Genomic DNA, 144,179 nt, shown 5'->3' with positions numbered 1-144,179 from the left:
CTTGTTCGTACATGGGCATCATTGAAGCGGACTTCCCCTAGCGTAGTTGGATTCCTTATTGGCATCAACAACCAAACACGATTTGGATATGCAGTGTCTTCTGTAAAGGAATGGGACATTGGGGCAACAATGAGTCCCTCTTATCAGAATTGTGGCACCAGACATTGCATAAACACAAAAAGGACAGATGTGACTTATCATCCAGCCATGCCCTCTCTGGGTTCAGTTGTGACATCAGCTGAGGGATTGTGTTTTTCTGCATAATGCATCTGATGACCTTATTTCTCCTGTATTTGCAGCATCAGCACCGGCAAGCAAAGGATATGGGGCACAGCCGAGTAGGGAAGCATCTGGCCACAGGACCTTGGGTCATGACACCACAGACATAGAGGGACCCAGTGGCCTGGAGGGAGGGGAGTGCCACTAGGGAGACTGCGACATCAACATCTTCAGAAGATTCTTCCTCCAGTGGACACTCCCTAGTGGTGGAGGATGCATTGGGGCATTCCCCTGTACCATCATTGTCCACCAACCACAGTTCTATCATCACCCTCCCTGTTGCTCCCTACCCAGTTGGCCATGCATGCTCACCCAAGAGGGTTGGCATCTCCTTTGCCACAGGCACCTCTGCCCCACCGTCTGTTACCCCTGCTGCCCTCAGTGAGGAGGCTATTGTCCTCCTGAGAAGTATTTCTGTGGGTCAGACAGCCATTGTAAATGCCATCCAGGGATTGGCAAGTAGGCTACAACAGACCAATGCAGTCCTGAAAGGCATTCATAGTGCAATGTCTGGCCTACAGAGATCTTTTCAGGCTCTGGCCTCCACACTGACAGCAGCCTGTCACATTGCACCTTGAGTCCCCCCTCCACCTCCCTCTTCCCACTTCCACTCCAAATCCCACATTCCCCTACCTAGCCAAAGCACACAGACAAATCCATACGCATCCACATCAACACACAAACACATGCACCACAAAACACTCTGGCACGCAAGCAAAAAACAGCCACCCACAGACACTACAAGAGCCACAACTTCCCTAGACACTCCCACCACCCCAAGCATCACACACACACCATCCAGCATACCCAAAGACACCACACCAACAGCCAGTGACACACCCACCACACCCATTATCCCCAAAACACCACCTCAGCAGAGCCCCAGACATCCGCCACAAACACCAACTTGCAGACACCACACCTACAGACACACAGACATCCACCACATCCAGCATACCCACAGTCACCACCCCAGACACACATCCAACACTCCATCCCCTAGCACCTCCACCCCAGACTCTCAAAACACACAAATGCACTCACTCTCCCACCCAACAGACACCCACCAAACACAAGCATACCTCCCAGAAGCATTCACCCACCTGCTACACGAACACAGCAGACAATCACTCCCTAAACCTCCAAATCCAGATCCCCTTCTGATGACCATCTCCATGTCCTGAAGAACATTTTTATGTTTTACCTTAACCTTTCCCCTGTTCCGTCGACCCCGTCCCAAGCCCAATAGGCCACCACCCACCTCCCAGCCCCTCCCTTCCACCTCCAAGGCCTCCCCTGCCCCCCCTGCAAGCACCCATACATCCCCCAGAAGAAGATCACCCCTCCCAAAATAGAAGACCCCACTGTCAAACCCAAGTCCGAACCTTTCCTCTCAAATCCAATTCCCCAATGATTCCTGAGGTGCCTGCCTGTTCCCTTGATGCCCCTTCCTGTAGATGTTCCATGGCAGTTAGTAGACACGTTTTAGTGCAACACTGTGCTTTTATGGACCATAAATAGACTGTCCAGTGGCCTTTTTTAATTCTATTGGGGTATATGTTGAGTGTATGGATATGTGGGTATTCATGCAATGGTGAGTCATGGCATTGCGTACTGTTTGTTGTGGTAAGTATTCCATCTTGTGTTGTCCAGTGTGAGCAGGTATGGGGTTAAACTTATCACCCTGATACAGCTTATTGTGTCATCTTGTGTTTTGTTTGTGCAGACATGGAGTGTGTTTAGCTGTGCTAGCTTTGTTTGCATTTGCCTGTGCATGGGTCAATTTAGCTGTGTGCACCTTGCAATTAGTTCCTATAGATGCATGTCCCATGCAGTTGGAGTTGTATGTGCTTTGTTGACTTGCACTTCCACATTGTGCAGATGGGCATGCCATTTGTGTCTAGTACTGTTTGTCCCTGGCACATGTTGGGCCATTTCCTATGCAGATGTTGTTTAAGGGGTGTGTGCAAAGTGATATTTGTCCCAGTACAGCCTCCTTCCCTGAGAGATCCTGATGCCCCCAACACTATTGTACAGGTATTGTTAGCATAGTGTTCTTTGTCTGTTTGTCTCACTGTCTATTGTGCATGCTGTTGTCCTTCCATTGTGCTGTTGTGTGGGTGATGTGTGTGTCCATTGCAGGGCTGTTTAATGGTAGTGGTGTTTGTGTTCCATGCCACATCTATACATATGTGTGTTGTATGTGATGACAGTCCATGGCCTGTGAGGAATGTGAGTGTGTGAGTTGTATCAGTATATGTGATGTTGGTGTGTTGTTGGTAATGTATGAGACAATGTTGTGTAGCCTTCAATATCCCTGTACCTGATATGTGTGGCCCTGTGTTTTTGTATAGTGTTGCAGTGCAGCATGAGTTATGTGCCCTAAGGGTACATATTGTGGCAGAGAATGTGTCCATCTTTTTCTATGATTCTGACCTGGGACACGCTGTGACGTGTACTTGGTGCCCGTAATGTGACTGAACGATGGCACAATAAGCTGGTATTACAATTAATGACACAGGTAGGTGTGTGTACTTAAGGTCAGTTGCAGCCACAGCGGCATGGATTTTGTGCTCCGTTGATGATCAACATCAGTAGGATGTGCGTGATGGATTCCATGATGCCAGCAGACATGTAAGGCTGCCTGCAGGTCTGTGTCTCCCTTCATAGAACCTGTTCCTACCTTGTGAGATCTGTCCAAAGGGTACATATTGTGGCAGAGAATGAATCCATCTTTTTCTATGATTCTGACCTGGGACACGCTGTGACGTGTACTTGGTGCCTGTAGTGTGACTGAACAATGGCACAATGTGCTGGTATTACAATTAATGACACAGGTAGGTGTGTGTACTTCAGGTCAGTTGCAGCCACAGCGGCTTGGATTTTGTGCTCCGTTGATGATCAACATCAGCAGGATGTGCGTGATGGATTCCATGATGCCAGCAGACATGTAAGGCTGCCTGCAGGTCTGTGTCTCCCTTCATAGAACCTGTTCCCACCTTGTGAGACGTAGTGGTTGGACTGCCACAGTCACATTGGAGGTGTGCAACCTTGTAATGTGTCAGGCGGCTCCACCGGCCTGTTTGTGTAGCCTCATGACCGTGGCAGTCTATGCTGCTTGGTGGTGCCTGCTGGACTGCAGCTGTTTTTGCTCCATATTCCCGCATTACTCGTAATATGGCGGTCCGACTGCCATCTCGACGACGGTTGAAACCCACCACTGCCATAAATGTCGATGGACTGCCAAACTCTTAATGAGGCCCTAAGAATATTAAATATACTATTTTCACTCTAGGTTATTCAACAGTTGGGAAAGTATTGGATTTTGGAGGGATAAAATGTACTATTCCTGCTCCAAACAGTGCAACCATAGAGCAAATGTTTAACTTAGGAGGGGTAAAATTTACTATTCCTATTCCAATCTGTGCAACAGTAGGGAACTCTGTCGACTTTGGAGAGGAGAAATTTACTATTACCACTGCAGTTAGCATAACAGTTGTGAAAGTGACAGACTTTGGAGGGGTAAAATTTACTATTCCGAACTCTAGTCTGTGCAACAGTAGGGAAAGTGTTGAAATATTGGAGGGGGGAGATTTAGTATTCTCGTTGCAAACAGCACAACAGTGGGGGGACAGAAGATGGGATCAGTACGATTTGGTCCCTTTACATCAATTGTGGCATTGGACTTAAGCTTTTTGTTTTACATATGTGTTTTATCTTTTCAGGTAAACAAGCTGTCATGACGTGGCAAGAGTGATACACAGAAAAATTAAAGAAGGAAATTTTGAGGGCAGCAATTTTGATGACAACTGACTGGCACAGTAATTCTTGTGCACCCTCCCTAGCAAGCCAATTCAGAAATTTGGGAAGATTTGGTTGGTGAGAGTTATTAAAAAATATAGGATCATTCACAACATTTAGATGTGTTGAGCACTTCACTTGGTGGTTGTTAGGCAGATTCCTATATGCAAGGGTGAAGCTTAGAATAGGCTGTAGCAAATCGAAAGTCAAAATGAAAAGTGTTATTTATGGGCCGCCTAAATTAAAATACAGAAAAATGCCTTTCTATGGCTTGCAGGCACTTATCGGAACTGGCAAACAGTAACTGATTTCAGGTTATCGAGAGCATGAAAGAAAGAAATGACAAATAGTTGAAGGAGGTGTGACACCAGTTTCTTGACCTAGAGTATGACTGAAATACTGAGGGTGGAGGTGCGGGGGAGGGTCTGTTGGATTTAAGGGCCAATGTCTCACAAACGCTGTACAACGAACACATGCCTCTGAAAATTTTTGGTAAGCCTGGAGCCAATCATAGATAAGGTTTTACAACTCGGTAGTGCTCATGAAAGGCTGCCAATTTACAAAGCAATACCTCCTTTAGCACATAACATCAGATGCTGGTCACGGTTCATTGATGATAAATGTTTTATCAGGCAGGGGGAGGTGGCATACATGGATTAAATTACACTCTGGATTAATTCCTGTGATTAACATTTTAAGTTTACAGCTAAGAAAAGCAGAGCGAGAGCTGAATTGCTTGATGTATAGCTCTTTGCCAACAATGGGTCTATCCAGGTAGATCTATACACAAAGTCCTCTCCAAGAAATTCTCTTCTCCATTTTTCAAGTTTTCATCCTTAGATTCAGAAAGAAAGTGTGCCATTTGGCCAATGGCTTAGACTAAGAAGAAACTGTACACTAATGAGTGATTATATTAAGAATGTGGATGTTCTAAAACAAAAACTTATAAGGAGGGGCTACCTGAAGTATATAGTAAGGCATTTAGTAAGGCATGCTTATAAGAGAGCCAAGTATTATGAAAGAGAAGTTATGTCTGAGACAAAGCATGAGCAGCACAAAGAAAATTGTAATGTGTAACTTAAATGACAAAGCAGGGAAAAACTGGCACATCAAAAGTACCCGTGAATGTGATCCATTGCTTAGTAAGTCCATGTTTGCATTTTATAGAAACAAAAAAGTTAAAGGATTAGCTATTCCATGCATAAATAAATGCTAAGGATCCATGGCTCCAAAGATCTATGGAGAAAAGCCTATTTGGGATAGTCATTGATGTGGAACATGCCACACCCACGAACCAATCAATAGCACTGATTATGTGAGACACAATGGACAAAACATTGTGCTCAAAGACATGACTAAATGGTGGAGCATTACATTTATACATTTGATCTTATGCAAGTGAAACAGGCAGTGAATTTACACATACTGTTCTTGTAACACAAATCAGTAACACGAACAAAGAAGCAACATGCCCCAATACTACAACATTTTATTGAGCCAGAACCTGAGGAGACACAACTTAAATGGTTAATTTTGGAAAAACAATCAAGTCTGGACAGAGTAGCATAGTTAATTCGGACAAAAGTAAGATGAGAGAAGTGTACTGCATTTTTACCCTTAAAACACATAACTATGTTCTGAATAAAAAGATCAGCTGAGAGAATATAGGTCAGTAGTCTGCAGTAACTGATGTCCGGTTTGATCTTTCCCTGGAGTTTGGAAATAGTTGCTCGCTGGTGAGGGCCGTTGGATACGTTTTGGTATGACACCAATTATCACTGAGACAAGAATATATGACCCTAATTGTTTTACAATGAAGATTTATAGAAAGGTAGGCATTGTCAGGGAAAATATTTTGTGGGTGAAAAGTTTAGGGGAGACCTCTGCCTGCATAAGTCATCATTAGAGATGGTCTGTTTGCATTCCTTATACTTTCTGGCTAAGTCATGCAGAAAATGATGACTATGTTATATTGCTATCACGTTACTCAGTAATGACAGCAAGAGTGGAATAAAATGCCATGTGACAAACAGATCAAGACTGCATACGAGACCAGTTAGTCAGATTCCCGGATGTTTTAGGGATAACGGGAGGACCCCAGAACCCCATGACCAGTTCTACTTTTTGAAAGAAAAGCGCAGAATAGGACCACGCTTTAGGTGAGGAAGTAGTACAGAAGGCGGTCGAAGATAGAGGAGAGCACTATATAGTTTGCAGCACTCGTTCACGGTGTAGCGCTGCGCAATTTGGAATCTTTGCTATTAAGTCAGGTGAGATGCTAGGAAGAACAGAACAGTGAGAAATCATTATTATTGACAAATTGAGAAATAATTGAGAGATTATTATTTTATTAGAAACGTAGATGCTAGCATGTTAGATGTTAGCATGTGCTTCTAATCTCTGTGTCTGAATCAACTGTAGTTTGTTACTAATTTGATTGGCGTCGGATATCGTTTTTGGAAAAATGAGGCTATATAGGAGCTCTAAAAGCTGAGATACTTACAGACAATTTTGTTTTTCTGAATGATCTAAATTCGCAGGTCCCACCATGGATCACCGATATCTGTAGTAATGTCAACATTCTGATGTGCTACGTTTGGACTATAACTCGTATTCACTACATATCAAAAATATAACAAGGGTTTTTTAAAGATCCTTCCATGCTGGTAATCTAAAAACATGGAGTAAGTGTAGGCACTTCTGTGGATCTGCAGCCCAGGCAGTAAAAAGAGTATCAGTGTATTTTCAGGAGTCTTTCCCTTGAAAGATGAGTGCGTTTGTTTTCCCTGCGCAGGAGCTACAGTTGTTCTACAGTAGATGTCCCCAAATGAATGAGCTTTGCTGAAGTTTATTTATGAGCATTTCTCTGAAGACATTATTGTGTGTGATCTCCACGTGGGTGTTCGAGTTTAAGTATTCCACTCTCTAAACTTTGTACTTTAAACAAATCTGTTAAATTGTTATTCTCACACAGTTCTTGATGGGTTTAAACTAGTGCAAATCACTTTTTTGGTTGCTCATGGTAGCCTTGATTGGGTGATTGGTATATGGACGGCACGTGTAGCAGTGGGTGGGACGAGATTATTGGCTAACGTATGAGATATACATATTTAACAATCTGTAAAGAAGATATTGTTCAAAAGATTATCAGTGTCATGCATCATAGATATGAGATTCCCTGAACCCAGGAGAACACTAAGGGCCATATTCATCAAACATTTATGCAACGCCGCACAGCAAGCCACCTTGTTGCGCTGTGTGAAAGGAAAAGTACATGAATGTGGCATATTTTCCATTATGCACCACATTCCTATCCTTTCCTAGTGCAGGCACACTTTTGACTGCATAGCGCCAATGCAGGCACTCTTTCATCATGTTGCAAGGGTTCCTGAGCTTCAGGTAGGATTGTTTTTGTGCAGGATGGACCGCCTTCCTGCACAAAAACAATCCACAGAGGCATTTTCCTCTTTTAAGTGTTCTGCTGAATGCAGCACACATGGAAAGGTGAAACAATGATGAGAAATAAAGTTATTTTTCCTCATTGCTCCACTGGTGGAGAGGCATACAGATCTGACGCATTCCCAGGTCTATCAATGTTGGTAAATCTGGGAATATGTCAATATCCATGGGTGGATGCTTGGGATCACCAACACTCCCACCCATGGCATGCGTCCCTGCTGCAGAGCAACGCACAGCAATGATTTTCCCTGCCTTGCGTTACTATAGATGTATCACGCCCCTCAGAGCCATGCAAGGTGGTCTTGTGTGGCTTGATAAATCTCATTTAGGTTTTACGTCGCCCTTGCATCCCCTTGCGTGGCTCAAGGGCATGGCAAGACCTTGATAAATATGCACCTCAGCGTTTTAAATGAATGCTGGTTCTGAAGAAGGTGGCAGTATCGGAGCAGTAGCTACCGCTCATTATAGTCAACTGCTCATTCTCGGCTCATGGGACTGGGACCAAGAGTGCATAATAAATTTGAATAAGATGCTGCACACAATATGTCAGGGATTGTTGATGTTGTCTGGAAACCAATGCATTATCCATAGGTATGAAAAATAATTAATGTGTGAACAAATGATTTGAGGGAATAGGGATTCTTTTAAAATCGATTTTGAGAATGATCTATTATATGTTTACAGTAAATTAATTTTGGTGAAAATATAATTAAGCATCGCGTATATGATTAGACCTGTAAAAAAATGTCATGATGGTTTTGTATCAAAAATGAATAAATTAGACTAATTTACATTTATTTCTAGGTGGGATGCGTCATAAATCGTATTGATGAGTATCAGAACAGAAGAAACGAGGTTGATCGGGAATAGAAACGAGGTTGATCGGGATTGAATTTTATTTTGAAGGCAGAGAAACGTGGCCGATATGTGACCTGTTCTTCAGTCATTTCAGAGGCTCTGACCTCTCAGGAATGTCTCCCTGTCGCAAGTGTGCACCTCGAACTCGCCCTGTCAGTAACACGTCCCAGGCAGCTACACTACTTCACCCGCACAAAACCTGGTCATGTTGGGGCGTGACTCACCGCACTAACACGTGGACTTCAAGCAGACTGACTGTATCCATGCAAATGAGATGACTTGTAAATTGAACAGGATGTCCGTGTTCACAGTACCTGCAGCTAGAATTCAAAATTCCACATGCGAAAGGCATCTTCTGAAGACTGCTCACACTTCCCATCCCATCACATCGAGGCTCCTTATTGCAAATGTTACTGTTAGCCGACTCTCATATTGTATTGTCCACATGGACAAGATGTCTGGACACCCACACCCCTCCTGTGTCTCAAGTCATGTGACCTGGTCAGTGCTTAATCTGTAAATAACAACGTGCCGCCCAAAACCCTCCTCTTAAACACGCAGCTCCTGGAATTAAGGTCCATATGTACAAACACATTTTCCCATAGACACAGAATGGATAAAATCCTTTGATACATCTGGTCCTAAATGTGCAAACATGGAATACTGAGGCAAGTAATCCTGAAGCCATCTCGGGCCTCTTCAATCCATTTACAGCCCCTCCCTGCCCCTTCGGCTCACTCCTGCAGCTTTCTGCTCTCTCCCTTTTTGATGCTTTTTCGTTTTTCTCTTCCTCCATCTTTCCCAAATGTGTCTTTTGCTCGCAATAAATGCTTGTGGCAGAAAATTAAACGCCGGCCCTCAAAAATAAGTGCCAGTGCTCTGCACCAGAAGCAACAAACACAAAGGGCCTGATTCTAAGCTTGGCGGGCGGCGGGAGCCGCCCGCCAAGCGGGAACCGCCAGAACACCGTTCCGCGGTCAAAAGACCACGGCGGTCATTCTGGGTTTCCCACTGGGCTGGCGGGCGATCGCCAAAAGTCCGCCCGCCAGCCCAGTGGGAAACACCCTTCCCACGAGGAAGCCGGCTCCGAATGGAGCCGGCGGAGTGGGAAGGTGCGACGGGTGCAGTTGCACCCATCACGAATTTCAGTGTCTGCAAAGCAGACACTGAAATTCTTTGTGGGGCCCTCTTACGGGGGCCCCTGCAGTGCCCATGCCATTGGCATGGGCACTGCAGGGGCCCCCAGGGGCCCCACGACACCCCAAACCGCCATCCTGTTCCTGGCGGGCGACCCGCCAGGAACAGGATGGCGGTATGGGGTGTCAGAATCCCCATGGCGGCGCAGCAAGCTGCGCCGCCATGGCGGATTCCCATGGGCAGCGGAAAGTCGGCGGTACACTGCCGCCTTTCAGCTTCTGGCCGCGGCTGTACCGCCGCGGTCAGAATGCCCGGCGGAGCACCGCCAGCCTGTTGGCGGTGCTACCGCCAACCCCCGCCCTGGCGGTATTTACCGCCAGGGTCAGAATGACCCCCAAATTAAGCACTGGACCTGGTCTATAAAAAAAAAATTGGCCTCCCTCTGGACATTGAACTGAATTGCCTGACTTGGTGCCTTTGTCTTCGCTGCCTGTGGCCTACACCTGACATAACAGTGTTGAAGGTGCCACGATCTTCAAGGCGGTCCTGATGTTCATAAGCTTAACTTGCATGAGGAGAAGGTGGTGGCATTGTGTGTTGGCTGGGATGCTGGAAAGCGGAACATACAGCATTGGCAATTTCTGAAAGAAGAATGCAATGACTCAGGCCAGTAACTCATCCCCTGATTGGTCAAGCGCATGTCAAGGGAGTTAAAGAAACTCTGAAATATGTCATGCTTGCCAGGGTCCCTAAAATACCAGAAGTGATTTAGACAGTCAGTCTCATATTTGGTTGCCCTGTAATGATTCTTCTCAGATCCTTCTCGGCGATTGTGGGTCAATTACCTGTTGGAGTGGGTGGAGGGCTCCTTCGAGGGAGGTTGACTTCTGGGGAAATGTTCTGGTTTCGGATGGTGTTGGACCAGGGCAAAGGATTTTCAGGATTGTAGGATTGAGGAATTAGGGTACTATGAGTCTGCTAGAGAGTGTGTAGGAACTGAGAGTGTGCGTAATGGGTGGTTAGAGAGATTGGGGCATTAATAGCCTTTTTTTAAAGTCACTGGGGGTGTGAACGGTGGGAGTACTAGCAGTCTTTGGAGTCCACAGGGGTAGAAGTTGTCAGTGACGGAAACAAAATGGGTTTGGTCTGAGGGCACAGAACCTGGGAGGTAGAACATTTAGGGATAGGAATGCAAGCTCTGGGCGTCATGAGTGAGAGCACTAGGAGGCTGAAGGGCATTAGGAGTCTGAAATGAGGACATTGTAGGTGTCTAGGACTGAAATCACTCGAGCTTGAGGGGTATGAAGTTTAGGTGCCTGTGAGGAAGGTCATTGGCTTGTCCATGTGGTTGAGTCATCTGCATTCCAGGAATGAGGAGAGTGATTTGTCAGACAAATGTGTACTTTCGATGTCAGACCATGAGGACACATGTAGGAGATGGGGTAGTTGAACTGAACGACAATTGGGAGGGATCTACATTTCTAAGTTCAATGGGAGTGACATCCATTGAAGGCTTTGAAAGACATTGAATGATAGGCTTCAAATAGAATTTAACCAGTGAATACATGGGCCATAATGTAAGCAAGGAAAAAAAGGCCCACCCTCCTGCCCATAAGATAGGTTACAAATGACAGTCATAAGTGGGGCGCAGGTGGCCCATCATGTCCCACCACACCTGCTTTACAAATGATAGCTATGCCCCTGGCTTAAATATTTTCTATATAGTAAAGGCTCAAACCCACGCTAATCAGAGGAGTTGGATTGATGGAGGTGTGAGGCACTTTCTCAATGAGGCAATTCACTCATTAACTAGCAATGACATGCTTAAGGATGGTACACGTAGGGTAGCCTACAACTAGAGCAGGTATTAAAATGTGACTTTCTGACGTTCTCACAAATTCATCAAGTGAGGCTTGCCCACTCAGGAGTGAGCTACAGGAAAAGATTCTAAGGCAAGTTACAATGTCCAAAAACTACTTCAAATGAAATCACCATCGATATAGAGTTGAGTTTCAAATAGTAATGAGCCAACAGGGAAACTTTTCATAATGTATTATGCCATCCTTTGACTGATCTATATCGTTGAAGGTTCGACAGATGCCAGGCTTCGGCACAGCAAGTCTACGTATTCAGATCACAAAACCACCTGAAACGGTATCAAAATGGTGATTGGAATCCCTCCTTCTAACATTAACTTATAATCCACCATAGGTTCCCTTTGGCTTTCACTACCCAATCACACGTCTCGATTAAGACTGGGCAGGTTTGTAGCAAGTTCTGTGTTTATTGCAAAACCCTCCGTCGGAATTCGTAAACAAGGCCTACATTTAGAGGTCAATTGACCTGTTGGAAAATTAGTGGAGTTCCCATAGGCCGGTGCCTCTAAAGATCCACAGGGAACACTCTTGTACAGAGCACATGCGCATCACATGGTACTGGCTCACCCCCAAACCTACTCACCTGCTGGAAACATTCCCAGTGTTCTTATAAGCTAGACTCCATTTGATACCAGAAGTTTATTTTTTTCTCTTTAACTTTTCCTCTTCCTCCACCTTTTGCTTCTGAGCTGAGGTCATTAGTACAGCACAGGTAGGTGATATTGGACCCTAGGGGTGTGCAAAGCTCACTCTATCTATTTGTTTAGCTGTTTTTGACTACCCAACCAGGGAGTATGTGGTCCAATGTTATGTCTGGCATTAGTCAAGAACTTTTGATTTTACTAAACTTGTATACAAAACACACTTACTTTTAGAGACTTTGAGCCAGACCTCTTCATCCATTGCTATGTGTCATTTACATAATTTTTATGCCAATTAAAGCACAAACCATGGAGCAATGGATCAGTCTGCTTTACTATTGGGCATAGAATTCTGATCTTTTCCAGACACTAGTGTAGCAAGGATACCATGGTTACTGATGCAAGCAAGAAGTATGGCCCCTTCAACTGCTTCTGGCATAGCATTGTCACGTTTCAATGGGCTCCGGTACCACTGGACCTGCTGCACCAAGGGCAGCAATATCCCTATTAACAGAGAGCACACTGAGAAAACAGCAGTACCCTCAGTGCAGAGACTATTATGGTAATCTGTTCTTTTGAGACCAAAACAAATTTAGCTTTTAGTCAATGATGTGTTTTTTATATTGGTGAAGGCCAAGCAGCTTACTCAAGTATAGGCCCCTTTTTATACTTTTTTTGCACTGCATTTGCGTCATTCTTTGACGCAAAAGTGGCGCAAACCTACAAAATATAGGGCCTAATTTTTACTTTTTTAGTGCCGTATTTGTGTCATTTTGTGATGCAAAAGTGGCGCAAACTAACAAAATTCTATTATATTTTGTAAGTTTGTGCCACTTTTGCATAGAAAAATGACTCAAATGAGGTGCTAAAAAGTATAAATTATGCCCACTGACGTCCTGTTAGGTTGGGCAATACTTGTTCTTTCTTTTCCTAAGCCCCAGCACCCTTGCAGCGCCACTGCTTCCCAGTCTCTCTTACACTGCTGATATAGATTTCATGCCAACCATCTGCCCAATTTGAAGCATATGCCATGACCTTTTCTTTTAGATGAGGCCCAGAGCGCTACCACCAATCACTCTGAGACAGATATTTATTATTGCAGTATCTTTTATTATTTCCAGCTGGGTGACGCTCCTCCGCCTTAGCAGAGAATCCACCCCCAAGTGCTAGATGTACAAAACATTTTTGAGCCTGCAAATGGCCCGATTCACAGAATCAGGCCGTTTGCGACCATAAAAATGTTTGTTACTTGTTATTCCATAACTCGTAACCTAATTGCAATTTGGGGTTTGAGATTTGTGATTTGGAAGGGGCCTGCTGAGTGTGTCCCTTGCTAATACGAATCTGAATGGTATGTACAAAGGATTTGCGACCTAAATGCGGTCACAAAATAGTCACACTTTACCACTAACTCAAAGTTGGTGGTAATCCATTCACAAATGGATTCCTTAAAGGAAAACAGGATGTGTTTAAAAATAAAAAATGAAAAGTTTCATTTTTATTTTTTAAACATTCTCAAAGGAGAAGAGGTCCGATGGGGAGCCCTTCCGCAAAAGGAAAGGGGCCCCAGGGGGAACCCTTTCCATTTACGAATGAATTACCACAAACTTTGAGCTGTTGGTAAAGTGTGAATGCTTTGTGACCGCATTTCAGTCACAAAACATTTATACATCCCATTCTGATTTGGTATTTGGAAGGTACGCCCTAAACACGCCCCTTCCAAATACCATATTGGTATGTTTTTGCAATTCTAACTTGCCATTCGTTAACATGTTACCAAACCTCAGTTTTTGGATTAATACATAGCAAAATGCCCTTTTGTGTTCGCAAATGGCCCAATTATCAGGCCACTGCGACCCCAGAAAGGTGTAATACATCAAGCCGTTAGGGCTAGATGTACGAAGTATAGGAATAGGGATTACATTATTGTGTTTTTTTTTTTTTACAAATCACAATTAGGAAAATACTATTCCTAATGTATGAAACTCTTTTGAGTTTCATTAGTGGTTCATAGACCGTCCTCAATAATATTAATGAGGTAGGTCGCAATTTGTGAGACACTACGATTCGCTCCCATAACAGGTATGGTAGCCTGCAGGGGTCAGCAGTCCACTATGTCTGTGATTGCTTTTAAATAAAGAAATATTTTTTGTTTAAATGCAGCCTGTTTTCCTTAAAGAAAAAAGGGATGCATTTAATACATAACAAATTGAAACTTTTTATTTTTATTTTTTAAGAGTACGCAGTGGTCCTTAGGACCACTGCCTTCTTAAAAATTATTTTCCCAACCATTCACTTGGGGACCCCTTCCGATTGCGAATGGGTTACCAGAAACTTTCAATTGTGGGAAATTATGAATGTTTTACAACCACATTTTGGTCAGTACACATTTGTACATACCTTTCTGATTCAGTATGAGAAAGGGGCACCCTCAACCCGTCCCTTCCATTTACCAACTCCCAAAACCCAAATTGTGATTCCACAACAAGTTACCGAATCACAGTTTGGAATTGGCACATCTAAAAAACAATTTTTTGCAGTTGCAAACAGGTCAATTCTGCTATTTGGGCCATTAGCGACCTCAAAAATGCTTCTTACATCTAACCCTTCATTCATTAATTAGCCATGGAGCCTGTCACTAATTATCCAGGGGATTATAGCTGAAGAGGTGCATAAGATGTCGTGACTCAGCTGTTTACAGAAAGGTAGCTCATGTGCTGTGCAAAGGAGGATGAGCCACTATTTATGATGGTTTGGTACAGGAATGCCAGTCATTACCAATCACACCGGAAACTGCCTTCTCATCTGTTGAATGTTTAATCCTTGGGCGTTACCTCGTAGGGTGATCCCTGGCAGACACATAAATCCTGGGTCTTCCGTAAGACTTGCTCTGGAGGGTTCCAGCTGTGGCTTGTGTGTGAGCAGGATGAACGGGCTCTCACCGTTTATGAGAGGCGAGGAAAAAGGTTGGGGTATGCGAGAGGCTCAGCTGAAGGCTGGCTGCTCTGTTTTAAAGTATATACTATATTTTATGGTTGCTGAGATGTAACTGCGCATGCATGAGCTATTCTTCCCTCACCCTTGATAAACATGCCTGGGCAGCTACATCAGAGGAGGGTGTGGTCCATTTTTCCATTCTCTTGCATTTGTCTGCTCCCGGGCACTGACTCTCAGGCCAATAGGGCATAGAGGTGTAGTGAGTGAGTGCATGAGTGATCATAGACAGCAAAGGATAGCAGAGTCAAGGTCAGAGGGGGGACACTATAGCCTGCATATAGATGTTGTGTCCTCACTTAGGGCCAGATGTAGCAATTTCCGATTTTGCGAATCGGAAATTGCGAGTCGGTGCGACTCGCAATTTCCGATTTGCAAAATCGGGTGCAGTACGGTGTCTCAGACACCGACTGCGAGTCGCTATGGGGTCGCAAAGACCCACCTCATTAATATTAATGAAGTGGGTCGCATTTTGCGACACTGGTGGTAACTGTGAATTGCTTTGCGACCGCATTTGCGGTCACAAAGCAATTTGGCATACCAGTGCGAGTCGCAAATAGGATGGGAACACCCCTTCCTATTTGCGAGTCGCATTCACAATTTGCGAGTCGGTACCAACTCGCAAATTGTGAATGTGCATGGCAAAAGGCATTTTGCATGGCGCAAACTGCGATTTTCGCAGTTTGCACCATGCAAAATGCTTTCTACATCTGGCCCTTAATTCTGTACGTCTCGCTCCTTGACTTTGCCAGGGGCTCGATCATGCACGTTAATTCGCCAGAATGTCGTGAGTAGCAGAAGTGACATCACACGCCCTTTGACCTTCACTTTCACTCACACACAGGCTTACACAGACACACGCATTCACACTTCAACACGATGTCTCTCACTTAAACACTCTCACCTACAAGCACTCACACAACATACATTTAAAAGCATGTTTTACTTAATACATTGACAGGGAAGATCATATTTCAGCTCACTGAACAACATTATTTATTATATTAATGGTGTAAAATATAATCTATATATTATCCACTGTTGGTGTAGTAAAAAAAATGATAGAACACAGATAGCGTGATACCACTGTTTTTCTGGAACTGATTTTGCCATCTCTAAGGCCAGGGGTTGCAAAGGCCGACTGCGTTTTTTCCACACATGCCTTTACAACGAATTTAATTGTAAAAGCATGCCTACTAAAGGCAAATTTGGAAACGACATGCGAAACGCCATGCGTGCTTCTGTCATACAACCCCCCACCTGTCCTGAGGCCCAAAACTGCCCCCACCCCTAATAGTAAAATTACCCCAAAGCAAGGATGAGAAGAAGAGAAATAAATGAAATAGAGACAAATAAGGACAGATAGAAGGTATGATAGTAGCATAGAGAAGAAAGAAAGAAAAAAATGACAAGCACAGGGATACACAAGATCAAAGAGAAACATAAAATATGGAAGTAAAGAAAAAGAAACAGATGAAAGCAGAGCTCAACACATAATAGTGGAAGGAAGGAAAATGACAGAATAGAGGGAAAAAAAACAGAGATAGAAAAAGAGGGCGGGAGGGAGAATGAAAGAGAAACCTATCGGAAAATAAGGCAGAAGGAAGGACCTATGAAGAAATTTAGAAAAGGAGAATTTGGAAGAAAGGGTTTAGGAGATTTGAAAATTAGGGAGAAGCTCAAAAGATGATAACTGAATACAAAGAGAGATAGGAGGAATGTGAAGACAAAGCAAAAAAGAGATAACAAGTGAAGCGGATGAAGAGTTGGAATAAAGACACAGAAACAGTGACGAAAAGGAAATTTGATGGGATGGGGCACATGTACAAAGAAAAAGGAGATGAGAAGAGATAAAAGGAAAACTATAAATGTGAGTTCATTAACCCTCATGAAACCTCAGTAAACCTCTACCACCTAGCCTCCCCTCCTACATCTCTCTACTGAAACTAAAAACACTTGGAACATGCTAACATGTGATATACTAAGGGCCATATTTATACTTTTTAACGCAAAACTGCGCTAATGCAGTTTTGCGTCAAACAAATTAGCGCCGGCTAACGCCATTCTGAAGCGCCATGCGGGTGCCGTATTTAATCAATGACGTTAGCCGCCGGCGCTGCCTGGTGTGCGTGGAAAAAAACGACGTACACCAGGCAGCGCCGGCGTAGGGGGATATGGAGCTTGGGCGCCAAAAAATGGGGCAAGTCAGGCTGAGGCAAATTTTTCGCCTCAACCCGATTTGCACCATTTTTTACGACTCCCAACCCCCATAGAAATGACTCCTGTCTTAGCAAAGACAGGAGTCATGCCCCCTTGCCCAATGGCCATGCCCAGGGGACTTCTGTCCCCTGGGCATGGTCATTGGGCATAGTGGCATGTAGGGGGGCACAAATCAGGCCCCGCTATGACACAAAAAAAAATAAAAAAAATGACTTACCTGAACTTACCTTAATGTCCCTGGGATGGGTCCCTCCAGCCTTGGGTGTCCTCCTGGGGTGGGCAAGGGTGACAGGGGGTGTCCCTGGGGGCATGGGAGGGCACATCTGGGCTCCTTCAGAGCCCACAGGTCCCTTAACGCCTGCCTTTTCCAGGCGCTAAAAAACGGCGCAAAAGCGGGCGGACGTCATTTTTTTTGACCCGCCCACTCCCGGGCGTGAATTTTGCCCGGGAGTGTAAATACGGCACACATGGCTCGGAGTCAATTTTTTTGACGGGAACGCCTACCTTGCATGTCATTAACGCAAAGTAGGTGTCCACGCAAAAAAATGACGCAAACTCCATGGACTTTGGCGCTAGACGCGTCTAACGCCAAAGTATAAATATGGAGTTAATTTTGCGTCGGAATTGCGTCAAAAAAAACGATGCAATTCTGGCGCAAACGGAGTATAAATATGCCCCTAGGTATCGTAAAGCACACAAACAAAAAGAAATAAGTCTGTTAGACCAAGCTACATTTTTAAAAGTGTTTTGAGGAGTCATTGCTGGGAGCAGGATAGAGGAATTTCTTATGTGACTAACCGGAACATTACATAAGAATGAGTGAGATATGTTTCGTGTTACCTCCATTAGATTGCTTTCTTTTGCAACCTCACTCTAACTTGTGTCTTGGGCGCTCTCGTGAAACTTACCAGGCAGTTCTGGTGAAGTAAGACCATTATTACCTGAATTGGATCTTGTCTGTATATATATATACAGAGTCCATATTTTCAGTGATCACTTTTCACTGTTTTATGAATGTCCTTCTCGGAATTAGCAGAACAAACTGTCTGAATTCATGATGATGTGTAATCATCCAGCTGTCTCAACCGTGTAAATGTATTACCATGCCTTTTCTTATGAAGTGTGTCAGCAGTTACTCATCAACAACTCCCTCATAATCATTATGTGCCAGCAGACCAATTTGCGATTTACTTTACTATTAAAGTTTCCGTACACATGTAACCTGTTCCAGCAGTGTGAAGTTGGAACACACCTAATTTATGACCACGTACTAAAGGATAGTTCCCCCAGTCTGTTCTCTCTACATACACCTGTAAAACGCACTTTTAAAAGAGTGAAGTGAGCATGCTCTAACAGTCAAATGCTGTCCTCCATTTTAGCAGTCGTTTTGGGTAAAGAGCAATCAAGCCTGTGTTACATGCGTACCAAAGGATTGTACGACGAAACAATGACTTCAAAAACAACTACTGCCTTAACAACGAGGTCGGAACACTGACCTCGTTGCTACTACTAATGATTTTACCACAAATGCCTTAACAACGATATTTCGTTGTAAAGGCATTCCTGATAAAATCATTAGCAATAGGCACCATTCACCCTACATCCCTCACCCCATCCCCCCAACCCCACCCCAAAACCTAAAACCCCCTGACACCCCACCCCTCCCCAAAACCAAAAACGCCCCACCCCCCCAACCCCATCCCAAAACCTAAAACCCCCTGACCCCCCACCCACTCCCCAAAACCAAAAACGCCCCACCCCCCAACCCCACCAAAAAACCTAAAACCCCCTGACCCCCCACCCACTCCCCAAAACCAAAAACGCCCCACCCCCTCAACCCCACCCTAAAACCTAAAACCCCCTGACCCCCCACCTACTCCCCAAAACCAAAAACGCCCCACCCCCCCAACCCCACCCCAAAACCTAAAACCCACCGACCCACCCCTCCCTCGCCAAAACCTAAACCCACCACTTACCTTCGCCAACTCCCTTCTTTGTACCTTAACCACGCATGGTCGTTGTTCAGAACATACGTAGTTAAGGCACAAAAAAACGGAGTCGTGGTTAAAAAAAAGCGTTGTTGCGCTTTCGTTAACCACGACTTTCGGAAAAAAAAAGTCGTAAAAAAGGATGTTTCCCGTACCAAAGCGCATGCTCAGGGCTTATATGGAGCTGAGATTTTGGGGTCCAGAAAGGCAGCAGGTCTCCAGAAAATCAAACATAAATTTCTATGCCATATGTTACGAATTGGCACTGGGACCCCAGTGGTAGCACCAAGACACAAGGTGGGCTTTGAATAACATTGAAGCTATTACAGCTCTAAAATCACTCTTGTTTTGGCACCAAATTTGGTGTAAACTATATTTACCAACCTGCCACAAACGTATTTATGAACTTTGGGATAGCAGCCATTCTTATAAGTTACTGTTAGACCTGACAGCTGTAGGCTGGTCTTCTCAACTTTTTGCTTATCTCCCACACTTTTACGTCCTCATTTTTGTTGTCTTCATGACTCTGTGCACTTTACCACTGCTAATCAGTGTCAAAGTGATTGTGCTCTCGCCCCTAACCACAGTACCGGTGGCTTACCCCAGTTGGCATATTTAATGTTCTTATAAGTCCCTATTAAAGAACACTACATGTGCCCAGGGCATGTAAATTAAATGTGACTTGTGTATTCCCCCTACAGAGCCACATACAATGGGGGCTTAAGTGTGACTTGATGGGCCTCGATTGTCCATTCTGGCAGGAGGGGAGGGAGAGGGAGGAGCTGGCTACAGTTTTCTTACACCTGAATAGTCTGTGTTCTTTACCCACAAAAAGGGCTGCATAATACCCTGTAGTGAGTCTGAAGTAAGAACAGGAAGGACAGGGACTCTATGCACTTCAATGTTGTATCTTTAAAGTCTCCCCCATTTCAAAGGCCCAACTCGGTATAAGTACTGAACCTCTGACACCACTAATTCAGTACACATCTAAACCTGTGACTACTCTGCCAGGAAGGACTGCTGTGCTACTGAAGGATTGCCACTCTGGTGGACTTTTGCTTGCTGGACTTCTGTGTTGCTGTGCTGCCTTGCCGCCTGCTGTTCCCCTGCCTGGGTGAGAAGGACTGGACCTGCATCACTTGAATCCGGAGTGTATGATATCAGACATTGCAATGCTGCCATGCACTTATGTTTAAAAGCGGACATTATTTCCATTTTTGATCCAGTATCTGTGTATATTTATGAAGCTTAGAAAATCACTGGACCTTGTACTACACACCATAATGTTTGAGTTCTGAAGTGTTTCAATTGATAGTAGTCCATTGTTGTCATATTACCTTTTGGCGACGTTTTCAAGTTGAAAATGCACCTTAGCAGACTTGTAATTTCTTGCTCAAAGCACTTTACCTAGGCCATTGATATTTAAATTGCACGGCATAGGAATAGTTCAAATTATTCTTCAATTGCTTTGTTGTGGCTTGTATTAATGCATGCTTCCAATTTATTGTGTATTTATATTTTCCTATATCATTTCACTTCAAAGTATAATGGCTGAGTTCTGAAGTGTCTTGATCATTAGTAACTTGTTGGTATAACATTTTTTAATCATGCTGTCCTCAATTTGAAATGCATTTTATTTAACTTGCAATTTCTTGCACGTAGCACTTTACCTAGGCCCCTGATGATATTTCAATTGAATTGCCTATGAAAAGTTTATAATACACTCAAGCTTCTTTGATGTTTCTTGCATTTATATCAGTGCATCTTGCTGATTTACAGATTACATTTATTCTATTGTATTTATGGCTCATAAAGAGGATTTTATTACTCTATAACACATATTGCATAGCTTAGTTTTATAAACTGACACACAAAACTATATATACATATAAATATATATATATATATATAGGTAGGTGTGTATATATATATATATATATATATATATATATATATATATATATATATATACACACTCACATACACACACACACATGCAGGCACACACGCACACACACACACACACACACACACACATATATACATTAAAAAAACAAAGGTTACATGGGGGTTATAGTTAGGAAATAGAATTAAAAAAAAACTTAGAATTTACTGAAAAATTCAAAGGTTACAGGTACGTTATGGTTAGCTCCTGAATTTACTTCCACAAAACCAGAGAAATTCAGCAGTTATAGTAGCCTGAGCTAACTATAACTTACAACCCTGTAATGCATTGCATATGACATCACAAATTACATCACTCATGACATATCCAGTGACATCACTGATGGCATCTCACATATAGTTTGACTATATATATTGACACTTTACTCCAGCCTTACCGACTTCTTGCAATTTCTGCTTCTTTATGGTGAAACAATTTAGTCTACACTGTCACAGTGTTACTGTTTATGAACTCTTGAGTACTCTGCTTGAAGTCTACAAAATGCTTTTATTAAAAGCAGAAGTGATCACTTTAAAAAATATGCAAATCTCACAGCATTCACAAATGAGAAGAGCTCCCTGAGGGGAGACCGGCTTACATATTTATACCCAATGCTGAGAAGGTTCTAGAGTAAGATCATATGGATTAAAGTTTTGATTGTCTAACAGGTGCAAGCCTTACACCATGTGAAACACTTAGGGGCATAATGTTACTCTGCGCTGAAATAGTGACTTTTTTTTACCCTATTTCAGCGCAAACTTAACTCCATATTTATATTTGGACGCTAGATCCGTCTACCGTCAAAATATTGGAGTTAAAGTCTTTTTTGCCTACGGAAAACTACCTTGCGTCAATGTGATGCAAGGTAGGCGTTCCCGGGCAAAAAATGACTCTAAGGCCCAGGCACCTTATTTATCTTCCCATGCAAAAATGGTGCACGGGAGGAAGGCAGGCCTAAATAATGGCGCTAAGCTTGCTTAGTGCCATTATCTAACGCCTGGGTCAGGGCAGGCATTAGGGGACCTTTGGACCTTTTTACTCTAACCAGCCTAACATCATTTTTTAGTGCAAAACCTCCTTCTACCATACCGCCACCCCCAGTCGGCTTACGTAAAAAACAAATTACGCTAGCCCACCCTTTGCGCCGGATTGTGCCATTCCATTAATATGGCACCCTGCTGGCATCCTGGAATGGCGCAAGCCGGCGCTATACTTTTGACTTAAAACTGCGTTAGCTCAGTTTTGCATCAAAAAGTATAAATCAGGGCCTAAGGCATTACCTCAATCATGCAAAAGGTGAGGGGAGGAAGGCTTGCAGGTGGTCTAATCGCCATCAATCTGTTGAAGTAGCATTTCAAAACACTGTGGTTCACCCATAGTGCAGCTCCAAACAAAGTCTGCCTTTTGCAAATTATTACTGATTGTAGTCTTCAATGGGAGCAGTCCATACAGAAACTGACAGGCAAGGCTCCCCCCAGAAGGAAACACAAGTAATCTTAGACTGGTTTCACCCATGCTATGCCTCATCAGTGAATTTTAGCTTGGATCCTATGGTACAGTACATATGTATGTATGTATTGGTACTTATAGAGCGCATTCCGTCCGTAGCATTGAAGCGCTAAGCGGCAAAGACGTGAGAGAGAAGGAGAGCACAGAAGGAGGTTGCAGGGTAGCTGCCAGAACCTTAACGAGAATTAGTTTGGAAAAAGCCAGGTTTTAAGCTGCTTCCTAAAAGATAGGAAGTTATCGTCCTTCATAATGGACAAAAGAAGAATATTACAGCATTTGGCCGCTACTACTGAGAAAGCGTTGTCACCCCACCTAGCCTTACGAGTCAGAAATCAAATAGAGACCTGATATATGTGAGTATTTGTAATATATACATTATATATCGTTTTTATTTGTTATTTATTTTCCTCCTCCTTCCCAGCACACAAGGGCTTCCTATGCAAAAGGTACATTTATTTATGTAAACAGTGAATAGGTATAGTTTCAGATACCAAGAGTGTCAACGTTCCTCCAGGACTTCTATGACTCTGTCACTAGTGTAGTCTCCATCTCTGGGGGTGCAGTGCACGAAGAAAGACTGACTTTGCACATGGTCTTCAAATGAAAAAATAGCAAACGTGTTGATCAAGTGGAGGAGTAATAGCATTTTTAGGAAACGATGTGGCAGATGTATCAAGCAATTTTGCATTTGCAAACGGTGCGAATCCCAAAATTCGTCCGTTTGCGAATGCAAAAATGCCTTTCAAGATGTATGAAAGTCATTCGCTGTGCAATTTTAAGGAATTGCTAAAACAGTGATTCCTTAAAATTGCGACCCCATTCAGAGAATCACAAATTGCGATTCTCTAAATAGGAAATCGCAACTAGGGAATTCCTATTTGCGATTTCCAAAGCACATGTATCAAGCATTTCCTAAATGCGAATTGGGCATTTAGGAAATGCAATTACCACCAAAACTAATTTGGTGGTAAGCATGTGCAATTTAAAAAAATGCAATATAAATGCATTTTTACAAATGACATGTAGCGCACACATCCCCCTAGGGCATGTGTGTGCTTCACATGTCTGCAAATATTTTTTTGGGGTGCCTCAGAGAGGGCCTTAGGCCCCACCTCTCCCTGGGGTTTGCATTACCTAATTTGCGAATTACTAACTGGAATTCGCAAATTGGGAAATGTAAAACCATTCGCACCTATGGGCCGACAGGCCCATAAGGATGAATGAAGTCCCATTCTCTAATTGCGATTCGGTAATATCGATTGCGAATTTTAAGAAATCGCTATTACCGAATCACAAATTTCATACATCCCATTTTGCATTTCTTAAATAGCGATTTCTTAAAATGTGCTATTTAAGAAATGCAACATGGATATTGGATACATCTGGCCCTATGAGCCTCATTTACAATCAGCCTGAGCCGCTGGTGCGTCACTTACACCTCCCTCTTCTCGCCTCCCCCTCTGCCCTTTTCCTGCTCCCACTCTGACCTGCTCCCACCTCCCCAGTGCCCCTCCTTGAGGCCTATTTAATGAAGGTCACAGGTCAGCCATGCCAAAGGTTTGCCAAAGGTGAGCCCGTCTGCGCCCGTCCACGCCTGGACAGCGCCCAACACCAAGTCCCCTTTTCCTTCCACCATCAACTGCTCTCCTGGACCTCAGCACCGGACGCCAAGACTCCAACTGCTGCACACCCTCCCGACACGCCACAGAAGAAACTTTTGCTTGTCATCATTGTCGCTTCTCCTGCCTCACAGGACTACCTACCCACACAGGACCCAACACCACTACCTCCCAGAAGACCACCATCAACCATCAACCTGGAACCGCTACACTGCATCCTGCTCAATGCCCGCTCCCTATGCAAACATGCCACCACCCTCACCCTAGACATCGCCTTCATCACCAAAACATGGTTAAACCGTCATCAAACCCCGACATCGTCACCGCCACCCCAACAGATACAAGAAGATACCCCGGGACCGCCCCAACAAGCATGGTGGAGGAATCACCATAATATTCAAGGAAACCATCCAATGCTCCAACATCAATGATGACCCAACACCTTTCATGGAGCACCTTAACTTCCTACTTCACATCTATGCCAAGACAATCATAAGAGGTACCCTCGCATACTGACCACCAGGACCCCAGATGGCATTCTGTGACGCCATCAGCAAAATCATTGCCCTTTGGCCATCGACTCCCTCCACTACATGCTACTCGGCGACCTCAACTTCCACATCGAGGATACAAACTCCACAGCCCTACTAGAGAATCTCAACATCATAGTCTCCAAACCCACCCACAGAGCTGGAAACACCCTAGACACCATATTCTCCTTCAGGGACAGAATCAAATTTACCTACACCACGGAATTCTCCTGTACCAACCACACAATCGTCCATTTTACCATCTCTAAGACCCAACACACCATCACCAAGCACCAAAGCGCCTCTCAACACAGCTGGAAAAGGTAACTGAGAGCCAATGGACACAGACTCTCAGCTCCACACCACCGGCACATCAGCCAACCTCGACCAGTCCATCCACAACTTCTCCATCTGGATTAGCAAATGAGCCGACAAAGTAGCCCCTCTGAAACTGGCAAAGGCCAGGAGAACATCAAGATAATCCAGCTGGTACACGGCAGAGCTTAGAACCACATGGCACATCTCGAAGGACCCCTCCAACAGAGCTGCACATAAAAACAGCACTCAATGACTACCACTGGCACATCAAGGAGGCCAAAAGAGCAGCCATCACGGACAGCATTTAGGCCGTAGCCAATCACACCAAGGAACTCTTCAAAATCGTCAAGGAATTCACCAACCCAACTGCCACAGAAAACACAATACACCCCTTCCAACAACTCTGAAACTCACTTTCCGACTACTTCCTCAGCAAGATTGCCAACATCTACAACTTTGACCCCACCCCACCTCACTCAGCCTCAACAATTTCACCCAAGCAGCGAACCACAGCCATAACCACCTGGTCCCTACTCGACGTCCAGACCACTGCAACCATCAAGTCCTCCATCCACCCTGGGGCATCCACTGACTCCAGCCCCCACCATCTCTTCAACCTCAGATCCAGCATAATCAGCACTGAACTCAACAACCTCCTCAGCGTCTCCATCTCTACAGCATCCTTCCCAGACAGATGGAAACACGCAGACATCAGACCCCTCCTAATGAACCCCTCAGCCGACCCCAGTGACCTCAAGAATTACCAGCCGATCTCCCTGCACCCATGCTCAGCCAAAGAACTCGAGAAGGCCATGAACCAACAGCTCACCTAGGGCCACATGTACGAAATACAGGTTTTGCGATTCGCAAATTGCGAGTCAGAGTGACTCGCAATTTGCAAGTCGCAAATCCTTATGTACAACAGTGTTAATGACACTGTTTGTGATTCGCAAGGAGGTCACAAATGACCTGCCTCATTAATATTCATGAGTTAGGTCGCAATTTGCGAACCCATCGGGAATGGCCACCCTGACAGACAAGGTGGCCTGCTGGAGACAGCAGACCACCATGTCTGTGACTACTATTAAATAAAGCAGTTTTGTTTTTTGAAATGCAGCCCATTTTCCTTAAGGGGAAACGAGATCCATTTTAAAAACAAAAAATGAAAAGTTTCTTTTCATTTTTTTAGAGCAGGCAGTGGTCTGTAAAAATGTTTTTGTTGCCATTCACAAAGGGGAATGGGTCCCATGGGGACCCCTTCCCGTTTGCCAATGGGTTAGCACCAGTTTGAAACATACATGGGACTGCGACTCGCAATTAGGAAGGGAACAACCCTTCCTAATTGCGACTCGCAAACCCTTTTTGAGATTCGGTAAATAGATTACTGATCGCAATAATGGGTACCTACATCCCAAATTACGTTTTGCATTTCGCAAACTGCCCGATTCACTGTTTTCGACATGCAAAATGCTTCGTACATGTTGCATAAACTACCTAGAACGAAACTACCTACTTGACGCATAACAATCAGGTTTCTGGGCTACCCATAGCACTGAGACCACACTCACTGCCGCAACAGACAACATCAGAAACCTCCTTGATCAAGGAGAAACAGTGGCTTTGATTCTCCTCACCCTGTCTGAGGCATTCAACACCGTCACCCACCATATCCTCACTGACAGACTCCACAACATTGGCATTCAACCACACGCTTTCAAGTGGATCATCTCATTCCTCTCAGGATGTACCCAGAGCATCCGTCTACCTCTTTTCACCTCTGCTCCCAAGGACATAATATGCGGCATGCCCCAAGGATCAACACTTAGCCCCACTCTGTTCAACCTCCACAAGACCCCCCTCGCGAGCATCGCCAGATCTCACGGACTCAACATCATCTCCTAGGTCGATGGCACTCAGCTCATCCAATCACTCACCAAAGACCCCTCTAACACCAAAACCAACTTTCACAACAACATGACCGACATATCTGTCTGGATGAGAGACAGCTGCTTCAAATTGAATTCCGACAAAACTGAGGTACTAATCTTCAGATAGAACCCCTCCACTTAGGACCACAGTTGGTGGCCAGAAGAACTCGGACCTACCCCAACACCGACTGACCACACTCGCAACATCAGTATAATCCTGTACACCCAACTGACTATGAAACAACAAGTCAATGTAGTTGCCTCCTCCTGCTTCCACACCCTCTTCATGCTCCAAAAAGTCTTCAGATGGATCCCAGTAAACACAAGAAAGATTGTTGCACAAGCCCTCGTCACCAGCTGCTACGACTACAGCAATGTGCTTTACACCGGTATCCCCTCGCAGCTCCTCAGAAGCTTCCAGACAATAATGAACGCCGCAGCAGAACTCCTCCTGGACCTCCCAAAGTGTATCTGCATCTCTTCTAACCTCAGAAACCTCCACTGACTCCTTGTCCAAAAAAGATGCCAGTTTAAGACTCTCACACATGCCTACAAAACCCTCCACAAAACCCTCCACAAACAAGGACCTTCCTAGATCAACCACTGTCTGAACTTCCATCTTCCCTCAAGACACCTGTGCTCTACTTCACTCACCCTTGCACATGTCCCTCTCACCTATCGCACCCGCAGAGGGGGCTGCGCATTCTCCTACATCCCCGCCAAAGCCTGGAATGACATCCCCCTCCACCGCTGAATAGCACCCTCTGTGGCAGACTTCAGAAAGCAACTCAAGACCTGGCTTTTCGATGCAGATGCAGTGACCTCAGCACCCAGATACCCCTAGGGGGGACAGTGTTGCACTTTAAAAAAGACTGATTGATTGATAGAACCCACTGGTGGCGCAGGCTGCAGGGCCATATCTACAATGCCACGCATAGCCACTTTGCATGGCTGCACATGGACTTGTAGATATGGCCCCCTTTCATGCATTATTCTACGTGAAAGGAACATTCCATGGGTGTTAATATGTGTGTTCTCATGCAACACCAATGGAATCTCACACATTCCCAGATTTACAAGTTTTCGTAAACATGGGAATGATTCAGTTTCCTACGCCACCCCAGGGTGTCCCTTCTTGCACAAAATAATTGTTCCGCAATGCGGGCATCCTTGCACCATGGTGCAACGGTGCCTGCAGTGGCACATGGCAGCAATTTGTGCGCCAGCGCAGGGAACAAAGATAGGAATGTGCTGTATCTTGTAGATCCAGAGCATTCCTGCCCTTTTGTTTTGACGAAGACATGTGGTAGAAGGAACTATTTTATTTACAGGGTGAAGATGAAGGGAGGAATGGGATTAGTTATTCAGGCTTGCAAAATGTAACATGCCGTTTTGTAATACACTAAGCACTAATAAGTTAGTACTGATTACTATCCTCTTTATCCTTCGTCCTCTCAGGCCAACAGGTATGCTGCAGCCTCCATGCCAGCCATTCCTGCTGGTTCGGGTCAGTTATGCTTATTATTTCTTACTTTTGACAGCTAACATGCATTATGGCTTTTTGTATTTTCCATTTTCTCAACTTCCCCTTACCTAGTTTAGTGTCCGTGTTCACTCTGCACACTTCCTTTTTTGTAACTGTGACAGTCACCTTTGCACTCTATTATATATATTGTGGTGATGGGAGACTGTCGGTGAAGAGAACAGAAGCCCAGGCTCACAACACGTATGTTGACAGGAAGCTTCTTTAGGAAGCAGTCAATAGTACAGGAACATGGATGGTCATACACCCCAAAACAATACTGTAAGTAGCTCTGCCCCAGTCTAACTCTCAGAATACTAACTCTGTGGAACTCCCATTATACGAGATTCCTTGGTGTTATGAAAAAACAACATGGGCGGATGTCTTTTCCATTCCATTCCCCTCCTTTCATTATTCTTTTTCCAATCCTTTCTTAGCCATTTCCCTCCATTATTATATTTTTTTATAATGTTGATTTGTTTATTACTTGATTTTTAAAATGTCAAGTAAACAATATAAAGTGATACTTTAAATAGTTCTAACTTTGCATTAGTTAGGTATTGTTTTTTAACTTGTGCAAAATACTGCGGCTGGTGCTGATATTCTAATATGCATTATGTTTTTGTGTAGGTCCTAAAGTAGTGCAGGCTGCTGCTGAGGAGGGCGTGCATCAGCTACTGCTGGAATGAGTGATGAGCCATTTTATTTTCTCAATGACAACTGCTGCATTTGTTAAGGTATTCCTTTCTCGCTTTCAAGGGCCTAATTTAAAGTATGAGCTGCTGTTCCTCCATCACAAAGTAGGTCATCCATCCGTCAGATTGGTGGTATACTGCCTGCCACATTTAGAGTTTACCCTTAAGTTCCTTCGTCTGTTGTGACGCAGCTGTTACCATCAGTCGATGTAGACTGCACAGCCATTGGTTCTTTTTCCATCTATGATGGTCTAGAAGATATTTGTCCAACCCACTTAGAATCATACGCTGTTGGATTAGGATGGATGGAACAGTATGACGGAGTACATAATGGTGAAGCCCAGTTTACATTTGGTGTACCCTTCCATTAAAATTGCAGATGCCCCGTCCAGCTTACAGATGCAAATATCATTATGACTAGCTCATACCTCTGAGTGAATAGACACTCCATTTATGATATCTAAACACTTTCATATGATCCTTCCACTATAAAACAGAACCCCCGACCCAAACTGCACTTTTTTTCTCTGCTCTGGATGAGCCAGGTGCAGCAGCAGGACTCCTGTTTCCTTTTGTAATTTTACTCATTAGTAAAACTTTTTTTAAAATAATTTTTCATAATGTCCGGTAGACGAAATTAAAGGCTTTCTGAGAATTAATTGACTGTTATGACTGATGAAATTCTCAAAGTGCAGCAATATTTATTTGATTCCTTATCTAAACTACAAGCATGAGTCAGAGAAAGCAAATGTGGGAGAGAATTGTGGATAAGACAAATGCTGTGACTACTAACAGACGCTCACAGAAGAACATTAGAAAGTGGTGGAAATACCTGTGGGGTAGGGTACATTCTATTGCTTCCAGGGCTCATTGATAATCCCTAGGAGCTGGTGTTGGTTCTTCCAGGCCTCTCAATCTCGTACCCTGAAAAGAGATGGTCCTGATCCTGTCTATACTACAAAGTGAGGAAATTAATGGAATAGCTGGTGGACACGGAACAGTTACCAATATAGAATTTGGCAAAACATTATTTGTAGTACTATAAGGTACATAATATATGTTTCTTTGGTGAACTTCTAATTACAGACATTATAGTAAACTTCTTGTTGTGGGTATGAGTCATGTTTGAAATGGATTAAGTTTTACCTACATTTTCATTTTAAGTACTCATCACTTTTACCGTATTTGTACATCTAAATCACACATAAATTCAAAATATGTATATTTAAAAAAAAAAGAAAATACTTTTAAAACAAACTTTATTCAATATAGGTGTGTAAAGTAGTCAGGATGTTCACTCATCCCTGTATAGATCATGTTACATTTTACAGGTTGGTGATAGTCTTCCATCTAAAATATATAGCACATGTGCTATTTCTTGTCTTCACTGATATGCTTTGGATATTCTCAAATAAATAATCACAATTTTCTTGTTTCCGCTACGTCTATTTATAACTTATTGTCTATGTCCTGAAGATTAGTACATCTCACAACTCATTTTAAAGGGTCATATATTCTTACAGAATTACATGTAGTAATTGTAGCAACATAGTGTACTTTTAAAACGGTTTAAAATATTTGATTTGGTTAAATAATGTAATCATTTATGTTCAAAATATTTTTGTGGAGAACCAGGTAATAAATACATACATTTTATCTTATACCTCCATTCTTTCTGGTTTAGCTATGCATTACGAATAGGTTCCCTGTGTTTTTCTGTTCTGAGATTTCCAAAGTATGGACAAATAAAAAGATACCCATTGCATAGTTATGTGTCTTTATCAGCTCATAATGTTCCTTTTTTAACTTCTTGTGTGCTGTACTTTCAAAAGTTGGTAGAATCTGATTTAAAATCATCCTATTAACATAACAGTGTATTTCTATTATGATACTTACTTTTAATGTAACTCAAATCCATCAGAATTTGAATATGTGTAACCCATTAACACACAACAATAGTGGTGTTTCTGAAAGTCTGTCATCTATGCAATGTTCATATACATTACGAATTGTTCACCATTGCCAGTGCATACTGTTTGTTATTATGTGTTTATCAATAATAATGCCACTCAGAACTGAATAAAAGTAGCTAAATAGTAGCCACTATGGGGGTCATTATGACCCTGGCGGTCACTAGACCTCCAGGTTCACTGTGGTGATTAGACTGCCTCAGTCATGGCATTATGACTGTGCCGGAGCTGCCATTGTCCAACCGCAGACACCGCCAGGCTGCTGCTAGCCTGCAGCCTCGCAGTCCCGGTGGTGTAATCCACCAGGGCAGCGACGCAAGCAAGCAGCGCTGCCCTGGGGATTACGAATCCCCATCCTCCAGCTTGCCATGGCGGTAAACACCTCCATTGAAAGGATAGTGGAATGGGGGACTCGGGGTCCCTTGGGGTCCCCCGCACTGCCCATGCACTTGGCACTTGCAGTGCAGGGGCCCCCATGCACAGCCCCAGAGCACATTTCATTGCCCAAATTACGGGCAGTGGAATGCGCGACTGGTGCTACTGCACTCTCCACACTGCCACATTGCATCTGGCTCCACTAGGAGCCGGCTGCTAAGTTAAGGCCCTGTTCCCCGCCGGCCCAGTGAGAAACCATAATAGGGCCGTCGGGGTTCAGGCTGCACACCCGCCAATGTCATAATGAGGGCTAGTCTCACAGGTAAGTATTTGTTTTTCAACATGATTACATTTTCATAAAATCTTTATTCAAAGGTAAAATCATGTATTACTGTGTACCTTTACGTTACCCCAATAACAGCTAAAGTGTTCTTAAATGAATAGAGATACATTAGCTTTTTTATTCAAATACATAATATAAGAATGTATCAATAGTGACCAACATTTGTCCTAGTTGGACTCTGATGAACACATTTCAAACTCAATCCTTGTTTGAAAAAAACCTCCTAGATAGTGACTGATGTTATGGGTGAAAAGATGGTTAATGTAATCCTTCTTTTTAAAAGAGCATTACTTTTAGTTTATGATACTGCTGTGTTTGGTAAATGAGGATTTAAAACACAATATAGTAGACCTTTATGTTAGAAATGGGGTCTCTAGTTGGCAATGGTTTGCACCCTGTCCAAGTAGAGACCTTAACTCTAGTCAGGGTAAAGGAGTCACACAGCAGATATAACTCCCGCTCACACCCCTTGGTTCTTGGCTCAAGCAGTTAGGCTTATCTCAGAGGAAATGTGTAAAGTATTTGTACACAAACACAGTAACACAGTGAATACACCACAAAAGTACTCCACACCACTACTTTAGAAAAATAGCCAATATTTACCGTAGTAAAACAAGACAAAAACAAAAGAAATCCAACATCCATGAGTAAAAATACAAATTTCCAAAGATTAAATGTAGTATTGCACTTAGAAACACAATAGCTCCAACTGGGTAATCAAAATGGCTTGATGGAGTCGCTTCCAAGAGTCTGGCACCACCTGCAAGGGAGCATGGATAGCCATGGATAAATGAAGACCACAGTTACAGTACCTTGAAAAACGACGAGGAAACAAAGACCTAGCACAGAGTCTGGGAGCTGAAGCATCGATGGAGCCGGTGCGGCATTGGTTCCTTACTGCCATCGGGGAGCTGAGAAGTCGGTTCCTTACTGCTAGGCAGAGGAGGTGAGGCAGTGGTTCCTTATGGTTGCAGAGGAGATGATGCAGCATTGGTTGTTAGGCAAAGGTTCATTACGACAAGGCAGTGTAGATGAATCCAGCAGGTCAAGACATTAGGCATCGACTTTGCAGTGTCACAATCACACCACAGGGCCACAGGTGCTGCAGCGGATTCGCAGTAGGGTGCCACTAACGTGGGTGACACAGCACTCTGGACTCATGCTGTGGCTGAACTTCAGAGGTGCTGTGGCGGTGTCAACCCTGCGTTTTAGGTCACGGTTGTTGCTCTCAGTGGGGACCACAGCTCTGGGGCAGGTGGCAGCACGGGGTCGGACAGAGATGCCGGGTCAGAAGTTGTTCTGGAGGTTATGTACTAGTTTCTAGCTTGTTGCACCGGAACTCACTCCCAAGAGCCCAGGTATTTGGTTTGGCACTACTTGGCAAGTCAGAACTCTCAGCAAGATAGTCCAGGCGCTGGCAGCTAAAGTCTTTGATGTCCCTGAAACTTCTTACAGGAGGCAAGCTCACTCCAAGCCATTGGAGAAACTTTGGAAGCAGAATGTAGAAAGCCAAGTCCAGTACTTTCACTCCCAGGTCAGAAGCAGCAAGCAGAAGGCCAGCACAACAAAGAAACAGGCAGAGGCGCAGTCCCTCCTACAGCATCCAGCGCTTCTTCCTGTCAGTCTAGAAGTATTCTAACTAAGTGGTGTCAGAGGTCCAGTACTTATACCCATTTTTGTCTTTGAAGAAGGCAAATTTCAAAGAGAAATGTTTGAAGTGCACAAAGCCCTGTCTTTCCCTGCCCTGGCTGCAGACACTCTCTAAGGGGATGGAAACTGTTTTGGGTGAGGACAGGCACAGCCGTATCCAGGTGCAAGTGCCAGCACCTCTCACCACTGTAGTTCAGGAAGACCCATCATCCTGGTGACGGGCTATTGGGATATGCAGGGCACACCTCAGCTCCCTTTGTGTGACTGTCTAGAGTGAATGCACAAAGAGCCCAACTGTCATCCAGACCCAGACATGTATTCAGCAGACAAGACAGAGAATGGTGAAGCAAGCAATCTCCCACTTTCTAAATCTTGGCATTTTCAAACTCACAATTCAAAAACCAACTTCATCAAAACATGTATTTTTAAATTATGAGTTCAGAAACCCCAAACTCCATATCTCTCTCTGCTCCCAATGGAAATAACACTTAAAAGACATTTCAAGGCAATCCCCAAGTTACCTTATGGGAGAGGTAGGCCTTGCAATAGTGAAAAACAAATTTACTAGTATTTCAGTATCAGGACATGTAAAACACACAAGTACATGTCCTACCTTTTAAATACACTGCACCCTGCCCACGGGCTGAATTGGGCCTAATTTAGGGGTGACTTTCATGTAGTAAAAGGGAAGATTTGGGCCTTGGAAGTGGATGCACTTGGCAGATCGATATGGCAGTTCAAACCTGCACACACACTCACTTCAATGGCAGGCCTGAGACTTGTTTGCAGGGCTATTTATGCAGGTGTCATAATCAGTGCTACAGGCCCACTAGTAGCATTCAGTTAACAGATCCTGGGCACACTGGGTGGACTGTACTAGGGACTTACTGGTAAATCAAATATGCCAATCATGGAGAAACCAATCACCAATGCAATTTACACCTGGACCACTTGCACTTTAGCACTGGTTAGCAGTGTTAAAGTGCTCAGAGTCCTAATGCCAACAAAAATGAAACTCAGCACAGGATCAAAACAGAAGGTCAGAGACAAAAAGATAGGAGAAACCGTACCAAGAGCTGACAGGTCTAACACTTTATATTACATATCTGTAATTTGTTTTTTTTCAGGCATCCATCTTCAAATACGTATTACTCCACTCTGACAGATAGACCACAGTAACCTATCCTCGCTCAACAGGGCTCTCCTTGCCAGGAATGTAGACCTTGAGGCTCAACCTGGCATCACATTGCATCAGACCTCCAACAGTGGTGCCCCTTCCAAGCAGACATTTGCATGAGGCAGCAGAGCTTGACGTCCTGCCCCAACTGAACAATGAAAGGCTATCATACCATCCTGTGCCCTGATTACGACTACTACTTCCTATTGTAAATCATATGCCCATAATGTCCATTTGGTGTAAAAACTACATCACAGCCCTAAAGACTTCCACATGGAAATGTGCTACCTATCTACTTGGAACAGAAATAACTATTACATGTATTTATTTTGATCAAAAAAACAAAAAAAAACAATGTTCTTTACCTTGGGGAAGCAAACATGAGTCAGAAACTAATGTGTACACCTTTTAGCTTGATAAGGGATACTTAACTAATAATAAGACTATAGGCAATCACACAAATCTAAAACATATAGGGGGTAATTTTGACCTCAGCGGTCTTTTTTGAAGACCGCCGAGGGACCGCCGTGCGGAAGACCGCCATTGGTGGCAGCTTGCCGCTCGGCCTATTATGACCGTTGGCAGCTCTCTGTCCTTTTACGGATGGAGAGCCGCCAACAGCCATACTGGTGGGAGGCGGGTAAGTGGAGGTTGCTCCACCTCCACCGCCACGCCAACAGAACACCACCCAGCGAATCACATTCTGTGATTCGCCGTGGCGGTGTGGTGTCGGCGGAGCTGCCCCATGGCTCCCGTCCCCTCCCGGAGGATCGTCGGACCAGGTAAGTCGATCGTCTGTGAGGGGAGGGGGTGGGGTGGTGTTGTGTGTTGTATGGGTGCATGGGGGTGTGCGTGTGTGTATGTAGAGGGGGTATGTGAGTGCGTGTATGCCTGCGGGGGTGTTGTGTGTATGGGAATGAGTGCGTGTATGTCTGTGGGTATGTCTGTATGGATGTGTGCGTGCATGTTTGAATGTGGGTGTGCGTGTATGACTGTGTGTGTGGATGTAGGCATGTATGTCGGCGTGTGTGCGTGTAAGTATGTAGGTGGTGCCTGCATGCATGTCGTGTGGGTATGGGTGAAGTGATGTTGGGGATCGGGGTGGGGAGGGGGGCCCTGCCACCTTTGGGGGGTGGCAGGGGTGGTGGGAGGGTAGGGGAGGCAATTAGAGTGGGGGGTGGGGGAGACCCCTATCAGTGCCAGGGAAGAAATTCCCTGGCACTGATAGTGCTTACCGCCATTGATTTCATGGCGGTTCAAACCGCTGGAAATCCACGGTGGTAAGCCGGGTCCAAATACCGCCGGCGGTATAGTGACGGCCGCCGGGCTGGAGACCCAGGTCTCCAGCCCGGCGGGCGGAATGGAGAACCGCCGGATGACCATGGGGGTAACCGCCATGGTCATAATTCCACAGAGTAAGACCGCCAGCCTGTTGGCGGTCTCACCGCCGGTTCTCGCCTTCCGCCAGGGTTGTAATGACCCCCATAGTGTTGTTGTAGTTAACTTAACATATGTGTTTATTTCAAAGTAGGCACAATGTTCCATGTACAACCCATGGCTTGCTGGTGCATCAACAGATGACAAAATGGAATAACTCAAAAAAGAATACAATTATTTAATTAGATTTGGTCAGGTTTTTATTACTCACCTTTAATTAAATACTTAAACATTGTTGATGCATTATAACATTGTCACTTTCCTTATGGTATTGATTATGTAGAATGTCGATATTTTTAAGCTTTGACTAAAACATTTCCAAAATATAGCTTAAACATAATAATACTAAAATTAATTGTGAATAAAATGTGAGCGGATCAGCTTTACATATGTATCACACACACCACAATGATAAAACATCTACTATCTATACAAGACCAGTGATTTTCAACACATGTAATACAGGGATGGTCTGTCAATTTACTGTTAGACACAGATATTTTCTATGAGTTGACGTCAGAGCTCATTTCTACAGAGCAATGTCCACAATATTACCCTGGAGTTTATCTTGAAAGTCCTCCTCTGGGATGAAATGTATTTGTCTCCTCAGGGCAAAGATGTGCAGAATACAACACATCACAATATTATTGACCTTATCGGGAAAGTAGATGAGAGCTCACATGACTCATCCCAAGAGTGGAAATGTGCCTTCTAGAGCCCAAAAGTCCATTCCACTGACACCATTGTGAGGGGCCACAGTTCTAAGCTCCCTGTAAGATCAGCAGGGATTTGAAAATGGGACATGATGAGTATCTCCTGGGTGGGTGATCTGTGGAAACAAGAGGAGAATATTCCTTGGTCTGAGTTGCAACAGGGATATCAAATGCAACACACTGAAGTCTATCGATGTTTGAAGACATGACATGCCTTGCTGGTAGTCCTCCAGAGGGGGGGTAGAGTTGCCAGAATCCTCGCCTTTTGAGGACAACTTCTTCATGACCATATGCCCAAACAGGTGATTTCACTCACCTATAAAAAAACTGGTTAACAATAGACCTGATTTTATGTAAAAGTTAAAAAGGAAATGGGAGAGTGATGTGGGGATTTTTAATGAAGGTGATGAGAGAAGGCCATTGCATCACCTAGGGAGATAGCTTTCTGAGGGGCCTTTCATCTAATTCAGCTTCAGATCCTGCATGCTCGTACTATGTAAGAATTACTACGGTTCAAATGGGGCGATCGGGGGTGATCTGTGTTTAAGGGGCTGTGGACAGATTGGCACATTCTTCCACTTCCTATGGGAATGCCCGCATATACACACTTTTTGGGCTGCAGTAGTTGATTGTTTAAGGACGATTGGGGGAGCGGTGGGACCAAGGCAATATGTATATCATCTATAACACCATAAACATGCGGAAAACCCCCAAGCATAGAAGTCTGCCTTGATGTTGTTGAAGGGTACAATTTGTGTTGGAATGTGTATGTAGTCATTAACCTGTTGCAGCATAACATCCAAAACCTGGCTTACTACACCAGAAAAGATAGGGTGAGACATCTCATTACAGTCCCTAGCAGAATACTGAAGCTAGCCTGGTGACAAAAATGAAGGACTGACATGACCTTCATACTAGGAGGAGTAACTGTTGGATTACTAAGACTAGGAAGCAAATCACCTATCTTTTTGGCATAAATCTTTTATTCTCATTCTATTTCATTTACATTTCTTAATAAGTACCTTTTTCTGTGGTTTCATGATCAGAAAGAGTTTTGTACACTCTTTCTCCCCTTTGTCTAGGTTTCCCTTGAAGTTGTCTATGAACATATATACAAAAAATATATATAATTTTATATTTGTTTGCATTTTTAAAGCATTGAGGTCACAAAAACATTGCTGTAACCTTCTTTTTAACATTTATTAGTCTCAATGAAATTGTGTGCAATTACACTAAACCAAGTTCATGGTTAGCCCTATAGTTTTTCGTACCTGAATAACCAATATTCTGATGGACACATCCATCTAGTGTGTCCATCATATTGTCAGGCATAACAATGAATCTATAGAGAGTAAATTTTTATTCTCGAGGATGCCTGAGGTTTGAGAAATTGAAGAGAGACGAATATATAAATGTGTCGTGATTTTTTAGTCCATCCTTCATGAGTTGTTGTTGCACACCTCCCAAGACAAAGTTATTACTAGGGGTGGGTGTACCGTGCGTAATTTCAGGTTGCAAAATTATGCAAAATACATCTCATGCTGAAAAAAGCACCCAAAAGGTTTGTTTTTGTAAAAATGTAATTCAAAAATTTAATTTTTAGATGATTTCTAGTTGCTTGCGTTCAAAACATTGCTGCACATGTTCAGATTTGTAGGCTTGCGCTTTAAAAGTATGTGAACAGTCCGCTTGTGTACAATTTTTTACCTGAAATGTTTGTTGACCACCCATGTTGAAGGACCTGCTGCTCGCATTCAAAACACTGCAGTTTATGTTCAGACTTATCGTTTTGCGCTACCAGAACTGTTCACTCAGGTAAAAAAATCTACTGAAATGCTGCTCACTTTGAATAAGTATTCGAACAGTTCATCTTACATTACAATTTCTCCCTGAAATTACACAGTGTGGATTAACGGCATACCCTTGGTAATTTCACATAATTTTGCTATTCAAATTTACTAATATTAAGCCAATTACTCCGGTGTCATTAAAATTTCACACAGATCTTTTTATTACCCCATGTGTTCTTACATGCATGTTGATTTAATTGCCTGTCTTTTATGAGTACACACTTTTTAGCAGACATTTTATCATTTGCCTCCTAGACATCAAACCTACAACACCTCCTCAGATATTGTTGCTTCTGTTTTCCATGTGCATTAAATCATGGCAGAGTCTACAGTAGACAGAGCCCACAGTTTCACAGAAGAACTGGATCTCCTGGAAGAGGGAGGCCTGAAGAACTACTGCCGTTCACAGGGTCTACACGAATATCAGCAAGCTGTATTTTGAACCAAACTTTTTTCCATAAACACTAGGCCCATATTTATATAAAGTAATCAACATTAAATATATTGCTGTGGGATAAATAGAAATAAAGTTACGAAACGTATGTCAGCCCAAAAAATCACGAGAAATGCAGTGCTTCATGACCCCCCTTTGGCTGTGTGTCCTGGCAGTGGGTTACCATAATGTAAACAGGGACCTGAGAAATATGGAGCAGCAACAAGGATGCAAGTTATAAGTTTTAGGGGCATATTTAAGAAACGTGGAGCTGTTCAAAGTGCAGTGCCACTTTTCTTGCGCCCCTTAGTATCCCCCTAACGCCTCCATGTGTGCACCATGTTTAAAATATGGTGCATCATGGTGGTAGTTAGGGGACTAGCATCAGAAGTTTTGATGCTAGTCCGGCACTTTGCAGGATTAGCGTCAAAAGGTTTGTTGCTAATCCTGCAAAGAAAAGAGGCCCATTTTAACCAATGGAAGCCTCCTTTTTTTAACGCCTGTTTTGGCAATAGGGGCTCTTAAATATGCTCCTTAGAATTTATTGTGTCATGTAACAAATACGTTTTTCCTACTTTTGTGGTATATTTTTAGAGGATCTGTGGCTTCATTAAATGTGCAATCTTCCACTTGCAGGTACTAAGATTTTGACTGTAAACATTTTTTCTACAAATGGGGGTATGTAGGAATTGAATGTATTTTTACATAACATGCATGTTATAGAAACTTATGTAACGTCTTGTTTGGTAATGTCAATGATACTGGCATGTTGATACTACTGTAGCTTTATACTTTCCCAAAAACAAAAGGATTATGTTTCAAAATATTCAAAAGTGTTGCAAAGTGTGTAGATAAGTTCTAGATTTCAGACATATTGGTAAGTTGGGTACAATAATATTTAGCTTACAATTAGGGTATTTATACATTCGTTTCTGCTATTCACTTAACTTGTTAAAATGTGTGTACCTCACAATAGAGAGCCTACGCAGATGAGTTCACAACTTTTTTTTTCCAATAATTGACTCCTATGACAGAAAGCTCATAATCTGTATTGAAAGAAAAAAAAAACGAATAAAGTGATACATTACTATAGATGTGAACATTTGTTCACATAAACAATTCATATAACCTATAGGTAATGTAACTGATATCAAATGTTATGTGTTGGTTAAAAATACGATTGTCTTGCCATGCAGGTAGTAGAATTTAGGAGTACATTTCAGTTGCATTTTTAAATTATATTAACACATCCTATCTCTTTTTTTCGTAGCTTTTTCGGGAGCAGGCAAAAAAGATGGTGGCCAAGCTTTTGGGGATGATGTGGACAGGCGCTGGGAATCTTAAAAAACCCAGTGGCAGGCAGGTCACCACTGCTGGCCTTCAACGCTGACCAGACGCTTGTGGACAATCAACTGCTGCAATGTCTGCTACCCCCAGTGCTTTCACCACCCTCAGTCAGTTCTGAATCATCATAGATAGGCCACACTCGGTCCGTAGATCGGCTGGGATCTCCTTTGCTCCAGGCATCACTCTCTCTGCACTGTACATCCATTCTTGCAGCACTGGTGTCCGAGGAGGCACATACACTTTTAAGAAGTCACTCTCTGAGTCAGACTGTAGTGCTGACTGCCTTTCATAATGTTAGTGGTTGAGATATAAACAGGCTGGAATGGCATTCACACTGCCATGTCTGCCCTACAGAGAGGCTAATGTTCTATAGGTGTCTCTCCTGACCCCACTGCAACTCCCATAAATACACCCACTCCACAATCTCACCTACACTACACTCCTGCACGCATCCAGACACCTACCACCACTAAACACCCTACCCCACAGCAACACATCTATGTTTACTAACACACAAAAAGCAATAAACATGACACCTCTCACAACCCACACATACTCTACCCTAAACAAATCACACAAACACACACTTGTAAAATACATGCAGACGCCCACCACAAAATCCAATACAAGATCAACATAATCAAGCACACATCTCATCATCCTTCCTCAGATATTAAACCTTCCTTTTGAACTTATCCCTATCTGCTGGGTCCAACATAAACATTTTGTCTTCACTCTCCTGGTTTCTGAACCTGGTTTTTGTTGGCTTTTTGGACATTGCACCCTTTACCACTGTTAACCAGTGTTAAAGTGTTTGTGCTATCTTCTTTAACCATTGACTTACAACCAATTGGTACATTTAAATTACTTGTAAGTCCCTAATAAAGTGGTACCCCATGTACTTAGGGCCTGTAACTTAAATGCTACTAGTGGGCATTTAGCAATGATTGTGCCACCCAGTTAAGTAGCCCTTTACTTATGTCTCAGGCCTTCCATTGCAGCCAGGGTGTGCATTTTTTAAACTGCCATTTCGACCTGGCAAAATAAACCTTTTACCAGGACCAAACCTTCATTTTAATACAAAAAGGTCACTCTTAGGGTAGGACCAAACAGCTCATAGGGCAGGGTGCAGGGTATTTAAAAAGTAGAGCATGTACTTTTAAGTGTTGCATGCCCTGGGAGTAAATAACTCTTAAATTCATTTTCGGCTACTGCCAGCCCTGCCTCTCCCATAAGACAACATTTGTGCTACCTTATAACATTTACTATGCTGTAACTTCTAATTGAGAGCAAGTAGACAGGTGAAGTTCTGTGTCTAAAGAACTGTAATTAAAAGCCCTCTTTAATGGTAAAGTCAAACTTTTAAATAGAATTTTGAAAATGCCGCTTTTGGAAAGTTGGCATATTCTTGTCCAACCCATTTGGTGTCTGGAGCCTTTCTCCCGGTTCTCATGACTATGTGGAGCTGTCAGTTCATTTTTGTGTATTGCTCACAGATAGTGGGAGAAAGGGAAGCTATGTGTTGGCAGGGTGGGACACTCTGATTTAGCAAGGGGGGAGGTGCTGTCACCTACCACAGTTGCACATCACAAAGGCTCTGCCTGAGCACTCTCACAAAGGGTTAGACACTGGTCTTTTGTGACCCCGGGAAAGCTGTGGCCAGGATGGGGAGGAAGGAGATGCCTGATGCCACAGGATAATGGAAATCTCTAGGAGCTTCCTCTATTTCAAATTGGGCATCATGTATAAATATTGGACCCTTAGACCCACCTCTTCATTACATTTCTGGACCTGTGGACTCTGCCAGGAACAAGGACTGCTGTGCTGCGGAAAGGACTACCACTAACTGGACTGCTGCCATGAAGGACTGCTACCCTGTTGTGCTGACCTGCAGCTCTACTGCCCTCTTCCTCTTGCCTGAGTCGAAAGGACTGGCCTTGCATATTTAAACCGAGGACCCCAGAGTATCTCCAAGGGCTAGTTGGCTGGTCTCCTGATCAGAAGCTTCGGGGACAGAACAGATTTCCAACAACCTTTAACCAAGCAGCTTGACTCTGCCATTTATAAGTCCTACCCTCCCAAGTGGTGCAATCTGGTGGGCCTGAAGGTGCTCTACCAGCCCATTTCTGGATTCAGTACAACATTGCATCTCCTCAGCGGTTTGGTGCATCTCCCACCGAGCCTGCACATTGCCTCTGCTGCTCGATGCATCTCCTGTGGAACTGATGCATTAACCTCTGCTGCATAGATTTCCCTGATGCAAGGACATCACATTGCCATTGCAGCGCATTGGAACCTCCGCTGAGCGACACATCTCCATTCAAGGACATAGCACCACACTTGGCAGCTCCCCGGAACTGCTTGATTGATCTCCACATCTGCATGATTGGATCTTGGATCACCTCTGCTGTGTGACGTTTCCTCGATGTGGGACTCCGCATCTCTTCGCAACCAGGATTGAGGTACTGTGTTCCAGGGGTCTTAGAGGGTCCCTGTAGCTGGTCCACGCTCCATCGTAGTCGGCCTGAACTTGTGACTTTGTCCCAGTCTGGCATGACCAGACAACTGCAGTTGGTGAATTCTCCATTTCGGTGCTATTTTTACTTAAAACTTTAAACTTGTATATCTCCGGTTCTACTGATTGGATTGGACCTCCAATCCCAGCTGGGGCTGAACAGTGTAACAAGTAACAACTGTCTATTGCCACCGACAACCCCCTGGGGGTATGGAGGATGGGATAAAACAAGAAGAGAGGAACCCACATCCCTGCTCACTGTCTAAAAGGTGGGACTCTCTGGACCTCAATATCCTCTATGCGGATACAATACACTATAAAACGACAATAGACAGTGTTATCAACAGATGACCTCCTTAGATGTCAAGCAATAGTTTGTGTTCTGATACACTTATAGGCATCATCACAAACATTACATGAAAGAGAGAGCAGCATTCAATTCAAGAATAAATGACAAACTTCTGGAACTCTGAAACATACAGGATTTCTGATTCTGAACTAATCCAACTTTAGTCTATAGAAACTTATTCCAAGGTACTCAGTACAACTTGCCAGGAACACAATGACAAATTTTCGGTTTGTGTATGAAAAGTTCAGAGCACTAACAAAAGAGTTCAGAGCACTGAGCCTCAGGGGGAAGGTTTGATACTCTAACAAAGTTCAAAATCCAAAATGGCCCCACGCCTTCATTGAATTTAAGTCTTACAAATATTGCAAGTCAATGGTTTAATGTGTACTAACCTGAGAATCAACTACTCAGCCTTAACAATACTGGAACTGGAATCCAAGGTGATAGGAAACTCAGAACAAGAAGCTCAAGAAAAGGTGAGATTGTAGCTCCAGAAGAAAGACACTGGAAGCATCGCAGACGCCAGAATCAGGGAGTTATCAGGAGAGCTTGGAAGGCCTGACCGCTGGAAACCCTGGGTGAATCAGATGATTGCAGGTAAGAAACTTGCACATGACTGGAATACAGGAAGGTGAGTGCAGAAACGATACTTGTTCATGTCGTGAACAGTTTCCAGGCCAAGCCCTGATGTAAGTTCAAGGGGGGTATTTATATGGGAAGACAAGGGTGTTCCAGAAGGATATGTGACCCATGTGGAAATGTGGAATATTCTAATAAACCTGGGGGAAACTGTACATGTTATATACCAAGGTAACTAGGCATTAGAGGTAGCAGGTGCAAACAGTAATTGACATATAACTATTGCAACAGAAGTGCTTGATGCTACAACCCAGTGTTCCACAGAGGAAACATGACTCGTTTAACTAGATACTTGATATTTGCAAGTGCAAACTGGATGAAACTTGCATAGCAACACCACAGGAGGGTCAGTGGTTCAGATTTCTTGGGAGTGGGGAAACCAAAGAGAGAGCCCGGGCCTGAGAGGCACCACTAGGGAATCAAATGTGACCGGGATTAATCAGGTTAGGAAGGCACCACACAGGAAGGGCGACATGAGCACGGCAAGTAAAACCCAACACACATAAGGCAAAATATGGAGTCATAATATTTATCTATTAAAAGCTTAGCTATGTTTTTGTTTTGCTGTGGGATTTTTCTTGTGTTGTGATTTGACATTATTACTGTTTTAATTTTTCCAGAAATACTTTACGCATTTCCTCCAAATTTGGCCTGACTGCTCTGTACCAAACTACCAGAGGGTTGAGCACAGGTTGATTTGTGGTTTCCTTGTTACTTCACCCTGACAAGGATGGTGGTTGCTGCATGACAAGGGTTTCACAGACCTCAAACAGTAACCATTTTACTTACACTACCCTTACCTCAAAATCAAATCGAAATCCCGAATTTCAAATCGAATTTCTTCCTCCCATACTCACCAGGTCTCTGCAGAATTAAAATTAACCTTATCTCAAAATCCAATTCCCACCCTTCTTCATCCCAAACCTGTCAAACCTCGAAAGATCCTAAACCTGCCCTTACCTCAATGTCTAAAGCTACTCTTCTCCCTTCCATAATGCTTACCCCTCACTAGTTCTTAACATTACCCCTACAGCTAAACACACTATCCTTCCTGATTCTACTCATAACTCCAAACTCTCCTATCACCCCAAATCTAACCTAACCCCAAAACCAACCAGTGCCTTGCACAAACACTCATTAGTCACAAACACATTGAGAAAGGTATGCACCTAAATATATATTCATATCACTAGTACAGCATACACAGATACATGCATCTAAAACACTTTATACGCATATAAACACACAAACAACATCAGATACACATGTGATTACAAGCACATACACAGATCCTTAACCACATACATCAGAAACACTACACAAACACACTTCCAAACACATCAAAAGATGCACAAAAACCATTAGTTAGAGTGAGACACACACACAACCACAAACAAAACATACCACACATCAGACACCCAAGGACTAGAAACACGTGCTCACACTCAAAAAGCACACACAACACAAATTCATACAGACTCAACTGCAACTATCCTTCCTGCTCACCCTCCCACCCAGGATGTTCCTATAACTACCTTCCACAAGAAACTCTGGCCAATCCACAAACCCTAAAAAATGAGGTGCCTGTAGAACATCTGCTGCTGGCTAATACCATGCCCTAAATGCTGGAGTAAATAGAAGGCAAGCTAAGAGGACACCAGAAGTGCTTTACTTTGCAGCTAGTGTACACAATATATTCATTTGTATCTGTAAATATTTTATTGTATCCAATCTGTTTCATTTTTATAAAATTTTTGTGACATTATATTTGTAACAAGTACAACAATTCAAAATCAAACTGTTTCATTATGTAAATAAAAAAATGAACTCAACAAGATTAGAACGTGTACCTCTCCTTTTATGAAACTTTGCAGATGTATGTGAAAATATGTAGATTCAATATAACATACATTTTTTTTAGTATATACATTAGAAACAGATATTTCTAATTCAATATTTTAGCATTTTATTTTTTCTTATGTAAATATGTGTTTATAAATAAATGACATTGATACAATGACACAAAATGTATATAATGTTTAGTGCAGTATCTATTTGAACATAATCCTTTGAATTTTACACCGCCCATGTTATGTAATGGATAAACACTGTCCTTCCTACTAGCACACATACACACTTACAAGACAAAGATACAATGTACCCACTTATTGATAAACACACACGTGCAAAAAACACACACCAAACAGAAATCTATTTCACATCTACACACATCCTCACATTGTTGTATGACCAATAAATGACATAACAATGAGCAATAAAATAAAACTTATTGATATATAAGCCATAGTATGGTTTGAATACATTTATACAACATTTACACTTCTGAGAACTAAAATACAAAATATTTACTTGATAAAAATTAAACATTTTCTGCACATAAAGTAATCTTTATAATACAATATTTTAGGCATCAAAGTTGTTAGCACGACATGCCAATGGAGCCAGGGACTGTACACGCATTTTGTTGTTCAAAGGATACAATGACAACATTCCTCCAGTTTTGATTCTCATTTGCTAGCTCCTTCTCATTAACTATAGCAAAGTATGCTCCCGTTCATGAGCAAAAACAGCAACATGCTGCCAGATTCACAAGAGGGGGATTTTATAGCAAATTTGACCCTTTCCACCATCCTGTTTCCCATCTCAGGTGAGGAGGTGAGGCTGCCAGAGTTAAGATGATGGAAAGGGAAGCTTTAGAATGGCATGTAGATTTTGTGATGATGTTACTCCGTCTGCCATGCTTGTTGCCTTGATCCATCAATGGAGGAAACAAAAAGTGACATAGTTGACAAAGGTTTGACGTACTTTAATCCTGCAAACCTTCAATCTCTAAATAGGATGAATGGACCTCCAAGACAGAGAACAGTGCAGCAGATGATTTTTGATGGTGCTAGCATGTCTGCTAAGGTACAAATCAAGGCTGAGGCCTGGATAACAATCCTTTAATGAATAATCCGGCTTCTTTTGTGGCTGGCACTGCCTCTCCAACATGAACATAGTTGGTAGAAAAAAGGTGCATTGCCCATTAGCCATTCACATCTATCACTTTCCCCATTCTGTTTCAAGGATCCCACAAATCACAATCCTATCTTGACATGTGCCTCATTTCTTCCACACTTCTTTTTAAGTGTTTACTTTTCATATCGTCCATTGTTGTTACATATTCTACTATGTAATAACCACAAAACTAGGCCTACTAAATTAAATGACCCAACCTGTCCATTGCCAAACCTAAAACTAGCCCAAGCCCTGACAATTTTAATAGAACCTATCTTATAAAACACTTAGGCCAATATTTATACTTTTTTAGCACTGCATTTGCGCCGCTTTGTGATGCAAAAATGGCACAAACTTACAAAATACAATTGTATTTTGCAAGTTTGCGCCGCTTTTGCGTCAAACAATGACGCAGATGCGGGCCTAAAAAAGTATAAATATGGGTCATACTTCCTCCATTGCCCAGGAATAAAATATATGTTGGACAGTTAACAAATTTGGGTTGGAAGTTGCAGTGTGGGATTCAGTCTAGGATGAGTGTGGGACTCAGGAGGGAGTAGAGCTGGGCCATTAGAATTTATGACATGCCATTAGTTGTTGGACAAAAACAATTTGCCCCACCATGTTGGCCCCATTAATGTTGCACAATATATGTAGTCAAATAAAGTGTGCCACAATAAATTTAATGCACCATATTTTTCAATAGTTATATTTTAGAGATCATACACTTTTAATGACACATTAAGGTTGTTGTGAAAGTGTCACCACATGAATTCATTTTAACTTTTTATCCATTTTAGAAAAAAATCTACTTTTGATCATGGCGGTGGTCATGGATTAGTTCATACCACACTGCATTATGTTAATTATGTATAGGGATAAAAGGCCCTATTACAAGGAATCATGTAAAAATTAATTCCCGCAGCTCTAGGGGACTACATAAGCAAGTATTTGCATTCAGTACTATATTTGATGTTCTTTTCTTCTATTCTTGGATCATCCAGCTGTTCTTGACAGAGGCCATGTCCAAGAGTCATGGCAGGAGATAGCTGTTCGGCTGCCCCTCTATGAGATAGAGACAATTGAAGTGGAGTACAGCAGGAGTCCTAGGGAAGGATTGGGAGGAGGCCACTATTACTGCCTCGAGACATCAGCTGAAGGCATCCTGGCTACACTGTCGCCACGACCACTCGCAGTAGAGGCCGCAAGCCACACCCACCCTAACCATACATGCCGTTCTTCAGCAACTAATCAAAGACCTGAAGGAAGTTATGGAGGGCCAGCATCAACTAGAGGAAAATCAGCAGGGCCTATTAAGAAGTCTGGGAAGGGTCGTGCCCTTTGCGGGAAGTGAGGATGGTACTTTAGGATTCTTTATTATTAAAGAGGTCTGTGTTTTTCTTCAATATGTGTCTTTTTATGTTCATTAATGTACTAATGAGCATTATTGGTTAGAGTAGCATCACTGTTAATATACCAGGAAGCTCCACCAAAGTAGTGACGACAGAGGCTGAGCCCACACCTGGCCCATTACAAAGCAATAGTCCAACTGTGTTTAATCCCCTTCGTCCACACTAAGGGCCTGATTTAGACTTCAGCAGACAGGTTACTCCATCATAACGGTGCCTGATATCCCATCCGCTGAAATAAAAATCCCATTATTTACTATGGGATTTATATTTTGCTGATGGGATATCCATCACCATTGTGATGGAGTAACCTGTCTGCTGAAATCTAAATCAGGCCCCAGGTCTCTCCCTACCAAGACTCCACTGTTAGTTACTTACCTTAACTCCTCCAGATCACTTCCCTGCAAACCATGGTTTAAGATTGACCATGACAATACTCAACTATCCCCATCACTTTAATAGCGTGATCAGTCTGAGAAGTACCCTAACATTAACATTCGTCTTCTTATTGCATTTACCCTACTCTATGTAACTATCGACCAGTAATGGCGTCTGCCAACACAGAGCAAAAACAACCCATACTTTATGTTAATACTTCCTTTGTTACCTGACTAGAAAAAGTGATGTCTGCTACCTCCTCCAACAGGCCTATACCTTAATACAGAGCTTTGTGAAGCACAGTCTTAATCCTGGTGGTTGGTGACCCACAAGTAACAGGGAGAATAGCACAGGAAAAACAAAGTTCTTCTTATTCTAAATGATGCTGGAGCAACAATTATAAGATTCTCATTCTGCATCACAGGCAACTTGACTAAATGAAAACTCAGAGTTAGCTACAACTTTAAGACTGATACCATCATGATAAAACAACAACGAGCAACATAGTAGATAGTTATTTACTAAAGTAACCATAATGAAGCCCTTTATTGCTAGGACTCAGAAGTAGGTTACTTTAGTAGAACCCATGTGGCATAGATTGTTTAAAAAAAAAACAAAGTGTACACAATCTATAATTGCCAAACCATTGTTGCAATTCATTCTTTGTCACTTTCTTGTCTGGGTAAGAGGGGTGGCATGGGCAAAATTTCATTTTTGGCAACCTCCTCCTATAGCAATTAGTGAAGCTTTAACCACATCCACCTCACCAAGAGTGAGATCTGTTGATGAACTTATAGGTTTCATGAATATAAGGGTAGAGAGATTACGAATAGGTGAGAGATAGAAAAATACAACATTCATCAAGTCCATAAGTAACATGTGATATCACATCTGTCATGGAAGGAGCGTGATAGTTCAGTTACAATCTTTTTCTCTAGCAGTCCAAAGGATCCCAAATGTGCTGATTGTAACATAGGCTGGAAACATAAAATGCAAAATAGAAAGGACCTACACAGTTCAAAATTATAACAAAATAAAAAATATACATTTAATAAATAAAAAGATACGCAAATGGAGGTGTATCTGCATTCTACCAGCATTGTCTGTTTTGGATGCTGATATGAATCACTAAGCTGCAGCAAGGAGAATTTTCTTGCCTATGAGAAGGCCTGTGGAAAACAAAAAAGAAAATGACAATATTTAACAGTCAAAGTAAGCATGGGTCATGTGGAGCCACTCTCAGAAGGCAGAGCATAAGCTGACTTAGTGGTGCACAATTAACTATGAGCCAATCTGGTATTGATCCCACAGCCCAGATATTCAGAACATCAACTCACTGCATGTACTTGGCATGTGATCACCCTTACAATATAAACAATGAAACAATGAAAACAAATGTAAGGATGATCAGAATGGTAATTAAACAAAGGATAGGGATAGGAGTAATCTTGTTCCTTTTAAGAAATGGTGCCTTTCACTGCCGACTGATACCATTGCTCATTTCACTGTCTACATTTGAACTGAAGATTAAGTTTGTGTTTCTCACTGCTCGGCCAGCTCCAGCAATGAAATGTCTGTGTCCTCCTTGTTTGAATAGCTAAGACATGCACCTTGGTCTTTTTAAGTTTTAGTAGTTTAAAGTTAAGTTTAAAACTGTCATTTCTGTTGTTGTGAAATGTATTTAATCAGGAAATTATAGTTCATCCTCAAACTTTGGGCGTTGGTCCGGAGGATGATTACTCAACACACTTGTGATGTCAGACCAACTGATCTTATCCAGCGTTTTGTATCCAAGAATATCATAATTTTTTGTATGAAGTGTTTGTTTATTTTAATCAATATCAATCTTTCTACATTCTGAAGAGAGAGAATGAGGCCTTGATTTAAGAGGGCCTAGAGCCAGGTTAGCGCCGCAAATATGGGCCAAAGAAATCTAAGAGATTTCTTTGCGTATTTTTTTTTGCCACTTTTAACGCCTGCTCCAGAGGAGGCCTTAAAAGGAGGCACACCATTGTTTACAATGGGCATCAATGGGCTTTGCAGGATTAGCGTCAACATTTTTTACGCTAATCCTGCAAAACTCTGAACTAGCATCAAAAATGTTGACGCTGGTTCCCTAACTGCCACCATGGTGCGCCGTATCTTAGATCTTAGATACGGCGCATACATGGTGGCATTAGGGGGGGCATTAAGGGGCACAAGAAAAGTGTGCTGCACTGGGTGCAGTGCAACTTTTTGTAAATCTGGCCCTAAGTCTTTTGACTGTGACAACTGCTCCAGCTGCCTTGAACACACACCTCAAATACACAAAGGCTAATTGACATGCTGCATACTTTATTGCCAACCCGCTGAGTTCTCTGGCCATGGTTCCTTTATTCCATGCCAATAGGGCAAATTGTCTTGATGCAAGTACACCTTTATTGGAATCCAGGTAGTCTTTGGCCATCTTCACAATAGTTAGTGTTGACACTTGATGTGCCTGAGTTGTTTGCACCTGTTCACTTGACTTAAGTCCTCTCATATGAAACTGACATTGCAGACTTTGGCAGTGAACTTCAAACTGTTGCTGTGTATTTAGTAGCCGGCCATAGTGCTAGTTGGTGCAGCAGGGATTGAGAGCCAACAGCACTACCCTTGCCTGAGGTAGAATGCAGCACTTCAGTTCTACCCTGCCCTTGAATTTGTGGTAATTTATATTCTAGATTACCCACTTTCCTGGTGATCAGACTCTAGCATATTGAGATATCAATGTTAAGAAAGGAATGAAGGTGGATGGTGCTTTTTTGTACCCTCGATCCAGTATTATGGTGCAGATGTACTCTTGGAAGGACACAATCTATTTGTGCAGCCTTTACTTTCTAAGTGAAGGATTACACTTTTCACCAAAGCAGCTACTTCTTCATTGACATTGCTAAATGTTTGTTCCAGCTTTTACAAATGGTCAGGTGCAACAACTGGATCTCTTGGCTCATTGCACTCTCCTCCCTGCTGACTTCTTGTGTCATAATCTGAAAACAGAGTAACATTTGAACCACACATCCCACTAGCCCCTGTTTGTTAACCTTCATTGTCATGGATTTGGCATTTGCGTTCGATCTCCTTTAATTTACACAACCATTGGAGGACCTGTACTGCTCAAACCGGTGTTGAAGCATGAAGTAGTTGAGTTCCAGTATGTTTACACCTCATTTAGGAGGACTTTTACAGGTACTTTATTAGCACACACAATAAACCTCAACTGCATCCGTGCTTTGAATGAATGATTAAAATGAGTGCAAATTCTTCAACATATGACAAGTATGATGTTGACTACTTCTTTTTTGAGTAAATCCTGCCCAGTGCGCTAAACACAGGACTATAAGTTATTCTCTGTGAGCCATGGATACTTCCATTGGCAGTAGTAACAAATCCAGTGATGAGACCTCTCAGTGGAAGCCATTTATAAACTTTAGTGTTACATTTATCCAGGATGTTGGCAACTGACTATGATTTCTCGTGGTGAACATTGCAATTGTTGCATGCTGCTGAATGCCCCAAAAAGCATCATCTGCGACACGCCCAGCAGTTAGCCACTGCTGGATTCCTTTGAAGGAGATCCAGTGTGCAATGATGCACACGTAATCTAATTCTTGACAACTGGTCCACATGTCCGTTGTGAGGTGGATGGACTGAACAGCACTCCCCTTCATGACGTCATCAACCAATTGCAGCACTTGATTGTGGTTAGCTGACACAGCAATAGTGTAAAAATAGGTCTGGCTTGGAACCTTCCATTTTGGGCAGAGGTTCTCCACAAGTTAAAGAAACCCCTTTCCTTCCACAAAAGAGAAAGGGAAGAGGTCAATCACTAATACTTTTGCCGGCTAACCATTGTATTAATTAACTTTATTATGGATTTGGTGGTACGGTGACCCCTTAGTGAACATAGCCTTCACAGTTGGTTGTTTCAGTGTTTTCTTTGTGATGCCTCCACTAGTGACCTACGGAAAGCAGGTAGGCTACTTGAGTACTTTGGGATGATTTAATTCCTCTGAACCCTATGCCAGTCTGAGGTTGCTAAAGATGGTGAGTGCACACTATGAGTGACAGTCACACAGCTGCTTCACATGACAATAACATCCTCTTTTTCTTTCCCATCGCCATCTCCTTCTATGAATTGAACTTATTCTTCTCTCTCAATATCAGAAGTTGTGCTTTTGAGGTGCCCTATCTGCATGATTACATACTGATTTCACAGATACACCAGTTGGCCCCTACTATGCAGGTGTCCGTTTGGCTTACCATGATAAACCTGAGCATTCTGCAATGTGCTTTTTGTGCAGCCTGAGTGTAAAGAAGTCTCAACCTTTTTTATTGGGCCAAAACCTGAAGAACTTCTTGAGGTCAACCTTGGTGGCTGTGTTGGTCTTTCCCTAGGGTGGCTGTGACTGTGGTAGGGTTGTTGGTGGTTGTTGCAGTTTTTGGGGTCTTCCTGAAAATATGGAAGCTGGAGATATTGGTGGAACTGCATGACTAAGAGCAGGTTGAACAGAGGTAAAATGTTCTTCCTCTGTGCCACTCTCCAAATTAACAGTCACTGGCACATCATAATTTTCCTCACTTCAATGGTTTCAGGGGCCTTCCTTTTCTATTCTCTCTTATGGTGGGTCTCCATAAGGTTCCATTCCACATCAAGATCATCAGATGGGGTGCTTGGAGAAGATGTGGGAGTGTTTTTTGGTTCTTTGCTTGGGATTGTAAAGCTGATGTGTCCAATGGAAGAGTAGTCGCAACAACATACACCTCTGCAGCAAGCTCAAGTTTCTGCTCTGCTCCTACCTCTTGAAGATCAGGCATTGCAGTATGCAGCTCCTATTGTTGACGTTCATGTGAAGATTTAGTTAGCTTCTAGGATAATTTGACTTCAGACTCACTGTTCTCTGTGACTGCAGTAACTGTAGCTCTGGGAGCCAGGGCTTTGGGTTTGGTCGTGGTGCAGTTCATTCAGGGGTGATCTTCCTCCCAGCCTCTTCCTGCCCAGAGGAGGGTGCATCAGTTATGTCACATTTTGGGGGAAAAGAGGGGGAGTTGATGCCAGTGGTGGGACTGGCAATAGGCTTCTTCTTCTCCTTACATGTCACTTTCTTAGCAGGAACCTCCTTCCTACCCATCTTCTTTACTTTGGCTTAGCATTTAGCACATGCAGAAGCACTTAGCAGAGGATTCTAGTGTCACTTAATTTGCAAACATATCTCTTTTCAGTATTGTGCATGACATGACATCTCATGCACACGCAGGAAATAAAACTGAAGCATGAGGAGACATCAGTGAGACTTGGGCAGTCTGGCCAATGTATTTTAAGGCATTATCATCACAAATGTGTAACAATATTGTACCCATCCACAGACTATTTTTTGCTAGACATTACAAAGGAAAAACTAACTTGCTGACCCTGGAAGGTCCATGGGACGCCTAAGAGAGGTGGGGAGGAGTAGGCAAAAATCAAATAAATGTATTAAAAATTGCTGGTATGTTTCCAGGGCAGACGAGGACCCTATGGGAGGGGGTTGAGTGAGGACAGGCAAAAAGCAAATAAATAAATAATTGCTGGTACCCCTTCAGGGTCAAGAACATGGTTGCCATTTCCTTCCTGCTGCATCCTACCCCACCCAAAAAAAAAGATCTTGTTGCAGTGCAGAGAAAGAACTTCATAGATATATATTATTTTCTCAAAATGTGTTTGGGCCCACACAGTGAACAACCCATTACCCACCACCAGTAAATCAGCAATGTCAGAAAAGAAAATGAAAAGTTAAAAAACACCCCGTCAACATCAATTACCCTACGAAAATATTTTCAAAAGATGCAGAAAAATTTAAAACACAACATTAATCCTGTCACACATAAACTCAAGAAATAGTCGGCAACCACATGTCGAAGAACATAACTGAGAACAAAAGAACATGTTTGGCTACCTGGACCTGAACTCCAATAGCCATCACCTTCATAGCTACCTACAGGCACAGACAGACAAAAAAACACTGCATTTTGCATTTAATAAAAGGCCAGCCACAAGCCCCTAAAGGGATATATAAACTATAGGTCAGCAGCAGTAGGAATGTGAAGAATACAATATAGAATACTCCCAATGCCTACTGCAGGGTAAAAAAGACCCCAAACAGTAAAACAACAACGCAATAAAAAGATTACAAAATCTATAGAAATTTCATAACAAAGGCATGCAAATGGAGAAAATGTGTATTATAACTCGAGGGTTAAACCATTCCAAAAATGTGCAACAAAAATGAAAAATATTTGTGCCTTCCCTCAAACAACAAATTTTTGCAAAGTACTGCATTGAACTTTCTCGATTTTTCCCAACATTTAAATATTCCAAGGGTGTGAATGCTGCAGATACTGCAAGCAAAACAAGAGTGATACCTTCCCTTCAAATTCCAAATGCAAAATGACCAAGGGCTGAGCAATGAGAGAGGATTTTTTTAGGACAGGAAAATAAATGTGCTATTATATATACAGTAGCCTCCCAGTCTCTAGGACACTTTCTTACTGTTAAACAAAGGAAAAAAACATACTGCCCCCAAATAATTTACCTGAACAGTCTGGTCAGGTAAAAGCTCAACTCGAAAATTAATTTCTGTGTTGATATGCGTTAAAATAACGGTGGATCCTGTTCAGAGTTTTAGTTTGATACCCAAAATTTTACTTGAAGGGTCAACTTAGGTAAAAAATGACTTGAAATGTTTGTTGACTGATCGTGTTGTTTTAGTGCTTCTTACATTACATTTTTTCTCTGAACAGGGTTTTCGTTTCTCAACCTTGCATAATGGCAGAATCTCTGTAATTATGCATCAATTTCATTAGACACAATAACCAAAGGTATACCAATTACACTGGTGTAATGAAAATTCAGTGTGGACCAACTTTCTAAATGTTAAATTACCACTGAATTCCACCCCCACCCTCAGATCCTCCGTTTCAAAAAGGAACGCCAGCCTTTAGATTTCTTCCCTCCATGCACCATCACTGACATCATGGACACAGCTTTGTAAGATGCCATTTGTTTTTAATGGCCAGCTACAGAATTTTTAGCTGTATGTTATGAGTCTTACTATGGTCAATAAACAGCCATAGCATTTCGAGTATGTTTACATTATGCCATTTATTTTACATTATCACTTTGCTTGTGTTGAAAAGTAGTTCCATACCGCATACATAGCCAGTGGGGATCCCCAAACCTGGATGGGGAGTCACATTGGAGACCTGCAGTCATGCCAGCTGCAAGCACTCAGGCAACTCCTTCCAAAGCAGGCTCTACATAGGTACTCTCCACAGTGGTCTTCACAAGAATGCTGCTTGTCTTAAAGTTTCTAAAGAGTAGTTGTGAAAGCTAGCAGTTAGTTGTTGACAATGATTGGAAATTGACTCAAGTCCAAAGGCAGGTCTCCTAAAATGTTTAAATCGGAGATTGGGGGTCAGAGATACTGGTTGCAAATCCTGTAATGTGGTAAATCACAGAGTTTGAAGCTAGTAAATGTTTTCTTTGAATGTACTAAACCCATTTTGCAATTCACTAACAGATTACCAAATTGCTAAATGGGTCTATTAAAACATTCTGTGCCAGTATTTGGAAGGAGCATGTTTAGTACATCCCTTTCAAATACCGATTCCTTTACATTATGTATTAATATTATGTGACCAAAATGCGTTTGCAAAATATTAAGATTTTACCAGCACCTCAAAGGAGGTGGTAATCCATTCGCAAACTAAGTGAAAACCTCAAGGGACTCATTCCCTTTGTGAATGTTGAAAAAAAACTTTTTGGGGTGTAGGCAGTAGTCCATGGGGCCACTGCTGACTCCTAAACATGTTTGCGACACTTTTAAGTTTTTTTAAACACATCCCATTTTCTTTAAGGAAACTGAACTAAAAAAATATAAATTTACCTAAAAGCAATCACAGACATTGTGGTCTGCTGATCCCAGCACTCCCATCACAAAAGGTATCCCATGCCAGGATCTTTTTAGAGGCCGTTGCCAAATGTATCCCATGTTTGTCTCTTTTTGTCCTTCAAATGTATTAGTTAATCATCTAATTATCAGTCCGATCGCAAAGAACAAACTTAACTGTGTTTCAGGGAGCACTTTAAATATTTCGTAGGCCAGGGTCTTCAAAAGTTAATAAAAAATCTGGAAGTAGGTCTATTGCTGGCATGCTACCTTTGACGAATGTGTGACCACCGGGGCATGCGATCCACTCCTTCCATGTGGCAATGAAGGATTCCTGATCTGGGCATCAAGATGCAACATTTTTAGGCAATTGATATCTCACTGCACATGCATGTTAGTTTTGCAAGCAGTGTATTTGTATCCTGATGAAAGCCCTGAACCCAAGAGTCCAGGGAGGAGCTGAAACATTTCGACCAGTCATTAGAGTAATAGGACCATTATATCCTTACTCTCCTACAAAACCACATCCAAACAACAGCAGTTAAGGGGATACCTTGGTTGTTTGAGGTATTTTTATTATCTTTTGAGAACTCTGGCCTAAGAAATATTTTAAGTGCTCCCTGAAACACTATGACGCCCATCTGGTTTTTAGGAACAGAGTGGGCAATGATCTAACAAAGAAAAACTGATGTACTTAAAGAGAAAAAGAGACAAACATGGGTTACTTTGTTAATGTGTTAGTTACACCAGGGAGCGTGTATCCCCTTTCCTGTATTCTTATGGTCTCTCATCCCTTCCTCGAAGCAGGATTTTGTGATACCTTGACTCGAGGTTTGTTGATAGATCTCAGCAGGCCACCATCCTTGTGAGGACAACAAATAGTATTGGATCGCAATTTGCAACCTACCTCATTAATATGAATAAGGTTAGTTAAATGGAGACCCACTACGAATCAGTATTTTGTGTACCGTCATAGGAGTACATAGATTGGTTTTCAATCTATAAAGGTACTTAGTAAAAAGTGGAGCACAATTTGTGATTTTTATTAAACACAATGTTTCTATATCTGGCCCTTAATTAACAGACGTATGTTCCAAAAACCTGAACTTACAATAGCTGCTGTGCACCGTCATGTTCTCGACCACATGCAGATCTCTTGCTCTCTCACTTCTAAGATGCATTGAACAGTGAAGTGGCCACAATGGTGCCTGAGGACAGTGTGACTAATAAACAGCATTCAATACCTGCTGAGCGATCTGCCAAATTTAGATCTGAGGGTTTACTACAAAAACTAATTCTGCATGAAGCATTTGTGTCAACACTCTATATAATGGTGAACAGGGACATCTAATGAGGAATGATTGTTGTAGTTAATGATATTTGTACAGATGCTATGCAAGACAACAAATGTGAGGCAATGTCCTATGACAATGTTTATTCAGCATCAGCTTTGCGATATTATCATGACCCTGTAAACAGTAGCAGGTGGTGAAGGGTAGGATGCAACAAAGAAGACATGAAACTGAAAGGAATCCAGTCAAACTCTGAAATTCCTGTCCTTTCAAACTCTTTTCGTTGTGCTGTTCACCATGTTGTGTTTCATTGGCTATAAGGGGACATAGATCTTTTTAGGAATAAATATATGTTGCTCCACGCCATTTCTGTAATCATTTCCATGTGACTATTGATCGTAAAAGGTTATTGAAAGAGTTTTTTTCTAAACTAATTTGTCACTGTGATTTGCAAAGCGAGCAATGTATTAAAAGTTGCATAACAAATTCTCCATTTTCAAAGGGTAGCAAAATTACTACCTAATTAAAATTAATTAGACAGGTCTTAATCTATTACCTCCTATGATTAATGTGAATGCATGGTTGGAGACCTCAAAGGATAGTAGACATCCACCCCTGCATTTGCATTCCTAAAAAACATTTCTTTTTAAATCAGTCTGTGTTCATTAAAGGAAGGCCAATAGCCAGGGCGAAATATTTGGAGGGGGGGCTGCCAGGCCCCCGAAGTGATAACATATGAGGAATGCTTGAGGGCAGAAAATCTTTGGAAAATGTCTGCAAAATGGTGAAAAGTTAATGAGTATCTTTTTCTTTTGTATTTTGGCATTTTCAAAAGAATAGTTTATATGTTATCAAGCACTGGCAAAGCCAATAGGTCTGGCTTCAGTAAGTGATAAGTTTAGGCACTTGACAAGTCTTCATACATCTGTCACTCATCCTTGGATTCAAGAATCTGTTCATCAAGCAACTGATTCATTCTTGCATTTGCCTACTTACTCAATCACAATAAAACATGCACACACAACATAAAATAAAAGAATACCAGTAGAAGAATAGAAGACATGCTGCTGCCTAAACCTTGCAGCAAAACGCTTGCAATAACAAATACATAGCAGCAAGTGGCATTCTGGAAATGGAATTGTGCATAGTGTAACTTTGTTTTAAATTTCCATCCGTTTAGAACCAATGTGTTGTCCTTTTTGGAATGGTAACGTAGTGATAACTATGAGCAATGCCATTCCATTATGACCGTCTGGTAAAGATGTATTGGCCATGTGGGATGTGGTGCACCGCAGCTGCACAAGCAAGTGGCCCATTAGTAATGTCTAAGGAACTGTAGTACGCTCTAAAAAATTAAAATAAACAGAGGAGAAGGAAATAAATTAAATGGGGACTTTCAAAGGAGAAAATGGAAAACTAAAGGATTGGCATACAAGTCTTGGCATTGAAGCAAGCACACTCATTTTCCGGAAGATATGCAGTTGGGATCAGTCAAATGCTGTCTCCCACAGGGCAAGAGAGTAAGTGGCTGAAGTGGGATAACCTAACTCCCTCTGCATAGTGTGTGTATATTAATTTATGTACATATATGATTTTGATTCCAAGAATCTGGCAAACAACAAAGCCTGCCAGTTTTTCCAAAGAAATGCTAGCAAGGCATTGCAGTGCAAATCTTTCCCTCCTACCACCACCAGCCCCACATGGCTTTGTCTAAGGGGTTAATCAACAGCAAAGTCCTTCTCTACAATAGTAATCGGTGAGATTTCATTTAATAAAATACGATTTAAGTCCATGCAATAAAAATCTACACTTAAAGGACTATTGGCTTTAATATAGGTTCCAAAACAAATAAATCAGGCCGACTGCTTTTGTCCAAACATTTCATAATAAACATACAAGACAAATCATGTGGCATCTGAAAGAATTTTCCTAATGAAACAATCAGGTTAATAGCTTTTATCATTGGGTTGTCACTAGGCTAGGGCGGAGTTCACGGAGTCTGACTCTGCGGAATTCCGCAGAGTTAAAGAAAAACACAGTAGAATTCCACTGAGGCGGAGTTCCTTGACCCGTAGAGTCCTGAATGCACCCAACTTTTGAAATGCTAAGCAGGGTCAGGCCTGATTAGCCAGGCCCGACCCTGCTAGTGCTTCCGAGATCGGGTGCATTCAGGAGAGGGTCTTGGCAGTGAAAACTGCCATTTCAGGCCTCTTGTGCACCGGCCTGTCCAGTGTACAGTGCACACAGGACAGACAGGTGCACAAGAGACCTGCAACTGCAGCTTTCATTCACTGCCTTCCGCCCTGGCCTGAAGGCAGGCCAGGGGTGTAGGCAGTGAAAGCTGCCAAGCCTCTTGTGCACCGGCCTGCCCCATGTTCAGTGTACACGGGACAGGCTGGTGCACACAAGGACTGAAATCACAGCTTTCACTGCCTACGGCACTGGCCTGAAATCAGGCAGTGGCCGTAGGCAGCAAAAGCTTCCATTTCAGGTCTTTTTTGTGCACCAGTGTGCACAAACAATACAAAAAAGAGAAGAGGACTTACCTGGATCTTCCCTGTGGGTCATCCTCTCCAATGAGTCATTCTCGGCGCGGATGCCTCCCTCCTCAGGTGTCCGCTGCAGCCCATGCTGGGCTGCAGCGTGCACCAGGTGAGTTCCGCTCCGCTGGCAGGGCTAGCGCAGTTTTTTTGGCAACTCTGATAGCTCCGCCAGTGGAGCGGAGCACCACACACACCCCTAGTTGTCACCATAACCAACTCAGACCTATTGTATTGAGCATACGCTTTCCCACAAGGCAAAACCTTGAAAAATTAAAAAAACACACAATTATTGCTATCAAAAGATTATAAAATCCATCCTAAGGGGCCCTAACATGGATTATCATAGAAAAATCTTTCATCCGCAGGTTTTTGTTTAAGTTGGTCACCACACCAAAACCTTTGCCTACTAAGGAGATCTGTCTGATTCCATTTAACCAAATTACTGCCTACACTAGGATTTAGTACAGTGTAATACCTATCCCCACTTAAAAACGGATTGCCTTTAACACATGCTTTCCACAGTACGTCCGGCCTACTGGTTTTTATCACAAATTTTATAATAAACAGCTCAAAACTATGGAATCTGATATAACGTTTACCAGTGAAACAATATCGCCTATGTTTTTTACCATTGTCCTGACACGATAACAAACGCAGGTCTATGGAAGTGCGTATAAGCTGGCAACCATCATGTAAGCAAGCATACAATTACAAATATGAAGAAAATTACATAATGTAAATCAATATAAACCTCTTTTAAAAGGGGGCAAAAAGATTATCACATTGTACTTCTACTTTCAGGTTTTGTCTGATGTGGTTTATTAATACCAAAACCCTTGCTTCCTACAGTAATATGCGTGATTTCACTTAGCAGCTTATATCACAGTGTGATAAAATCCACTGTTAAAACTCTGTTACATTTAATATATGCATTTCACAATTAATCAGCCAAGCCTACACCTTTGTTGTTACTTTTTCTAATAAACAGATCAGATCAGGCTATTTGCCTTTATTACTAGCTTGTAACCATACCCAACTCAGGCCTGCTGTATTGGGAATATGCTTTCCTACAAGGCAATCATCGGGCATGCAGTTTTAAAATTACAAATGTATACAAAACTACAAATGGCAAAGAAAAGTACTACCTGTGTTGAGAGGGCCTAACAAGGACTATGTCCACGTTTTGTCAGATGCGTGATAAAAACCCTTAGTTACTGGAATAATCAGTGAGATTTCATGTAACAAAATACCTCTCTCCAGGCTTTAATACAGAGTAATAACAACCCACTCTTAAATGCACATTGGCTTTGACATATGCTTTTCACAATAAATATGCCAGGCCCTCTGTCTTTATCAAAAGCATTTCATAAAAACAAAATCAGGACTAAGGTCTTGTCTTGACTGTTAGATTGCCTCCACAATCAATTTAGTCTTTCTGTATTGAGCATAAGCTTTCAAACAGGGCACAAAGTACAATACAGGCACACTTTCAGTGGAAGCACACAACATGTGCCTAAACAAATGCTGGATTCAAGGCAAACAACTTGTGGGAGGAGTCTAACCTCTCTCTCCTTAGTACATCTGAAAGTTATTTTTCTTTTGATCACATAATGTCTGACAACATAAAAAGTGAGATAGAGAAATAAGGTAGATTCAGAGGTGAGGTTGAGTGTAGTGGTATGTAGAGAGCTGAGAAACAGGTTGAAAGAGGTGAGGAATATAAAGAGATGGATAGAGAAGGTAAGGTAAGGTGACTTAGCTTAAGAGAGGCAGTATAAACAGAGTAGATCTAAAAGGTGGTGAAATGGAAACAGAAAGGTGAGGTTCAGATAGAGGGATGAAATATAGAGAGAGTTGTGATGGGGTAGAGAGTTAGAGATGTAGAGATAGGCATCAACTGTGGTAGAGAGGTGAGTTTGCAAAAGAAGTATACAGAAGTAGGGCAGAGAGGTATAAATTGAGAGAAGTGAAGTAAACAGGTAGGGTAATGACAGCTGAGACAGTAAGAGGAACATTTAGAGTTAGGTCAAGATTGCGGTAAAGAGAAAGGGGTGAGATAGAAGAGGTTTGGTGACAAGAAGAGAGGCACCATGCAACAGATAAAGAATGGTCATGCCTTGAAGTCAACCTTTCTAAAAATAGTAATCTTTACCTATGTAGACCTGCAGGAAGTCTGACTAGTGAGGATGTGCTCATTTTGCAAGGAGTGCCTTAGACGATTGTCCGTAACTTAAAATGGATCTGGAGTTCTGGTGTTAATGTGACGGGAGTAGAGCCGCTAGCCTAATGGATGTACTAACAGTTGTAGTCTGTTCAGATGTGGATTACTGAATGATGTCCAGGAGCATGTGGCCTCCTTTCTGGCAGTAGGCTATGTGAAGTAACTCAGCGGTGAAGCAAGTGTAACATGGCCTCTTATGCAAGCATAGCAACAGCACCTCCTTACTTGATAGAGGAAATAAAAAATGGATAACTAAGGTCACAGCTCTGGGCCCCAGTGCCACTGCACCTGCTGCACTATTGATGGCTTCAAACCTGTAGATGGTGTATTGTGTGTGAAAGAGAACATTGGAGATTAGATTGTACGAAAATAAAAGGAGATTTGCCTTGGTACTGTGGTACTAGTGCAGCTGATGAAATTTTGACTAGGATATGGGACTTGTGTTTCTGCAGACCAAAAGCTGTCAGGAAACCTTGTGAAAATGTATGTGACAGGTCATGATGCGTTGGGAGATTACAATTTATTTCAATGTGGGTACTTTACAGAATGTACCTCCTTTTCATAGGTGATGGCATTGTGTAAACACAATCAAATACAAATGTAAATGCACAGCAGAAGCATGTCCAGTCATCAAGGCCTGCTTTGTCACCTGTGTTCTGCAAAACTATGAACTGCATCAAAGTTTTTCTACACTGCATGAGCATAAATGCCTTCGCTCCTGCATATCAAGTAATAGCTGCCTTCACCTGAAGTAACATGCACTGCAAGAGCAAGCCTTGTCATGACCCATGCCATGTGTGCTGCAGTAACCTGCACTGTCCAACCCGATAAGTACAGCACCAGTGCACCGCAGTGACAAACACCTGCGCCTCAACACCTGTAATATCCCACCAGAGGCATTTTCACATCTTGGCCTAAACTGTGCAACGGCGGGAACAATGTTTACTTTCACTCCTCTCCCAACCTTAAAAGCTGTGTGTATTATGCAATACAGTAAAAGCATATTGTCTACCTTACTACATCCAAACTAGGCAGTTTCTTTCAAACTGCCTGTTCGTAGCTCCACTTGTTGAGAAACAAGGAGGTACTTCAAAGGCTTAAAATTCTCCTTGTCTGAATTACTGTTTCCCTCTCTCCCCCACAGCCTGGCCACCACCTCTGCTCAGTTTGTCTCTCCTTTTCTTCTTTCACTCTCCTCATTGTTCTTTCGTCTCTCAAGCACTTTTACTCTCAGATCCTGTTTCATTTTCTTCTTTTTTATCTCTCTTTACTTTTTTCTAGCCCACATTGTCCTCACCTCACTACTAAAGCTTGCTTTGTCCTGAAGCCAGACCCTGACAGGTGGGCAGGAATGATCGGTGTTGGTGGTAGGGATAACCTCCACAGTCTGGCAGAAAAGGCCCCCAGCAATCCACACCTCCTAACTATTAACACAGTACCTGACAGTCTGGCAGGAACTCTGAAGGTGTGACCAGGGTGAGAAAGGAGGTAGACCATCTCAATAGGCAGACAACAGTGTGTAGAAGAGGGGTCAGGCTTAACAATCAGCAAGCATGAGCTGTGCAACTACTGCCCCTGCCACTGCACTCCGAGCACATACCCGGGAAAAGCCCTTCTGGAGAGTGTGGACTTCTGCTTTTTAGTACTAGGTCAGAAAGAGGGCTGCATCATGATGTTCATTTCCTATATAGGCAGCCAGACCATGCGCTGTAGTGTAACTCTGCATCTGAAACAAAAAAAAAAACACTACAAATATAGATAATTGGCATTGGACTTAGAATTTTAGGGGTGGCAGCTGAAAATAAAGGCAGTCTGGGCCCTTACAGCGCCCCCCACCCCTCCCACCCAGTGGGTACGTCCTGAAAGGGGACAGGTGCTTGTACGAAAAGAAAAACATAACTCCCCTTTTCTGTCTGTCGTCTTAGAGGCATCCCATTTTGTAGTTTATTTCTAACAACACAACCTGGCGTCTGATCGTCCCAGAGGCTACTCCAACTGTCTCCACTGGAACCATCGACCACCAGCTTCCAGAACCAACTTACATCATAACACATCCTCTCCCGTTCATCAACAAAATATTTATAAAATGAAGAAAAACCTAAAACAGGGTTAATTAACAAGTATACAATACAGCAAAACATTGACAACTAATTACAAAAACACTACCTAACATGATCATTCAAGTAAGGAGGTGGTTTTCTAAATCTTTTTTCTGAAGCAGGAGGACTTCTTGAACCAGCATCATTACTGTCCCCTGAAGCCGGACCAGAAGAACCATTCCCACACATACCACTCTGGACACCCTCTCTTCCACGTGAAAAAACCTGGCTACAGATCCCCACCTCATCATCATTCATAAACATCAAGCCTGAACAACTATCCTCAGTACACTCATCTGACTTGCCCCCCTTACTATACAAGGCCACATTTTGAAGGTTCCATCTTTCTCCATTCTCCAAAATGACAAAAAACATACCGACACGCTGAACCCTAAAAAGCCCCTTGAACTTAGTTAAACCTCCTTGAATTCTTCCAGATTTCACCTTAACCCAATCCCCAACTTCTACTCGCTTCTTGGAAGCCTCTTTATGAAAAGTCTGAGTATTGTTGTATCTGAGAGTTTTCTCATGAATATCCAATGCACCCTTCAACCAAGCTGGAACTAACTTGGTACCCGGTGGCCTTCCCCGCATAGACACGAACGGGATCTTATTTGTGACGCTACGTGTTGTAGTACAATACGCCCACACCAAATCAGAGATGACTTCCTTAACATCATACCGGTTAACTATGGCAAGTTGAATGGTCCCCTTAAGTAACCTAACAGCTCTCTCGGCCATACTATTCCCCCTAGGGTTATATAACGAAGTGCAAGAATGATTAACTCCCCATTCCTGGAGAAACTTTACCATTTCATGTGATGTAAGCTGTGTGCCGTTATCAGTGATAAGTACCACCGGGGCCCCTTCTTTTTTGAAAATGTTTTCCAAAGTTCCAATTGTGCTTTTTGTAGTGATGTCTCTCAAAAACTCCACTATCAACCATTTGGAGTGCACATCCACCACCACCATAGCAAATTTCATATGAGATGGTAATTCATTCAAAGGTCCAACAAAATCCAGACAAACCGTGTACCAGGGCTTACCCGGATCCTGTAAATGTCCACCCGCACTCTTTTCAAGAACTAACCTCTTCTTGCTCACTTTACACAATGCACAATTCTGTACCCACTCTCTGATTTGATTGTTCATCCCCGGCCACCAAAAATTTTCTTGACTCTTCTGGTAGTTAAACCCTGTCCCAAATGACCGTCGTGAGCCAGCTGGAAAATCTGAGCCTCAAACCTGCCGGGGGTACAAAGCAGTCACCCCTCATAATCACCATCATTGCAAATGGACAATTCATCAAGTACCTTTAGATATGGTCTCACTGGTAATGGAAGTGTGCTCTCCCTCACCTCTCCATACTGTATCAGTCTAACAAGGTCTTTCATGACAACATCTCTGTCCCTTGCGTCTCTCCATTGTGGCAACGAAAAGGAACCAGTCTTACTATCTACTGCATCACTAACAGTAGCAACAGCACCCTCCTTGTCAGCATCACTGACCCCAAGGCTGTCGACTTCTTGCCAACTTAATGACAATCTCGACAAGCAATCAGCTGGAACATTCTTCCAACCTTGCAAAAATTCAAGAGTATAATTGTACTCTTGAGGTCTAGCCGCTAGTCTAGCTAATATGGCTGATCCTTTACCTGCCCCTCCTGCAGACAGAATTTTCACGAGTGGTTTGTGATCCGTTCGTAAGACAAAGGGTAACCCCCATAAGAATATCAGGAAATACTCAGCACCCCATGCCGCTGCCAGAGCCTCACGTTCAATAACAGAGTAGTTTCTCTCAGCTGGTGTCAAAGTTCGGGAGGCAAAAGCCACCATCTTTTCCTCACTACCGTGGTACTGTGAAAGGACTACACCCAAACCAGACACACTGGCATCCACTGTGAGTACAGATCTCAAATTCTTATTGAACACTGTCAAGATTCCAGCCTGACATATCTCTTTTTTAATATTGTCAAAACATAGTTGTTGCTCTTCATTCCACTCAAACCTACAACCCTTACGTAGTAATATTTTTTGATTCTCTGTCTTTTCTGCAAACCTCTCAACAAACTTGGCATAGTACTCTACGAGCCCCAAGAAGGACCTCAATTGATCCATATCCTTTGGTGCGGGAGCCTTGTTTATGGCATCTAACAAGGAATGTTTAGGCTTAACAGACCCCAAAGCGACTGTGTAACCCAAGTACTCAACTTGTTCAGTTAGAAAAACACACTTCTCTTTATTTAGTGTAAGTCCAAACTCCTCCAATCTTCTCAACACTAGCCTCAAAGTGGCGTTATGATCAGTGACTGTCTTCCCCATGACTAAGATGTCATCCTGAAAGTATATCACATCACCTAGGCCTTCCAAAACCTTGGACATTGCTAGTTGAAAAACGCTAGCGGCAGAGGCCAACCCGAATGGTAAACGTTTAAGTTGGAAGGTCCCTTCTGTGGTGATGAAGGCTGTGAGAGATTTGGAATCTTCATTCAGCCTGATTTGATGGTATGCACTCCTAAAATCTAATTTGGAGAAGTACCTCTGGCCTTTCACTAGGGTCAGCAACTCATTGATATTAGGAAGAGGAAACATATCCACCACTATATTCTGATTCACTGGGCGCAAATCGACAAAGAATCTCAAACTTCCATTAGCCTTCTGAGTAATTACTACAGGTGATATCCATGCTGAAGCTTCCACATGCTCAATAATACCTTCACTTAGCATCTCCCCCAACAAACGCTTCAAGTCATCACAAACCGCCAAAGGTACCCTTCTCAGTCTATGTTGAGTAGGAACAGCATTCGGTTTCATGCATACTCTATGGACATAGCCTTTGAGACATCCCAACTTCTCATCAAACACATTCCTTGCATCCTCTAACACATCATTCAAAGTAGGTTCCTCCACTGCCAACACTTGATTGGAAGCTCTAGGGTGGATTATAAAATTTAGATCAAATTGATGCATCCATCCAAGAATTGCTGGGCCCTCTGTTGAAACATAAATTTTCCCTTTCACGGACCTGTAGTCATATTGAATATTGCCCTCCATGTACCCCAGGATATTTATAGACTCCCCTTGGTACTCTCCCGGATTAATATCCTTAGGTAAAAGCTTAGCACCCCTCCAATGTCTCTGAAATAGGCATTCCGGAATAATAGTATACATGGATCCGGAGTCGATCATAAGTTCCACTTGTTCCCCACACACGGTAAAAAGAGCAGTGGGTATAACCATTCTACCCCTATGTCCTCGGTTGTTCTTACTTAAGAAATTGATATCATCATGTACTACAAGAACTCTGTCAAAATATTCTAAATCTGTATCTGCAACCGCACCCACAGTAGAATGTTTATTGCCTTTGCTGGGTTCTTCACAAACTCTTGCGTAGTGCCCCTTGCGCCCACATCTTCTACAAATCTTGTTGCTTGCAAAACACTTTGCAGAGTCAGAGTCATGAAAAGTACTGCCACAACGTGTACAGTCTTTCTTGTTCCTAGAGAACTGTTCATATTCTTTCTTGCCTCTTTTCTTTTGTACGCAAACTTCATTTGATATGATGTAGTCGCGAATCTCACTAACTGAAAAAGCATCACTGTTCTTGTCTTGTCAGTTCAGTTCTTTCATGCATAACTGTGACTCTTCGATTACTTTTGCCATGCCAATAGCTTCTGTGAGTGTGGGGTCCTTCACTGCCCATAGCCTCTCTTGTATTTTTTTGTCTTTACATTGAACGATCAACTGATCTCGGATAAGTTCCTCTGTCATATTCCCAAATCGACACTTAACAGAGAGTTCCATGAGCCTAGCCACAAAGTCATCAATAGATTCATGTTCATGTTGCGGTTGCGCATAAAACTTGTACCTAGCCATAACTAGATTAAATTCCTTTGCAAATCTATTTTCTAGCCGTTTCACAGCTTCTTTATAAATGTGATCCATTGGCTGACCTTTAGGTCCCATCACAGGTGATAAGTACTTGAAAATTCTTTGGCCTTCATTACCGAGGGCACTTAGCAAAATAGCTTTCTTTCTGGCTGGCGAAAAGTGTTGACCATCCAAAGCCACAATATAGTTCTCTAGGATCCCTATCTAGTCCTCCCAACAAATGTCTGGTTGGCCAGGCTGCTGTAGAAAAGAAGGAGGTGTGAGGATATTTCCCAGTGTGGCCATGATGTAAAAATATTAATAAATCATTTTCCCTCCTTTTTTTTTTGTAGTTTTTTTTTTATGTACAAAACCTTTATAATATGGAATACTTCTTGAATTGTTGTTTCCTCAGTTTCAACCAGGAAGTATCTCACAGAACTGAGCGTTATAGTCTTGCCAGCTATGACGACACCGTAATCTTCAAAGAGTGCTTAGGAACGCACACGCGAGCTTGAGCTCGAGCGCATGCACGTGTCCAAATAGGCCGCGGGAGAGTCCTTTCACCTCCCGTGGCTCTGCCAAATACTCAGCGCGCACTTCGTGTTTGCCCAAGAGCGCCGGGAGTAGTCCAAATGGCGCTGGAGGCGCGCCTGCTCCTACACAACCGCCGATCCTCAAAAGGCGTAGGAGCCATAAAATTCAGCACCGCTCCGACACCGGGCAAGAGGAAACGACCTCCGATCCTCCAAAACCACGAGGAGGGAAACACAGTCACACCGAGCCCACTCACCGCCTCAGAATCGGTAGAAAACGGAACAGCTTGACAGTCCGTGGCTGGCTCAAGAAACGGCCCTGCTACGTACACGGTCGCCTGATCTCTTCCATGAAAGGCACAGGAACTCATAAATAATGGACAACCAGGTTGTGTATGCGCTGAGACAACTCATCGCCAAAATGTGGTGAGTATAAAAGATTACTTGTAGGCAGCACGGGTTCCGTTTTGTAGTTTATTTCTAACAACACAACCTGGCGTCCGATCGTCCCAGAGGCTACTCCAACTGTCGCCCCTGGAACCATCGACCGCCAGCTTCCAGAACCAACTTACATCATAACACAGCGCAACCCACCCCTCCCACCCAGTGGGTACGTCCTGAAAGGGGACAGGTGCTTGTACGAAAAGAAAAACATAACTCCCCTTTTCCGTCTGCCGTCTTAGAGGCGTCGATTCCCAAAGGGGAAACTTTCTCAATATGAATCAGTTACCAAACCGTCCTATTTAGGATTCAGAAAGGGATGCAGAAGACCTTTGTGAGTTGGAATGTTTTTTTCCAACAGTCCTTTAAGTGCATCGGCACCGGAGCCCTGGGGCTTAATGGGCCCACTGCACCTAAATATTCACTGTTTTTAGAATTCAGATGATGGAAGCCAATTTTCCTTGCTTCTATTAGGGTCTATGGCCCCTTTGCTACACTACTGCTTTTGGAGTCACAGAACCAGTATCTTTGCGAATTGTAGGGTATACTACCACCAAAGGGCTTACTTCACACGGCCCCTAGTCCTTGAAGGGTATAATACTAATAATGAAGAAAAACATTAAATTTTAGGAAAAAGTGATTTTTCCATTTAAAAATTCCTGAAATAACTTATGCAACATTGATAAATTGTAGCCTCAAAATCAAGGGTCCTGCTTTTGATACTTGCTTCTACTAACCCCTCGCAGTTTTAATAATTGAATAGTCATGCTGAATTTAATTTTTGTGATGACTGATAAAAGAAAGGGTAAATAAGGTACTCGCCATTAAACACTAGTAGATCGGCATTTACGTATCACTGGCTAGAAAACAGTAACCAGTTCATTGTTATTCTCAGTCCTAACACTTTATTAATTTCTAGCTTTGTTTTCATAGACCACTTCATACCAGTAAGTGGTGTCATCAAACAGTACATACGCTAACAACATGAAGAGGTCGATAGTGCAGCTGGAATGGGCGGGTCCATAATGGAGAGGTGGGCAGAACGTGGAAGTTTTAGATGGAAGGGAAGTGTGGAGGCTGGTTTGTCGGAGGCTGGTTGGAGTGAGGTGTTCTAACCGGCTGTGGTGGGCATTCTATGTGTATTGCCCATGTTTCTTCTCACCAGATAGGGTGCCCAGTCGTTTTCAGAATCCATTTATTTCTCTATCCCTTTGGCCTGCCCAGAAAAGTTGTTAGACGAGGTGTATGTGTTTATTGGGAGTTGTAATAAAGTAAACTTGTGAGGTAATGTTTATATATTGCCAAATCCATTACATCTAATACAGAATGCCCTGCCGTGTTCTCCTTTCCAGGAATGACGTTATATCATCAAGGCTAGACTTCTGCAACAGTGTGTGTCTTGGTATGCCAGCTTTCTTATTTGCAAAGAGCATCCTATTCAAAGATTGGCAGTGAGGTTACTCTTCAGAGCACGTAACAACTCCTTCACTCTGTTGGTGTGTTTATGTGGTTAACAATGATGTATAGAAGTGTGGCAGATCAAAAACGCCATATCATTTACTTTCAGACCCCATTCAAGCTGTTCAGTCTAGGGAACAAGGCCCGGGGATCATGCTAAGTTAGCCTGCACACTTCTAAAAGAGAAGAACAGAACATAGGGAATCTCAAACAGGACAGTTTAAAGTTTAAAAAGAAGCTAATTAACGGGGTCATTCAACAGTAATGTATTAAATGACCATTATATATAAAGAAACTGGAAATTTTGCAGTAGTACATCTGGAATGGACAGGCTGATAAATGCCAAAGGACAACAATATTTTTTGTAATTGTAAAGACCGTAATCAAAGCCTGCTTTTATGAGTGGCTAAACAATGATTCTAGTGAACACATTTTTTAAACTTAATTTGCACTTGTGAAGCAGTATTTGGGAATGCTGCAATCCAAACATGTACATACATTTTCAATGATCTAAAACAGTTTCCAAGCCAAGAGTCAAACATGGCGTTCAGAAATTCAAAAAGTCCAAGAAACATAAAATGACATACATTGCCAAATGTTAGCAGCATTTACATAGCACCTTCTACCATTAATATGGCACTAAAACGGTACCTTGATATAGGGTCCCAATTGTAAAGTTCTCGGATTTCCATGGATCGAGTGTGCATCGCTGTCTACTTGTGTGGTTCTCAGAGAAATGTGTTTTAAATGCCTAGTCTAGTAATGATTTGTGTTCATTAATTTGAAAGTAACAGGAGTTTCAGATATTGGTGTTTGAAGTGTGTTAATAGTGTGGATGGATATGCCGATGCACTGTGCTGCTTTTCAATGAATTAATGATGCCGGCTGTCCATTGTCAGGCCTGTGCATATTGTTTCTCGGTAGTATTCACAAACAAGCTGTATAGCTCTGATGCAATTTTGCGCACAGAATGAGTGTCGTTTTAGCTAATCGTTTGTGAATGGGTCTAAAGTGTATGTTGACTGTTGATCTGGCAGTGTTTTGCCAGCTATGTGCCTCTGGTGCCATGTTGATTGCATAAGGATGTAATGATTCTGTTAATGAATAGGCAGTTTAGAGTTGTATTCGGAAAGGTGTCGTGCAGTGAATAGTTTGGGCAAAAATGCAGGAGTGTGCGTGATGATTATGGTATATTCGGGGGTGTTGGGTGTGTGGTGAAGTATGTCTACCGGTACTGATTCAGTGGCTGGATGCTGCATTGTGCTTTGCTTGATATTTGTATTATATTGTTAGCCGCCCATTCACCAAAAAAGTGTCGAGTTGCATGGTGTATGTTGTGGCAGGAAGACCTTCCCGTACCCAAGTTGCCCTGTGGGAGAGAAGCGGTACACACCTCCGAAAGTTAAAAACAGCGTGGAGAGCTCAAACATTAGCAAAGTAAACAGGGCAAACACTGCAGACTTTGGAATCCACAGCGCAGTTCAAATACAGAGCACATCTACAAGCCCCCATTCCTGCGCCGTCTGAAAACCATATGGACAGCCATACACGAAAACACACTGTACGTCAATATTCACACCCTGGGGCAGGGACAACATCTATCCGACATCTACGCACACACAGACAAACATAAGTCAACGTAAAATACAGAAGCATGAAACATAAAATGTATTACATTATAAACCTCAATGATGGAAATATTGGATTTAAAATTGGAAATCCAAGCTGAAAAGGAAATAAATCAAACTATTAAATGTAAGTATGAGCAAGGGATCACAAATGAAGGGTTTAGAATTCGTGTGGGACTTGGAAGACTTCTGTGCCTAATAACAAATGGCATGAACATGTATTGGCTGTGTGTGTGTCTGTGTGTGTGGAAAACATAATGTCAATTGTGTAAATTAGATTGGGTTTTGAATTCAAACATCTACTCACATAGTGGCGTTTCTGTTCTTCGAAAACCCAAAGGCCCGTATTTATACTCCGTTTGCGCCGAATTAGCGTCGTTTTTTTCGACGCAAATTCGGCGCAAAACTAACGCCATATTTATACTTTGGCGTTAGACACGTCTAGCGCCAAAGTATGGGCAAATAGCGTCATTTTTTTGCGTGAACGCCTTCCTTGCGTTAATGAGATGCAAGGAAGGCGTTCCCGTCTAAAAAAATGACGGCGACGCAAATGCGTCGTATTTATACTCCCGGGCAAAAATCACGCCCGGGAGTGGGCGGGGCTAAAAACCCCGCATTTGCGCCACTTTTTAACGCCTGGGTCAGGGTAGGCGTTAAGGGGGCTGTGGGCTCAAAATGAGCCCACAGGTGCCCTCCCATGCTCCCAGGGACCCCCCCTGCCACCCTTGCCCACCCCAGGAGGACACCCAAGGATGGAGGGACCCATCCCAGGGACATTCAGGTAAGTTCAGGTAAGTATAATTTTTTATATTTTTTAATTTTTTTTGGTGGCATAGGGGGGCCTTATTTGTGCCCCCCTACATGCCACTATGCCCAATGACCATGCCCAGGGGACATAAGTCCCCTGGGCATGGCCATTGGGCAAGGGGGCATGACTCCTGTCTTTACTAAGACAGGAGTCATTTAAATGGCGTCTGGGCGTCGAAAAAAATGTCGCAAATCGGGTTTGAGGCGATTTTTTTGCCTCAACCTGACTTGCCCCATTTTAAGACGCCCTAACGCCATTTTCCCCCTACGCCGGCGCTGCCTGGTCTACGTGTTTTTTTTCCACGCACACCAGGCAGCGCCGGTCTGCTAGCGCCGGCTAACGCCATTCCATAAATACGGCGCCCGCATGGCGCTTCAGAATGGCGTTAGATGGCGCTAAATTTTTTGACGCTAAACTGCGTTAGCGCAGTTTAGCGTCAAAAAGTATAAATATGGGCCCAAATATCTGGCCAAAATGGGATATTGATAGAGCAGAAGTTTAGCATGTATACGTATCTAATGCGTAGAAACCTTCCCGTCTTCTCATTCTCTAAGAACTGTCTGCTGCTTTTGAAATGGTGGCTCACTTTATCTTGCTATCTACTTTGTCTTCTTTTGTTATCTCAGGCACTTAGAACTTCTTTGATTTGCTCTGAGCTTGGTCATACTTCTGGAGGCAATTCTTATTCTCCTGTTGTTTGCTTGTATTTGTCTGATCTGCCAGGGGTTTGTCTTCTTTTTTCATCATACATGTTTCTGCTGTCAGAGCAGTGCCGTAATGCAAAATGATGACCCACCCCCCACAAAATGTGATGAGGGGCCCCACTCTCCAATATCTCACAGATATTCATTGGCCTTTGGTTGGAAGGGCCCCCTGAAGGATTAGGTTGCCATCCTCCCCAGGGGCCTGCCTTAAACCCCTGCATCAGAGATCATTGCTTACAACATTCTATTTTTGCAGCATTTTAAGTTTTGATTTACAAATTTTAATCTCATTTTATTCTTTTAGAAATCTATGTTACCACCTTTTGACTAATGGTTTGCAGCTTCTCATATCTTTTTCCTCTTTCACTCTTGTTTCTCATGAGTCTACTTGTATTTTGGCATTTAACTCATGGATGTCCTTTAACTGCTACATCTCATCCCCTACATGACTTACATTCTTTTCTTTTGTACAGCCTTCTTCTATTCTGTGCGTTGTACATTACTATTTTCACCATTTTAATGTTTGCATTCTTATCCTACTAATAATCTGGGTATTTTCCGAGACTCTAGTCTTATGTTCTCTCTGTTCTCACTCCTGACATTTTCAAATGTATAACCTTCACAAATGTAACTCCGTCTTTATACTGCAGGCCATCACAACTTCTATTCTTTAAGGGTGAGTGTAACTCGGAATTCTGTGTAGCGTAATTACATGGAATTAGCTAAAAATGTGGAAAATTATGTGGAATTAGAAGAGAAGAGTTATATTTCGTTCAGCCCTATTTCTTAGCCCAAAAATGCAACCTTGCATCTAAAATGAATGTGCTGATGCTTTTGTGCTAAGAAATAGCACTAAATGCAGTAGAACATGAATATCGAGCGGCTGCTTGCATGAGCTAAATGTTCTCTGGATTTAGGATTTCCCTTCCCCAAAATATGCGAATAGGAGTAATCACATACTTATCAGTATCTCTGCATCAAAGAGTAATGTAGAATTACCGAAATTACTATGATTACTCATCGTAATTGAAAATCCAGCCAGGCCTACTAATTTCTCTCTCTTAATCTCGTATCAACCGTTGTTCTAGCCTCCAGATGGTGCTCTCTTCTTATTATTTTGCTTGTCATAAATTAGTCTTTAATTTTTCCATTAGTGGCTTCAGCTTTTCCGTGTATCTCACCTCGCTGGCTACTTTTCTCTACCCATTTCCAAATCCACTTCTTACTTGTCTTACAATGTGTCCAGGGTCTCGCTCTTCAATAACTCTTTTCTCTTGCCAGCTCTATATTCTTTCTCTTCACCTTATTCTGCTTTCAATCTATATGGTTTCCCCTTCCACCAAGCACCCTTCTTGTCCCAAACTGTGAATTTGTCTCACTCTATCTGTATAATCCTTCGATTCTCAGCACATTGCTTTGGCCTCTCTGAAAGCAAATCTTCTCTCTGAGGTTTTCACCCATACCTTCTTATTTCTTATTATGTTATAACTAAATCCTCTTCTTTGTGCATCTGGATCATGTTCTTACGAATTACGTACCATAAATAAGTCACTGCTTGCTCATTGTTTCCTAAATAAAGGGATGTCATAAAATATTTCAAACAAAATGAAACATTTGCAGCTGAAGTGCAATGAAAATGTAGGGCTTTTTGATTAACAAGTAGGGGTGGGCAAAGAATTCCACCCTGCCTGCAGAGTTACTGGAGTTTTCTTCACTCCGCACTCCACACAGAGTCCGTGACACTCCACAGAGTGACGTGGAGTGGAGTTTTTTCTCTTGCTCGCAAAAGTTAAATTGGTGAGTGCGAACAAGAGAAATCGCTAAATTGGTGAGCAAGATTTCTGAATGCGAGCGGTGACCTGTGACCGCTCAATTGAGAAAGCTACCACTCACGTCGAGGAAGCTGCCGCTCGAGTAGAAAAAAACATACTCGAGCAGCCAAAGAAGTTAGCGCCCTCTGATGCTTCACGTGATGCAGCTTGCACTGATTTTACAGCACAGTAGAAACTCCTGGCACTGAAAATCAGTGTGAACAGTGCAACTTACCCAAACTCTGCCCTGGCCTATTCACAAGCTGTCTATTAACTGTATTATTTGGAATATTAGTGATTCACCTTCTTTCGGTTCAACATACAAAGGGTCAGGTGTACAAGGAAATGGCACGGCGCTGCACCAAAATTGCCAGTGTGAGTCTGCGTCAGTTCTGAAATGTAGGGATGCACCTTATTTACAAAAATATGGTGCAGCCCTGAATGTCCCCTACTGCTGGCACTAAATTTAGCTGGCAGCAACTACAAAGGCACCCTTGCACCAACGTGCAAAGATGTCTGCCTTAAAGGGAATGATTGTTTATGTGCAGGAAGGTGTCCCTTCCTGCACATAAACAATCTACAATGGCGATATGGCACTTTTAAATGTGCTGCAGAATGCAGCACACATAGAAGTACAAATAATCATTACTAAATGATTGTTTATGTGTAGGAAGGTTCCCCTTCCTGCACATAAACAATCATACATGGTGTTTTGCTCTTTCTATGTGTGCTGTATTTTGCAGCTCACATAGAAAAAGCAAAAACGAGGAGAAATAAAAGTATTTCTCCTCATTGCTCCATGCTAATGCCACCCCTGGGGTGGCATTAGATGTTGGAGTTTCCACAGATTTACGAATTCTTGTAAATCAGGGGCAGCGCCAAAAGCAATGGGTGTTGCGGTGGAACGCCCACAGCAACACCCATTGCACGCGCCTCTGCCGCAGAAAACTGCACCCGAGGGACCCATATTTACAAGGTGGTGTTAAGCCACAAAGAGTGGCTTAGCATCGCCTTGAAAATATGGCGCAGTGCATAGCCCCACCGGGGCGTCACAAAAAGTGTCTGGTCTGCTATGCATGTGTCTGTTTTTCATATCTTGCACCATAATCTTGGTCCATCTAAAACAAGACTGTAGCCTTCATGTAGGGTTTACATGACTATTCACTAGCCTTTTAGATCACTAATAGCTTTGTCACTGGGTGGGGGGCAGGGGTGAGACATTGTATTCAAGTTCATGTTTAAAAACTATCACTCAAAATAAATGCCTGTCTATGCAGTGTTACAATCTAATTCATCCAAGTAAAACATTTCCTCATGTTAAAGAGATACACGTTATTACATTTTTAAGCGACTGTATTATATTTTTGCATTATGTTTGTTGCATGATATGCATGCTTGGATCGTGCATGGCCTCTTAGAGCCAAGCCTTGGCTCAGCTCTGACTCAGTTCTCCGTAATAATTTGCTGGCATGCCCACCTTTCTATTCACAACTCAGGCTTAGCACATGGGGCTGCCAATCACCTAATAAAGTGATTTGTAAAAGATAAAGACTGCAAACATAGAGCCTTGTCTACATGCTGCAACTGGGCAACTCTACCATCAAGCCTCATTGTAGCAGAGACGAAGGAGAATGAGTGCAGTGAAAATACATTTCAAATAAGTGAACGTTGGGGAGGGACTTCAGGCTATTCTGTTGTTTGTAACCAATGGGAACTATCAGGTCCCAGTGGTACAGGTAGGTGTAGCTTTAAGGTGGTGTTTGGGGTGTGACAACCCCAAAATTTCATTCTTGGCTTGGTGGTTGGGTTTGGGGGCTGTGAGTTGGTTCGGCTATGTATGTGTCAGTTTTTCTCATTGTTTTCATTTCACAAAGAGCTTTCAACCTGTTAATAGTTTGGAGCAGAAACTTAAATATGTATAGTGACTCGGTCCAGAGTGTCACAGTGAGCAAAAAATGTTAGAATACTATCCCAAGCAATTGCTACTGGCTAAATTATTTACACACATTCAGCCCATCACCTTTTTGGTGTCTGATTGCCAGTAGTATGCCTGGAAATCTATCTAAGACTGGCACAGCTTTCCACATTTACTATTGTCAATGTTTATGAAGTCCTAAAAAAAGTATATATGCACCCATAGAGGTACTCTGTGAATGGGTGCACATTTACTACTTTTTGGAATTAATGAAGATTGACAGTCGTAGGTTTGGAAAGCTATGCCACTCCCAGATCATCCTGTTGAAGTTCCACAAAATGAGCCTTTGTCACCTTTGATAGATGAGAAGATGAGTCCAGGTACTGAGGGGGGTTGCAGATCAACCACAGTGTCCCAACAAAATATACGTTTCTGTAAAGCTGTGTAGGAGCATTAATGTCTAATTAATAAATATTGATTGTTTGATGACATGAATGATTTGCAAGTTTAACGAGTTTGCTACACTTTACAGATCTGTGTTTTATTCAGCTTGGCCTAGCTAACCCCAGACTCCTTTTTGAATCCTAAATATGACCATATTTTTATTTCTCGCTGACTCTACACAAGATGTGCACTGAAACATTATTACATGTAATACGTTGTGTAACTCTACTTGCTCTCTGTGAATGAAAATGTGTTTTTAGCAAGCTCAGAAGGAAGCTTCCACTTTAATAGTTGCTATTTCTTCTGTTGTTTCTGCCCGACATCAGTGGGACTATTCATTTCATAAGTTCTTAATTTTTCTATGTAACTAGGTTAGTACTTTTACTTCTGACATTAGGTCAGAAGGTGCCTATTTATTATTTATTAAGGGAATGGTGGCAGATGGTGCTAGGTAATGTTGCGTTTTACTCAGCATTTTGACTTGCTGAGCCTATGTTACATTTTGCTCACCTCATGGTGACTGTCAATTTCACTGCATATTTTCCTATAAAAGATGGCTCATTTTGGAGGTAAGCCAGTGTTGCTTTCCTCATTCGTATAAAACTGACTCGCATGGATTTATTTCATACTCTAGACTTACACAGATTCTACTTCAGAGAGACCACAAGTCTTACACTCCATCTATTAGTTTAAATGCTAGCTCCATTTGATGCTGGCAACTGATTTCTGCAATTTTATTGGGCCTTAAGCTAATTCCCAATATATTATTTATTATGTATTTTGACTGATTTTTGACAGTAACAATATTTTGCCTTCTATAATTAACTTTAAATATTTAATAAATCTTCATGGTTTCCATCTTTTACTTGTTATGAGAAGGGTTATTTGATTGACTACCTTGCTTGATTTGCTGACTGGAATCTAATCTAAATAGGCACATTTCTGCACAGGTACTTGAGGACAACCCTACCCACATTGTGAGTAGGTGCTTTATCTCCAGATTATCTGATAAGATAGCACCATCAGGAGTAATGTGCTTGATATAAGTACACTTAGAATGTGCTGAGCTTAGCTTCATCTCATACATTAAAGATTGCATGTCTACGGGTGAAGCGAGCATTCCTACTTCTTCCCTGGTAGTCAGCGGTTCTACAGATAAGAAGTACTTCATATACACGAATGAACAAAGTATATCCAGTGTGACATTTTATAAATTAAATGAGACCATCCTGAGCTTCGACGGTAGGACTGATGTTATGTAATCACGCAAATTTCAAAGCAACAGCAGGACAATTTTATACAACAAACTTGTGCTTGAAGATTATGGTGGTCATTCCGACCCAAACACCGCCCCGCGGTCCAATGACCGCGGGGACCATTCTAACTTTCCCGCTGGGCCGGCGGGAAAGCCCCAGCAAAGATGAAGCCGGCTCCGAATGGAGCCGGCGGATTTGCTGGGGTGCGACGGGTGCAGTTGCACCCGTCACGATTTTCAGTGTCTGCCAAGCAGACACTGAAAATCTTAATGGGGCCCTGTTAGGGGGCCCCTGCACTGCCCATGCCAGTGGCATGGGCAGTGCAGGGGCCCCCAGGGGACCCACGACACCTGTTCCCGCCAGCCTCTTCCTGGCGGTGTAAACCGCCAGGAACAGGCTGTCGGGAAGGGGGTCGGAATCCCCATGGCGGCGCTGCATACAGCGCCGCCATGGAGGATTCCCCCAGCCGGGGGAAATCCGGCGGGAAACCGCCGGACCCGGCTGGGCGACCGCGGCTGTCGGAATACCTGATGTAGCACCGCCAGCCTGTTGGCGGCGCTACCTCCGGCCTCCACCCTGGCGGTCTATGACCGCCAGGGTCGTAATGAGGCCCATATCTTTCATCTATAGTGTAGAGTTCCGCTTAAGGGTATAATGATATGGTAGCGTCCGCCTGCCATAAACCACAATGTCATTGGTAACGGCATGAGAATCCAAACGTTATCAATTTGTAATGAGATGTAGAAGTTGATGGTTGGTGAGCCATTGACACATCACAGCATCCATGGCATTTTCAGGGGGAACTGATGAAGAGCTACCCTCCTAAAGACACTCAGGGTAACTATACCATCTTCCGTAGGTATAAACATGGCAAGAAAAGGTATCATAATAAAAGAACTCATAATATGATCTGTTTCCGGATAAGACAGCTTTCTTTGGGGAGGGGGAGATTGGGCGAACCAAGATAGCCACTCCCTGACACAGCTTGCGCTTCATCAGTCCATCCTGCCCCATCCAGCAAGCTCTGGGGCTTAGTCACCCAGCATCCACCAGCGTCAGAGGGTTGGAATACTGGCGTGGCCAGTATTCGACAATTCTGGCATGGTGGGGGCTCTTTTAAGATTAGGGAGTGCCGACACCTATACAAAGTGTGGCAGCCCCGGCTCTCTCTAAGCACAGTGGCCGGACACCTTCTTTTCAGAGTGTGGCTCCTAGACGTTTGCCAGTACCATTGTGGCCCTGCGAGAGATCAGTGGGGGCCAGGAGCAGCCTGACATGGACTGGCCCACTTGGTTACCTGGTTGTGGCAGCAGGGCAACACCACCAGGAATGACATCCATGCCCTTGGAGTAGCTGGGCAGGATGACACAGTATCATGGGGTGAGCATTCATCCATCTTTTTGCAGCAGCATTTTCCCCAGCTGCCTCCCCTGGGCCAGCACCCCACACAATAGTAATAGAGTAAGAAGCCCCTTGATGAGTCACTCCCAGTGGAAGCCCGCCTGCCTGCCTACCATCTAACTTGGATCAACTGAGTGGAATACATTTCGCCTTGATCCTGCCATTGACTGCTACTGCGAGGAGACCCGTCCCACACCCCCTTATTTCTAGAAATTGGAACCTGCTCAATTGCTATCGCCCCTCTCTGGGTACTGCATCTTCAACTGAGGGAGGGGTTTCTTTTGGACACACTAGCCCACTTGAGTGCCGCTAGGGGTGCCTGAGCTATCAATCAGCATGGCAATTGCTGTTGGGGCACCCTGGTACATAAGGACTTTGCCTGACTGGGGCTTTGCTCACTCTTGGGCTTAACTGGTGAACCACGATGGGGAAGATCCACCTACCTTTCTCTCCTGGTTGGTGGAGAGCCACCCTAGACCTGTCATTGTTTCATCTGTCGGTCTTGCTTCCTGCTTTTCTTGGCTTCTTCTCAGGCCTGTGAATTGCACTTGGTGCCTGAGACCTGGGATCCTCTCACCCTACTCTCCTCCACTTTCTTCGGCACGTTGACCCTGTGGCAGCCTGCCCGCAACTTGGTCTACTCAGAAGCAGCAGGTTCCTTGTGCTTAGCCCTAGAATACGAAGCCGGGATCTCAAATATGGTCTGCTGGATTCGGCCAGGATGAGAGTGACTTTAGACAAATGGACCCAGAAATTCTTTATCTTGGCGACTTAGAAGTGTACATGGATTCTCTAGAAGAGTCCTGATTTGGTATGGCATCATCGACCCCTAAGGACTACACCTAATATGATGTCTCACTAGCCCCTTGGAAGCCCCCACAGTAACAGTCCCAGCTCCTGCATATGGTTGGGACCCCCGGAAGGGAATCGTGGACCCCGCTGAAGCAATCTGCTGGGTCAGCCAGAGAGACTGTAGAGAATTGAATGAATCCTTTCTTTTTATATGTCTCAGATGGCAATTTGTTACGAGGTGTTTGCCAGTTTGCAGTTTCTTGTCACTTGATCTCCTGGCTGGGGAAAGCCCTGTTCTCCCTGCCAACCCATTTCCCTGTCCTAAGTAACAAGCTCTGCCTATCAGAATCACCCAGCAGCCTCTGGTATTTGCCTTCATTCCTATGCTTTCCTCACATTTTCCTTAAGGAGTGGTACCCCTTACCTCATAGTCTGGTGACCCAGGTAAGGGGGCAACACCACAGACTAGATTCTTCATCTTCTTTCATACAAGTGCTTTCACCCATGCCAACCATATGAAGTGTACCCCTGACTCCCAAGGGCAGCTGCCTGATTTCCCCTTTCTCTCTCTCTGCCTTCCACCGGCTATAAGGGGGGGTTTTCTGCCCACATTTCCATATCTGGATGATGGGGTAGGCTCTGGCCTGGCCCCACGTGGCAAGGTACAAGCTCAAGATCTAAAGTAGTTAGTTTTCTCTCCCTCTTGCGCATACCTTTTTTCTCTGTTTTGGCCTCTCCCTTCCATGCCTTTCCTTCCCTCCCAACTATCTGTCCCATTTACACCCCATCTATGCCCCTGGTATGTTTCCTTTTACCTTAGTTACAGTCGCCTATCCCCTTGCACCTGCCTGGGAGATGCCCTCACCCTTGTTAATAGTGTCTCTGAACGTTAGTGGCTTGGCCCTTTATATTAAGTGCTAGAAAATCCTACACTACTTAAATGTACAGATATAGCCTTACTGCAGGAGATGCACCTGTCCCCGGGTGAATCCTCCATGTTACTGGAGGACTGGGTAAGCAAGGTCATTAGTAGTATTAGGTCCTTTAACAGCACTGGAGAGCCTCCCACCGTGATAGGCTGCTCCAAGAGCAATACTAATAGAAATTACTTTGTCCTGTCCTTCAGATATGGATGTATTTGAAGGCCAGGTGGGATTTTGTTAAAATATATATACTGGAGCTCACTCCACTGGTTTTGATGGGGGTAGCTGGAACCTGGTCCCAAACCCAACATTGGATATAACAGGGCAGGTGGACACCCATCACGATGTGATAGGGAATAATTTGTGACCTCTTTAGTGACCACCCCCTTTGTGAAGTTTGACACCTGTAGCATCCATTTGATAGGGTCTACAGCTTAATTTTCTAGAATATTGGACCAAGGCCCGGATTGACTATTTCCAGCCAAATGGGAGTTCACTCTCTCAGGTGATACATTGGGATATTCTGGCAAAAGGCATAGCTGATCATTTCCTGGTCTGCCTCAACCTGGACCACCCACCCTCGAATTTGGCAGCAGATGAAGGCGTTTGCATACATTTGCCTGGAGACCAAGGAATAGCTCTGCCACCCACTTACTTTACAGAAAATGAGGGCTCTGTAGGCTCTTGCCAGGTCCCCTGGGCTGCATGCAAGGTGACCCTATGGGGACAAATAATGCAGTACTCTGCACCGGCAAAGTGCAGGGCCTCAACTACCCTTACAGCCCTAGATTCTGTGGTGCACTCCCATAAAATCATTATACAGCCTGCACACAGACCCTACGGTCCAACTGGATTGGGTAATGATACAGCTGAACTCCTTCTTTACAACAGCAGCTGAGAAAGCATGGTCAACTCCACAGGAGCTGTTAAGAGCACGGGCGAAAGCTGGCAGACTATTGGCTGCTCAACTGCAACAGCGGGAATCCCAGCTCACCATACAGGTGATCCGGGAGGCACGGATCAAGTTCTGGTGCACACCAAGGACGTAGTGGTCTGCTTTGAGGCCTAATATAACGCTGATGTGAGGTTTATTACTTGGTCTAATAATCCTGGGACCTTGGAACTATGTCTGAAGAGATCAGAAGGTTTCTTGACACTCTGGATCGGCCAGCTCTAAAAGATGACGTTTGAGCAGGACCTTGAGGGGAGTTCACAGAGGAAATGGTGGTGGACTCCTTATTAGGTCTTCCCTCCTGTAAGTCTACTGGAGAAGACAGGCTCACCAGTGAATTTTACAAAACTAGGAGAGACATTCTCACTCCCCACCTTACCAGAGCCTTCAATGAGGCTTTAGAAACTGACTAGCTGGGAGCAACACCCAACAAGGTAGTAATCAGCCTTCTCCTCAAGGACAATAAAGACCCACTATTGTACGCTATCTATCGTCTCATATCCCTCATTACTGTCAATCTCAAAATGATGGCCAAGATCCTGGTGACTCAGCCGGTGATCCTGCAACTTGTTCATGAGTCCTTGATGGGCTTTGTTCTGAGCCGTAGTTCTCATAATCACCTAAAAGACACTGACAGACCCTTTATAGTGCCTGAGGGATAATCCGTCAGAGATGCTCAAGCTCATGCTATATGCTCAGAAGGCCTTTGTCTGGCTAGAATGGCTATATCCTTCCCAGGTTCTTTCCAGCATGGGGCTGGGGAATTAATTCATCTGGAAAGTTTGTCTTCTGTATGACTCCACCTCTGCTGAAGTGTCCTGTGGTGGGGTATCACCCTCCCAATGATGATTGATCTGGCATCCATCAGGGCTGCCCCCTTTCTCTGCTCTTCTTCCTCCTTACAATTTAACTCCTGTCTGTTGTGATCCATGGTTTGCAAGAAGTGCTCTGGATCCCTATGGAAGTTGGGGAGGTCAAGATCATGCTTTACACAGATGACATCCTGCTCCAATTGCCCCAACTGTGGCCTTTTATAGTCACAGTAATGTTCATCATCGAGGACTACTCCATACTGTCAGGCTACAGACTAGAGCCACCACCCCCCATGCATCTGTTAGCGCATTGGCCAGGAAGGACTTCTTCCCACCTCAGGTTCAGAAACCTCAAACATGCTGGTGAGACACTGTCACTATTCTCACCAATAGAGGTTGTCCAGATCTTTGGACTTGGCAAACTGGGTAGTAGTCAGATTCATTAAATCACTATTCAATTACATTATACCATGAACAACGAAAGACACCATGAACAATTTAATGCCGAATCAAACTCCAAACTAAATAAAGTTTCAAAGCTTTATTAAAATTCAAAATCACTGTAGCGTATATGGTAAACAAAACAAAATTATAAACATACATGAAAACCATAGGATGGCTGAAGCAACTGAAAGGTTTAACCTACTAGCCATCAGTACTGGTAAACACTCCAAAAGATTAATACAGATTGACAACAACACAATATGCACATTATTATTAGATTTCAAATCATCAAAATACAGTTTTAACATTCAGATTTCAGGACTGAGCCATTCCTGTCACTAACACAAATTCAGACTTGCATGTGTGGGAACAGGCTAACACATGCGGACCTAATCAAATGGGAGACAAAATAGTTCTAAAATCATCCAGTTAGGGTTACTTTCTATTAAAATAAGCTGGTGTAGTTATCCAAACTGAAAAGGAAAACAAGAAACCACATTTAGTTATACCTCTCCTCACGGGACAGCAGACAGCTACACTTTCTTCTGACGTCAGTTTGCAACAACATCGGGGCCGTGCAGAACACAGGCTGCACATAGGACAGGTCAGCAGTTCAGAATTAGTTGGACATTTTTAGTACTGGACAGCAGAATCAAATTGGGCATTTAAAGAGTATGACTCTAGTCTTTAAAGATAGCTAGGGATGTAAAGGGATTTAGAAGGAGGAGAGAGCAGCTGGACATTATCAGCGCATCAAGAATGGCTCTAGCAGAGTTCCAGATGGACTGACTCTAAATTTCAAAAGCCTCTCACTAATTAAAGTAACCACAATTCTCTTGATCGGTACTTCAGGTGAGCTCATCCTTCACGTAACATTCTGTGTCTAATAGTTGCTGGTGGCACTATCAAGTTTGTAACTATCCTGGATTTTCTCTGCAATTGTGTATTGTCTTTCCAATGATTTTGCAGAATTATCTAATTGTTTGCAACATCAGGATCCTCTCTTATGATACACAAAATAAATTAACACAATTCTCATGAGAATCATGAATTTCCTGTCTTGTTTGACAGCTAGAACAAGTATTGCTACATAGTTAATACTGAAACATGTTCTTTGCCTTCAATACAATGGGTCATTCAACATCACATCAGCAACCTAGAAAAATAATTCAGGTCAGAGGGGACAAAATAAACAAATAATTTTCCTCTATTGTTGCAAAATCAATCTTTCAGGCCTAGTCAAGCTAAAAAAAAAAACTAATATGTAATAATTAAATTAATACATTAATAAAACCTAATGCACACCTTACAATTCACTTCAAATATGAAAGACAAATCATTTGATCGCAAATATTATTAACAACATGTTAAACTATTTTAAACATGCATTTATTTTTCTGCACATATGGTACTCACGTTAATAAAATCCATTAAAATCAATATAAGTATGATTAATTCATATTCATTTAATATTTCAATTCTAATATTAATCTTAATAAGAACACTCTTAACAATAATTCATATTAGTACTTCATTTAATATAAATGCAAAATATCCTTCATGTTAAAACGTAATATCAAATACAAATGGCAGCCACATGGCCATAATTGAAATGTGCACACTTTATAACACGTGTTATTTTCTCGGTTAGGCCTTTAAATGTAAGTTGATTTGTCACCAGATGCTAACTTCTATTCCACTAGTATATTAATAAAATGTAATCACTCTCACATTCATGGGTATAATATGAGATGGGAGTCAGTTGGGCTCCGCTGTCTAGACATCAGGGTTCATACTGGCCTCTCTGGCATGGTGGAGGGCAACCTCCTCCCCCTCCTCCACTTAACAAAATAGGTTCTCTTGAAGTGGTCCCACCTCGATTTATTTTTGTGGGTGAGAGTGCAAACTGTGAAAATGACCACAGTCCACCTCTTCCAATATGTCTTTGGCATGCTACCCTTCCAGGGACCCAAAACTCTCACAGCACATATTGAGGCTGACATCTGCTTCTACATCTGGAGGGGGCGCAAGCTGCGTATCTGAGCTTCCTGACTTTAGGCCGACATGACAGCTAGAGGCCTTAGACTACCCCACTTCACCTCCTACAGTTTGGCCTTCCATGCCAGGTTATGGCTCATCTATACTTTGGTTGGGAAAGCCCTATCTGGGCATGTCTGGAACGCCATCTCGTTGCACCTGTGACAACAACCATACGCCCACATTTCTCAGCCAAGGGCCCAAGAGTGGTCTCTAACCCAATCATGGCAATGATGTCTTGAGTCTGACAGAAGGCACATAACCTCCTGGGGGTGTCCCCCTATTTTCATAAAAAGGCACCTTTATGGCATAATACCACCCTCCACATTGGCAGACGGCTGTTTTACTGGACAATCTGGCAGGATCGCTGCATTCAGTGTCTCAAGCAAATCTAAGATGATGGACGGAGTTGCCCCCTTCCCCCTGCTCCAGTATTTTTGTGCCTTTGGCCAGTATAGGTGGTTGGTGTTTGGCCTTTATGCTGTATTTATCCTTCTGTTCCTCTAAGCCACCAGACTTTGATAGCAGCCTCTCCTAGGGAAGACTGCTAACCTGGTAGACTTGGTATCACTTCTCCTTGATCATGGCAGAGCCCTAAGGCAATCCCAGTTGAAATGTCTCTATCCAAATTTTACAGGAGTGCAACTAGACTCCCTAGAAACTACACAGGGAAAAACTCCTATCCCATGACCACTGTAGAAGATGTAGTGCCACTCGCTATGACTTGCACTATATCTTGTGGCCCTGCCCAGCTATTGCGCCTTACCTGACACTTGTATGGGACTGGCTGTAGCACTATTCGGATTACTCCTTTGCCCACCTTGCTCTCCTTTATGACATCTCTGACCTGCTTAATATGACTTCCCAGAACCACAGATGGCTTGCCACCTCACTTTTCAAAGCTAAATTATGTATACTCGGTCTTTTGTGACAGTCGATGCGCCCTTCACCGAATGGCTATTTGAACTGTACCATGTGGCCGGCCAAGAAAAACCACTGAGAAGCTAAATGACCGGTCACACATTTTTTAAGCCACATGGGTCTCTTTCATGACTAGTGTTGTGGCATCACTTGACTGAACTTAGAGCTCATTGGGGGCCAGGTATGCCATGCTGAGGAGTGGAGTGTGAGGCCACGCGGACCATGGTACTCTGGTTGACTTCTTGGAGGTATGCGCACCCATGCTGGCTCCTGTACACAGTCATCCCATGCTTTCACCCCTCCCTTTCTTCTTTCTTATTTTTCTTCCTCCCTCCAAGCCCACCCGCCTCCCCGAAGTGCCTCTTTTAACTCCAGAGAAGGTGGAACTGTTGAAGAGGGGGTCCTCTACGCAGTACGGGTTTGGTCATCACCTACCCTCAAAGCCTGGTCTCTGGTATCTTTTGCAGTTGATGTTGGTCCGTGTGCTCTGTAATGAACCACAGTGCTGCCTTTTGTTGAACCTCGTTATGCCTTCCTGTGCTTTCTTCATTATAAGCTCCTTGATGGATTCCTGACTCCCATTGGCACAGTACTGTTTAATTTTCAATAAAACAATATTGGAAAAAAAGAAGTTTCTTTGGACCGAGTGAGGGTTTCCAGTCCAAAGAAACCTGTCTTAATGAGGAATAAGTCGCATTATACAGTCTTCTATTATGAGTTCTGCTCGTGTTGTGGAGTTGATAAATTTCATCTAGACTTCATAGGCATAGCCATGTTGGGCAGATTTCTAATAGGGCCAGCTAGTGGAAGAGGATCTACTGGCACTGAAGTACCAAGTCAACCTGCAGCAAATGAACGGGTTACATGTTTCTGGAGCCTACAGGGGTCAAAAGAGGATCAGTAGTGTTGAGACGGCATCCACAATTCACCACAATCAGTTTTCAGATGGACATGGTTCCCTTGGGACATTGCAAACAGAATATCGGGACACATGTGTCCATGGACAACTACTGTCTCTGCTTCAAAGTCAGATTAATGGGTTTGTGGATTGAAAAGGCCCCTTAGTCGACACAAATACTTGTAAATGCCACTATGGTGATAAGACTAGGATGGGGCCTACAAAGAAATATGCATTAAGCATTACCAACATCACACGTCATCCTAGACTATAGATTCTCATTGGAGAACTACAAGCAGGAAAAAAAGGATTTGGGTGGGTTAAGTTGTTGAGCTGGTAGGAATCACATATACAAAGCTATGATATGCTTGCAATTAGTTCTGTATGTGCAAAGTGGTCAAGACGTTGTTCATTCATATTATAGTAAGCGTAATTATTTGCATGTAATAGGAGCAAGAAAACATATATTTGCAAAAAGAGAAGGAAAATAAAAAAATCAATTTGAGCAGTTCGGGCAGAGGGTTGCACACCTTCACACAATTTCAGCACATGAAAGGTTGCTGCATGATGGTGGTGAGAACGTTTTTGGGGCTGGTTCTGCATAGACCAGATAAAATGAGGGGCGTAAAAGGGTCTACTATACCTCCTAGGGAAAGAGTAGGCCTCACAAGCTTCTGGCACTTGTTTAACAAATTTAAAAAAAAACAACTCGCACAAGGGCAGCATAATCATTAATCATTAATCAGTAAATAGATAAATCACGTTTTGGTTAAGTACATTTTGAGCCGATTAGTAAATATGAAATAATCAGCTACCCTCTGCTGTGTTCCATTACATTCTCAAATCCTGGTGCTTTTGCTGGATGTTACCGATCAAAAAGAGTATATGACTGAATTGGTGTTAAAGGGGAACGATAGAACGAAAGGCAGTTTGGCTTGCTGTGGTTGGCTTACTTGGCCAACAGCAAAATAGTACATTGTAGCAGCTAGTAGGTAATGTAGTCGAGTCATCTAGCCAGTAGACAAGATTGATGGTTTTTAGCAGTGTGCTCAGAAGCAGGAACAGAACGGCCAGGAAATAGCTGGTGCTGCAAACAAAGAGTTGGAAATAAAAATTGTGGACATAGTAGAAGGAATGAGGAAGAAGGGATGTTATCAGAATTGAAACTGTGGAAGGAGTAAAGATGGGAATGACACATAGGGAGTGTATCAACAATAGGAGGGACAGGGAGATTGTTGGTCCAGTGTACGGTCTCTCAAACAACCAATAACACAGATAATGCGTACACTGTTCCAGAAAGGGATGTATCTAAGGGAACCTCAATGTTCAGGAGCAAGAGCCCTCACACATCCGATAGGATGTCATGCTTCATCATCGGGTTGCTCCTCGTCAGACCGGCGCTGCAAAGTCTGATGGGCTCCCCGTTAGGGGGCTCTTTGCCAGAGATCTCTTTGTGAGTGACTGCCGTGGTGGAAAATACTCACTAGAAATAGTACTGGTCAGGCAATTTTTCTGGCAGGAGAGTGATAGGTTAAAATTAGTTCTCAGCCCCACTAAAATCAGTATTGTTCAATAATTCAGAATGGTAGGGTTGAGACCAAGATTAAAAACACAGGGAAAGTGGAAAATGAGAGTTCATGCTCAACCACTTTCTAACTAGAACTTAGGAAGGGAAATTATCACTGATTCCATAAGGTATGGCCAACATGTTTCGCGTACGATGGTCTATACAGATCCTATGATGCTTCTTCAGGACCAACAATGAAAAAGACTTCTCCTGACTCTTAATAAATTAAGGGACATCAACTGATTGAGAATCAAATTTAAAAATACAGTCACTTATATTCGAGTAAACTGTCTGTCAAAAATAAGGAACATAAAGGTCGCCCTAGAAAACAAATAATCAGATCAATAAACACGGTTAATGACTGAGACACCCGTGACAAAACAGTGAACATAGTGATGGTAACCAATTGTGTAAAGACGCAAGCAGGATTGTATGCTTACCATCCCTCGTCATTCGGGGGGCCCCTTGGGAAGTAGCATGCCTTGAGCGATCACTACTAGTTAGATAATGGGGAAAACAAAGTCAATAGAGGATTAAATCCTGTCAGGTGTAAACAAGCTCAGTAAGCACGAGTTTAGCCAATTAACAATGATAGTTACAGAAAATAAAGATGATTACATATACATTCACAGTCTGGTCGCCTTTATTTGCTAGCCCAAGCCTCTGTCCTTTAACTGTTGGCTAAATTAGTGATAATATGCTGGTAAATATCATCAGGCAGAAAGTAACCACCAAATAGTATTACCTGCAAAATGCAGGGTGTGATGCATTCAAAACAACCAAAATCAGTATTATATTAATTAAAAGTCAATATAGCAGTAGTCTCTAGTTGTCACTCTAACTCCAAGAGACTGCAATCAGTCGGAAGGGCCAGTCGCCAGTAAATCCTTGGCAAAAAAGGGGGGGGAATCCTACAAAATGTTAAGCACCAGCAATTCTATTATAGGGCTTGCCCTCAGAACCCAACTGATACATATGAATTGTAGCCGCAAAAAGAAAACAAAATCACTTACTAATTTTATGCCGATGCGCTTCAGGATAACCTACCCTGGTGTGCTCTCCCGTACGTTCCAGGATCGGGAGTGAGGTGCTCGTATTTAGCCCTATGTGGCGCGGAGGTAACGTACATCCGCTTCATGTGGGCCACAAGACGAGAAACACCAAAAAAGGACTAGTCTCGACTTGGGGCAGTCATAGGGCATAGAAATAAGCGATGGACACATAAAACTGCGGCCATATTGGAGTGTCAAATTTTAATCCAGGTGAGTAATATACCGCTCAATGCGTGATTAATTAAATGGAAGTGTGAACAAAACTGGAGTCATTCCAAATACTGCCCTAATATACTATTTAAACTGGGTGGAGTCAAATCTAGGGGGCTGCCTGTACCCCTAGATGGTCTTCAGTTATAGAAAGCAAGGCATGATTTCAACAGTTAGATTCAGAAAAAATAATAGTATGCCCCTGGGTAGTCATGGGTAACCAATTCAAGTCATGATGTCACCCTATCACCAAAGGCATATAGGTAAAAGAACTCTCAAAAAATTACATTGACAATTGATGGGTCACAGGACCCTTCTGTATCGTCTACAAAAGGTTTACTGGGACAATGTTACCCATGGGATTTCATCATTCAGTCCATCAATATTAGTACAGAGTCTGAACACCCAGCGTTGTTCAAGTCTGAACAGTGAGTGTGCAAAGTCATTCGTAAATTTGGGGGCATCCAGGACCACCCAGCGTAAGTCGCCAGGACTGTGGGGAGCATCTAGGAAATGTGCACATAATTTTGTGGTGACGCGTCCACACCTGATGTTGCTCCTATGTTCATTTATCCGTATTTTGACGGGTCTAGTGGTCATGCCTACATAACGCAGGCCACAAGGACATGTAAACATATAGACGCAGTTCTTAGTATTGCAGTTAGTATGTTTGGTAAGGCGCCAATGGCCTATAGGTTCTAACTCAAGAGTCTTGGTGTGACTTGTCAGCGGGCAGACATTGCAATGGCCACACGGATAATGACCCACCACAGGGGGAATATTCCAAAGAGTTGTTTGTGTCTGCAGGGTGACTTTGGGACAGGAATGTACTATCAGGTCCTTAATATTTTGAGATCGTTTATAAGCAAAGAGAGGTCTGGGGATGAGATTGCCCCCACTAGTAAGAATTGGCCATCTCTTATTGATCAATTTTTTGATCTCATTCGATAGAGGAGTAAAAATAGAAACACAAGTCAGTCGTTTGTTAGGATCCTTCGTGTTGGATTGAAGCAAGGTTTCGCGGTTATTGTTTCTGGCTCTTTTGCAAGCTTGGTTGATGATATATTCGGGATAGTGTCGCGCAAGTAGTTTTGTTTGAAGGTCATCAGTGATCAGTAATTCAATTTTTTTGACTTACTGATCACAATTCGTAATGGTAAATTATCCACCAGTACATATCAAAAACCTACAGACCGTAATAGTCTACTCATCTATGAGAGTCATCACCCAAAATCCCTATGTGATAATTTACCGTTTGGTCAGTTTTTACGGTTAAGGCGTAACTGCAGCTCAACACAGGTGTATAACACTCAAGCTGATGACCTTCAAACAAAACTACTTGCGCGACACTATCCCGAATAGATCGTCAACCAAGCTTGTAAAAGAGCCAGAAACAATAACCGCGAAACCTTGCTTCAATCCAACACGAAGGATCCTAATAAACGATTGACTTGTGTTTAAATATCAAAAGTCTCTTTCAAGTACATCAGGCGCTCCATGGTCAGTTAATGTTCTGCATCACAAAGGGGTTCTTAGGTGGAACTCTTCATGATCTGGGCTTCTCTCTGTGAAATTTCTCATCACTCTGTCTCAGACCTGAAGATGACTTGGTCAGCTTTGGGAGACGTTCACTAATTTGCCTAGCATTTTGACAATCCAACGCTCTTTGAGGCATGCTTCCATATTTGGTGCTTGTAGCTCCGAATAGCCAGACACATAAGCACATCCTTGGCCTTGAATACTTTTTTCTTGTAAGGCTTTGTTACTAGTGGGTCATATGCTTGGTGGGCATCTTCATTAAATCTAACACTCACTGGATCAAATACCTGCCTCATCATCACAAGGCAAATCACTATCCTCCTATCTGTTTAGTTTATGATAGCACTTTTTCAGCCCGAGGAAACAAAACTATTGCCTAGGTTACAAATCATACAGATGTAGGCAGCATTCCTCAGGTTACATACATTTGACAGTTTCAGTACTTGGTGCAAATCTTTGGGTTACAGACATTACCCAAGATCTGACAGCAAAAACAGGAGCTTTCCTGCTCTCTACACAGATCAGTCATGCTTTGGACAGCAAACCAATTCCTCAATTACAGAGATTGTGCAGTCTAGGTCTTATACAGAAGATAACACAGTTGTCCCAGGCTTTCAATCACTTTGCTGTCACTTAGATTTCTGAAACTGTACACAGCAGGCCTATGACCACAAATCACTAAGGTTTTAAAGAATTTAGTCACTCAGTCATCTTTGGATTTTACAGTGTACAAGTTCAGGCCTTTGACAATTGAGCAGTCATTTAGGTTATGAAGCTAGTACATTATCATGCATCTGTCAAATTTTAAAGGCCCAGGCCTGAAACTGCTGAGCTAGATTTATGGTTATAGTTCACTTACATTCTTAAATGTCTAAGAAAAAAGTGATACATTGGGTTACACATAAACTACAGGATGAGGCCTGGGGTCAATGTGCCATCCTTCCAATTATAGCAATCCTACAGGCTGAAACATATAAAAACAAAGCTATTGTTCTGGTGACAAAAATAATACTGGCCTAGATGTCTGACAGCAAAGTTATCCCTCGGTTTCAAAGACTGTTGCATGCTCAGATTCATGTGAGAAAAGCAATCTTTAGACAACACAGATCTTACAAACTAATTTTAAATATCTATTTAAAGAGCTGTGATTACAGTTTCTTCTGGCTTGAATTGTTTTGATAGCATATTTATCCCCAGCAATAGACAAGTTAAAGGTGGATTCGAGACCTGGGAACATGGCGGCCAGCTAGACGCCCAGGCCGCGAGTCCCTGCCCTCTCGCCGCACGCATCATAGGCTCTCCTTCCTCTCCTGTGGCTTTGAGTGGCTCCTCGTGTAATCACGATTGAAAGGCCCGTGCAGGATGGGTGCCCTGTGACAAGGGGATCCCACCGGACGGGTTGAGGCAGTGCAACGTCTCTCCGTGCTGCCATCATCACGCTGGTTACAGGTAGCCTGGTCGATCTGCCGAAACAGAGGGGCGGCGGCCAGGCTTCACTACCGGGGCAGATGGAGTAGAGTCAGCACAGGCTCTCCTACGGCATCCCCCCGGCTGGATCTGAGGCTAGGTAGAGGGCTGCCATTTGAGCCCTTTCTTATTAAAAAATGTATTAGGACAGCCAGGCCACCGTGGGGGGACAATCCTACATGACCCCCAGGCGTTCATAGAGGCCTGGGGCCAGGACACCGCAGCAGGGGAAGAAATTTTCCTTTTCCTGGCCCGGTCCAGACCAGTTAGACCCCTTCCCAGCTTCATCTAATCTTTTGGTAGATACTGGGCTTAAGAGCAAAGCACTAATAAAAGTAATCCCCCCAATTTATTAATAACAGCTACACTTTGTGAGCGGGGGTACACTTTAAAGGCAATAAAACTCTACTTACCGGAAATAATAGAGAAACAGGAGATATTGCGAAAGCCACCATTAGGAAAACTAAAATCACTCCTTTACTCAGGTCCTTTTTTAAGGTACAGGAGCAGATTTAACACCCCCCCCCTCCACTCAGCATAGTATGTCTACCCCTCTGGCAAATATGGATGCTACTATGTCAGAAGAAGTATCTAACCCATTAGACTCACTACTGGTTTTAGTCACGCAAGAAACAGGGCAAATTATGCCAAGGGTGGAATTCACAGTACCACAGGAGGGGGAGGTTGCACGGAGTAGTATGACCTACACGGACTCTTTACTTCAATCTATATTGCAAGAGATGAGAGATAAGTTTGCTATATCCGAGTCTAATCAGGTTAAAATCCAAGTCTGTGATAGCCTTGATGCTAAAATTACCAACCTGACGGAGAGATTAGGGGCTATGGAGTCCACTATTGGGGGGCTACAGACTGGGGTGGAGACTAATAGGCAAGAGCTTTGTGCCTTAAAACAAAATGAGAAAGACCTGAGAGCTAAAGTAGAATCCTTGGAGAACCACTGTAGATGGAATAACCTTATGTTTTTTAATATTCCAGAGGGAATGGAAGGAGACAATATTAAAAGCCTCATTGTAGCCTTAATTAAAGAACATATTCCCATGGTAGCAGCCATTGATCTGGACTTGGAAATACAGAGGGTCCATCGGGATCCCTTTAGGAGGAACCCCAATAGAGATAAACCCAGGAAGGTTCTGGTTAACTTTGCCTCTTACCGTGTGAAGGAGCAGATTCTTACAGAGGCTCTCAAAGTACAGGGCTTCAAGCATGATGGTTGGTCTTTCTCAATAAGGTCTAATATGTTTAGGGCAACGCAAGATCTATGATGGGAGCTGGGGAAGCATATGCAGGAGCTTAAAATCTTGGGTACACTGCACAACTGAGGTTTCCGGCCACTTTGAGGATAATGTGGAAGAATAAAATGCATAATTTGAGAGATCCTCAAAAAGTGATGGCACTTGTGGAAAAGATAAGGAAGGAGAGTTAGCGGGCTCTTAAAGTGGCGGTGCTCAGGGGTAGGATGATCCACCCATTATGGTTCACAGGAGGGGTACCAAGGGGAGGTCAAAGGGAGGTTAGTTTAGGGGTGTTACGTGGCAAAATGACTTGGTTAAATTTTCACAGGGTGGGGAGCAGATGGTAGAAAAAAGTAAAAAAAGAGTCCTCATACCTTAATATAATTTTAGGGTTAGACAGGAAGCAGCTGTTTGTATCAGGGCAGGACGATGGAGTCCAATATTATGTTTAACCTTAAAATTCTCACTTGGAATGTAAATGGCCTCAGGTTAAGCTGTAGGAGAAAGAGAATCCTTGAATTTTTAAGACTATCTGACAACCATATTTTTCACCGGCAGAAGACACATTTAAGATATGAGGAATGGATGAATGTTCTTAAGACACAGAAATGGATTTCTCAGTTTGCTTGTACCCAACAATCTTGTAATGTGAAAGGGGTAGCAATTATAGTGAAAAAAGGGATTCAAGGTTGTTTGTCAGAGGTGAGGGCTGACCCTAAAGGGGATGGGTATTGGCGAACATCAATTTAGATGGGGTTGAGTATACTCTGGTCTCTAACTATGGGCCCAATGTGGACGATCTTGGGCCACTTATGGTCTTATATGGCAATTATCAGACAGAGCTACGAATCAGATAATAATTGGAAGGGACTTCAATGTTCTGCTCAATCCTACTCTAGATAGATCTACTACTAGACCAGCGGTTAGTACAACTAAAATGAGGAACTGTCTCCACAACATAATTAAGAATGTTGGCTTGGTTGACCCCTGGAGGATAGAATGGGACAGACTAAGGAATTTACTTTTTGGAATAAAAAATATGGTCATGCCTCTAGAATAGATTTGTTTTATAGATATGAGAATTCAGAACAAATTAATGGACATTTCCCACCAGCCATCTCATATGTCGGATCATTTGGCGGTTCAGTTGGATATAATCCTTACCGGTCCACGCACATATCCCAGATGGACATTAGATAGATCCCTTTTGGGCGAGGAAGAGATTATACATCTGCTGAAAAGGGACTCTAAAGACTTTTTTGAGATTAATTTAGATTTGGCACTGATAACCACAGTTTGGGAGACATAGAAAGCTTTTATTTGTGGGAAACTGATTATTTATTCAGCTTATAGGACTAAGAAAACTAAAGCTACACTAGAGACCTTGGAGAGTAATCTCTGCAAATTACAGACTCAGTGGATACAACTAAGGAGGCAACGACGCAGGCTGACCTTCTGTATCATATTTAGGAGGCTAAAAATTAACTTGAGACTTTTCTGGAATCAATTGTAAGAAGCAAGTGGGAAGCCAGCAAACTAGCGCATTTCGAGTATGGGGCGGATGTGGGAGGTTATTAGCTTGGAAGACTAGGTCTGACAGTGCTAGAAACATCATTAAAAGCATAGTGATGGAAGAGTCAGGCAGGGTGTCCACAGAAGATCATGATATTGAAGGAGCATTTGTTAAATTATTTTCAGAACTATATAAAGAAGACAGTGAGGCTCCGGCAAAGGTGATTGAAAACTGGTTTAGGGGGACACACCCTCCCTAGGCTAGAACCAGATAAGAACCAGGCCCTTAATCAATGTTTCAAATGTGAGGAGGTAGAAAATTATTAATGCCAGTTTGAAAAAAGGGAAGGCCTCGGGTCAAGATGGGATCCCAGCAGGACTGTAGAAACTTTTTAAAAAAAGAACTTGTGCCAGTTTTAACTCAATTGATGAATGCGATATTTATAGAGTTCACCTCGGTCCCACGCTCTTGGAATGAAGCTAATATAACTTTAATATTGAAACCGCAGAAAGATGCTAGGAGATGTGAGTCGTATAGGCCAATCTCACTGCTTAATAGTGATTATAAAATATTTACACAAGTACTGGCCAGGCGATTAGAAAAGGTGATTGGTGATCTGGTGCATAACAACCAGAAAGGTTTTATGAAGAATCGGCACTTAAGTGTTTTGGTTCATGATCTAGTTTCTGCAGTTGACATTTCTTCTGCCACCAATACACCTCTCACCATTTTAACAATTGATGCCGCAAAAGCTTTTGATCGGGTGAGTTGGCGTTTCTTGCAGGCAGTGATGGAACATAATAAATTAGGAGACAACTTTCTTAAGACAATTAAAGCTATTTTTAAAACACCACTAGCTAGGGTTCTGATTAATGGCTACTTATCTCCACAGTTTAAAATTGAACGAGGTACATGACAGGGATAGCCCCTCTCCCCCCTTCTTTTTAATCTGTATACTGAACCTTTGGCTAGAAGCATTCAATTAGATCATAGAATAATACTGTTTCAGTATGGGTTTTGAAAGGAGCTCTATATGCAGATGATCTATTGGTTTATACGCAGGATCCTCGGACCTCATTCCCTGCACTTTTTGAAACTATAGCTGGGTTTGGGGAAATCTCTGGTTACTTAGTTAATACCGATAAATCTGAAGTGATGACCTGGAATGGCCCACAAGATAATAGATTAGAGAAAGATGAAATTCGCTATCTTGGGGTAAAAGTGGTCAAAAACTTGGCAGAAATGGCCCATGTGAACTTCTTAAATCTTTTTAGGGAAACTAAAAGGCTCCTTATACAATGGTCGCATCTCCAACTTTCTAATTTAGGTAGAACGAATCTAATAAAAATGGTGATACTCCCAAAATTGACATTAATCCTTAACACTCTCCCCCTATTTTTTAAAGCTGACTGGTTATGGAAGTTGCAGGGGGAAGTAGTCATTTTTATCTGGTCATATAAAAATCCAAGAATAGCCTGGGAAAAATTGAGGAACAAGAAGCTAGATGGAGGAATTGAACTTTCAGATTTTCAGCTTGCTTACTAGGCATTCCAACTGAAAAATATCAGAACACTATTTTCTAAAGAATACGGTTCCCCCTGGCTACGGGCATTAACAGGCAGCCTTCGGGAGCAGGCTACATATTTCCTTTATAAATTCGGCCATCCCAAATACTACTAAAAAGTAAGATTAAAAGTTCTTAACTCTGCTTTTAGGATATGGTTTGCACTAAGAACGAGGTTAGGAATCCCTTTTATAGTTAGTTAGCCCCAATCTGGGATTCACCCGGTACACCGATATGTTTAGAAGACGCCTTAGCTACCCCACAGGAGGAATTAAACGATGGGGACAAATAGTTTCCAATGGCTCCACGGTTTCAAGGGAGCTATTATCTAAGCTGACAAATGCTAAATTATCCAGATTTAAATATATACAAATTAAATCTTGGCTACAAGGGGAGCAGGAGGCCGGGCTTGTTACAGATTTGGAAAGTGAAATAATAGACACCCAGAGGATAAAGAAAAAAGTTTTAAGATGGTACTGGGTTCTAGTACAGGCCGAGGACACTTCTCTTCCACACCTGTAGAGAGGTGGAAACCTGCTCTCTCGACGTTTGACCTTTTTGACTTTTGGCAAACATCTTTGAAGACACTGTGGTCTGTGGTGAAACCCGCCTCTTTGAGGAGGAATCACTTGTTTACCCTATACAGCGTTTATTGGACCCCCCAAAAGGTTAGCTAAAATAGGCCTTCAAAAGAGGAGTAATTGTCCAAAGTGCGGCATAGAGGGTGTAGATGATATTCATTTTTGGTGAGGAAGTGTACAGGAATTAAGAATTTTGGGGAAAATGTGGGCAAGATGATTCTACTTATTATAAACGGTCGAGCAGAAATTAGTTTACCAATGATTATATTTGGGCTATATGAGGGTTTGGGGGACAACATATATGATAAATTAACGGAACCTTTTAAATCTTTTTTTAATCTAATATTGATAGCACAGCGCAAAATATGTACCAAGTAGATATCTAGTTTCCCCACCACTCATATTGACTGGTTACTGTCGGTAAAGAGAGTTTCTGACCTCGACTGTAGTAAAGGCCAGCTCAAACGTCAGAGAACGTGGGAACCTTTTTTGACCTTTTATAGAATCAATTCTCCCAAGTAGACATGTATTGGGCTATTTCTTGCCAGTGAATTATGGTAAGTGTCCAATGATTAATCCAGATGCAACAGAGAGGAGGAGTGTATGTGGATCGGTTCCTCCCCCTCCCTATGTAGCTTCTCACTTCATGTTGAAGGAGGCCGTGTGTTGGGTGTTTACTTTCAGGTCTGGGACCTGATAAGAGTTGTGACATGGTAAGACATCTCCTGTCTTTTATTGTAAATGGGAACTAAAAAAAAATAGACAAGTTAAAGGTAGTATCTGAGGCAAAAGACCTGAATTACTCACACATTATGGGATAAGGTAACAGTCAAAGTTAGAGTGGACAGATTTTACAGTCATATGTCTCTGCCATCTAAGCTATCCCTTAAGTTACTGGAATGTTGCAGGCCCAGTACTAGGGAATCATTTGGGTTACTAATCCAAAAAAATCTAATTTCCTGAAAAAACTGATTTTATGTGTGATTGCCTCAAGATCAGTGTGTAGAGCACCTTTCCTAGCAAATTACCTTTCTGCCATATAGCAGATTGGCTCACAGCAAGCCCTCTATCTCCACCAGAGAGATACCAACCAGTGACCCTATCAAGACATGTGGTCCAGTCACACTTTAGTTTAGGTATTATGTCAATGTGTGAAAATCTATCAAAGAAAAAAGGTTTATATTCTTTCTCCTAATTGTGTCTTGTGCTCCATTAGGAATATTAGGGGAGTATATGGAATACACGGGTGACCTATTTGAAGGAATCCCAATCCTGGTGACTGTCTGGGACCTATATGGACCAATAAATGTTAACAAAATAACATACAGGGATTTAAAGGATTTTCAGTTTACATGCTGACTTTAATAACGTTCCTAATATCATGGCTGCCAATATCAAAAACAAGGCTATGCTTTACCACATGCAGCAAATGTGCAAATGTACTAATTCAAGTCAAATGGCTTCTAGGTCTACTGGTGTCAAGAATCTTGGCAAGCTTAAAGAAGCTAAATGTCACTTCAGATTACTACAAAGACTACATTTGCATTGCAAAATATTCCAGGGCACCTTGTGATATAAAGGGGCAAGGGAATTCTAACATTAAAGCAACTTAGATGCACAATTATGTTTCACATGAAACCAAAAAATAACACAACCTTTTAAAGAACTCACCACACTCACCAATCACAGGGTTTGCAGTGAAGAGGAGTCCAATGATTAAGTATGCCACCTTTGTGGGTGAGATTCTTCGTTTTTTTTAAAGGAAAAAGCCTGTACTTATCCCTTAGATAACACCCTAGTTCTGAATTTTTTAAACACAAATTGTTCCTTAATTATCGTTAAGATACTTGTTTGTAAAAATTAGTTAAGGGACCGTTTATTATTTCCTCTTATCGACCCTCTTCCATTTGTGTGTAGAAAGTTATAAAACATATCGTAATGAGACTGCCCAACTTGCAAAACAACCTAACAAAATCTACCAATGTCCACTACTTTTCAAGTAGTTTGTATCCTGTAAGAGCACAGCAAGCATTGATAAATGTCAGCAATGGGCCGAATAGGCACTGACTTTTTAAAATGGGGATACACCATGGTGAAAGTCACTTTTTGTAGTGGACTGTTGATATGTGTTACATAGTTATCCTTTCAGCTGTGCACGCTTTCCTAATAAACACAGAACAAAAGGAACAGGGGAAATATATCTGCAAGCAATGTACATATACCAAAAAAAAGCATATAACAGGTAGCAGCAGGATCAATGTGAAATAGACACGTGGGCTGTGTTGACCCCTCATCTGTCTAAACTTTTCAGTTTGGGCAGAATAAGTACTTGGCTTTGTGTTCACTGCAGTTCTTCGCTCCACATAAGGGGCTACACTTCACACAATTCCCTGTTCCCCATGCTGACTGTTGCACGTATTGAAGGAAAAGGCACTTATGGGAGGAGGGTTGTAAATCCACATTGTACAAAGGTTCTGTTTGCACGACCAGCCACCCGTGACTTTCAATGTCATCTTACTGCTTAACTCTCAAGATTGTAACACCTTTGCAAGAACAGTCCACACAGCTTTGAAACATCATGACCCACACATCCTGGGATCCCACCAAGAGAATGAAATTCATGAAAGAGTTGAATAAAAGGTCTCTTTAGACACGCCACTGGGCAAGCCAAAGACGTAAGCTCCTCCGCACTTGGCACTTATGCATTAGGGATGATTTTACATACAACTTAATGGTTAGAATCCAGTGAGGGTGTTAACGTTTCCTCAATATGTACTCATTACATCAATGTGCCAAGGGCAGCCAATCAAATTTTCTTCTCCCTCAAAAGACCTCACAGGTATTGCTGGCCTTATAAAATCAGGCGGGAATTCACAGAGGGTGGCTTGTACATCTGGGTACGAATTCTTATGTTAAGAGATTTGCACACAAAAAATGATGTTAGAAGAGCATGCATTCTAACTTATAAGATGTTTATTGCTGAACCAGAAAGCAAGGCTTCTCAGTTAAGCAAAGTACATGACTAACTGCAGAAGAAATAAAAATAGGTCAGATTCACAAAAGTAAATTTCATGTGTAGATTTACTCACACATACATGCACTGGTGCAATTAGATGAAAGTCAACATTTTTCGCTATTCGCGATTTCCGAGTGGAGATTTAAATCTATTTGCTGATTTACATGGCTTTACTCACTCAAGTCTGGGGCTGGAAATATCTAAGACTGAATCTATAGGCCTTACACTACTACTAGTAACTTTTCACATGAAAGCCGAGATTTCTGCCATTGGTGTCGTTTCCCTATTGTGAATATTAGATAAAAATAATAAAATTAATTAAACCTTTAAAATGTTTAATATTTAATGCAAAATAAAAAAGTAAATTTATATAAAATCATTACTGTTAACCTAGAAATAACGAAATGAAATATTGCAGCACATTAATTCACCAAATTAAATAGTTTTCAATGAATTAAAATATCTTACATCAATTTATAAATATAATTTAGTACTAAGACACTGTCACAAGCATGTTAATATCAGATTTATATTTAATATATTCAATTAAAAGTTTTGTTTTTACATACATGAAACATGATGTGAATGTTTCTATTTGAAGTTTAATTTGATTATTGGTTTATAAAATAAGGTAAATAGTACATTTTAGAACAATTAAACATTTAATTTTTAATTTAATATAAAAGCAAATGTAATGTAATTGTTTAACACTAAAAGCACATATTTATAAAAATATTACATTTCAGCTATCCTACCTATTTCAAACCAAAAAAGCCAATTGCAGAAAAATGTTATCTTTGGTGTCGCCAATAGAATTTACAACTTATATCACACCCCTCTGAAGTGCAAACAGTCCTTTTTCGGAAGAGAGCAGAGTTTGTTTCATGTTTGGGTGCTTCCTGGATGCTCTTGTGCACTGGGTATAGTATGGCACACACACACACATTACCTAGTTCCCTAGCTTCAGTTAGGATCTAGTTTCTATAGAAAACGCATTTTTGACTTCCTATATCTTTTTTACACCGGTTGACGGATCTTCACAAAACATTTTACACTCACGTCACCTGCTATCTGGAAAGTTTTAGAGTGATCTGTCAAGCGGAGGTTGATAAAAAGGGGGGAGCCCTAAAACGTTTTTTCCCCATGCATTTTTTATTTTCAATAGGGATTTTGAACAGAAATAGATCCTGAACCACTGAAAGGAATTACACCAACGTTGGCAGAAAGGTAGCGCCTGGTACAGAAAGTGACCTTTCTGTTGTTTGTTGTAAATTCATTCAGTAGTTTTTAAGAAATTAAAGAAAATCCAAATTTGTGTATATTGGGACACAAAGGCTCCGTGAACCCTCCCCATGCATTTTTCATTTTCAATAGGGATTTTGAACAGAAATAGCTCCTGAACCACTGAACGGAATTACACCAAAGTTGGCAGAAAGGTAGCACTTGGTCCAGAAATCAACCTTTCTGTTATTTGGAGTAAATCCATTCAGTAGTTTTTAAGAAATTAAAGAAAATCTAAATTTGCGTATATTGGGACACAAAGGCTCCGTGAACCCTCCCAATCTCGTGCTGAGATCAGATTGGCTGTGATAAATAAAGGGGTATGCACATATAACCCCACTGTACCTGGGTCATAAACACTATATATATATATATATATATATATATATATATATATATATATATATATATATATATATATATATAACTGGAAAATGCGTAAATAATTTTTTGAATGTTACTGGCTTTGCTGCTTTCCAAAATAAACTGCAAACTGTTGAGCGTGCTTTTTTTTCCGGAGAACAACTTTGTTTTGTATATATATATATATATATATATATATATATATATATATATATATATATATATATACCAAAATTAGCATCCAGTAGGAAAAAAATACATAAAATTATTCTAGGCAGAAGGGGCTTATTATTTGCTCCCCTCCTCCACTCGAAACATATTTTTATACACCAATTATTTTTATTAACTCACACCCAAGAATATAGTCTACATTTCTCAGAAAATGTATTTTGTCTAACTATAAAATGTATCGACGCGGAAATATAACACATTATTGCAAATGCCAAATTAGTAATAAAAACCAAAATTAGAAAAGCCATTTACATCAAGTCTTCCCAAGGCTTTGAAAAAAAGGCTAGTATCTCATATACTTTCAGTCCTTATTAGAGGTAGCCCTTTGGGACAGAATCATATCTAGGGGATTAAGGCCCATATTTATACTTTTTGATGCAAACCAGCGCCGGCGCTGGTTTGCGGAAAACAATTTACCGCCAGCCTACGCCATTCCAACGCACCAGGCGGGCGCCTTATTTATGGATTGACGTTAGCCGGCGCTGCGGGCTGGTCAGAGTAAAAAAATAATTACTCTAACCAGGCAGCACCGGCTTAGGGGAAAATGGGGGCTGTGCGTAAAAAAATGGTGCAAGTCAGGTTAGAGTAAAAAATCATGGCTCTAACCGGACTTGTGCCATTTTTTGATTAACAACCCCCATGGAAATGACTACCGTCTTAGCAAAGACAGGAGTCATGCCCCCCTGCCCAATGGCCATGCCCAGGGGACTTCTGCCCCCTGGGCCGGGCCACTGAGCATGTAGAGGGGCCCAAGTTAAATAAACGCAAAGGCAATTTACCGCATCCAGAAAATGACGCACACAGAGGAATTTTGACGTTCGCTGGGTTGGGTGTCATAGTAGAAATATGGTGCAAGGTTTGTGCTGAATGTGCGTCAACATTTTTGATGCACATTCGGCGCAAACAGAGTATAAATATGCCCCTAAAATGTCCAATTGCTACTTATGTAGCATGTCCTGTATACTTGATTCCATCCATTTGTTTCCACATCTTATTGGACTTGTCCAGAAAAATGTGTAGACGTGATTCAGTCTTTATGTTTCAGACCTCCGCAGGATAAACAGGAAGACATTCAACTCGAAAGATAACCCAGACCCTCTTGTGCATCTAGTCATAGCCCCACTCAGACCCTCACACACCCAGTCACAGACCCACTCACTCATGCACCCCCTCACAGACTCACTTTGACTCTCATACACCCACTCACAGACCCACTGAAACCCTCAGGCACCCACTCACAAATCCAGTCAGCACACTGACACATCCATTCACAAACCCACTAAGACATTGATGCGGCCACTCTCACACTCAGACAGACACTCTCACAACCTCTCTCACATTAGGATGCACCCTCTTACACCTATTCTCACACCCAGGGAGACAGGCTGAGGCCAACTCACACCCAGAGAGACAGGCTGAGGCCAACTCCTGCTGCACGGTGGGTGCTCAGGGAGGTTGGTCGGTGTCTGGCCACAGGTCAAGTCCTGCGGCCAAGCCCACTGCGCATACCTGAAGGCCTTTGCAGAGTTTGTTTGGGTCATTTTAGGGGTTGGCCATAGGGCCAAAGGATATTCGCAGTGCAAGGGTTGGGTGGTTATAGAGGCTGGCCAGAGGCCATGCAGCCAACCCCTGTTGTGCATGGCTGAAGGACATGCGGAGAGTGGGGTTGGGTTGTTATAATGGGTTGGCCTCAGGGCCTGGCCACAGGCAGTGGTTGGATTAACGTATAGTGATGAAAATTGCTTTACATTAAAAATCCATAGAAATTCCCCAAAAAAGCTAAAGGTTATAGGGACAATATAGTTATAAAACAGAATCAAAAATATATAAATTTACTTAAAAAATGAAAGGTTACAGGGAGGTTACAGTTAGCCTTACATTTTAAATATATAAAACCATTGAAATTCTCCTGTTATAGCGTAACTCTATTTCGCGCCCTCACCATGCACTGCTAATTACCCCACAAATTACAGCACTCATGACACTGTTGACAACATCCTTGATAATAAAAAATGAATATTTGCAGTAACATTTTTGACAAAAAAACAGTGCATTGCGGGGCCATGAGTTATAGTTACCTTTGGACATGAGTTATAGTTACTTGAGATAATTCTAACTATAACAGGTGAATATATATATATATATACACATATATATAAACATCTAGTCATATATCTATCTGTCTATATAGGTGAATACATAGCTATCTATCTATATATATAGACATATACACTGAAAAAAAAATAAAGTCATGGTGAAATGTACAGTAAGAACGTAACATTTTAAACTCTAAAAAACACTGAAATTCACCAGTTATAGTTAGAGTGATCTCAAGTAACTATAACTCTTGCGTTCAAGTAACTATAACTTGCACCCCACCATGCACAGTGATATTTTCAATGATGTCAAAGAAGATGTCACGATTGATATATTATATTGGGTAACTAGCAATGCATGGCGAGGGCAAGAATTAAAGTTACCTTACTGCATAAATTATAGCTACTTGAGATAATTCCAGGGCATACAATCATTTGTGGCCTGGGTATGACAGCCAATCCCCGGCATGTAGCCAGCCCTTTTCCGTGCGCAGTGAGGGGACGTCTACAAGGCCTGGCCCTGGGGACCACAAGACCTTTTTTTTTAAAGAGGAGGGGGCCGCGTGCCCCGAGCACATTGTGGTTCTGGGGACCTCATGCCCCAGGGCCACAAATTAAAATTAAGAGAAGGGGAACACTCGCCCCCCCTCCTCTGGCTTACTTTGTCCCCGGGTTCCCCATCCCCTGGGGACAGGTGCCTTTTGTTTTGGTGGCACATGAACCCCCCCCGCAAGGGCCACTTTTGGCTTTGGGGACTCCCTGCCCTGGGGCCGGCACATATTTTAAGGGAAGGGGTCACAGGCTGTCCTCCAGGTGCTGCTTTTGGCTACAGGGACCTCATACCCTGGAACACAGCACCATATTGAAAAAGGAGGGGGCACGCGGCCTCACTCCCCCCCAGAGGCCAGTGCATTTTTTGGGTAAGGGAGGCATCTGACCCCCTTCCCAGGCTGCATTTGCACCAGTATGCCATCCCCCATTGCCCGGCACAATTATTAGGGGTAAGGAGGGCATAGGGCCCCTCTCCCCTGGCTGTTTATGATCTCTGTACACCATCACAGGGGCCTGCCAACACATTCAAGGGAGAGGGTGGCATGTGGCCCCCCTCTCTCAGCCAATTAATGCCCTGTGGGCCCCATCCTTTGGCAGCCAAACACCATATTAACAGGGGAGGGGACACACAAGGAACCCATCCCCTGGTGCCTGACCAACAAAGAGTGCATGCCCACCAAACACGCCCACCACACTTTACTTGGGTGCTGCATGGGGAGCCCCAAGGCCTTCCCCACAGCCCCAGGCAGCTCCTAACATCTGTGGGGTGCCGGCATTGTTCCTGCATGCAGAGAGCATCTAGAAAAACTGCTCACTATGGGCAGGAGCAATATTAAGATCTGTTTCTCTGCCAGCATCACTGTGGGCAGGGAAACAGATCTAAAATCCCCCTCCAGAGTGCGGGTGCAATTTTCAATATCGTGCCAGCTGGAAGCGGACTTGGTGTTTGCTCATGGTGGGTGGGAGATTTGAAATTGTTCCCACCAGGCAAGAGCAAATGCAGGTTTCCCATCTGGCGACAGTTCGGGCAGGAAAACTGCTGTGTCTCAGGATTAGCTCCTTGGGACATAGCATATAAATTGGCCCTGGGGGATAGATTCTCCAGGACCATTAATGGCTCTGAAGGGGGGCACATACCCCTCTTCCCCTTTGTAGCTACACCCAGGCTCCTAGGGATGGGGCCCGAGGGCTAAAATTGGCCTGGGGAGGGGGGCATGTGCCCCCTTGCCCTTACCAACTAAGCAGTACCCTGGGGGAATGGGGTCCCTGTGGCCACAAATGGCCCCCAGAGCGAGGTGCATGCCCCCTCCTTCTTTATATATGTGGCCGGGCCCTAGGAGATAGGGTCCTTGAAGCTGAAAGTGACCCAGAGAGGTGGGCATCATGCCTCTATCCCCTTAACATATGCATCCATGCTCCAGGAGATGGTTTCCCCATGGCCATGCATGACCCCATCCCCTATCTGCAAATGTATTTTCTTTCGAGGATCTGGCCCACTCAGGGGGCTTAAAAAACAAGTGCAGGAAACCATACTTGTTTTTTTTCTTCTTATTTTGCTACAGATTTGCAGATCTGCCATTAATATGAGTCAACGTTTTGTTTTAAAACTGTTTTTGGCCACTGGGTCCCGAGTTCTAAGATGGCAGCCACTGCATCCTAACCGAGGTGGTGGCAACCAATCATATCTCAGCTTGAGGTCTGTCGGAGTCCGCAGATCTTACAATTATTTGATCATTTACTGTACAAAGCTACTAAACAGATTTACACCAAAACACAAACAAAAAGCACTCTTTGTGAACCTAGATCATTTGTGCCATATCTGGTGTAAATCTGTTCAGGGGTTTTGGCTGTAGCAGTGTCTTAAGTTCCTATTAGGAAATGAATGGGGAAAACGAGTTTTGTGGACCCCCTTTTCTCTTTGCCCTCGCATGACAGATCATTACGAAACTTACGGAACTTTCCGTGTGCAAACTAGGGAAAAAAGAGCACTTTCTTGGAATGTTTTGTGGAGATTCGTCAAACAACACCAAACTTATTAGCAGCACAAAAATGCATTTCCTATGAAAACATGATCCTAACTATAACTACACAGTGGCGACAACCACTGGGTAATATATAAATGTAAAGAGATAGATAGATAGATAGATAGATAGATAGATAGATAGATAGATAGATAGATAGATAGATAGATAGATAGATAGATAGATAGATAGATAGATAGATAGATAGATAGATAGATAGATAGATAGATAGATATGTGAAGTGAACGTGCCAGTGCTGCAAACATACCTGGGTGTCATGGAGTACATGTTTTATTTCCTTTTAGTTTTCATGTTTTCAACCACGTTATTATCTAAATCCTCATCTCTTTATAATGGGATTAGAATGTGTGTTTGTGCGGCTAAATAACAAGCTGAAGATCCCACAATTATGTAACAGGCGCTGTAGGCATTTAGTCACAAGACAATGCACCTGTGTATCTATGGCACTGAGGATTAATGAGTGAGACTGACAGATTCTCCAAATAGTTGTCTAAGTAAACAGATGCCTAAGAAGACCTCCTCACTCATTTTGTTTAGCGAGTTTGATTTTGCGAGACAATCCCACACCTAACGATCCCATCTTCATGGACATTGATGACAGTTTTAGCAGTGTCAGCTGCCTTAGCCTCCCAATAGGTATTCTAAAAGAGTTGTTCAAAATAATTGCATTTAACCTACTGCGTCTTCCTAAATTTTAAAAAAGTCTATTGAATTTGACTAATTTGTACTTCTTGTATTAGCTAAAGAAAATCAGGTGCACAATTGTTCAAAATAACTAATCAGTTGCCTTTTCTGAGCAACAATATACAACCTGATACAAAGAAAGTGAGGCTTTTCTTTCATTAGGAAGAGATATTGAATTCTGCCAGATGTTAGCGGGTCTGTAGAAAGTACCTAAAAGTACTAAAGGTGACCCTGCATGAGCGTTTTGTACCCCAGCTGTCAAATACATCTTGTAATTTCCCTTTGTTTGGCTAGGGCAGTGGAGTACAACGTTCTCCAGGGCGCTGTTTGCACTTTGGAGTTAAGTACAACATACTACAGAAAATATGGCGTTGAATTAAGTATGATGCCAATCAGATGTACGTTCTAATCGGAGGAAGTAGCTCTTAAGTTACACAAATTTTGCAGGGTAACTAGCACCAAAGGATACAGAGCAAAAGCTAAATGTCGTAGACCATACAACTCTACCATTTAGGTGAAACTAACAGTTAGACAATTTTTCATAGGAAAAGCAGGTTTAAGGTCACAATGGATCCTTCTATGAGGAGCCCTTGTACCTATGTCCAGGAATTTTCCTTGCATAGACAGTTCTGGTGTATCAGTGCCACATGGCCTGTTTTTGGTACAAGAGTTGAGGCAGACCTGGGTGCTGCCTACACCCAGGAAAACATTGGGGTTTGGAGGCAGCCTTCTACACCATGTTGGTACACTAGACTACAAAGGAAATAATTTGGAGAAACTGCTGCTGCACCCAAAAGCAGCCTACTCAGAATCTGCATTTAAAGGATAATGTGAGGATTAGGGTAATAGGTTTCTGAGGTGGGAGGAAACAGACTAGATAAGACATACGGTGCTTGTTGCAGGCATGACCTATGAATCCTATTTTCTCTTGCAAGAAATCAGTAGGACACGCAGGCAGTCAGTCCCCACCTGTCAGCTCCCAACAACCAAAGCAAACAGCTATGTTCCGGGGTGGGTACCACGAGACTCAGAAGGAGCTGGACCTGGGGTGTGGCCGTCCCTAGGGCCATTATTGGCTCCAAGATGTGGGTCTAGCAACCCCCATCCTTTACTTTTTAGGGCCACCTTGGGGAAGTGATGGTGCCCAGGGCCATATGTGGCCCATGAGCGGGGCCCTCTTCTATTGTTTGAAGAAGCATTTGGCCCCGGGGAGGTGATTGTCACCAGGGCTTGGGGGGGGTGGGGTCCACATGGCCTCCCATTCCTGATTATTTATCCCCAGGCAGGTGGTGGTCCCTGGGGCTTATTTAGCCTCAGGAGGTGGGCCCTGTGTGCGCCCCGTTTTTTAAATAAATTAAGCCCTGCGGATGTGGTGGTTCCAGGGCTCTAAGCGCCTCAGGAGGGGGGCATAGCGCTCCCCCTCCTTTTCTTAAACAATGCCCTGGGATCTGGGCCACCCAGGGACTTTTTTCAAAACAAGCACAGGAGTTGTGGATCCGCCATGATTTTTAGCAAAAAAAATAAAAAATGTATCTTTTTGTCTTGCTGTGGTCCCGCTGGAATCCCAGCACCAGAGCCAAGGGGTAAGCGTATTCCTACCCTGCCCCCTTTTCTTTTCTTCTTTAATATTTTTTCAGGGACTTAACTTGAATGAAGCTGAGTCCCAAGATGGCTGCCAACACTTCCTGGTTGAAGTTTTGGCAGGTAATCACATTTCAGCAGGGGAACTGTTGGATCCTTGGAGGATCCCCATCCCTGGGAAAAAATTTTTTTTTCTTGTAATATCTCAAAAACTACTGAACCGATTTACACAAAATAACAAAAAAGGCGCTTTCTGGACAAAGGGCTACCTTGCTGTCAAATTTGGTGTAATTCCGTCCAATGTTTCGGTCTGTAGTCATGTTCAAAAACCCTATGGAAATTAACATGGGTAATCACGTTTAGGGACTCCCCTTTATCTTGGCCACCGCTTGACAGATCACCCCAAAACTCTCCAGACAGCAGCTAAAGTGAGTGTCGAATTCTTTTGGAAAATTTCATGAAGATTCATCAACTGGCGCCAGAGATATAGGCAACTCAAAAAACGCCGCCGCCACCAGGTGGGCACCCTGTGACATAGCAGGAGCCGGCCCTGGGGGCTGCTGATCCCCAGGGTCATCATTGGCTCCTGGACAGGGGCTGCGTGGACCTCTCCAATGTGCATAGTCCCAGGGAAGTTGTGATCCCTGGGGCTTTGGAGGGGGTCCGAAATAGACCACCTTTCTATTTTTTACACTTTTCTCCGTGTAGGGGGTGGTCCACAGGGCTGCGGAGGGCCGCACAGCCCCAGCATAGTAGTTATGTTGTGCATAAATTTAAATTATTGCCCAGGGGAGGTGGTGGTCGTCAGGGCTGCAGGGGGAGCTGTGCGCCCCTCTGCATCGGTTTAACAATAGCCGCTGGGTGGTGGTGGTCCCCAGGGCTGTAGGGGGGCCAGAAGGCCCCCATTTTAAAAAAATGTCCCTAAGACCCGGCCCACCTAGGGACTTATTTAAAAAGAAGTGTGCACTTGTTTTTTTTATTTTTTACCTCAAATTTGCAATGACATCGTGAAAAAAAATGCTTTTTAGCTCTGGCATGGTCCCTCTGGGACCCCAGCCCCAGAACTAAAGGGTCAAATTGACTCTGCCCTAGCCCCTTGTCTTCTTTTTTTTTTAAACTTTTTTTTAGTGGGACTCGGCTTAAGCCGAGTCCCAAGATGGCTGTCAACACTTCCTGGTTTGAAGTGTTGGTAGCCAATCAGAACTGTGCATCTGCCATGCAAAAGCTCTTAATTTGTGTGAAGTCCCGGTGACCTCAGATATACAAATTTGTTTCCCTTTCATTTCTCAAAAACTGCTGAACCAATTTACACCAAATAAGTGAAAACACAATCTGCGTACCGAAAGCTAGCTTTCTTCCGTATTTGGTGTAATTCTGTCCAGTGGTTCGAGCTGTAGCCTTGTTCAAAGGTCGCAAGGGAATTAACATAAGAAATGCATCTTTTGTGACACCCCCTTGACGATGGGCATCGCAGGAGGTAGTAGGAGCCACATCCAGGGCCATGTATGGTTCCCCTCCTTCATTCAATTTTGCCCTGGGAAGGTTATGTTCCTAGGGGATGGGGGTCCATGATAGAGCCCCTCCTTCAGCTTATTTGAGCCCCAGGGAAGTAGTGGTCCCTGGGGCACAGTGGGGGCCCGCACCCCCCTTACATTATAATCATTGCCCTGGGAAGTTGGTTGTCCCTCAGACGCAGAGGGGGGCTGCATGGGCCCCTGGATATATTTAACAGAATTTGCCCTCTGGGAGTTGGCGGTCCCCAGGGCACTGGCGAGCCAACTGGGCCCACCCACCTATGTAAAAAATGATTGCCCCATGGAGGTGGTGGTCCCTGGGATGCAGGAGCTGGAATGCGGGCCCCCTGCATAAAAAATATGCAGTGCCCCAAGCTTTGATAATCCCTAGGAAGGGTGACCCTGCGGCCAATCCCTGCATCCAACCCCTTACCCACCAAACCCCAACTGTGCAAAGCCTTTGGCTGTAAGCGGCAGGAGTTGGCCACAGGGCCTGTCTCTCTTGGTATGGGAATAGGTGTGAGAGGGTACCTCTGGGTGTAAGATTGACTGTGAGAGTGTCTATCTGGGTGTGAGAAGACCTATGTGAGTGTGAGAGTATGTGATTGTGCTCCAATAGATGAAAGAGGCATTCACCTCCATGAAGGATTTCAGATTGTTTTTCAGTATGGTATAGTGAAGTAAACACACTTGCTTTGCCTTCGCCAAGCCCAGGAGTTAGGATCATTTGTCTGTTCCAGAAGTGGAGCTTCAACTGGGGCACCTGCTACATTTATATTTGTAAGGGCTTCCTGTTGAGGTTTAATTTCTGTGAAATAAGCATCATGGCCAGAACGAAACCTCACCTGCACGTTTATCTAACAAGAGTCCACAGTTTTGCACAAAATGTCTATCCAATTGGAGTACATTCTGCTGTTTAGTTGGTAAGTGCTACGTCATTGTGAGTGTTACCTTGTTAGGTGCAATGTGCAAACAGAAGGGGGCCGCTGCCGGGCCCTAGAGACCCCATCATCATATAGGCAAGTCAAAAAACACTTTTTCAATGGAAACATGGTCCTAACTATAATGACCTATTATTAACTCCCTGTTGGTTATACATCTATATCTATATCTATAGATAGATAGATAGATAGATAGATAGATAGATAGATAGATAGATAGATAGATAGATAGATAGATAGATAGATTCACTGAGAAAAACAAAGGTTAAAGGGAAGTTATAGTTAGGTTCTGAATTTACTCATACAAAACCATAGTAATTCAGCAGTTATAGTTAGAGTTCTTTTAAATAACTATATCTCACACCCTAAAGTAACTATAAATTGCGCCCTTGTCATGCACGGTTTTCTTATCAATAATTCTATTGGAAATGTGATATTGATAATCTTAATGATGCCATACAAGATCTCATCAATGATATAATATGTGTAGTAATTAGCTGTGCAGGGCAAAGGTGCGAGTTATGGGCGAGAGTTATAGTTAGTTAAAAGAACTTTAACTATAACTGCTGAATTTCATATATATATATATATATATATATATATATATATGGATATATATTACATTACACAGATTACACTTTAGCTTATTTGGTGTAAATCTATTTAGTAGTTAACAAGGAATGAAAGAAAGTCCAAATTTTCATATATGAGCTCGAGAATATTCGCAAACTTTTGTGACTATGGACACAAATAGAAGTGTTGTAATTGGCTGGCCACAACCTGAAAAAAAAGTTGCTGCTGCCATTTTATGTTACGGGAGAAAATCCCTGGGGCTCAAAAACAAAATGAAACGTAGCATAAGAGGTCAGGGTGGAGGTACCCTTACCCAAGGAGTGTGATTTAGGGGTGTTTGAGGGTCAATATATGGGTTTAAAATGATTTTACTTCACCATGCATGATATTTGCAACTTATCGAGATTAATCAAAAATAGGCAAAACTTTTTTTTTAATTCACACTCATTCATACTCTAATTTTTCACTCATACGTGCAATCAGAGACTCGTGCAAACTCACACACCCACTCAGACACTCATGCACCCACTCAGACCCACTCATAGACTACCACACCCACTCACAGACCAACTCAGACCCTCATGCACCCACTCACAAAGCCACTCAGACACTGACGCACCCACTGTCAGACCCACTCAAACCCTTATGCATCCACTCACAGACAAACTCAAAGACTCATGCATCTATTCACAAATCCTCTCAGGCCCTCATGCACCCACCCACAGACCCACTCAGACAATGACGCACCCACCCTCAGGCCCACTCAGACACTCATGCACCCACTCACAAACCCACTGAGACACTAACGCCCCACTCACAGACCCTCTCAGACACTGATGCACCCACTCACAGACCCACTCAGACCATCATGCACCCACTCACAGACTCACTGAGACACTGACACACCCACTCACAGACTCACTCAGTCCCTCATGCACTCACTCACAGACCCACTCAGAAACCGAAGTGCCCACTCACAGAACCACTCAGACACTGACACACCCACTCTCAGGCCCACTCAGACCCACATGCACCCACTGGCAGACCAACTCAGACCCTCACACACCAACTTTCACCTCCAGACATTCTCACACCTATTCTCACACAAAGAGAGACAGACTGTTCTGCTGTGCATGGTGTGGGTTTGGCTAGTTATGGGGGTAGGCTGCAGGGCCTGACAGCAGACCAGGCCCTGCGGCCCACTCCTGCCTTAAACAGGCTGCGGCCAAGCCCTATTGCCAACCCCTGCTGCGCATGGCAAAGGGAGAGGTTGGATTAACACAGAAATTCACTGAAAAAACAAAGGTTACAGGGACATTATATTTAGGAGATAAAATTAAAAAAACATAGAAAGTCACTTAAAAAAACAATGGTTACAGGGCCGTTATAGATAGGCTCACATTTTAACCATACAAAACTATAGTAATTTATCTGTTATAGTTAGAGTTATCTCAAGTAACAAAAACTTGTGCCCTAAAGTATATATAACTTGCACCCCTGCCATGTACAGTTTTTTCGTAAAACATTTCACTGCAAATATTACATTGATATTATCACTGATGTTATCAAAGAAGTCATGAGTGCTGTCATTTTTGGGGTAATTAGTAGTGCATGGCGAGCGTGCAGTTATAGTTACTCTAGGGCATGCGTTATAGTTACTTGAGATAAGTATAACAGGTGAATTACTATTTGTACAGTTAAAATGTGAGTCTAACTATAACGCCCCTGTAACCTTTGTTTTTTTTTCAGTGAATTTCTATGTTTTTTTAAATTCTATTCACTAACTATAAAGTCCCTGTTACACACACCATCGCTGACTCCCCCCCTTCTTTACAAGGCCAGTCTGCGGAAGGATAGAAAACCTTCCTAAATCTATTATCTCACAAAATTCTCCTTACTGTGTAGTCAACAAATAGAATACGTACTGCAGCATATTTTCAAAGAGCTTCTTTATTCTTACATCTTGCAGGCATCAGAAAAATACCAGACCAAAGCGTTTCGGAGCTCTCGCTCCTTGGTCACGAGTCAGGTTTTGTTTTCGTGTTTACGCTATATCACCACACAAACACGTTTTTCATTAAAAATAAAAAAGGACTAACAAAACATAACATGTTCAGCTTATATATTTGAATTTTAAATGTAAATAAAGCAGGAATGTGACTACTGACGAACCTAGACAGGAACTCCCAACATTCAGGGTGAGGGCCTGAGACCTTAAGATCTAGGCCACAGGTGACTCTTTACTATGCTGTTTCCAGACATAGAAATGACATTTAACCCAAATATTTTGCAAAAAGACGTAAATGTTCCGTCACTAGCAATGTTTGACAGTTAAAACACTAGTAAATAAACAGATACACTGCCATGAGATGTCAGGATTTAAACCTTTAACCTACTGAGTGATAGTCCCAGAGTTTTACCAGTAAGCCAGAGGTGAGTCTGTTCTGCTGTGCATAATAACGTAACTATAAAATTCAAAACAAGTATCTGCTTGAGTGCCGCTTTGAAGTCATTTGAGCAGAGGCTATTGTTATAATGGTCTCTCCATAAAATGACTTCAAAGCGGCACACACGCAAGATGCTTGCTGCCAGGAGAGGACCACGAGGGGGAGTCTGAACGACCACATGGTCCTAGCTGGCTCACCATGTCCTGCAGGAGCCGGCATTGCTCCCTCAAGCAGAGAGCTGCTTTAGATAGCAACCCTGCATGCCGGAGTAATGTTTTCATCTCTTTCCCGGCACGCATATTTGCAGCGCACGCATATAGCAAGCGGGAGCTGTTTGACATATACACATATGTAATCTATATATGTTATCTATACATATATATATTTATTTACAAAAATATGTATAATATATATCTACATAGTCAGCATTTTAGTTTATATATATATTCATATATATATTCATATATAAATATATTCACATATATAAATATGTGATATATACATATATTGATACAAAATATATATATAACTATGCATCTAAATAGTCAGCATTTTAGTGTTAAATTATATATCATTTTAAAATGTAGTAATTAGCTCATGTTTAAAAAAAAAGTTGAACTTTTAATACAATTTGTACTTTTATTTAAGTTGATACAAGAACATAACTTTCATTTATTAGATATAAATTGAATGTTAACATGCTGGTGAGTGTGGCTTTTTGTCATTTTGAGTACAAAATCGTATTTTATACATTAATTTAATATATTTTAAATAACGAATAATTGAATATTTATTTATTTGGTGAGTTAATGTGCTGTAGCATTTTATTTTATTAGTTATAGGTTGATAATTGTTAAATATTGATTTACATTTTCAATATTTCAAAGACTTTATTTAAAGATGTATTGAACTCTATTTTTTCTATATTTTACCATAGAAAGCTCACCCCGCTGCAGAGATCTCCACCTACATGTGAAAAGTTACTAGCAGTAACTTTTTACCCATAAGTTCAGTCTTGGATTGCTCCACCTCCTGACTTGAGGAGATAGAGGCACGTAAGTCTGCACACCGATATAAATCTGTTTACCTGCACCTATATGCAGTATATATGTGTCATTATATGTACACATGTAAATTTACCTTTCCGAATGGGGCCCATTGTGGTTGCTCCTTCAGTTTGTTATGTACTTTGACCAAGTGAGAAGCCTCGAATTTTGTTTTTTTCTAGTTCTGCAGCCAACAACCTAAATACTGAATACTCGCTAGATATCGTTTTTGTCTGTAAATCTATTGACCTAAGAGTTTGTGTCCAGATGTCCCAGCCACCTTCTGTCAAATCCTGCCTAATATTATTGAGCTAGCACATCCTAGTGTTCTGACAGGGGGAGGAGCTGATTTAATTCGTTGCCTATGCAGCATTGTGTTATGAGTACATATTGAGGAAATCCTCACATCTTCACTAGATTCTACCACTCAAGGCATTGGTAGTCTCAGCCCTAATACACAAGAGGCAAGAGTGGAGGAGTTTACTCCTTAGGTTTGCCCGATGACTTGCCTGAAGAGAGCTCTGTTTAGCTCCTTCGTGAAAGTTTATTCACTTCGGATGAAGCCAGAATGTCTGGGTCATGCTGTTTTAAAGCTGTGTGAATTGTGTTTCCACTGTTCTACCTCCATGGGCATTCTCCACAATATTACATACTTGCTTGCAAAGGACCCCCCACCTTTCAATGTGCCTCCTGGCTAGGGAATCAGAACAATCACAATTATGCCATAAATAACTATTTAATAGTTGTCATATTATTTATTTTTAAAATTACTGTGAGCCAGACGCTCAGCCTTGAATGAGTTGTTACAAATTTGAGAGTTACACAACAAGATGACATTGAAAGTCACGTTTGGCTGGTCATATACACAAAGCTTATGCATAGTGTGGACTGACAGCCCAACCGCAAGTGCCTTTTCCTTCAGTACATGCAGCAGTCAGCAGGAGAGAATGATGTGAAGTGTAGCTCTTTATCTAACACAAGCAACTGCAGCAAACACAAAGTAAGGCACTTGCTTCTGCCAAAACTGAAAATGTGAGGCACATAATGGGGCAGTGCTTCCCACATGTCTATTTCACACTGTTCCTGCTGTTTCCAGTTATGTGTTTTTGGCACGTGTTTATTGCTTGCAGATCTCCGTTCTCTGCTCCATATGTTTGTGCGTGTCAGAAACCCTTGCACAGCTGAAACGTTAACCGTGTACGTTCTATTAATGTCACTGCAAAAGTGGACTTTCAACATGGTGTGTCTCTATTACAAAATGTCAGAGTCTACTCTGCCCCTAATTCTGACATTTGTCAATGCTTTCTGTGCTCACATAGGCCAAAAAAATACTTAAAAGATAGTTGACGCAGATTTATGTTGTTTAGTTGTTTTGCAAGTTGGGAAGTCGCATTCTGCAAGGTTTTATGATTTTATACACACAAAGGAGAGAGGGAGGGTAAGGTGACAAAGATACGTCCTCCCACAACTAATGTCCAATAACAAGTATCTGGTCCTTGATGGTAATCGGTCTTTGACATTAACTCTGGAACAAGTTGTGCACAAAACGTCTCTGATCTAGGGTGTTGTCTGTGTGATATACTCAGGTAAAAATGATGAAGACTCACACCCACCAAGGTGACATGAGCCCCTCCTCGCTGTAAATTCCATGATTGGTGAGTGGACCAGTGGGTTCCACTCAGAGATCTTTAAGAGGTTGTGTTACTTTTTGGTTTCAGGCTGGACACCGTTGTGAAAACATAATATTGTATACCTATTGCTTTAACATTAATGTGGCTATTGGAACAAGAAGGCTGAAGGACGACTGAGGGAAATGTATGCAGCTCAGAAGCTTGCCTTGTGACCACGCCAACACTGCCTCTAGCTTCATCTAAACTTCTATGCTTAAGGAAAGATAGTTTCGTTCATTCTAGGCTCTTTCATGTGCATTTTGTGAGAGCTTCTTGATGAACTGAAGTTGATAACCTGAAGAACTTTCATGGTATGACTCCTCTTTCTGGAACTATGCCAAGAGGAATCATGCTTATGATAGAAGGAAGCGGAAGGACAAGCAGTAAAGAGGTTACCATGCTGTAAACTTTATGGAAGTGTTCTCATCTTCACAGTGAACCAGAGACCTGCCAAGACTAGGCCATTCCATTAAGGACATTATGTGGCTCATTATGAGTTTGGGGGATGGTTTTCACCATCCTCTGAACTTCCAACAGGGAGGTTGCCGCCATACCGGCTACCTCCCTACCGGCCCTTTTAAGAGTTTCCCGCTAGGTCAGGGGGCTGGAACCTGAGTTTCCTCCAGCTGGCCTAGTGGGAAACAGCCTACAGCATTGTCTCCAGCTTGTAATTAATGCTGTAGCATGCAGGGTGCACCAGCACCCTTGCAATGTTCACTGTCTGCATGGCCCCAGCACACGTTCTCTGCTAGCAGTTTCATGGCGATGGTACTGTCATGAAACTGCTGGCAGGGAAGGGGGTCGTAATTCCTAGGGAAGTGCTTCTTGCAGCACGGCTCTGGGGGATTTGGACCTCCGCCACCTTCAGATCGCCAGGATCTCTGATCTTGGCAGAGCTGACGGTTCTCTGGAGGCCGGACTGCCAAGGTTGTGATGAGGCGCTCCGACCACCGCATTGGCAGCGGTCCAACTGCCATCCACGAGTCTAGCAGTCTAGTGACCGCCATACTCACAATGAGGCCCTTTGTCATTTGCACAGGTTACTCCATGTTTCAACACAATGTAGACATTACTTAGGCCCTCATTACAACCCTAGCAGTTGGTAATACTGCCAACAGGCCGGCGGAAAAAAAAATTGAATCACGACCATGGTGGAAACCGCCAACATAGACAGCCACTTTAACTCTCCGACCACCATGGCGGTAGAAACAAACACCACGGTGGTAACCGCCAACAGACAGGTGGAACAAAATGTACCGCCCACACTATTACAAGAGGCCTATCCGCCACCTTTTCCAGGGTGGTATGAACGCTATCAAAAGCACGGCGGAAACAGGAATTGGAACGGAAACCACTCACCTGTCGACACCCAACAAAGAACCAGGACGCCATGGAGCCCGAACTACAGGTCCTGCCCATGCTGCTCTTCCTCCTCTTGTATCAGGAGCAGGAAAGATACAGTCGACGACCACGTGAGTACTGCACCTACAACACAGGGGAGGGTGGGAGGGAAAAGAGAGTGACACTCACACGCAACACGCCCACAACACCGTACACACAAATACATGCAGCAACATTACATATACACCCCCTCACCTCCTCGAAAAACGCAAGGACAAAAGGAAATGGTTGTAATGAGTGTAATCAATAAAAATCAGATAGGGCAATTAAAAAAATCAGTATATACAAATATGTACACCAACTACACAAGTCCGGATATTAATCAAACATCATCCGTGGATCAATGTCCCAAAATGCATGGGTGAAGCCCACACAAGATACCTGAATTGAAACGGAGAGAGAGCACTGCAGGGGCATCGGATGGAAAATAAACAGGCACCTCAGGGGGAGGGGGGCATCTCAGCCGGATGAACGCACAACGCCACTGCTCCACGAGGGGGCTCCATGCCCACTGCTGTATCCTGGGGAGTGCAAAGCTATAGTCTCTCAAGTCTCTCCAGTGGGTGGTTTGCCCACTGCTTTATCCTGGAGAGTGCAAAGCCACAGTCTCTCAAGTCTCCCCAGTGGGTGGTTTGCCCACCTCTTTATCCTGGGGAGTGCAAAGCCACAGTCTCTCAAGTCTCTCCAGTGGGTGGTTTGCTCACTGCGTTATCCTGCGGAGTGCAAAGCCACAGTCTCTCAAGTCTCTCCAGTGGGTGGTTTGCCCACTGCTTTATCCTGGGGAGTGCAAAGCCACAGTCTCTCAAGTGGATAACAGTCTCCCCGGGCTCTGGAGGGGGCTTTGTGCCCAGAGTGCTTCATCCTGCCAAGGACTGAGGAATTAGATGCATTTCTCACTGGTTCTCGTGAGGACTTGGTGCCCAGAGTGCTTCATCCTGCCAAGGACAGAGGTAGTGGATGTGAATCTCCACTGGTTCTGGAGGGGGCATTGTGCCCAGAGTGCTTCATCCTGCCAAGGACTGAGGTAGTGGATGTGAATCTCCACTGGTTCTGGAGGGGGCTTTGCACCCAGAGTGCTTCATCCTGCCAAGGTCCCATTCCCTCACCTGGGTGTGTGTGCCACAAGATTGCCTGGGAACAGGTAGCATGATACGCCATGGAGGCAGAGACACACTCCACCCTGCTGCGACGTTGCCTGCCACCTGCTGGTGCAAACAGTGCTGGGAGTCATGCCTCATGGATGCTGGGCAGGGTCCAGGACGTCTCTTGCCGCCTCGGACAGCTGCCCACTGGGGATGATTGCCATGTCAGCTGTGGTGGTACTGTCTGAGCATGCTGCGGGGCTGGTGGCGGTGCTTGCGGCGGTGTCTGTGGCGGAGGTGCTGGCAGTGGTGCATGTGTCTGCACCTGTTGAGGGACACAGCAGGAGGTCTCCTACAGCCTCGGATGGCTGCCCACTGGGAATGATGCTGGGGACTGTTGGTGAGGCAGCAGACGTGCAGGTGGCGGTGCTGGTGCAGGTGGTGGTGCAGGTGGCAGTGCAGGTGGCAGTGTCCACCGCTGTACAGGTTGATGTACTGATTGACAGAATGGGTGACTCTGGTCGGCATGGCCTGTTCCTTGGCCTCGCTAGATGGCACACTGGCAGCCCTGATGGGTGGTGCCCGCGATGAGCCCGGACTTGCTGTGACCACTGTGCTTGGGGATCTGGTGGCTGAGGTGCTGGGCTGGGACCTGGATAGCCTGGCCATAGTGGAAGGGAGGGGGGGAAGTTTAGGGAAAAGGTCAATGTTAGCCAGGAAAAGTTTCTTAGACACACTAGGATGGGAAGTTGGAGGGGGTTTGGGAGTGGAAGAAGAGGTAGTGGTTGTAGGAGGTGTGCGTTTGCTGAATTTGGGTGAAGGTGCATGGGCTGGAGGCTGTTGTGAGGTGGATGGCTGTTGGGTGTGTGTGTGCCTGTGTTTGTGTACTTTGGGAGGAGGGCTCACAGACACACTTCGAGAGGACACAGGGGATGTGTGAATGGTAGTGGGATGGTGAGTGCACGTGAGCAGGGTGTAGTGATGGGCGTGCTGGTGATGGAGGTAGTGGATGAGGATGTAGTGCATGCAGGTGTGAGTGGAGATGAGACAAGGAGGGAGGAGGAGGATGTGGAGGAGGGGGACACAGTGGAGGCAGTGGATGTTGCTGTGTCTGCATGGGTATGGTGCTTGTGTGAGTGGGATGTGTGGTGCTTATGTCTGCCATGTCCACTCTTGTGTGTTGATGAGTGTGAATGCTAGTCTGATGGTATGCTTGGGATAAGCAGAGGTACAGGGGATTGGGTCTGGGTGGAGGAAGTTGGAGGGGGGAGTCAGGACACAGGGACAATGGCTGCCATCAGTGCTGAGGCCAGAGCCTGAAATGCTCTCTGTTGGGCCGCCTGCCCAGAATGAATTCCCTCCATGCATTTGTTTGCTGCAAATGCCTCTCAACACCCTGGATGGCATTCAAAATGGTAGATTGCCCAACAGTGAGGGATCTCAGGAGGTCAATAGCCTCCTCACTGAGGACAGCAGGGCTGACTGGGGCAGGGGCTGAGGTGCCTGGGGCGAAGGAAATGCCCACCCTCCTGGGTGAGCGGGAACGGGAACCATGCTGAGTTGTTGCTGGGAGGACAGTGCTGGTAGGGGGGTGGCGGCTGTACCTGTTGTTGGGGTGGGCACAGAGGTGCCCGCCACCCCAAGGGAGCTCCCATTAGAGGAGGAGTCGCTGTCGCTGGTGTATGCTCCTGTCCCCATCGTGGAGCTCCCCTCGCCCTCCGTCCCACTGGTGCCTTCGGACTCCGTAAATTCACCCTCATGGGCCATGTGGGATGCAGCTCCCTCCTGCTCCAGTGCCAATGCTTCTCCGCCAGATAATGCTAATGCACGCAAGAACAGGGTGACAAAACAAAAAGGGGGGGAGACAGAAGAGACACATGGTCAGTGCAAGCAACACCACTACCGTTGGCGGACACAACACACAGGCAGCAGCCCTATGCACTAAGCCATGCACTAACAATGCAGGGGAAAAGCACATGCCCAAGGGGACTCTGTCTAGACCCATTTCATGCACAGCTGGAACAAATGGGAGTCTGACTAGGTGTAGAGAATGAATACCCCCTTTGGGGTTGTAGTGGGAATGAGGCTGCAAAAATATGGATCTACCTTTGCGCATCTGCTCTTGCCTAGGGGAACCCACAGCCACCACCCCCACCCAGACACCTTGTCAAGCGCGCAGAGTCAGCTGAATGAGAATGTACTCATCCCCTTGTGGCTTCTGTGATGCCCTCAAGCGCCCATCCAACTCCGGATATGCCACCACCAGGATCCGGTACATCAGGGGGGTCGTGGTGCGACGGGCACCCCTTCCACGTTGGGAGGCCATTCCCAGCTGGGCCTCTGCCGTCTTCTTGCTCCAGCGGCGCAGGTCCTCCCATCTTTTCCGGCAGTGGGTGCTCCATCTATGGTAGACCCCCAGGGTCCGCACTCCCTTGGCGATGGCATGCCAAACACCCTTCTTATGGTGGGTGCTGACCTAGAGGAAAAGTGAAGTAATAATGGATGTTACTCTCCCGTACAGTTCTTCTCACACATAGCCTAAAAACCTCCCACCCTGGACCAGACATACATACACACACACTATCCTCACATGCTGGCCTGCCCCCCCTTCCATGCACGACACTCCATACAATCATGTGCCATCCACCAAGCTCACAGTGTACTCACCTGTTTGTCTGGAGGACTGTACAGTTGTGTGTACTGTGGGAGGACCCCATCCACTAGTTTCTCCAACTCCTCCGAAGTGAAGGCAGGGGTCCTTTCCCCTGACACTGTAGCCTTTGTCGCTTCCAGGCACAGGTCACAGCAGCACTTGCAGTGTAGGTCCTCTACTGTTGAAGGTTAGGTATCAAGTGAGTGAACAGTTAGAAAATGGCGGCCACGTCCACGGCGGTGCGTACCGTCACCACCGGCATACATCGTCATTGGCTCCTGGAACCCATAGGGCCCAATGTTCACCACTGGTGAATTGCGCTGCGGTCTTCGACCGCCTACCGCGACGGTGTACAACACCAGCGCAGTTACCTCATTTCCCCTTGTCCCACCTTACAGGTTAGGCAGCCATTTCACTGGGCCACATGGCAGGGCAAATAACTTCGTCACACCTATTTAGCCCAGGAATACGGACAGACAAAGGCAAATGGAGAAAATGTAACGTTTTTGCAAAACAGCATTGTGATACCTAAGTGTTGTATGACCCTCTGCTCACCGTTCTCCTCCACGGGGCACGCCCGCTGGGGCAGGTGATGAGATGGCAGCATCCTCCGGTGTACAGACCCCTGGTGGACCTGTCGACAGTGGAAGAGGGACACATAATTATCACTTACAGACTTGATCGTGAAACAATCCATGAACTGTGTGCCCAGTTGAAGCCAGACCTGATTTCAGCTATCTGCCATCCCACAGGAATACCCCCTCTAGTCAGGTCCTGTCTGTACTCCATTTCCTGGCCAGTGGGTCTTTTCAAACAACAGTGACCATGCCATCAGGGATGTCCCAGCCAATGTTCTCTAACGTGTTGTCCAGAGTGTTGTCTGCCCTGCTGAAACACATGCTCAGCTACATCGTTTTCCCTCAAGTGGAGGATTTGCCCACAGTGAAAGGTGACTTCTATGCCCTGGGACATATCCCCAACATCATTGGTGCCACTGATGATACACATGTGGCATTTGTCCCCCCCCACTTGCAGGAATGAACAGGTGTACAGAAACCAGAAAAGCTACCATTCCATGAATGTGCAGATGGTGTGTTTGGCAGACCAGTACATCTCCCATGTGAATGCCAAGTATCCTGGCTCAGTGCATGACACGTACATTTTGAGGAATAGCAGCATCCCTTATGGGATGGGGCAACTCCAGAGGCACCCGGTGTGGCAAATAGGTGAGCCCAAGGTCCCAAAACAGTTGAGATAGGTGTCTGGGTATGGGAGATTCCCTAATGTTTGGAGTATGTCTAACAGTTGTCCCTCGATATTTGCAGGTGACTCTGGTTGCCCCAACCTGTCATGGCTACTGACCCCAGTGAGGAATACCAGGACAAGGGCAGAGGAACGCTACAATGAGGCACATGGTCGAACTAGGAGGATAATCGAGGTCACCTTCGGCCTCCTGAAGGCCAGATTCCGGTGCCTCCATCTGACAGGTGGATCCCTATACTACTCACCGAAGAAGGTGTGCCAGATCATCGTGGCCTGCTGTATGTTGCACAACCTGGCTTTGCGACACCAGGAGCCTTTTCTGCAGGAGGATGGGCATGATGCTGGTCTTGTGGCAGCTGTGGAGCCTGTGGACAATGAAGAAGAGGAGGCAGAAGATGAAGATGTAGACAACAGAAACAACATCATCATGCAATACTTCCAGTGAGACACAGGTAAGAAGATGGAGCTGCTTCCCACACATCATACTATTGTAGGACCTAGCATAAGTCTGCCTTTTTAACTCTGTGTATGGTCCCTGACTAGTCACTTTGGCTTTCCATTTCACAGATCTGGGTCCCCATTTGTGCCCTCTGCTATGTTTACTCCTGGCCTACAGCTGTGTAACATTGGTATGTGAACAAGTACATTGACATTGCTATATTCCAGAGATTTTGCTATTACACATTTGTGAAAGCACAGACTGACTCCAGATTTCTTTGTGACTCAAGGGTGTTTACTTCTGTACAAATAAGTGGAGGGGTGTGTGAAATGAGCTGGGGTGATGGTGGAGGAATGTCCATGGCAGAGTCCAGTCTCTTGGTCTCACAGGTGCATTGTCCAAGTGCTTCTAAGGAAGTGGAGCAATGGCAGTTTAAGGTGGGACAGAAGGGTGACATTCAGGAGGGTCTTATTTCCTGGCAGGGGTCTTGGCAATGTTCTCTGTCTTGTGCCTGGATCTCAGGGACCGTTTGCGGGGTGGTTCTCCTTCTGCAGGGGGTGGTGTGCTAGTGGCCTGTTGTTCCTGTGGCGGTGCCTCCTGTCCACTAGCGCCGGCGGAGGTGGAGGGTTGTTCATCGGCCAGGCTCGTGTCAGGGGCCCGTTGGTGTGCCACTGTGTCCTTCATGGTGTTGACAAGGTCTGCCAGCAGCCCTGCAATGGTGACCAGGGTGGTGTTAATGGACTTCAAGTCCTCCCTGATCCCCAGGTAGTGTTCCTCCTGCAGCCGCTGGGTCTCCTGAAACTTGGCCAGTACTGTGCCCATGGTCTCCTGGGAATGGTGGTAAGCTACCATGATTTTGGAGAGTGCCTCGTGGAGTGTCGGTACCCTGGGCCTGTCCTCCCCCTGTCGCACAGCAGTCCTCCCAGCTTCCCTGTTATCCTGTGCCTCTGTCCCCTGAACTGTATGCCCACTGCCACTGATCCCAGGTCCCTGATTGACTTGGGTTGGTGGGTTTGCCTGGGCTCCCTGTAGTGGTGGACACACTGCTGATTGACGTGTCCTGGGGACAGAGGAATGGGTCCACTGGGTGGGTGCTGTGGTGGTGTTTCCTGATGGGGAGGTTCAGTGGTGGTTTGGGACTGTGTCAGGGGAACGGACTGTCCAGAGGTCCCTGATGGGCCGGGCTGGTGATCTTGATCCAGGTGTGCAGAGCTGCTGTCATCACTGTGGACCTCTTCTGTGGGAGGACTGGATATGTCTAGCACCTCCTTTCCGGTGACTTTGGGTAGGGGTCCTGTTGGGGCGTAAATGCATAGTTTTAGCATATGTGTGTGCCATCTTGTGCATTGTGTGAGGTACCCTCTACTCCTGTGCTTGCATAATTGTGTTTGCCCTTTTGTGATAGTTGTTTTGGGGTCTGTGTGGGTTTCTGTACTGGACATGCTTTGGGTACGGTGGTCCATGCATAGGTGTTGCATGCAGGGCCTTCGTATTGAGATGTGTGGGTTGTGATAGTGGGACATATGGAGATGATGGTGTGAATGGGGTGAGGGTAAGGGTGGGGGTATGTGATGGCATGCAGGTGGGGTGGGGGGGATAAAGTAGTTAAGATATGACTTACCAGAGTCCAGTCCTTCTGCTACTCCTGCGAGGCCCTCAGGATGCATTATTGCCAAGACTTGCTCCTCCCATGTTGTTAGTTGTGGGGAAGGAGGTGGGGGTCCACCGCCAGTCCTCTGTACAGCAATCTGGTTGATACCATTGACCGTACCTTCCCTCGTAGGTCGTTCCACCTCTTCCTGATGTCATCCCGTGTTCTTGGATGCTGTCCCACTGCGTTGACCATGTCGACGATTCTCTGCCATAGCTCCATCTTCTTTGCAATGGATGTCTGCTGCACCTGTGATCCGAATAGCTGTGGCTCTACCCGGATGATTTCCTCCACCATGACCCTGAGCTCCTCCTCAGAAAACCTGGGGTGCCTTTGAGGTGCCATGATGTGGTGTGGGTAATGTGTGAGGTGCTGTCTGTTGTGATGCGTGGCGGGATGTGTTGGTGTGTGTTGTTTGAGGTGCGTGGATGTTGTATAAGTGATGGTGTTGTGTGTCTGTGGATGCTGGTGTTGTGTTAGCTAATCTCTCTCTGGCCTTCCTCAAAATTTTAAGTAGTAAGGGTTTGTGGGTAATGTGGTTGTGTGTTTTATAGTGGTGTGGGTGTGGTGTGTGTATGTGTATCAGGTGTGTGTATTTTGATTTGTCCAATGTGGTTGTGTTTTTGTGTGTATTTTGAGCTCGGCGGTGTGTACCGTCATTGGATTACCGCAGTTGAAAATCGCCGAGTTGATTCATGGGTCGTGATAGTGTGGGTGTATTCTTGTTGGCGTGACGGTGTGGGTTTTGGTATCGCCAGTTTCTTGCTGACCTTTGGTGTGGCAGACTTGTGTGGGTGTCTGTATTGTGGCGGATTCCGAGATGTGGGTCATAATACCTGTAGTGGTATTACGCCGTCACAACGGTATGTTGGCGGTCTTCAGCACGGCAGAAAGCGGGATTTACCACCAGGGTTGTAATGAGGGCCTCAGTCTCCAGCTCTGGTTTGCTCATTAGCTATCCATTAGCTACGTGACAAATTTTTGTCTTTCCTGGGAAATTGGCATTTAATCTCTGGAATATTCTCATACACTTAAAAAATATCATTTTCAAGGCCTTTTGTGTAATTTGCCATTGTCTAGTGGTAGAGTTCTAAGACTGCTTTTAGCCTTGCCTTATGGAGGCACCCAACCTTACAGTGTGCCTTCGCTGGGTGTTTATGTGCTTTGAATTACCATAGTGACAAGTCATAGGCTTGCTGGGTATGACATCTGTTAACGCAGGGTGTGGTTGTTTGTGGTTTAGACAGGATCACACCATTGCTGCGTGATTGTTTGCTCATCTCAATTAAAATACCTCAACTGATGTAACCCTTCAGTTATTGCAGTGAAGTTTCTGTGTTGTAATGCAAAGCATAGGTGGAAATGCTGAAATACAACATTGAGAGAGGATAAGTAGGATAAAACAATTCATTTACTAAAGTGTTTTTGGTTACATGTGAAGCATAAATGCACATCAATGAGTAGTAAATACAAGAAATGTGCATTCCGCCTTTAACTTAAAGCAGCATCTCAAAATGGGGTAGGGTCACATTGTATTTCAGAAGTGGTGGATCCACAGCACCAAATAAGCCATATTAACACTGGGGACTCTCCTTGGCCAGTTGGAATCAAAGGGAGTAGATTTTCCAGAAGGCAGTTTGGTAAATGTAAGACATATGAAATAATGATTGTCTCTCATGTGGCACGTGTACAAACCAGTTCAAGCACAATATGTTTCCTGTTTAGAATGTTGAATGTACAGCTGATTCAGAATACATGAGATGTGAAATATTCTTTGAAGATGAGGTGTATGGCTTTGTTGTAGATGGTTGGGTCCAATCCGGGGCGATAAGAGATATGTGCGAATCAAGGACAGACCTTTCACTTTTGACCTTGGCAATGGGTGTGGTAGGATGTTCCAGAATGCATGACAGAGTTAGGCAGGAAGGGGCATTAGCATATGACATAAGACATTGTAGAACAGTAGCTCACATTTGTGTTTTTTAAGTTTCAGAAAATACTTTTTTGTCTATTATTTATTTACAGACAAATAGCTTTCTAGTTATTGGTTGTGTGCATCACCTAAGCCTGGTTGTCCCCTTAGGAGTAGTTACCTATGATCGTCGAGAGAGTGCAGTGTATATACCGAAGAGTATTGTTGTCCTTGTGGGACTTTCCACAAGATTTTATTAGAGTTGGATGGTAGGGGCTTGGATTAATTTGGAGAGGCAAGAGGACACATATAAGAGACAGGAATCAGGGACTCCGGTAACCTACTAGAGACAATTAAGAGTGCTTTTAAGATCCACAAATGATGAAAAGTGTGGCAAGGTTGCCGCATGCTAGCACACATCACTGACCTTCAGTTTCAGCCTTGAAGGTGCTCCTATTCATTTTGACTGGCACAGCTTCTGTAATATGTGGAAGCTGAAATGTACACTATTGAAGAGGCTGCAGCTGACAAGGTAAGTTTGGAATTGAGCCACAATGATTTTCTCAGGAATCTATAATGCAGAGAGTAGTCTGGCAGTGGAGCTGTGATTATCGTTGCTTGTTGGGCTGAAGGTGTCTTTCTTAAGAGACACCATAGTACTGGATTTTTGAAAGGCAGCTTGAACTGTTCCCTCTTCAAATGGCTGTTAAAGTTATTTATAAGTATGATCGTGGTGACCATATATGACTGACAGCAATCGAGTTCCAGGTCCATCAGTCTTTCTCAAACACCATTAGTCTGTATATCCACGATCTTCTCAGAGGATGGCCTAGTTAGCACTTGACTTCATTCTAATGTGGTTTGTGTGACTGTAGAGATTAAAACAATTTACAAGAGTAACATAGTAAGGAGAGAGGTTGAGCAAGAGGAATTAAAACATTTAAAATATGTGTAAGAGAGGTCTTGGAAATGATAGAGAATATGAAGGTTCTTGTACATCAGTTTCTAAAGTTGTTAATTGTAGATCCTTTCTTAGGGTACGTGTTTCTGCAGTGCTATGAAAATTCTGCTACAACTGGGAGGAGATAGTAGTTAGAAAAAGATCAACTTTTACATAGGTCATGAAACCTGAGATGAAAAGTGTTGGGATGTTAACTACGAGTTTCAGGTTGTCTCTCAACTCTTATAGTTAGAAGTGGCAACCCATGTCTTGCAGTGAATGCTACTCAATATCTTTGTGATACCAGTGGATGCCAATCTCTATTACCATATCCTTTCCCATACCTTGCAAATAGAGTTGGTCTCCCAAGTCTTGACTTAGAGTGAAGGATTTCCCTTTCATCCAAGAAGGAGGTTGTATCCTGTCTCCTGTACTTTAGAGCTAGTAGTGGTCTTAAAAACAATGCACTTCAGGTGGTGTATACCTTGGAGCTTTATGTTGTCTTTCATATGTTTGAGCTGTAGTTGGCATTTAGGCCCTCATTAGGAGTTTGGTGAGGCGGAAAAGGCCACCCGCCAAACTCCTGCAGGTCAGGAGACCGCCAGTGCACTGGTTCTATTATGAGTTTCCCGCTGGGCCGGAGATGGAAACACAGTTTTTTCCCGCTGGCCCAGTGGGATATGCACAACAACATTGACGCCAGCTCGTAATATGACCAGTGGCAATGCTGTTGTGCATCGGGTGCACCAGCAACTGTCACGGAAATCACTGTCTGCAAAACAGACAGTGATGTGTGCAACGCAGCTTACCAGTGAGGCCCCCATACTGCATATGCCAAGTGCATGGGCAGTACAGGGGCCTCCCTTCCCCACCAGCATTTACATGGCAGTAAAACTGCCATGTAAACACTGGAGGAGAGAGGGGTTGTAATCCCAGGGGCAGCGCTGCTTGCAGCACTGCCCAGGCGGATTGGGATCACCAGCAGAGAAAGGACGTCTGGCGGCTGGAAAGTGGCAGTTCTGGCGGTCTGACCGTGGCACTTTAGCCACGGTCGTAATGTCCCGGTCAGACTATCAGTTTGGCGTTGGTCCGACTGTAACCCCGCCAGGGTCATAATGAGGCTCTTAATTCCTAATTGGAGGTCATCACCAATATTTTCCACACAATTATCTTACAAACTGTGGAGTCATAAAACTCCCCCGTATCATGAAATGTGTGATCTCTCCTATCCTGAAGCTGGAAATCGACCTTAGAATTTGGTGTTTGGTGTGGCAATTACCTTGCAACAAAGCTAGTGGTGATAATAGCTCATATCTGGTACCATATCTGGTAAATGATGCTGCCAAAGCGAGAGAGGGTCTTGTTTCACGTAATTTGGGCCATCAGTTTCAATTCCTCCTCAAAGTCTTAATTATTTTGTGTACCACTGACACGATTTACACTGGGTCACTGATTGACTGGCAAATGGAGGAGATATTTTTGTTCATAATAGAGACAATCAACGTTTTCATAGTATTACGAATGTGATGATAACATTTATAAAGTGCACTCTATAAAACCAATGTGATGAAAACAAACTTTGAAGCTGTCACTGGCCTCCAGTTATTATTGGAGGGAGACATAAGAGAAGGCCAGGCAGAGAGTGCATTGTAATTTGCCATTCAACAAATTAATATGAGCACAAGACTTAACAGAAGGAGCCATGTTTATTACAAAGAATGTAGGGCCAGATGTAGCAAATTAAAAATTTGCGAGGTGCAAAGTGCGAGTCCATGCGACTCGCACTTTGCACCTCGCAAATTGGTATGCAGTACGGTGTCTCAGACACCGACTGCAACTCGCTATGGGGTCGCAATGACCCACCTCATGAATATTCATGAGGTGGGTCGCAAATTGCGGCCCCATAGCGAGTATAGGCACTCGCAAACATGGAGGCCTGCTGTCGTCAGCAGACCTCCATGTTCGTGACTGCTTTTAAAAAAAGCAGTTTTTTTTTTTTTTTTAAGTGTAGCCCATTTTCCTTACAGGAAAACGAGCTGCACTTAAAAAAAAAACGAAACCTTTAGTTTCGGTATTTTTTCAGGGCAGGGAGTGGTCCCCTGGACCACTCCATGCCCTGAAAAAATATTTGTGGGTCCAGTCACAAACTGGAAGGGGTCCCATGGGGACCCCTTCCAATTTGCGAGTGGGTTACCATCCACTTGAAGTGGATGGTAACTGCGATGCCATTTGCGACCGCGTATGCGGTCGCAAATGGTATTGCATACCACTCAGACTCGCAAATAGGAAGGGAACACCCCTTCCTATTTGCGAGTCGGAAATGCATATTGCGAGTCGGTACCGACTCGCAATATGCATTTCTGCATAGCAAAGAGGCATTTGCACCTCGCAAACGGCGATTTTCGCCGTTTGCGACGTGCAAATACTTTGCTACATCTGGCCCGTAGTCTCTTACAACCATATTTTAAGCGTTGACAAATCTTGTCAGTGGTTAGCTGGTTCTATTCCAGTCCTTCGCAGAAATGAAGAACTATGAGAAATTGTATGTGAGAGTAACACACGGCAGTGCTATTAGTGGCAGCAAGTGCCAAAAACAAGGATGTTGCAGCACCTTGTTTACAAGTGATAGTTCACGTTGCTAGGAAGAGAAGACACCTATTTAATGTAAGATCATAAAAATAAAGGTGTCCCAACACTTGCAAAATATGGGTAGAGTTGGAGGATGCTCTATCATACTTGGGCATCTCTCAATAACCTAGTATGGTGCCCTCAGCCCACCTTTGCGAGGGAGATGTTGTAGCTTTAAATACATGTATGAGTCAAGGCTGTTTGATCACCCTGTTACTCAATATTGCTGGTACTGGAAAGGGAATGCCTTATGTGTTAATAGGTGGGGGTGAAGGTTAGAAGTAGGGTCACCACCCATCCATAATTTTCACAGACTGTCCATGAATTAACCCTAACGTCTGTTGTCAGTGATGAAGATTTTAAGGGACGTCATTTGCCTGTAATTTTAGACTTTGCATTAAAAGAAGTTTAAATTCCTCGGCTAAAGTGGAAGGTCTCCTCTGCTGTGATCCCGAGGGAGGGACCGACACATTACCATGAAGCAAGCCTTCTCGCCAGGGCGTGGATTGCCTTAAAAGAAATGCAGATCAGTGAAGTTGGTTAAAAGAAATGCAGATCAGTGAAGTTGGTTAATCTGTAAAGGCAAAGGCTGCTGGGAGTGTGAATTGATTAAGATACTTAAAGCTTCCTGAAGACAAAGATTTACTCTTCTTGAGAGGTATTGTTAGGGTGTTCAAAGCTGACTTGTGGAGTGCATGTTTTAATGGACAGTTGTAAAACTGTTTGCACTAGGTGCAATCTCCATATAACTAAAATGTACACCTTGAAAACACTTTTTTTTCACTTTAACCTAAATTTATGTCCCCATTTTGTGGCAGCCTATCATATACTGTCTGTTATACAAATTTAAAATAATGACGTACATATTAACAGTGCCGTCTGTGATGGCCAGGGACCTTCTAGCACTTAAAATTCACAAGTCACTATTCCCTGCTGAACCAAGCAGAATTCAGGTTTATGGGCTTGTGTTTGCTCACACATATACCTGTAGAGATCACATTAACCAGCAGAGGTTTCGTAAAATAAAATAGTGTATTTCCTCCTGATTTGTTTAAAACTTGCCTCCACCCTCACTGACCACATCCCCATAGCACTCAAGATCACAGTATCCATACTTTTTTTAATTCCCTTCGGGAAAGCCAGTGATGTTGGCCTATAACGTCACTAAGGGGGTCATTCTGACCCTGGCGGTCCATGACCGCCATGGCAGTGGGCGGCGGAAGCACCGCCAACAGGCTGGCGGTGCTTCCTGGGCGATTGTGACCGCGGCGGTAAAGCCGCGGTCAGAAAAGGGGAGCCGGCGGTTTCCCGCCGGTTTCCCGCTGGCCCAGGGAATCCGCCATGGCGGCGCTGCTTGCAGCACCGCCATGGGGATTCCGACCGCCTTCCCGCCAGCCTGTTTCTGGCGGTGTCCACCGCCAGAACCAGGATGGCGGGAACAGGTGCCGTGGGGCCCCTGGGTGCCCCTGCACTGCCCATGCCACTGGCATGGGCAGTGCAGGGGCCCTCTAACAGGGCCCCATACAAATTTTCACTGTCTGCTTAGCAGACAGTGAAAATCGCGACGGGTGCCACTGCACCCGTCGCACCCCTGCAACTCCGCCGGCTCCATTCCGAGCCGGCTTCATTGTTGAAGGGGCTTTCCCGCTGGGCCGGCCGGCGGTCTTCTGGTGGTCACCCGCTGGCCCAGCGGGAAAGCCGGAAAGGCCGCCGCGGTCTTTTGACCGCGGAGCGGTCTTTCGGCGGGAACCGCTTGGCGGGCGGTGACCGCCGACCGCCGCGGTCAGAATGACCGCCTAAGTCCCTCAAGTTCACTACATACCTTTTTTTAAAGATATTGTGTCAAATTAACAAGTGATCTTTATTTACTTAACACAGTAACATCTGACATAATTGTACAAAACACACTCTCCTCTTGTGCTAAAGTGGATTAAGAAAACGAAAGTCATCTAGTCATTTGTTTAATTGCACTGTGATTGACCAGGAAACCTGTGTTCAAATACCGGCTCTCCCACATGATTAAATTGTGTGATTTACGTCAAATCAAGTTACTTTATGTGTCTAGTTTACTTAATAGTGACATTTGAAAGCACATCCAAGTAAATCAGTTCAGGATGGGTCCTGTGTAAAGTCCTCACTTATATATGCTTCAATAGCCTACAATGTTTCTCCTTCCTTAAAAATAATACTGACCATAACATAAGGGACACCTTATGAGTCATACGCTTTGTTCACTCATGGCTTTTTCAGGAGGGAGGGTTAATAAATGTTTTAAAGTTCATGTTTAGAAACTTTCAATTCAAATAAATGTCAATGCAATGTTGTGATCTAATGTACTAAACTGAAAAACTTCCAAGTGTTAAAGAAACACTTTCTATATGTTAAAGTCTTTATCATGTTCTTATATTTTGTTTGTTGTGCAATTTGTATCCCCAATATTTTGAAAGTTATGCATGCTCTTTGGTACTTAGGATGAGCTAGACCACTGGTTCAGGTTTGGCTCAACTGCAGAGCCATTTTAAGACATGGTCAAAGTAGGCAGTTGCCAAGGGCCAAGCATTTCAAGGGGCCGACCCCTACCCACCCTCCACAAGCACTACCAAAAATCCATTACTCTGGGATAGTTTGCTAGGGTGGGAGGGTGCTGCTTATGCTACTACTTGGTGGCGCCTGGTCTGTTTCTGGCCTCTCTGCTGAGACTACTCTCCAGATATGCAATACTTTCCATTACTCATGGGAGACCTATCTGATTTTAGAAATTGTTCCGCCTTGTTCTTCTCTTTCTTATTTCTCCAGATCTTAGCAGTCACCCTTTGAATCAGTTACTATGGATCTCCCATCAGATCTTGGCTTCATCCTTTAGATCTTTGGTGGTCAGGCTGTCAGGTCGGAGATACAAATTGAGTCCCTGATGTACACTCGAATGCAGGAGTCGGGCATCATTGACAAGTGACAGACAAACTATGGATATTTCCTGACATTTGGCGAGAGATTGTCACCCAAACTGTCTGCTCTGCCTCAATATTTTTTTAGGTTTGACGTCTAGCGGAGAGTCAGGTGAGCCAGATGTTTGTTCAACTTGCCTAAACAAGGAGAAGGGGAAAAAGTCACTTACCGTAATGTTTCCCATGCTGTTTGCCTAGCATATTGAAATGTTTAGAAACTTAATCAAAATCTTGCTTTCTCTCCAAGAAAGATTAGGTATATTTGGGTAGGAGTGATGCATTTAACACCGTGCTCAAGGGCATCAATTTGCTTTTGAACAAATACATAATGTGCCATCTCGATGTGGCATACCTAAAGGCAACCTTAAGCACAGCTGAATGAATAAGTAGGGCAATGTTCAAAATAGTAAATGAATGCACTGAAAAACCAGTGGGGAATGGCTGCTCCTCTTTTTCTCCTGACGTTTGTCCTGAATTTTGACCCTTTGTCCTGAATTTCTTACAGTCTCACCCTGAATTGGCCTCCATGCCAGTTGGCCACCCTAGTTAGAAGTGACATAATGAGTGGAGTGGTCAAAGGAGGCATTTGTAGAAAGACAAACACTGATATACATTGCTTTCAGAATGACTGAGGACAGAAATAGTTATTTCGGATTTTTGAACACTCCCCCCTCTCTGATCATAGTTGGGTTCACTCAATCCAAGGACTGGTCGAAACAAAACAGGAGTTATATTGGGTTTTTGCATTATTGTTTGTAAGCTGCACCCTGTATGGATTTATAGATTAAATTTGCCTGACCAGCACACATATAGTAGTAGTCTTAGTTGTCCAAAATATATATAATCTTCCAGCAAGATAGGCTACATCAAATGGTGCAAAACAGGGGGTAAGGAGCAGTGCCTGATGGGAAGACTTACTATAGACTGCTTGCAATCTACCTTCTTACATTGTTTAAAAACACTCTCTAAACATTGTCCTCCAAACAGGAAGTATAAAAACAGTTCTTTGAAATTACACTGAGGTAGGTGTCACTGAGTGTCATTCTTTCACTCTTCGTTCTGTGATGGGGTTACCTTGCTTTTAAGTATTGCTGTTTTTCAGACAAGTGAAGAAAGGCACAAAGAGGTGCACAGTTTACCCATCATCATACAATGTATTCAAAGGGGAAAGCCAGGATTAGACTTGTGTGTCTTGGTTCCACAAATGTTAACATCACGATTAGGCCTCTCCTGTCTCAAATTGGTTTTCCTAAATGATGCCAGCAATGGCAAACAATATTATAACCTGGGAACTAATGGTAACACAATCTTTTTTGTATGGCTCGTATTACACGAGGAAAAGCTTACATAAGAAGTTTGCTCCCTTCTTGAATATTTTGTTTTCCAAGTTGCTACAGCAGCCTAATTAAAACACAATAGGGTCGATAGACATAAACATTTATACTATGGGAATACTTTCTGCAAGTTCTCGCATGCCTTCCTGAATAAGCCCTGAAACATCCAACTCCAAAGGCACAGTTCTTTCTAGATGTAAGTAAATGTATATGAATATTCCCTGAAAATTCCAATTGTGATCACATTTTAGATGTTTTGGTGCCCTAATAAAAAAGCTTACACTAAACAGTACTTATGGACTATTTTTAACAAACTCCAAAATTCCTTTGTGGAAAGGCTTCAGAATTCTTTAGATACTCTCCATTCCGAAGCATTGTGTGGTAGACTTTGCACAAGTGCGCAACAATATTCTGTATAAAACCCTGTCTCTTCATCAAAGCACTTTGGGGCTTATTTACAAGCCCCTGGCACCACCAGAGCATCTGTAGCGACGCCCCAGTGGTGCTGTGTCACTTTCCATATTTACAAGGAATGTTAAGCCACTTTGGTAGCTTGTAAAGATGGCCCCCGCAACGTAGTTTTCTGTGGCAGAGGGGCGTGCAATGGTGTTCCTATGGACATTCCATTACAACATCCATTGCATTTTGATGCTGCCCCAGATTTACGAGGATTTGGCTTTTCCTATGTGCGTTGCATTGTGCAGCACAAATAGGTAGAGCAAAACACCATTATTGATTGTTTATGTGCAGGAAGAGAAACCCCTCTGCACATAAACAATCATTCCCTGCAACAGAGCTACTGATTTGGCACTAGGCAGCTAATTTTAGCGCCAGCACTAGGGAAAACACAGGGGTGCACCTAATTGTCTTAAATACAGTGCATCCCTGCATCTCTGAAGTGACGTAGCACAGCGCTGCCAGATTTGGCGCAGCCCCTCGATGCATTACTTTGTAGTAAATGAGGCACTTTATTGTTAGTGCTTATAAATACATAGGGTAAAATGCTTGTAACGTGAGGTGAGTGGGATAAATATTTATCCGACTACAACCTCGATAATGGACTTTCTTTTAATACATCGATTTTGTGTAGGGCTTGCAACCCCAGATTTTCCACGTCTCAGCTCTGTAAAATTACACACATTTTAGCGTTGATATATTTGCAGCTCAATGCTACTCATTTAAGTGACTTCTGAAATCGGCACATCTAGGATAGTAGCTGATAAACTGCAACCTCCAAATATATCTCAGTAGCAGAGTTCTTCATTCTGTAAAGTTATTTTCCCAAACAGTCGTATAATATTTTTTTTTTAATGACGTTTAGTTAGTACATACAATTAACAGAAATCAATTTGGACATGCAACTAATAATAAAGACTCGTTGTGGATTGTTTGGAGTGCTCGAAACATGGTAAAGAACATTTTTCACTTTTTTCAGTAAACACACCTAGCCCATGAAAGTATGAGAGTGCTCTATATTATAGCACCTTAGGAGAGGAAAACTGGCATAAACACTACTGGACATTTTCTCAACAAGCCTCCGAATCTGCAAAGTCTGTATTTTAAGGTTCTGCCCTAGACAGCTGCCAAGACCTCGGGATGTTCCCAGGGATCCCAAAAGGGTTGGAGGCAGCTTGCCATGTTAGCTCAGGCTGTTTGTTCTCTTTATAAGGTACACATTATTCTGCACTTTTATGGTCACCTGGCACTTTACTGGGTCAGAATCATGCCTCCATCTCATTTGACACAAAGCACCGGAGGGTGTTTTCCTTAAACAGGTAAAACACTATAGGAAAAAAATAGAACTCTGCACAGAACAAAAAAACAAGCCATCTAAAAACGAAGCAGTCACATTTAAATTCCACTATCCGAGAATGAAAATGTTCTTTTTTGTGTGTTCTCAGTGATTTGAAGAGTTGAAGGAGATATGCCCTAAGCTAAAGGATTGCGCAAATGTTTCAAGGTGTAGACTCCTCCAAAAATATGGGTTACTAAAAGTCCAAAGACATAAAGTATAGTAAAATTTCAAAGTTGTACAGTCTACTAACGGTCCTAAGATCTAAAGACATGTGCAAGTTCAGATAAACGGCGTTGCACATGTTCCAAGACACAATAGGGGTCATTATGAGTTTGGTGGATGGAAAAGGCCATCCGCCAAAATCCTGCGGTCAGGTTGCTGCCAGGGCACCCGCCTTCCCTCAGGCCCCATTACAAGTTCCCAACAGGGTCAGTGGGCGGATACTATGTTTCTGCTCGCTGGCCCTGCGTGGAACAGCCTACAACACTGACACCAGCTCTCAATTGAGCCAGAGGCAAATGTTGCAGTGTGTAGGGTGCACCAGCATGCGTCATGCTGTTCACTGAATGCAGGCAATGAACAGCGTGACGGGGCTGGCCATGGGGGCTCCGCCAATGACCATGTCATCTCCACCAGCCTTTACATGGTGGTGCTACTGCCATGTAAAAGCTGGTGGAGAGGATGGTCGTAATCCCCAAGGCAGCGCTGCTTGCAGTGCAGCCCTGGAGGATTAGGACCACCAGCACTGCCAGTCGCTCCTGTAGAGGTAAACTGGTGGTGCTGGCGGTCCTACTGTGGCGCAATTAAGATTTTCCCGCTGGCCCAGTGGAAAACAAACCCACAACATTGACGCAGGCTCGTAATCTAGCCAGCGTCAATGTTGCAGTGTGTCAAGTGTAACAGCACCCATCGTGCTTTTCACTGCCTGCTTTACAGGCAGTGAAAAACTCAACGGGCTGTCCATGGGGGACTCTGCACTGCCTGGCACCCCGTCTCCAGGCGGTGGCGGACATGGGGGTTGTAATCCCTTGCAGCGCTGCCCAGGTGGATTAACTGCCAGCAATGCCAGGCTGTCAACCGGCGGCAACCTGGCGGTGCAGGCTTTTGGACCGTGGTGCTTTCACCACAGCTAAAATGTGGAAGCCGGACTACCTTGCGGTGTCATGACGGCCAGGGCCGTACTGACGGTCTCAGTGACAGTCAGTCAAGCCAACTCAACATTGTTTTGACAGCATGCCACAAAAAGCATTTAACACGTAACAAAACATAAAAATTCATATGGATTGCACAAGTGATCAGTAAGAACATGTAAAATCACATTCAATAAAATTCCTAGGGATCAGGTAAAAATTACTACTCGTTCTTGATAAAACATCACTTTAAATTTATAAGCTCATACCGGTTTCTAATTCGAATTGCACCCTTAATAAAGTTTGACACAGCATGGTACAAGTCTATCGTAGGTAATTTTTGCAAGAATTCCACTGCAGGACGATGTTGCCTAAACTCCCCCTGATGCAACAATGGAGTCAGAAAGGTACTTCTTGGGCTTTCAAAAAGTGGGCAAAATAAAATGAAGTGACAGGTGCTCTGTTTGGTGGTATAATCACAATGACATGTGGGTTATTCCCACTGCCAAACGCATTGTAATGGGAAAGCCACTTTAAAATTAATCAAATTAGGTTTAAAATATGTTAAAAGAAGACAATGATTTGCATTCTCAAACCATCCCAGGTATGGTTCAAGAGATTTAACAGTGACAATCTGCAAATAATATTCAACGGTTTTCATGTCCAAAACACCTCATAACCTTTCCTCCCCTCAACAGATTGAATATCTAGATTTCACAATTGATTTTGCATTCGATGGCTGATGTATAGAGAAGCTGAACCATTCTATTAAACCTAATTAAACCTAATTTGTGAAAGGACGATTTTAAATACATCAACCAGGGTATCTTGTTTGCATTTTCTAAGGCTAAGCAATTTGACATGCAGGCTCTAACTGATGCAGCCTCTGGGTTTTGCCAGCACTTAATCCACAGAAGGAGTGGTGAGATTTTTATTTGATCGTCTATGTGGGGGAGACCCACCTCCTCATGGCATATAAAATTTGCTGTATTTTTTGGAACGGCAAGCAACCTATGAGTAAAACCATTCTCAATGTGTTGGAGATTATCAGATTTTTGGTGACCCCAAACTTCAGCCTCATAAGTGGCCGCAGCAATACATTTGGCTATGTACAGGACAATCATCTCTGCCAAAGCTTTGTGGCCTAATGGCGTAGCAAATCGAAAGATGCCCTCCACATTCCTTTCCAGTTGTTGGGCTTTCAAGAGAATGTGTGGTTTTCACCTTAAAGATGAACTAAAAACAATGCCTAAAAAGTTAAAATTCATTGGTTCATTTTAAAATGGTGCACCATTCTAAAGTGCATAGATTTTGTGCGTAGTGGCCCACAAGTCATGGCATACGATGTTAAATAATTTACTTTCAGGTCCAAGCCTTCCATGTATTCGGTAACGAGATCTAGTAGCTTCTGCAGTGCGTTTGGGGTGCGTGGGATCATCCGTGTACAAAGGTATCAGCACAGAATAATCCCCCACCTTTGGCACATCCACAGCTGCGTATGATACGTATCCTGTGATACCATTACTATATATTAGGAACAAAAAGGTGTTAAAATGAACCCTTGTCTAATGCCTCTCCTGGACTTTATTTGAGATGACGATTCCCCTTGTGGGCCATATTGGACCAAGACTTTAAGGTCATGATGTAAGCATTACAGTAACTTGAGCTATTTTGGTTCCACCCCCATTTTCTGCATGGTCTCCCATAGTTTGTGCCTATCAACCAAATCAAAGGCGCTTGACAGGTCATGAATGCCATGTGAATGTGGCCCCTTTTGCTCTCACATATTTAGTGGCAATCATACTTAATGCTTGCTCCACAGTTCCTATGCCTGGCCTCACCCCATACTTGATGGGTGCTAAAACCTTATTCTATTCAGCCCATGTCTCAAGTCGGGCGAGAATCACCCGTCCCAGGATTTTTACTGTTGCATCTGTTAGAGAGATTGGCCTACAGCCGGCTGGGCATGATTTACCTCCCTTTTTGAAGGTGAAGACAAGAAAGGCCATTCTCTATGAGTCACGGATTTCCCCCACCACAGCACTTCTTATAACGTTTGCCAGTACTGTGGCCCATAAATCTGTGTTTGATTTGAAAATATCAACTGGGACCCTATCTGGGCTCAGCGCTTTTCCAGAAGTGGATTTATCAAGTGCAAAAAAAGACCTGACTAATTTCTATAGGGAATACAATGGGTGCTGGAACTGGCTCTGACCAGGGAAAACAATTAGAGGCCCCATATGGGGGCAGGTCACTTTCAATAGGTTGAAAAACACCCTTGAAGTGTGTCACCCACTGGGCTTCCTGGGATGGTAACTTCCAGCTTGGGAATGTTGCACTAAGAAAAGCAGGAATGATTTACACCAACCCTATCTCTTAATGATGAGGCCTGGGCAAGTTCTTCCCAGGACTGTTCCCTTATTGACCTCTTCCGTTCCCCCACAGCAGACTTGTATTCACGCCTAGTCTTTTTAATAAACTCGGGATTACATTTTGAGTTCCGCCTTTAAATGCTTATGTGCTTCCGAAAAGGTGGCATTAAACCAATGATGTGGAAAGATCCTCATTTAAGCTTTCAAATTCCGATAAAACTGAGGTAGCAGTGCTATTCTCATGCAAGCATGCAAGGAGAGACTCTATATCATTGTGGACGATTTTCTTAGTGAAGCTAACAGGATCAACCTTTGCCCATTTAATCTGGAACTCTTTGTTCTTGGATAGGACCATATTAAATTCCATCAGTGCCGGAACTTTGTACGTTTTTGTTTACATGGTGAAGCATTCAGGGTTCCGGTCACTAATGCAGTTTGCCACTATTTCAAATCTGAAACTAGGGGCACAGCAACTACAGATATTAATATAAAACCTATGGTACTCCCTGAGGCCCTCCTGTGAATGTTGAAATCTGCTCAATATTATTTAACTGGACCTCGCTAAGAATTTTTAGCTCATGTTTCAAGATTAGAGTGTTCAAAATTGTCCCCAACCTGGTATGTTTAAAATGAGCCATGTCATCGCATTCACCTGGTTAGAAGCCACAAACATTATTATCTCCTATGGGGCACAGGGTAATATTAAAACCCCCCAACCATATTAAAATTATATATTTTCCCTGTTGGGCAAAAAAAAAAAAACATTTAAAAATGTAT

The sequence above is a fragment of the Pleurodeles waltl genome, chromosome 7 (genome assembly GCF_031143425.1).
Source record: "Pleurodeles waltl isolate 20211129_DDA chromosome 7, aPleWal1.hap1.20221129, whole genome shotgun sequence".
In the NCBI taxonomy this organism is placed as follows: domain Eukaryota; kingdom Metazoa; phylum Chordata; class Amphibia; order Caudata; family Salamandridae; genus Pleurodeles; species Pleurodeles waltl.
This window is presented reverse-complemented; position numbering follows the sequence as displayed.